Genomic DNA, 112,762 nt, shown 5'->3' on the forward strand with positions numbered 1-112,762 from the left:
TGGGATTCCGAGTAATCGCATGGGTTGGAAACTAGCGGTTATTGGGGTACCGGCGAGAAGACCAGTTAGAGGATTATAGTGCGGAGGGGGTTTGTGGCCAAATACGGGTAAGAATTCGGTTTTTTCAGGGGCCAATTCGAGACCAAGAGTGGCCAAGGAGCATTCAAGGCTATTTGCTGCCGCTTGGAGTTGGGTTTGCATGTCTCCCGGGCATAAAAAGTCGGCTGATTCAGTCCATATGGTTACGTCATCAGAATATATTGTGAAGCGGGCAGCAGAGTCACGCTCGAGAGTTCGAGCTACCCTCGCCATGACGAGGTTAAATAGGATCGGAGAAAGTATGGATCCCTGAGGTAACCCGCGGTCAAGGTAGTATGTGCGAGGAGTCCAGCCTGGGTGAGATCCTTGAATTCATATTGGACGAGCGTTCAGGAAGTTGCGGATCCAGATTTGAGCCCGGGCGCTTGTGTAGGCGTGTGCCAGTTCTTCTAGTATGGCGGATTGGCTGACGCGATCAAAAGTCTTGCGTATGTCCACTGCTAGTATCAGATCGGGAGGAGAGTGGTTATGATGGGAGCGATTTATCACTCGGCGTAATAGCCAGAGGCTATCGGGAGTGCTCAGGTTTGGGCGGAAGCCAGTCTGCGCAGGATAAAAGTATGGCTGTACATATTCCAGGTAATGGGTCACACGGTTATTTATGAGCCGTTCAATGAGTTTACAGAACACAGGAGTGAGCGAGATGGGGCGGAGGTTTGTGAGGTCAGTTGGGCCAGTACTAGGCTTCTTGGGTTTAGGAATAGGGAAGATGAGAGTTAACTTAAGAGGTTTAGGAACTTCACCAGTTTCCCCGCAGCGGTTTATATGGTCAAGTAAGACAACAAAGGAAGTCTTCGGTAAGTTGCGGAGGTGTTTCCAAGTTACACCGTCATGTTCAGGGGCAGATTTGGGTTTACCTTGATGAATGGCCGTGTGAAGTTCGTTGAAGGTGAAGGGAAGGTCGAGGTCGTCGTGCGGCGAGGAAATATGTATGTATGGAAGAGGGGGAGGGGGATTGAGTTGGGCGTGGGGGAAGAAAGCCATAATAATATCATGCTCCGCGGTGACAGGGTCTTTCGTGAGAGTGAGAGTAGAAAAGAGGGGAAGTCGCTGTTTTTTCTTAGGGCCAAGACTTTGGTGGATCTTCCATAGAAGGTTGCAAGCTAAATCACCTGAACGTTGGACGATCTTGAAGCGCAGTGCAGACAGCCATATTAATGCCGTGGCGGAATTTCTCTTGACAAGGCTGGCACATTCTCTTTCACCCAACTCCCCTGCTCCCTTTACACTGCTGGCAGTTATTTTTAGCCAGAACATCGACTGAACTTTACTGCAATCCTTCAACCGCTTTATGTAAGAGCAAAGACGAAGAAGCGCAAAAGCATGAACCGATCGTGGGCACGCGCCATTCTCCGAAGAAGAAGATCAACAGGAAGACTAATTTCCAATCTCGATTCCTCAAAAACAAGAAGAAAAAGCTTCCAAAATTTTCTAACTTTCCTTGAATCATCCACCTAGGCAGCAATCTCATTCGAATTAGCAACTGATGTTTGGCCGATCCCCTGATTGGGTATGCGCCATTTTGTGAAGGAACAACAACAACAACAACAACAACAGACGCATTTTCAGCTTAGTAGCCTGCAGCCTACACTCCGACCTCATCACGATGCAAGCTAGTGGGAGGCCTCTCTACACTGCGCCCCAAAGCGGCGACGACGACGACGGCGGCGACGGCGACGACGGCATTCACGTGAGCTGCCCGGCTGACCCCTTTCGCTCAGAAAGGTCCGAGGCATATTATCTTCAGCCTGGTCACCCGTACGGTCAGGCGCGCTTTGTTAAGTCTGACTGCCCGTTACTTTTGTCACTGAGTCATTTCGTGGTAGAGGGGGAAGGCTCGTATCTTTTGTTCTGCGTGCCAGCTCACTTTTTGTTGAGCTGCGTCTAATCTCACGGCAGCCGTGAGAATTACCTCCGGGAAATTCTCACGGGAGTTTCCATAAGAGCTGGCTGGCCCAAAATTTGCTGAATAACATTACGTCCCAAACGTAACGTAACATAACATAACCTCACCGAACCTAGCGTAACCTAACCGAATGCGTCATAACCCACCCAAATCCACTGGATTTGCAGTTGGCCTAGCCCAACTGCAACAAACCTAGTCTAACCCAGCCAAACGACACAGAACACAACCTATATAAACGTAATTCAACCCATTCTAGAAGTCCTGTGCATCGATCTCTTGATATATTAAAAACCGGAGTAAAAAAGTATTAAGAAAATTACGATGACCGAAACATTCTGAAAGCTAAAAAAAACATCGCAAGGGGGGACTCAAACCTGAGCCTTCACGTTTAAAACCAAGTACAATACCACAGCGCTACACGGACAGCTGCAAACGTGAGATTTTAGGGAATATTTATCCCATAAAATCTCCGCCGAGCGTGCTTAGCCCATGAAAGGCGACTGCCGGGAGAAATTTCTGGTGGTCATTCTCCCGGATGCCGGGATAATAGCCACTACCTTTTTGTTGCGTGATTGTAGGGTTTCTTGGGAAAGGAACGCAAAGATTCCGAATGTCATAGTTCTGGTTGGCTGTGCAGTGACTGAAGTGGCTTAGCCGTTTTTCATGTGGATCTTATAGCTCCCATAATACCAATTCGATTGAGACGTTTTTAAAAGAGGTATTGTTTAACCTCCAACTAAATTTACTAGGAGGTTAAATTTACTTGGAGCAAGCACTACGACTTGCTCAGCAACGTCGTCCTCACTGCCAGTCGAGATGCGGAAACCGATTGATGACAAAGTAGTACGTTTTAGGCCTGAAGTCGGGCCGTCCCACACCCGCATCGCCCCCTCCCCCACTGCTGCGCATCAACTTCAGGGAAAGAAGTCATAAACTAAAAAATGGCAGCATCTCCACTCCGTGGGTGATGGCGAGGGTGCGGAGTACGGGGACTCCAAATGACATCCTATTTGCGCCCCGACCGTCATTCGATTTGAGCCGTGAGTTGCACCTTGATTATTCCCTAAATGAAACTGCAACTCACGGCTTAAATTGAATTTCGCTGTATTTTCGCCTAATGGTTGTCCTAAGGTGCTCCGCACCATTGCAGGCGAGATAGTAATCCGTTTGACTCTCGGGCACTAACTCGCGGTCGTAGCCCAATGCGTAAAGTGACTGACACTAACTCTGTCTGGTGTACCCAAGGAGGTTAAAAAAATTTTGTTAACCTCCTTGGGTGTACTTTTTTAACCTCCTTGGGTGTACCAGACACAGACTCGAATCCTGTCGGTGTCTGTGTGATCGATTTTTAGCGATTGTAAATGCTATGCGCACGGACGCGGATGGACATTGGGCGGTCCTAACGTACTCCGCACCTAATAATGCGAGGCGCGTCAGTGAGCGGACAGTCTTCTACATCCACGAAATCTGCCGTGGCGGTTTTAGTCACGCATTCGCGTCAAAAATACTGAACGCTGTTTTGCCGACACGTTATAAGCTTCATTCACTAGCGTGTCGCGAACGCCGGCAATTGTGTGCGTCGCCTTAGCAACGGCAGAGTCTTTCAATGGGACTCTGGCAACGGGGACGCGCGGGCTGCGGCATAATAGCGCTCGCATGAGGCCGCCCCAGCGAGCTCAAAAGCCATACCTCGACGTCCACTATACAGTTTCGCGCCGCGCCCTGTACAGCCTACCTGTCGCAAGACACGAAGTGATTGCTAGATTCCGGCAGCTGATTCCAGCTGCCGTGTTTTAGTATCGACCACAGCCATCGGCGAACGCTTCCGGTTGTCGGATACCAAAGGCTTTGAAAGAAATGCAAAGAGGAAAGCACCTCGTGCGAATCAGATAACAGCAAACCTCTTGAAGGATGGCGGTCAAATTGCACTGAAAAAACTGGCAAACCTCTATACCCGCCGCAGTGGCCCAATGGCTAAGGCGTTGTGCTGCTGAGCATGAGGTCACGGGTTCGATTCCCGGCCGCGGCGGCCGCTTTTCTGGCGGACGCGAAAAGCAAAAACTCCCGTGTGTACGAGATTTCGGCGCTTCAGGTGGTCAAAATTAATCCGCGCCTCATCGCCTGCGTTGCGTCGGCGCGTTAAACACTACAATAAATCAATTAAGCCTCTATATGCAATGCCTAATGACCGCGGGTGTTCCGGAATCTTGGAAGAACGCGGACATCGTCATAATCTATAAGAAAGGTGACATGAAGGACTCGAAAAATTACAGACCGATCTACTTACTATGTCACCGTCTACAAGGTACTTCAGTCAGTCGTCTACAAGGTTACTGCCAGTCGTCTACAAGGTAATCGCTAACAGAATTTCTGCCACCTTAGATTTCAATCAACCTAATGAACAAGCAAGGTTTCGTAAAGACTATTCAATAATGGACCATATTCGCACGCTCAATCAGGTGGCAGAGAAATGCGCGGAGTGCACTCAACCCCTATATATTGGCCGCCAGGCCCACCACTGGAGAGGCCGGCGCTGCGATCGTTTTGACGTCACTTTTATGATCACCGTTCCTATCTTGCTGCACAGTTGGCTTGTAGCGTGTGACACTTCGCTCAGGAAGCGCCTTCTAAAAGTACTTTCGTGTTAATTTCCATCGTTTGAAATTAATTCACAGTGCGTCAAGTGCAGTTTGACCTCATGGGGACCTTATAACCGTGTCAACTGTGCTCCGCAAACAATTTGAGCGTGGTGGTGTATGACGTATGCGACCGAAGCGTAAGCTGCGACTCGTTTCCCCGATTAACAATGTAGACTACGACGATCGCCGAGCTAAGTTTCAAGATTTCCCTTGTTTGCAACAAATGTATGAAGCAGGAAATCATGAAGCGTTTACTGCTCGCACAAACGCTCCGCACACACATCCGCCGTGCCTGCCCGCACGGCCGACGGAGCAGCTCGAACCGACGCAGCTCGCTGCGGCAACAACTTGTCGCCGCTTCTTAAAACCACGCAAGTCGTGGAAAAGTTCCATATTGGTGAAAGTGGATGTTAGGGTGGTGAAAAATCGTGCTAGGCAGTGTCATCAGCTGTGGCTTTCAAAGCGATGCTCAAATATATGCCGCGACCTACGCCGACCGGTCGCGGAGGTCGGTCCCGACACCGCCGGCCCATTCACGCGTGCGGTGCGGCGAGCGGCTGAAAGATGACGGTGCCTGCGCGCAAGCATCGGCCGAGGCCGCGGCAGGTATCTTGATCATCGATCACTTAAACGGAAATCACCGCGGATACAAAGTTACACATACAAGGAAGGGGGTAACAGTGGGCTGAAAAGTTGTATGAGGGACTGTAATTTGCAACTGTAACGATAGCGGCAATGAAATACAGGGTGGTGCGACGATAAATGGAACACTTTAAAAAATTTCCTGAGCGAACCGCCGCTCTGTTCTTCACACGAAGGTCGCATTTTTGGTCTATTTTGTTTAAAACCGGGAACAACGATGGCACAATTACCCGTTGATTATGAAAATAAAAACAATTTTCGCCTATGGGAAAATGGCGACAGATTTGGACGGGCGAGCCAGCGCAAGCTGATCTTGGAACGATGGCGCCACCTGGGGTATGCAGAGCGAAAAGCACGTTTGGGATTCATTATAGAGTTTCATACAATAATTATTTGTATGAAACTCTATGGGATTCATGGTAGGGAGGATCCAAATTGGGAAGCAGACGATCAGAAAATGTGAAAGCGGGTTTTCTAATCATCTGCTACCTCATTCGGCTCCTTCCACGGTAGGAAAAAGCAGAGTTTTTCGAACTCTCGGAAAAAGAGCCAAATGAACCAGCAGACAACCAGAAAATGTGATAGCAGGTGAGGAAACAAATCCAACATTTATTGGCAACGATCAACCGTGGGAAAATTTTATTATGATTAGTATCAGCTGTTATTCAAGTATTTGTGATCATCGTAAACTACGGACGAAAGAAATTTTCTGAAGCCTAAAGTCCCAACATTCGATTACGTGCATCCGAAGCCGCGGCAAGCTGTTGGAGAAGACCCTCTCGTCGCAAGCGCGCGTGTTGCGTTTGGGTTCCCCTAACTTCTTGCGGGCCCCCAACGCTCTGTTCTCCTATATTAAAACTCCCAATTACCTTAAATCATTAACGACGTGTTTCGCCTCGTACACAGCCTCGCCTTCTGTGAGCAGTCGGGAGTTTCGAAATTGATGCTTGCGAAAGGCCGGCTCACTGCAAACAGACAAAATCCCGCGTTGCAGTTATACATTCCCACGCCCAGGTCATAATGAAAACTAAATATAGCCATGTCCAAACCCGCTCGAAGGCGTTGAAAACTCGCGTTCATACTATTCATAAATTGCGGACAAGTTGTCGCGAAAAGTAAACATATCAGCCGTGCAGAGTACAGGCTACGACAGTGATTCTTAATCAAATCCGTGAGTAACTATGAAAAGCATTGTAGGGGAAATAGGCACTGCTTAAGCCAAACTGCAGATCACAGCAGCACTAAAAGCACGTGCGGCGAAGCAATCCGATCAACGTTCTCGCGTAGTCAAAGCGAGCAGTACGTGCGGTGAGATCACAAGTGAGCGACGTGCTTCCGTCGCTGTTACAAGGTGTTTTCTTACACACACAGTCTCGTACATGTCACGTAACATGTGTTATAATGAATTGACACCGTACTTTTCTCGGCATCAGTTGCCTCCTCCTTGGCGTTAGCTGGCTGCGCACCCGCTGCGAGTCGCGCGCGATGCCGCCCCGAGATCGAACACAGTCGGCCCCTGGCGGCGGCGGGACGAAACGCTCCTAGCGTGAATGGCGCTCTCGCGTCGCCTGCTCGTTCACGTAGCGCGCGGCGCAAGACTCGTGCTGCACGCGATAAAACAACCAACACGTGTACTTGTTTGGCAGTAAGCAATGACATAGTTACCTCTGCTTGCGCATTTCCTCTAGAGACGCAAAAATCAGCGGCCGTTGCGCTGGTTTAATTCCACGAAACATCTTCGCCGTGGTGAAACGTGTAATACGCGTGTAACGTGTTATAAACATTGTTTCGACACATTGCACTTTTCTTATTGATGAGTGCAGTCTGCCGCTTCGGGTACGTCAAATGGGGCTTTTTGAAGGTCGCGTGGTGGTTATTTAAAGGATAAAAGTTTAATACACGAAATGGGTACGAAGCGACGAGACCTGTGCATGCCCGTGCACTTGCCACGCCCTTGTAAAATTACGCTGTTTCCTTATAGAAAGAAGAAACAAACAAAAACACTCTGCCCACGACCCTAGCGCTATCGCCCATACATTACCGGGGGACGTATTTTACACCCGCATGCGCCTGTGTAATAGACCCTATGCAAAATGCGCCCCGCCATCTCACGTCGACTCCGGTAACTAGGTCCGCCATTTTGGTACGGTCGTTTGAAACCGAAACCAAGTAGCAAAACATAGAAGGCGGGCATTGACAGCACTTGTTGATGGACTACAATGCCGTAGCATTGCTGCGTGCCGCAGTGCACGCAACGAGGAAATACCGGTCCAGATGGAGAAAAGGCACGTGAAGTTCCACGCTCTTGAACGAACTTTCTGACGCGAACTACGCCGGCGCGAGCAACCTTTGTGACACGCTGAGCGCGTTGCGCTGGGAGCGAGTATTTGTCATTGGTTCGCTAAGCGCGGGATTTCGTAGTCGCTGTCCGGATGAAAAATACAGCTGCGTTGGAGTTCCGTGGTTCAGCCTTTGTATTATAAATGAAGCCTGAGCGTGCGTCACCTATTTATGACTGACAGCGGCGCTCGAGCGGGGAAACAGTACCACACGTTGTCAAAATTAAGCTTTATTTCTTCACTCGTCCCTGTGGCTCTACGCCCGCTTCATTTCATTGTTAAATGGTACCGCTTAGCCCCTACACGAGCCTTTATCTTACCTAGGGCTGTAAACTTTTCTTGCCGCACTACGCCGTCACGGCGCGGTTGAAAATTTCCTCTGTGGCGGGCGCGCACGGTATCGGAGTATGTTGTTAGTTTCTTTTCGGTGCATTTAACCGCCTGTCGTTGCGGAAGTGGCGTACACTGTTTTATGATGATCTGACGTTGGAAAATTCGAGTTTCTGCACTTGGTTCCCGATTTGCCGGGCTAACAGGTTTGTTTACGTCAAGTTAACTTGTTGCCCATTGTCATTTCAGCCGCGATGTATTTACTGTCGAATATTTTGCGACTAAAATACACACTCACTCCTCTAGTTTGTCACATACTGCATGCATGCCTCCGACGTAATGATAGTGGCCACTGATGTAGGTAGGTGAAACAATTTTCAAGTTTTCATCAAAAAAAAAAAAAAAAACGGCCTGAGTTGCATCAGTCCACCGCGCATCAGCTTGAGTGGTTTTGCTTTTTTTGTATCCACAGTGAAAATCCCAGTAAATTAAAATACTTCGCTGATTTATAGCGCGTACAATATAGCAAACTGTGGATATAAATGGAACAGCATTCGCGCACCCCTGCATGCAGCGGTCTAGTAAACACGACATTGCCCAGCCTCTGCGTGCTCGCGAGATGACCACGGCGTGATGTTGCTTGAATGCTAGCTGGTAGCTCATAGGTGACCCTCCAGGTGACATGCCATTCCTCGTTTCTGTTACTCTGTGTGTGTGTGTGTGGGAAGGGGGGGGGGGGTGAGGCCAGCAAAACTGAGGCAAAAAACCCATTCCAAAGGCTGCCAAGTTTTCTCCCGAGCGCTTGCACGGCACTTTATTGCTGCTCGCATTGCTCCTGCACTCGACGTGCGCCGAACAGACGCATTGGCAAGGGAAGGGAGGGGCCATTTTCTTGCGGGCTTCTCCAGTCAATGTCTTGGACACTCGCTGGCTTGATGCCCTGCTGTCTCAGACGTCCCCACTGTTGTGGCAGTTGTGCACGCAAGCTCCGGTGGCGCCTCTTTAAAACCTTGGGCTTGCAAGAGGACGAGTACAGCTGCCAGGATGTGACTGCATGCTCCACTGCAACCCGCCGGGCACTCGCACGCTGCCTCCACAATCGCCCCACTGTCCGTCTCAGAGGTGAGGCACACAACATAGGGCCGGTCAATTTTTCTCTGGGAGCGAAAGCAGCTGCTGACCACATGGATGAGGCCCAACCTGCAAGAACAGAGAGAGTAACAGTAAATAGCACTCAGGGAAGAACAGGACTAGTCCGCTACAGTTTATGCTAAAGGGACAGAGCAGAAAGCAGTGGCCGCAAGGAACATCTCGACTCAAAATGACCAGATTTTGTGTCTTGCTTAACACTGTTGCAAGGGCAATAATCTACACCTCGAACAGCAATGATGTCAAAATTGTTTTTCAAGTTCGAGCGTGCAAGTATCGCTGCATGATTTGTTTCAAGAGAACCTCACCGTGGGTAATGATACCAGTACCCGCATATTCGTGTTCGTCATAACTTAAGCAAGCAATATTATGATTATCTGGAACTCATTTCCAAAACCTTTCCAGATAAACAGGTAAACATTCTGGCTATACCGATGACCCATCGAATTTAAAAAAAAAATTTTTAGTTCAGTGAGTTCGAGCTAACGAGGTTTTACGGTATTATCTGTTCGGGCACACTCAAAACATGCGCTTTAGAAGCTACCACAACCACCCCACTGCCAAAAAAGGACAAGCCAGACGCACAAACAGATTTTTGCGGCAGGACATGCGCAATAAATAATGAAAACACACACAAAAACGAAAATTCAAGGCGCATGTGCACTTTTGTAGTTGACTTCGCCGCAAAGCACGAATGATTTGCGGCAAACGCACGGGCGGACGACCGTCACGGAAAACGGCCGCAACCTTTCCGTAAACATCTTCGCCAAAAATTGTCCCGTAAATTCGATGTACAGCATTTGAAAATACCTAATCCACCCACTAGCGGTACGGTCTGGCGATTGTCGCTTTCCTCTTTCAGGGTTACTGCAACAGGGTCCCCGCTACGCATTTACATGGTAAACAACGGTGAACAAAGTGCTGTACAAATGCTCATACCGGTTAACTCGCGTCAAGGAAAAAACAAAGATTTACTTACTGCGAGTCGCACGTGTTTGTCCGCACCGATGAAGGCGAGCAATGCGGCTCGGTGGCTAGGCGGCATGCCCTGCTGCGCTGGGCTCGGATGGGTCTTCGGCGCGGCACCACGAGTGGTGTGAGTCCTCAGACACAGTCGGCAGCGCAGACGAGTCCTTCGTCCACAATCCGTGGTCGGGACCCGAAAAACGCAGTCCAGTTTGAGCCATACCGCGTTACCGTCACCTACTCTTCCACAGTAAACAATGCGAGACTTCGCGATCGTCGCCCGTACCAATATGGCGGACGGTCTTGTTTACATCAGAGTTGCTAGATCACCAAGCAATTTCGCATAGGGTCCATTGAATTCTATCCCGCACCTTTTCGAAAATAAGTACCATTTTTGGACAGTCATTGCTTATACTGTGTTGCTAAATTTACGAATTATTTGAAATGCGTTTCTGTGGATGCGCAAGAGTATTTCGGGGGGATTTCTCGGTAAAATTAAGCAGTTGTGAGTTTGCGTTTGTCCTGTGGCATTTCGTGTGCGTCATTTTCATATATCCCATTTTCAAATCCCGCCATAAATCGCCTTGTCCAGAAATGTGTTTCACTCAGCATAACGAAATTCCTAATATGGTCACGTCTTAACCTCTTAAGGAGGACCTAAGTTTAAAGAAGGCGGAAAAATCGCGTAACAACGCACGTTGTTGTCCACATCTGTGGAGGGTGTGTGCCGTGACTCGCTGGATATTTTATTGTTCCCACAATGCTCGCTATCAATACAATTTTGAAAAGGGGCGAGCCACAATTCCTGGACAATCGCGGGCCAAAAGGGGGGTTAATCAGTTTTGAGAATACTGGCGTCTACTCGTTGAAGTACTGCCTTTTCACCGCTACGGAACACGACGCCTAGCGTACTTTCAATTGGAAATTATACTGATAACCAACGTTTGGCTTTTTGTGTTACATGCGATCTCTACTCGCTGCGCTTGGAACGTTGGCAGAAGCGCCCCCCCCCCCCCCCCCATAAAAAAAAACGAAATGCACAGAAAAATTTTATCCGTGCCTTTTTTAGCCAATTCACAACAAGAATTAAATGCCAAGACAAAAGCGAGGTACAGTTTACAACACAATGTAGTTACCGGGAACCCGTTACGCTGTTTCGTAACGAGAAATAAAAAGGGAACGTTTTACTATATCTTCAACAGGGCAACTTCATTTGCAATCTTTATGGTTCGTAAGCGACATTACGCAAGAATGCAAACACATCTCGCTTTTCTAGGCACCAGTTAGATATTAAAAGGAGCGCAAATGGTCAACAGTAGAGCCGTAAAAGAAAATCTGAGCTCAGTGTGAGGTCCCAGGCTAGTCACTTTGCAAGTCTAGCTAAACATAAGATTGCGCTCGTTAGTAATTTAATTCGCAAGTTCACTTGCGACGAAAGCCGTAAATAAGTGATACGACACCGTTATTCATTAAACCTTCCTTCAGAGTCGCTAAAATTTCATTTATTTAAAGTTGCGCGCAAAAGACCTATTAGAACGGTTGCATTTATATCTCGATCGGCGCTGAATAAATATCAGTAATTTTATGTTACCTTTCGAACACACAAAAAAAATATTGTAAGCTCAGAAAAAATTCGGGGCAGTTTTAAGTGGTGTTACCATTTCAGGGCATCCAACAAATGCAAGAATGCGATATGCTACAAGTGAAAGCGATTTAAACTGCTGTTGTAAACTGAATTTTGGAGATCGAGGCTTCCTGGTTTGCTTCTGTTTATGATTTTATTGAAGGCTCAAAGCCAGAGTGTGGAAAGATCGAGCTTGCTACGAGCCACGGCGTACAAGTTCATTGTCATTATTGCGGCTGTTCTATGATTCCCGATTGGTAGCCGCTTTTTTGGCGTAGCAATGAAAACTTATTGCCGCTTCCACGCTATTCGTTGGACGTTGAGGAACCGAACTACAGCATACCACTCTTGTCTGCGCCTTTCGTGCGCACATACGACACGAGAAAGGCACTAAGCGCGCCCACAGTGTGCATTCTCCCGGGCCGCTCAGCGGAGGAGCGTCCAGAGCGACGCTATCGCCACCTACGTGTCGATCTCGCGGCGATAAACGCGGCGGTGTCGCCGGGAAATAGCGAGTCGCTGATTGCTCGCTCGGATTATTCGGTCTGCAGACCACTTTTTGCGGTAATTTGCGTAACATCCACAAGTAGGGCGGAGACGGTGGCCACAAAGAAAAAACACGCGGTCGTATACGCACAGGAAATGGGTTGTAACAGACGACAACCCGACCCGGCGTTCAACAAGTGACGTCATTCGTAGGTGGCGCCACGGTATGTCCTCGAGGCCAATAGCCTTCATAGATTATGGGTAGGGTTCTGCGTTTTGGGATAAATCCGATAAAATCCGAAAAACACTCGCCGGTAAAAATTTTGCGAATTCAGATTTGTCCGAAAAACTCCGAATTCAGGGACCGCCGCCTGTAAAAACCAGACTACCCTTTATCTTTCCCTGGCATCCTCGAACTACTTTTCCTATTCTATTAGATGCGACGCTGAGAGGAGCATCTCTTGCCGGCGGCCCTGTCCTGCGTGCGTCCGTCGTCCGCGTCCGCACAGCTGCGTTTCTCCTCCGCTCGCCTCCTCTCCTCTCTCCGATAGCGAACACTCTCTCCCAACATCTGCGGTCGCGCTGCGCGTGGCTGCGCACTGTGCGCATGTGCAGTACTCACTCGCTAGGACTGAGCCTCGTCAGAAATAGTTATTCTCTCTCTCTCTCTCTCTCCGCGGTCACCTCTCCTTCGGGCGCGCTGCGCATAGAAGCGGAGTGCCGCGCTCTCAGTCAACGGTCGTCCGCGCTTGCGCTTGCGCTTGCTCTCTTGCCGTACGCGACGACTGCTTGATGCGACGCCACTGGAACCCCCTTCAGCGTCGCATCATACCAGGGTTCCCGCGAGGGGAGGTGGGCGTAATTTTTTCAAGTTTCCACTTTTGTTCGTTCCACTTACGTTGCCAAGTTTCACAAAGGGAGTAGCTTTGGACCCTTATCATTAAGAACAAGATCTCTCCCCACAACAATAGTCGAACCAAGGTCAAACACGTCTCACCTTCCCTGCCACTCCACTTCGGGCCTTTTTCCCGGATATGTTCTTTTTCTAGAATTTCATTCGACTATCTCTAACCTCATTTCACTAAAGTTTGAACGTTTGAGTAAGCGCAAAGGAACAAGGACGAACGAAGTGGACGGGACACGGCGCTACTATCAACTCGCTTATTTTCACTGTGACGCCCGATTTTATACGGGGCGGCGCACTGCGAATGAAAGAAAAGAGGGAAAGGGGAGGAGCACTAGCAAATACAATAAAATCTAAAAACTAAAAAGTGGAGGATGACACTTCAAACACCCGCTTTAAAAAAGGCACTTTAGGAAGGCAAAAATAACTGATTAGATAAGAATTTCAGTTCTTTCTTTGACAGTGTAATGGAAGTTGTACTAACGCTTCTGTCTTTCAATGAAACAATCTGGTATGCCTCGATGATTTCTCTTGTTAGCTGATCCTCGTGTCGGCTGACAATGCTGGTCTTATCAAAATGTGGCCTACATTCACAATCTTATTTGATTGTGTTCGATATTCCTTTCCTATATTAGATTCCTTTATCGTGCGGCAGACAGTACGTTGGTCAGTCTGCTCGTTGCTTAAATGATCGACCTAGAGAGCATAGGAACAATGTAGAAAAGACGAGTAACGGAAATCTGGGCATACATTGCAGAGATTGTGAATGTAGGCCACATTTTGATAAGACAATAAAAATTTCTCTGCTGTTTGATTTCTTTTATTGTTGTGCATAGCATTTCTTAAAGATCAATACTCTAGGACCCTGATAATCCGAAAAACTCTGAATTTTCTGTACTCTGAAATTGCGTTCCGAAAAACTCCGAATTTGCAAAAACAAATAAACTCCGAAAAACGCCCTCCGAATTTGCTCAATTCATTCAAGTCATTCAGGCATTGCGAAATGAGGGTATAGACGAGCATTACGTAAGAATACAACAGGATATCTACAATGGGTAGACAGCTACCATCGTCCTACTTTTCCTGTAAGGAAGGGCATCAGACAGGGAGACACATTCTCTCCAACATTATTCATAGCATGTTTACAAGAGGTATTCAGAACATTGGATTGGGATCAGGTGGCCGTAAGAGTTCATGGAGAATACCTCAGTAACCTCAGATTTGCTGATGACGTCGCCTTGCTGAGTAACTCGGCGGGACAAATTGCAAAGCATGCTTACCGAATTGGACAAGCAGAGTAGAACCACGGGCTTTAAAATTATATATGCAGAAAACTAAAAATTAAAGCCGTTCCACTCAATGTGAAAGCGGACGGAAGTGCAGAGCAGTGATTCGCCATAATGGACTGTAGCGCCGTTATCCGCCCACTGCCATCACCCAATGAAATTCAAATTTCCCGCCTTCGCAGGTCTCACGCACCCCTGCCTGAAACTGCGCCAGCGGGAGTTCTGTTATTTTTTCTGCTTGCTTTTTCTCCCGCGTGCCGGCGTTGCACTGCCACTTTTTTTCGCTTACTATCGTAAATTGGGCCCATCTCCCCGCGAGGGGGACTCGAGTAAATGCGTCGCATAGGGGGTGGGTGTATTGCGTTAACGTTTAGTGTTTGGGGAGTTGGTGGTAGTGAATGCGTTGTATCAGCAGCTTCTTGACGTAGTTTGAATGAGTCAAGGATATAAGGCGCGTTCGTAGCGTCCCATTCTGTGTCGGCTTTGTGGCGCAGTGGGTAGAGCACCATGTACATTGCGTTCCGCCAGCAGGGTCGAGGGATCTAAACCCGGCGCCGGAGAGTATTTTTTTTATATAGTGTAGGGGGAGGGGTGCGGACTACGACTACGGACGTCAACCCGGGTGACATCGTGAGTTACTGAAATGCTCTGCATTTAAAAGTAATACTCAATAACCTCAGGAGAGCACAGCGGTTTGAGATAGGTGGCGAGGAGTGGAGGTGGCTAGCGAATATGTCTACTTAGGCCAAGTTGTGATCCCGGATCCCAACCATGAGGCAGAGATAATTAGAAGGATAAGAATGGGGTGGAGGGCAGTCGGAAGGCATTCTTAGATAAGGAATGACAGCCTACGATTATCCCCGAAGAAGAAAGTACATGACAGCTGAATCTTACCGGTTCTCACCTACGGGGCAGAAACTTGGAGGCTCACTAAAGAGGGTTCAGCTTAAATTGAGGACGACTCAGCGAGCAATGGAACGGAAAATGATAGGGGTAACATTAAGGGACAAGAAGAGAGCGGAGTGGGTCAGGGAACAAACGCGTGTTCAGGACGTATAACAAAAATGCAAGCAATTGGAATTGAAGATAATATTATTACATGGATAACGTCATATCTACACAACCGCAAGCAGTTTGTTGCTGTGAACAACCACACGTCGAACAGCCTGAACGTCCTTTCGGGCGTACCACAAGGATCAGTCTTAGCACCAATTTTATTCCTTATCTACATCAACGACATTCCTATGGGCATTGACTCATCCGTTCAAATAAGGCTTTTCGCAGATGACTGCGTCGTGTACACAAGGGTAAATCGAGCTGAGGACCAGATTAACCTTAATCACTCATTAACAAAAATTCAAGCCTAGTGGGGAATGACATTGAACGCGAGAAAAACCGTAGCCATAACTTTCACGAATAAGAAAAAACCACTCAACTTTGCTTATACATTAGACAATTTAGAAATTACTAAAAGCGATCAAGTTAAATATTTGGGAGTAACATTAACATCCAACCTTAATTGGGCACCACATATAACTGCTATTTGTTCGAAAGCGCAAGGTAAGCTGGGTTTCCTAAAGAGAAAACTCCGTAACACTCCCCCTGCAGTAAAGTTAACCGCCTATAAGGCCCTGATTAGACCAGCACTAGAATACGCAGATATAATTTGGTGTCCTTATCAAAAATTTCTTATTAATAAAATTGAGAGAGTGCAAAACTTAGCAGTTCGATTTGTGTTTTCCGATTATTCCAGGTATACCAGTGTTACTAATCTACGTAAAAGAGCCGAACTTCATTGTCTTTCCGAACGGCGAATACATTCTAAACTTAAATTCATGTATCTCCTCTATCATGGGAATTATGCAATATCCCGATCAGACCATCTTCTTGAACCTTTCAGGCATTCCACGAGAACTAACCACAATAAGACATTACGAATGCCATCAAGTCACAACAACATCCACAAAAACTCTGTTTTTCCGTCATCAATTGCATATTGGAATCAACTTCCATCAATAGCTGTGAACTGTGACACAGTAGAATCCTTTATTGAAAAGATTAAAACTATAAGTTTCGAACAATAGACGCAAATGTACTAATAGAGGATTTATTGTAAGCAGTTTTTTTTCCCTTCGATGGGATTGTACTTTTCCGCATGATTCTGAACTTTGCAATCTGACACTTGTTTTGACTACTAGGAATTGTATAGTTTTTTTTTTCTTCTTTTCTTGGATTGTGTCTGTACCTTTCTGTACGTGACATCGTTGTTTGTATTACCCATTGTACCACTCCTGCTTGGACCGAGAAGGTCTGCAGTATTCTCAAATAAAAAAAAAGTAGAAATTAAGAAGAAAAAATGGTTGTGGGCAGGGTATGTAATGCGAAGGTAAGATAACCGTTGGTCATTACGAGTAACAGAGTAGATTCCTTGAGACGGCAAGCGGAGCAGGGGGCAGCAGAAAGTTAGATGGGCAGATGAGATCAAGACGTTTGCGGAGATAAAGTCGTCGCAGTTAGCACAGGACCGGGATAATTGGGGATTCATTGGGAAAGGCCTTTGCCCTGAAGTGGGCGTATATAGGATGATGATGATAATGATGAGGAAGATTACGACAATATGTCGCATATTTTCTGGCTCGCCAGCGCAAGCTGAGCGTTCATCGTGTCTCACATCACCTACTCGGCCCCGTATCTACAGCTAACGAAGGCGAACAGGAACACGCTAGACACGATCGTAAGTAAAGCCACCAAGACGGCTATGGGCCTGCCCCAGTACTCGTCTACGCAGAAGCTGCTGGACATGGGGGTACATAATACGGTAGACGAGCTCATAGAGGCTCATCGGTCTAACCAGAGAGTGCGACTGAGCCAGACTGAGCACGGCCGAGCAGTCCTCCGGAAGATTGGTTGGCCCATCGAACCACAGATACCCAAGCACCCTCTACCTCCGCCGTGGAGGGAAGTGCTCAAGACCAAGCCCCTGCCGCGCAATATGCAGGCAGGCAGGAACGACGAGGGGCGTGCCGCGCGGGCACAGGCACTCGCCCGACAGCTGGAAGCAGACCCCCGGGTCCTCTACGTGGACGCCTCACTTCCCCAGCACAGCAGCAAAGCAGTGGCCGCCGTCACGATCATCGACAAGCTGGTGACCAGCGCGTCGCTACGGACGACTGACGCCAGCCAAGCAGAAGAGGTGGCCATCGCTCTCGCCCTCACGCACGGAGACGTCCATACGATCGTCACAGATTCGAAGACGGCTTACGGCAAGGGGATCGTCTCCCACGCGGCCCTAGCTATTCTCGCAAAGCGCAGCCCACCGGGACAAGACGTAGAGCTCGTGTGGGTTCCGGCACACTCGACAGTGGAAGGCAGCGCCCTCGCCGACCACTACGCCCGCGAACTGGCACACCGGGCCGAGGACGAGTCGGAGCTACCGCACCCAGTCACGAGCTACCGCGAGATTACCGGGTTGTACAGGAGCGCCAGGTGCAGGCTTCCCGTGCCGCACCAGCAACTCGACCGCAAGCAACAAACAATAGTGCGCCGCGCACAAGCGGGGTCACTGGCGCACCCAGCTTTATTGCACAAGATGTTCCCGGCAGAACACGACCCCATCTGCCCGTTCTGCAAAAACACTGAAGGCACCCTGCCGCACATACTGGCGGAGTGTACTCAGCTGAAGAATCCCCCACCTCCCCTCCCCCTTCCCCCCCCCCCTACCCGAGTGATGGGAGATCTTGATGTCCAGCCCCGACCTGTCGACGCAGCAAGAGCTCGCGTCCAGGGGCCAGGAGCTATTGGACTCATATGGGACTTGTGAATAGGGTTCCACCCCGTCTGACGCCTGCGAGCGTCACCTGAAATGGGCTCAGTGAAAGTTGTTTCTCTCTCTCTGTGCACTGCCTTCCTGTATATACCGGCTCAAGGATACACTTTCTTGTTTGCAAGCATGCCTCCCGGGCTTTAAATATAAATGCGCTCCCTTCGCTATTACCAAATAACTTTCCCCTCGTGATCCCCCGCTTCCCGATTCCGTAGATATCTGATGACTTTGCGTTCATCTTTTTTTCCAGCTCGTTGCCTCTGATTCGTTCACTTCATTGTTTCATAGTTTTGAAGGGTCGTTTCCCCTTCGCTTCCACGTCTCATAAACTTCGTCCTGTGACTTCTGGTTATTTTAGGGCGGAGCACATTGGCGTCCGGTACAGGCCTTTGACGGCGGCAGTGGCGAGGCGAAGGTGGTTTCCGCGTAATGGAGACCCCAACCGACAGAAAACGGAGGAGCTCCTGGCGGAAGCGTGAGAGGGAGGGCGGCACGCGCTGCTGTGGCGTCATCTCCCAGAGTGCCCCCACGGCTCAGTACGTCTCACTACCTCCCACTCACACTTTCGCCAGACATTTCCCCGTTTGTGGCTCATCCGAACCAGGTGAAATTTGCGCTGAAGGTTCAGACACGATTTGCAACAGCGTGCTTGGCGGCGGCCTCGCGCTACGAAATAACGGCGAGTAGCGCGCGCCGCTGTGCATTCGCTGATCACGCGATCACTTCCTCAGATGCCGCAGATATGCGTCGTGACCGAGAAGACAGAAGTTCTTGCTGCGCACAAATTTCGCATTAGGGACTATCAGGGTCAGTGCATTTTTTTTCCACTGTGTGCCCACGCTTTTCATGCAAAGATGCCGTATCGCTCTGGCCGTTCATCTCTTGTCGTGAGGCAAGACTGCTGCGCTATCTCGTGGGTGCTTCGCAAACTACGCGGAAGGCAGCCTTGTACACGACGCTGGTGTAATACTGTAACGGGAACTTCGCGGTGTGCGCACGGAGGTTTACGTTGTGAAATGTGACAACACTTACTAATTATCTTCTAAAAACAAACCTCTTTTCATTTTGGCATGTTCTTCCCTTCACGAGCAGCGAACACGATGGATATGCATTGTGCGTTGCGTAAACGAAGAGAGATTGAATGAGGGGAGGGAGAGAGAGAGGCTTCATTGTGAACAGATGGGTTCAGGAGACGGGGCGGCCACCACCCCGTCCACGGGAGACGGGTGAAAATTGTTCGTTTTTTAACATGGGCCCGATGGAATCCAATTTTAGTCAGCGAAGAGGATAAGAATACGCAGTGCGCACTTCGTTCGTGGTAGAAAATTGACGGATCCGAGATTTCCGTCATACAAGCTTTCGAGGCTCCCATCGACCAAACGCAAAACGCGTCGGACAGCTGAAGACAGGGTATCCGGTTTGAAACTGCCAGTCTGTTTTCTGTATGCGCTATTTATGAGGTAATATTTTTCGTGTCTCCAGATCTTATTAGCCATTCCGGGCAGGGGAAATGAGAGGTCATTTTGTTGACGACTGCGACCATTGATGTCGCCTAGCTTCTTTTCTGCGTTTTTTAAAGCCCTCGCGGCTATTCCGTTCCCTGCAGCTAAAGATTTTATGGTCAACGCCTACGTGTTGATGTGAGCTTTTGTTTTTGTTGAGTATTGTTGACTACTACCTCACCTGTTTTTTTTTCTATGAATAAAAAAGAGACGCCGACCAGTCCAAACAAAACGTACTGACGTTTCGGCTTCCAGCACAGAAGCCTGTTCACAATCATGTTTTTTTTCTCTCTAATATAACTGCGCCAAATCAGCGCAGCGGTGATGCTTTGAATCTGTCGCGCATTTTCGTCGTTCGCTGTGGCTACCGAATCAATTCAATGAGAACTATTTTTTTGCTCAGCAAAATCGGTAGCTTAGTACAACGAATTCGCCGCTGAAAGTGACTCGAGTAAAATAAAAAAAAAATAGCTCTCCATGTAATTAAAAGCGCTCGTCTCCTGTCCGGGTGTCTGTTGATCGCATTTCGTTTTGCCCGAGGACAATGCGCTAGGCAGAACACCAAGCACAACTTATGTGCACCCGCCGGAACGAATACCGGAAGGGTGGTAAAGAAGAAAAGAAGACTGCTTCATTTCGAGGGCAAAGAGCACGCGGCGGGGCCCGGAGAATGCAGCGGTCAATTAAATTTTAATTAAAAGCTGTCAAAAAAAGACTGAACTGCAGCGGCGTAAGGCTACGTGTCTACAGGGTTTACGTTTCCTCGACGGGTGTAGTGACACAGATTGAAGGCTGAGTTTATTTATTGTCACTGAACGGGCAATAAATGCGGAAAGAAAGTGACACGTTAAGAAAGAAATAACAACTAAAGAATACAAAAAAACAAGCAGTTCCAAAAAGTACAGCAATCCGTCTGTGTGTCCTTTCTGTGTATAGTCCTGTTTCCCGGCGCGCTGTTATATAAGTCAGGGTGTAGCGACCTTTCACCGCGCAGTTCTCTGCGGCGCCGCTTTAACAAGACGCGTCGAAAGCGTGCTTGTTCTTGAGAAATTTCGTGCCCTTTTCCTTATGAGCGCCAATGAAACAAATCGACAGCAGTCGATACGGTAAAATTCAGCTCGTTGGAATACATTGTACGCCTCCGCATTGTCCGCCCATTGTTCGCCTATCCGGCCACGGCACGAGGGAGCGGCCGATGCTGGTGGCGCCGACACGGCGAACACGGCTGGCACGGTATCTTTACATGAAAAGCGTGGACGCACAGTGGAGGAATCGAACCATTCTCAGGGCAAAGTATATGAAACCTGGAAGTGCAGGCGAAACGATTACGGCAATAAAAAATGAAGTGAAAAAATCAGAGACAACGACCTGGAAAAAGAGGATGGACGCGAAGAAGTCCTTAGACATCTACAGGATCGGGAAGCAGGAGATCACAAGGGAAAAATTCTTCGATAATACCAAAGGGAGTGCATTGCTCTTTGAAGCCCGGGCTGGCTGCTTGCGGACAAAAACGCTTATCCGCGAGCCGGTGCATGAAGAACTGTGCGCAGGCTGCGGCAGGAGCCAGAACCCATGCGACATATTGTAACGGAGTGCAAAAGTATCCGTCCAGCCCTCAATGAGGGAGCCATCCAGCTTCCGGAAGCCCTTGGCTTTAAGGTTAACGGAAAAGTGAATTGGACAGCAGTAGAGGTTAGTAAAAGAAGGTTAGAGTGTTGGTGGGAAAAGAGCAGAGAACAATCTGGGAAGACAGGCGAACAAAGAAGTCAGACTATACTCGGTGACAACTTAAGAACGGCACCGAAAGTTGCCGCGGTGCCTTATCACCGTAGCCGAATGTTTTTCCGCGCGGCGCAAGTAGAACGTTACTGGAATATTTTGCACATGGCGTGAGCCATTCCCGTGATTTTTTGGACTTCATATGCTTATAAACGACTCCAGTGACGACAAACAAACTGCGTGAGACAAGGCAGACGATATCACGCATTCATAGCAAACCCCTTTCAAAACGCGCGCGCACTGACGTCACGGTTCAGGCGCTTTGGCGGAGTGATACACTACATGAGGTGGTGCCGTTCTTTAGTTGTAACCGAGTATAGCACAAAAATTTCGTAGAAGTATTTTTATTTTATTTTAAATTTTTGGCGAGGTTATTGTACGGTGGCGTTAAGAGTAAGACCGCTGTGCAACGCCACCCCGTTACAAAGAGGGAGCCGCTAATCATCATCATCACCGTAGACAAACGACGTCCCAACACAAAGGGAGGGGCTCTAACCATCATCATCATCATCGTGCCTCTTTAGGAGTCGCACGCTCCCTACGGGGATTCTATAATCTCACCAGCGGTGCGAAGTCAGCGCCACCACGCGCGCCACGCGCCCTCTTGTCCTATGATGGTTCTATGATCTTTTTTAGCATGATTTGACGGATATACGGCATTTTTTTCCCGGAGTGCGTCATTTATGGCTCACGCGGTACAAATCGTCCACGCCTGGTTTGCATCGCGCACCGGGGGGACCAACCAGCGTTTTCCTTTCAACCGACTTTTACTACCGTGTATGTGAGGGGTGCATTGAATAGGCCCTGGCCAGATGAATTGTTGCGTTCATCCGCACATTTTCCAGAATAAAATTCTCTTTCGCTTACTTTCCTCGGGAGGATCGTTTTCCGTCAAGCATTTCTGTCATTATTATTTTTAAAATCGGCTCGCTCAGCACAAATGTCGAGCGTGCATTGCGGCTCGTTCTCAAGCAATAAGTTTGACTTGGAAATGCCGACTTCTTGCCGGGAGTAATGAAACATGTTTGAATATTGCGCGTTGACTGGAAACTGACGTCACGCATCAGCGAACCAGTGAAAGGCAAGGAAGAAGAAGACGAGTGGCACTAGAGGTAAAAAGAAGAGGTAGGCGACGTTCCAGCTCTGAGTCTACGAGCAGCGCATCATTTTCTGGGCACAAGTTCGCCTTGTAAACAAACCTTTTTCCAGCTGAACTTGTACCTAGAATAATAAAATAGAAGTACGCCAAGTTTAGCACATGGTCAACGCTGTACTTAACGCATTACGATGTCTACCATGCGGTATTTCAGGATATATAGTTTGGAAATTTTAACACGACAGTGTTTTATGCCAGGATACACCTCACTGACCAAGGCCTCACTGACGTAATATCCGTCACGGAAATGACATCGCCAGAAAAAGTTTCATTGACGCGGTTGCGCTTGGAATCGAGCCCACGATCTCTCTCGCCGCAACGGGAGGCCCGAACCGCTCTGTCAACTGCGCTACGAACTCAAACGTGAATAGCTGTACGAAGAAGCCCATTGTCCTTCCCTATCACCTTCTCCGTTCAGATGGTGCTACCGTCTGAAAGAGATGTGACGCGGCGTGGTGCGTCATGACGTTATATAGAGCTCCGACAGTTGGCGCCTCGACAGGGCAGCGTAAGCTTCGAGGTTTCTCCGCCGCCTACTGCTTCGGTTGTGGTGGCCCCGTGTAAGAAAACGATTGCATGAGCCGCCGCAGAAAGGCAACGACGCCGACGGGCGAATGTCGCGCTCATGACCGCTTTGATGCGACGAGAGAAACGCCAGCGGGAAGTGGCATTCAAGGTCCAAGCTACGAACTCTCCCTCTCGCGTTATACGAGCTGAGCTCGTCGCAACGCAACGTGTCTGCCGTACACGCACCGGAGCAGGACCAAAGTGTTCGCACCTTTGCCGAAGCGACCCGCCAGCAGGATGTCGGTCGCCAAGCACACCCGCAAAACAGCCCCGCAAATCACGCTCCTTTCGCTGCAGCGGAACGTGAGTTCGCCAAACAATTGGCTGACAGCCCGTTCGGTTTCGTTTGCACGGTTTGCGAGCGCCTGTTGTTTCAGTCGGATCTACGCAATGCTCCGGCGCGTGCGTGCAATACAGTGTTTAGTGTTGATGCATTTAACGGTTCCATACCGACGAAATATAAATGTCTGTGTGGAAGCTCATATATCGATGCACAATAAACATTCAAATGCTCCTGTGAAGGCACATTTCACTTTTCTGTTTTGCCAATTGGTACGAAAGAGGGGTCAGCCCCACTTTTTCTGTAAACACGGAAATCAGTCAGCAGGATGCAATTATATTTATGCGCCAACAGCGTCACGCTGTGCTCTGTAGATGCCTTTTGACTCTCTCATGCAGCGAACTTCATTTTGGGAGCGAAACCGTTTTTTATTAAAAAAATAGTGAACCTTTGGTCAGAAATTGGTTCCCTTGCAAGAAAAAAACTGGCACTTTTGGTTCAGAAAATGTGAGGTGCAGCATGGAGGGCCTGCACGTCAATTCGGAAGGAAGGCCGCAAAACAGCCATTGTTTCCCGCAGGCACAAGGGGATTTTGCACGTTTCACGCATCCGTCTTGAAGGCTGGGCTTTCGTACTTCACATGCTGCCCATCCGCACCGCACTGTACGTGGTCACTCAGCTGACCACCAACTTCAGTGACACGATGATCTGTAGTAATCACCCGCCGCGGTGGCTCAGGGGCTAAGGCGTTGCGCTGCTGAGCACGAGGTCGCGGGTTCGATTCCGCTTTTCTGATGGAGGCGAAAAGCAAAAACGCCCGTGTGTATGAGATTTCGGCGCACGTTAAAGATCCCCAGGTGGTCAAAATTAATCCGGAGCCTTCCACTACGGCGCGCCTCATCGCCTGCGTTGCGTCGGCGCGTTAAATCCGACAATCAATCAATCAATCTGTAGTAATTGATTGCAGCACTTTATTTCTAGCTTGCTTAGCATTGGCCACTTGTACAACATGTTATCCCACGCTATCAACTCAGCAAGGACAAGACTTTATGCAGGAAACAAATCAATGAAAGCTGGTTACCTGCTGTGACTAGCGTTCCGGAAAGATTGTTATAGGAAAAAAACTGCGCAAATGGACGGGACGGATGAAGAAGGACAAGACAGGCGCAGCCTCACAACTAATTTATTGGAAAAAAGCCTGCGCACCAATATACCCTTACACGCACATGCGCACCGTCACATCCATTTAATCACAAGAAAGACTCGTTTAGAAATTCATATTCACTGCAATACAAACATAGGGACGCTTCGCAGTTATCACCGTTTTTTCGCATGCAAAAGGCCTCTGTCACTTCTCTTGCCACCTTTTCCTTGCCCCTGCCAAGCACTTTGGTTTTTTTCCACTTGCGGCTTGCAGGGCTTGTTTGCGCAGTCTTTGCAGGGGTGCGGAAGGTGCGAGCCAGTTTTATTCTTTCTCTTATCCGGTCATTCTAAACGAGTCTTTCTAAACGAGTCTTTCTTGCGATGAAACGGATGTGACTGTGTGCATGTGCACGTAAGGGTATATAGGTGCGTAGGCTTTTTTCCAATAAATTAGTTGTGAGGCTGCGCCTGTCTTGTTGTCCTTCTTCATCCGTCCCGTCCATTTGCGCAGTTTTTTTCCGTGTAACTATGCAACACCAACTAGCCCAACAATATGCTTTACTTAGTTCAGGAAAGAGTTGAGGCGCCTGGAATTTGCACGAGACGATTCTTTAAATCTATCCATGAGATGTGTTTATCCGAACAAATGCGGTCGGTACATCTGTTTAAATCTGCACGCCAATATCAGCGAATCCGTGATGCCTTAAATATTTTCTCTTGGATTGACATTGCATCCTACAGTACGATCTAACCACCTTAGTTGTGTTTATTTGTATATAATGGCTTAAAATCGGGTGCCTTCAAGGGAAGCAGTCTCCCGCTCACTTTTCACGTTGTACCCGTCGCAGGCGGCGGAAGCCCCTCCGGTTCACCCGGCTGTGGCTATGGACGAAGGAAACGGGGAAAGAGGCACAGCGGCAGCTTGGAGACCGCGAAACAACTGCGCTGCGGCTTTCGGGGTCTGCGCGGCGTGTGTTGCAGTTCTGGTGAGCGCGGTGGCATTTGCTCTGCTGCATAATGACAATAATGATAAGACAGGGGAAGCGACGACTGTGGCTCCTGACAAGTTCCCCAGTGTTTCCGAGATGCTCAGGGCCTTTATGAACCCCGACGCTAATCCGTGTGAGAATTTCTACAGCTTCGCGTGTGGCAGCTACAACAATACATTGGGCCAGACGCTCAGCCAAATCCAGAATGACGTGTACCGCCAACTGATCGTGACGCTGCTCACTGTCGACGTTCCAGCCGGCCACCAGAGCGCCGCGCAGAAGGCCGCCGCGCTCTTCAAGACCTGCCTGGACGGCACCGACGACACGGCCGCGTTGACGCGCTTCCTCAGCTCCGTAGGCCTCACAGCCAGTTCCTACAGGCAGGCGGACGCCCTCGACAAGATCCTGCTGCTATTCTTCAAGTACGGCATAAACACGCTGCTCGGGTTCAGTCTCGACGGACCACGGGTGGCCTCGATGAAGCGTCTGATTTCGATTACCGCGAACCTACAGATACTGCAGTCGTTCGAGGCGAGAGGAAACGTAACGGCGAACTACTACCTGGTGCACCTCGAGGCGTTCGGGCTTCCTCCGTACGAGCTGGAAAGAACGGAATTTGTGAAGCGGCTCATCGATGCGGAAAACCAGGCCATTATATATACATCTTTTTCACAAATTACTAGTGAGAAGGGAGTTCGCGCTTTTACTTTCACGACGGTGCGAGAATTGGATGTGCTGACACCTCGCCTCCCGGCGAGTCGCTGGAGCCTCCCACTTTCCAGCCACTCCGGCGGTGTCTACGGTGAAGATGACGCACTACTGGTAAGTACGAGCGCATCCCGAGAGCAACAGTGTTCAGTCAGCCGTTTAAATTTCAAGCGCCTGTCTTTCAACTAACAAAAAGAATAGAGGCGAAAATGCATGTGAACTTGCGTGTACAGGCACGGTTTTATTCTGCTGTTTTGTCGAGTTATGATACCCCAGCTTCCTCTATCTAGTTATGGTTTTTTTTTTGTCTTGCCGTACTCTATGGTGATAGCAATTTTGCATAAAGTTTCCAATCTTAAGTGAGCTTAGTGTGCCCCACTTTTATGTGCGAAGCTCTTAAGGGGCTCGGACTGTCGGCGTCTCCTGTCGTCGTATTCTCACCTGGTCACGGTACTGAAACACCGGAACACTCGTTTTCCAACGCCTCGCGCTACAACGTAACGCGTACTAAAAGTGTGCGATGGATAAAACCGGTTCAAAATAAACTAGCACGATTCAAAGATTTGTGTAACGCTCACTAGCTGCCCGCTTCAGCAACTGTCAATCACAAGCAGAAGCTATACCTTGTGTTACACTCGAGCACCCCCCGGCTCTTGACGCTAGGCCTGGTCGGGGGCGGTGGGTCGAAGCAAGAAAAGGCATACTCGCCTGGTGCCGGGGCCTCGTTGATCACCGAGGACGAGCCCCCAGGGCGAGTAGCGGGCGTTGCACTGCGCTCGCGTTGACTTTTGCAACTACTCCAAACTGGGGAAGATGGGGCAAGTTAATTGCTTAAATCCGGTCCAACGCAAGAGAGGGCGCCACCGCCTCGGCAAGCGCGATTGCTTCTCTCACTGTCGCTTCTCCGGCGCCCAATCAGCGTGCGCCGTGTGGCAAGAGAGCGAGACTTACAATCTTTGAATACACTGATACAGTGCATGCTTCGCCTCTCCTCAGCTGTCCCGTTAGTGGAGATGCCCGGGATTTTTCCCTTGCTACTAGCGGGTAACATTTTGTTTTTAACTTATTAAAAAGAAGTCCCGCTACTTAGCAAGTAGCCTTAAGCCTCGATTTTCGTGGTAATTGGAAGTATTGTAGTTTCTTGACAGTCTACCGCGGTATTTATATCGCAAAATGTTGCAAGACATAACCATTGCCAGACGCGATTTCAAGAGCAAGAGGCATCCTAATGTCAGGGGGTATGGCGCTTACCGATGTCAGAGTTCATGAAATTTTGGGGGGCGGGAGAAAACAGGTTTTTCTGATGTTATTTTTTTAGAAAAAAAATTGGAAAACGACGATTCCGCACAGATTTACAGAAACTCGCGACGCTTCTTAGGGCGGAGGCCTTAGATGTCTCATCAAAAGCGAAATAGACCATAGCTGCTGGGTACTGCACGAATGGATCCAAATTACGGCCATTGTGAAAAAAAAATACGGAAATAAAATATACCTAATATATATTTGCGTTCGAATAGGATTTGTTACATGCTGGCATATGCCAGCATGTAACAAGAATTATCCGGATGCGTGCCGCATGACACGTGAGCATGACGGCACCGCAAACACGAAACAGATACATCAAAGAAGCTTCGATGATCCCTGACTATTCCATGCAAATCACTTAAAATGCTGAGGTGCCCTATGATTTTTCCCTGTAACAGTGAATAGGTTTTTATTGTTACAAGCTGCATCACGAGAGTCCCAGCCGAGCTTCCGCTTTCAAAATCTGCGCTCGAATTCACGTCAAGGCATTGATTTGAGAAAGTGCTTCCCTCCCTGCAAATTGGTCGCATTAGAAGAAATTATTGCGGAGAAGGTCTGTCTTTTTGAAATGTTATCCTGATTTACAAAACGACGAAAAACCTGTCAATTTGAAAAAAACGCCTGCTTAGAGGCATGCAATGGGGCAAAATGCTGCACTTGCGAGGTAATCCTGAATGCGCACGAGAGCATTTCTCATCAACGATGTCTGCACTGTCGCGCGTTGTTTGCGGAAAAAGTACTTTGAAAAAGCGCTCTCACTGCGAACACCAAACAATTCATTTGGAAGCGGTATTTGTAATAGTGCCGTGTTTCGACCGCAGGTCAACCACGAAGCCCTGAGGTACTTTGAAAAAGCGCTCTCACTGCGAACACCAAACAATGCATTTGGAAGCGGTATTTGTAATAGTGCCGTGTTTCGACCGCAGGTCAATCACGAAGCCCTGAGGTACTTTGAAAAAGTGCTCTCACTGCGAACACCAAACAATTCATTTGGAAGCGGTATTTGTAATAGTGCCGTGTTTTGACCGCAGGTCAATCACGAAGCCCTGAGGTACTTTGAAAAAGCGCTCTCACTGCGAACACCAAACAATGCATTTGGAAGCGGTATTTGTAATAGTGCCGTGTTTCGACCGCAGGTCAATCACGAAGCCCTGAGGTACTTTGAAAAAGTGCTCTCACTGCGAACAGCAAACAATTCATTTGGAAGTGGTATTTGTAATAGTGCCGTGTTTCGACCGCAGGTCAATCACGAAGCCCTGAGGTACTTTGAAAAAGTGCTCTCACTGCGAGCAGCAAACAATTCATTTGGAAGCGGTATTTGTAATAGTGCTGTTTCGACCGCAGGTCAATCACGAAGCCCTGAGGTACTTTGAAAAAGTGCTCTCACTGCGAACAGCAAACAATTCATTTGGAAGTGGTATTTGTAATAGTGCCGTGTTTCGACCGCAGGTCAATCACGAAGCCCTGAGGTACTTTGAAAAAGTGCTCTCACTGCGAACACCAAACAATTCATTTGGAAGCGGTATTTGTAATAGTGCTGTGTTTCGACCGCAAGTCAATCACGAAGCCCTGAGGTACTTTGAAAAAGTGCTCTCACTGCGAACACCAAACAATTCATTTGGAAGCGGTATTTGTAATAGTGCCGTGCTTCGACCGCAGGTCAATCACGAAGCCCTGAGGTACTTTGAAAAAGTGCTCTCACTGCGAACACCAAACAATTCATTTGGAAGCGGTATTTGTAATAGTGCCGTGTTTCGACCGCAGGTCAATCACGAAGCCCTGAGATACTTTGAAAAAGCGCTCTCACTGCGAACACCAAACAATTCATTTGGAAGCGGTATTTGTAATAGTGCCCTGTTTCGACCGCAGGTCAATCACGAAGCCCTGAGGTACTTTGAAAAAGCGCTCTCACTGCGAACACCAAACAATTCATTAGGAAGCGGTATTTGTAATAGTGCCGTGTTTCGACCGCAGGTCAATCACGAAGCCCTGAGGTACTTTGAAAAAAGCGCTCTCACTGCGAACACCAAACAATTCATTTGGAAGCGGTATTTGTAATAGTGCTGTGTTTCGACCGCAGGTCAATCACGAAGCCCTGAGGTACTTTGAAAAAGCGCTCTCACTGCGAACACCAAACAATTCATTTGGAAGCGGTATTTGTAATAGTGCCGTGTTTCGACCGCAGGTCAATCACGAAGCCCTGAGGTACTTTGAAAAAGTGCTCTCACTGCGAACACCAAACAATTCATTTGGAAGCGGTATTTGTAATAGTGCCGTGTTTCGACCCCAGGTCAATCACGAAGCCCTGAGGTACTTTGAAAAAGTGCTCACACTGCGAACACCAAACAATTCATTTGGAAGCGGTATTTGTAATAGTGCCGTGTTTCGACCGCAGGTCAATCACGAAGCCCTGAGGTACTTTGAAAAAGTGCTCTCACTGCGAACACCAAACAATTCATTTGGAAGCGGTATTTGTAATAGTGCTGTGTTTCGACCGCAGGTCAATCACGAAGCCCTGAGGTACTTTGAAAAAGTGCTCTCACTGCGAACAGCAAACAATTCATTTGGAAGTGGTATTTGTAATAGTGCCGTGTTTCGACCGCAGGTCAATCACGAAGCCCTGAGGTACTTTGAAAAAGTGTTCTCACTGCGAACACCAAACAATTCATTTGGAAGCGGTATTTGTAATAGTGCTGTGTTTCGACCGCAGGTCAATCACGAAGCCCTGAGGTACTTTGAAAAAGTGCTCTCACTGCGAACACCAAACAATTCATTAGGAAGCGGTATTTGTAATAGTGCCGTGTTTCGACCGCAGGTCAATCACGAAGCCCTGAGGTACTTTGAAAAAGCGCTCTCACTGCGAACACCAAACAATTCATTTGGAAGCGGTATTTGTAATAGTGCCGTGTTTCGACCGCAGGTCAATCACGAAGCCCTGAGGTACTTTGAAAAAGTGCTCTCACTGCGAACACCAAACAATTCATTTGGAAGCGGTATTTGTAATAGTGCCGTGTTTCGACCGCAGGTCAATCACGAAGCCCTGAGGTACTTTGAAAAAGCGCTCTCACTGCGAACACCAAACAATTCATTTGGAAGCGGTATTTGTAATAGTGCCGTCTTTCGACCGCAGGTCAATCACGAAGCCCTGAGGTACTTTGAAAAAGTGCTCTCACTGCGAACAGCAAACAATTCATTTGGAAGTGGTATTTGTAATAGTGCCGTGTTTCGACCGCAGGTCAATCACGAAGCCCTGAGGTACTTTGAAAAAGTGCTCTCACTGCGAGCAGCAAACAATTCATTTGGAAGCGGTATTTGTAATAGTGCTGTTTCGACCGCAGGTCAATCACGAAGCCCTGAGGTACTTTGAAAAAGTGCTCTCACTGCGAACAGCAAACAATTCATTTGGAAGTGGTATTTGTAATAGTGCCGTGTTTCGACCGCAGGTCAATCACGAAGCCCTGAGGTACTTTGAAAAAGTGCTCTCACTGCGAACACCAAACAATTCATTTGGAAGCGGTATTTGTAATAGTGCCGTGTTTCGACCGCAGGTCAATCACGAAGCCCTGAGGTACTTTGAAAAAGCGCTCTCACTGCGAACACCAAACAATTCATTTGGAAGCGGTATTTGTAATAGTGCCGTGCTTCGACCGCAGGTCAATCACGAAGCCCTGAGGTACTTTGAAAAAGTGCTCTCACTGCGAACACCAAACAATTCATTTGGAAGCGGTATTTGTAATAGTGCCGTGTTTCGACCGCAGGTCAATCACGAAGCCCTGAGGTACTTTGAAAAAGCGCTCTCACTGCGAACACCAAACAATTCATTTGGAAGCGGTATTTGTAATAGTGCCCTGTTTCGACCGCAGGTCAATCACGAAGCCCTGAGGTACTTTGAAAAAGCGCTCTCACTGCGAACACCAAACAATTCATTAGGAAGCGGTATTTGTAATAGTGCCGTGTTTCGACCGCAGGTCAATCACGAAGCCCTGAGGTACTTTGAAAAAAGCGCTCTCACTGCGAACACCAAACAATTCATTTGGAAGCGGTATTTGTAATAGTGCTGTGTTTCGACCGCAGGTCAATCACGAAGCCCTGAGGTACTTTGAAAAAGCGCTCTCACTGCGAACACCAAACAATTCATTTGGAAGCGGTATTTGTAATAGTGCCGTGTTTCGACCGCAGGTCAATCACGAAGCCCTGAGGTACTTTGAAAAAGCGCTCTCACTGCGAACACCAAACAATTCATTTGGAAGCGGTATTTGTAATAGTGCCGTGTTTCGACCGCAGGTCAATCACGAAGCCCTGAGGTACTTTGAAAAAGTGCTCTCACTGCGAACTCCAAAAAATTCATTTGGAAGCGGTATTTGTAATAGTGCCGTGTTTCGACCGCAGGTCAATCACGAAGCCCTGAGGTACTTTGAAAAAGTGCTCTCACTGCGAACACCAAACAATTCATTTGGAAGCGGTATTTGTAATAGTGCCGTGTTTCGACCCCAGGTCAATCACGAAGCCCTGAGGTACTTTGAAAAAGTGCTCTCACTGCGAACACCAAACAATTCATTTGGAAGCGGTATTTGTAATAGTGCCGTGTTTCGACCGCAGGTCAGTCACGAAGCCCTGAGGTACTTTGAAAAAGTGCTCTCACTGCGAACACCAAACAATTCATTTGGAAGCGGTATTTGTAATAGTGCTGTGTTTCGACCGCAGGTCAATCACGAAGCCCTGAGGTACTTTGAAAAAGTGCTCTCACTGCGAACAGCAAACAATTCATTTGGAAGTGGTATTTGTAATAGTGCCGTGTTTCGACCGCAGGTCAATCACGAAGCCCTGAGGTACTTTGAAAAAGTGTTCTCACTGCGAACACCAAACAATTCATTTGGAAGCGGTATTTGTAATAGTGCTGTGTTTCGACCGCAGGTCAATCACGAAGCCCTGAGGTACTTTGAAAAAGCGCTCTCACTGCGAACACCAAACAATTCATTTGGAAGCGGTATTTGTAATAGTGCCGTGTTTCGACCGCAGGTCAATCACGAAGCCCTGACGTACTTTGAAAAAGTGCTCTCACTGCGAACACCAAACAATTCATTTGGAAGCGGTATTTGTAATAGTGCCGTGTTTCGACCGCAGGTCAATCACGAAGCCCTGAGGTACTTTGAAAAAGCGCTCTCACTGCGAACACCAAACAATTCATTTGGAAGCGGTATTTGTAATAGTGCCGTCTTTCGACCGCAGGTCAATCACGAAGCCCTGAGGTACTTTGAAAAAGTGCTCTCACTGCGAACAGCAAACAATTCATTTGGAAGTGGTATTTGTAATAGTGCCGTGTTTCGACCGCAGGTCAATCACGAAGCCCTGAGGTACTTTGAAAAAGTGCTCTCACTGCGAGCAGCAAACAATTCATTTGGAAGCGGTATTTGTAATAGTGCTGTTTCGACCGCAGGTCAATCACGAAGCCCTGAGGTACTTTGAAAAAGTGCTCTCACTGCGAACAGCAAACAATTCATTTGGAAGTGGTATTTGTAATAGTGCCGTGTTTCGACCGCAGGTCAATCACGAAGCCCTGAGGTACTTTGAAAAAGTGCTCTCACTGCGAGCAGCAAACAATTCATTTGGAAGCGGTATTTGTAATAGTGCTGTTTCGACCGCAGGTCAATCACGAAGCCCTGAGGTACTTTGAAAAAGTGCTCTCACTGCGAACAGCAAACAATTCATTTGGAAGTGGTATTTGTAATAGTGCCGTGTTTCGACCGCAGGTCAATCACGAAGCCCTGAGGTACTTTGAAAAAGTGCTCTCACTGCGAACACCAAACAATTCATTTGGAAGCGGTATTTGTAATAGTGCCGTGCTTCGACCGCAGGTCAATCACGAAGCCCTGAGGTACTTTGAAAAAGTGCTCTCACTGCGAACACCAAACAATTCATTTGGAAGCGGTATTTGTAATAGTGCCGTGTTTCGACCGCAGGTCAATCACGAAGCCCTGAGGTACTTTGAAAAAGCGCTCTCACTGCGAACACCAAACAATTCATTTGGAAGCGGTATTTGTAATAGTGCCCTGTTTCGACCGCAGGTCAATCACGAAGCCCTGAGGTACTTTGAAAAAGCGCTCTCACTGCGAACACCAAACAATTCATTAGGAAGCGGTATTTGTAATAGTGCCGTGTTTCGACCGCAGGTCAATCACGAAGCCCTGAGGTACTTTGAAAAAAGCGCTCTCACTGCGAACACCAAACAATTCATTTGGAAGCGGTATTTGTAATAGTGCTGTGTTTCGACCGCAGGTCAATCACGAAGCCCTGAGGTACTTTGAAAAAGCGCTCTCACTGCGAACACCAAACAATTCATTTGGAAGCGGTATTTGTAATAGTGCCGTGTTTCGACCGCAGGTCAATCACGAAGCCCTGAGGTACTTTGAAAAAGCGCTCTCACTGCGAACACCAAACAATTCATTTGGAAGCGGTATTTGTAATAGTGCCGTGTTTCGACCGCAGGTCAATCACGAAGCCCTGAGGTACTTTGAAAAAGTGCTCTCACTGCGAACACCAAACAATTCATTTGGAAGCGGTATTTGTAATAGTGCCGTGTTTCGACCGCAGGTCAATCACGAAGCCCTGAGGTACTTTGAAAAAGTGCTCTCACTGCGAACACCAAACAATTCATTTGGAAGCGGTATTTGTAATAGTGCCGTGTTTCGACCCCAGGTCAATCACGAAGCCCTGAGGTACTTTGAAAAAGTGCTCTCACTGCGAACACCAAACAATTCATTTGGAAGCGGTATTTGTAATAGTGCCGTGTTTCGACCGCAGGTCAATCACGAAGCCCTGAGGTACTTTGAAAAAGTGCTCTCACTGCGAACACCAAACAATTCATTTGGAAGCGGTATTTGTAATAGTGCTGTGTTTCGACCGCAGGTCAATCACGAAGCCCTGAGGTACTTTGAAAAAGTGCTCTCACTGCGAACAGCAAACAATTCATTTGGAAGTGGTATTTGTAATAGTGCCGTGTTTCGACCGCAGGTCAATCACGAAGCCCTGAGGTACTTTGAAAAAGTGCTCTCACTGCGAACACCAAACAATTCATTTGGAAGCGGTATTTGTAATAGTGCTGTGTTTCGACCGCAAGTCAATCACGAAGCCCTGAGGTACTTTGAAAAAGCGCTCTCACTGCGAACACCAAACAATTCATTAGGAAGCGGTATTTGTAATAGTGCCGTGTTTCGACCGCAGGTCAATCACGAAGCCCTGAGGTACTTTAAAAAAGCGCTCTCACTGCGAACACCAAACAATTCATTTGGAAGCGGTATTTGTAATAGTGCCGTGTTTCGACCGCAGGTCAATCACGAAGCCCTGAGGTACTTTGAAAAAGTGCTCTCACTGCGAACACCAAACAATTCATTTGGAAGCGGTATTTGTAATAGTGCCGTGCTTCGACCGCAGGTCAATCACGAAGCCCTGAGGTACTTTGAAAAAGTGCTCTCACTGCGAACACCAAACAATTCATTTGGAAGCGGTATTTGTAATAGTGCCGTGTTTCGACCGCAGGTCAATCACGAAGCCCTGAGGTACTTTGAAAAAGCGCTCTCACTGCGAACACCAAACAATTCATTTGGAAGCGGTATTTGTAATAGTGCCCTGTTTCGACCGCAGGTCAATCACGAAGCCCTGAGGTACTTTGAAAAAGCGCTCTCACTGCGAACACCAAACAATTCATTAGGAAGCGGTATTTGTAATAGTGCCGTGTTTCGACCGCAGGTCAATCACGAAGCCCTGAGGTACTTTGAAAAAAGCGCTCTCACTGCGAACACCAAACAATTCATTTGGAAGCGGTATTTGTAATAGTGCTGTGTTTCGACCGCAGGTCAATCACGAAGCCCTGAGGTACTTTGAAAAAGCGCTCTCACTGCGAACACCAAACAATTCATTTGGAAGCGGTATTTGTAATAGTGCCGTGTTTCGACCGCAGGTCAATCACGAAGCCCTGAGGTACTTTGAAAAAGCGCTCTCACTGCGAACACCAAACAATTCATTTGGAAGCGGTATTTGTAATAGTGCCGTGTTTCGACCGCAGGTCAATCACGAAGCCCTGAGGTACTTTGAAAAAGTGCTCTCACTGCGAACACCAAACAATTCATTTGGAAGCGGTATTTGTAATAGTGCCGTGTTTCGACCGCAGGTCAATCACGAAGCCCTGAGGTACTTTGAAAAAGTGCTCTCACTGCGAACACCAAACAATTCATTTGGAAGCGGTATTTGTAATAGTGCCGTGTTTCGACCCCAGGTCAATCACGAAGCCCTGAGGTACTTTGAAAAAGTGCTCTCACTGCGAACACCAAACAATTCATTTGGAAGCGGTATTTGTAATAGTGCCGTGTTTCGACCGCAGGTCAATCACGAAGCCCTGAGGTACTTTGAAAAAGTGCTCTCACTGCGAACACCAAACAATTCATTTGGAAGCGGTATTTGTAATAGTGCTGTGTTTCGACCGCAGGTCAATCACGAAGCCCTGAGGTACTTTGAAAAAGTGCTCTCACTGCGAACAGCAAACAATTCATTTGGAAGTGGTATTTGTAATAGTGCCGTGTTTCGACCGCAGGTCAATCACGAAGCCCTGAGGTACTTTGAAAAAGTGCTCTCACTGCGAACACCAAACAATTCATTTGGAAGCGGTATTTGTAATAGTGCTGTGTTTCGACCGCAAGTCAATCACGAAGCCCTGAGGTACTTTGAAAAAGCGCTCTCACTGCGAACACCAAACAATTCATTAGGAAGCGGTATTTGTAATAGTGCCGTGTTTCGACCGCAGGTCAATCACGAAGCCCTGAGGTACTTTAAAAAAGCGCTCTCACTGCGAACACCAAACAATTCATTTGGAAGCGGTATTTGTAATAGTGCCGTGTTTCGACCGCAGGTCAATCACGAAGCCCTGAGGTACTTTGAAACAGGGCTCTCACTGCGAACACCAAACAATTCATTTGGAAGCGGTATTTGTAATAGTGCCGTGTTTCGACCGCAGGTCAATCACGAAGCCCTGAGGTACTTTGAAAAAGTGCTCTCACTGCGAACACCAAACAATTCATTTGGAAGCGGTATTTGTAATAGTGCTGTGTTTCGACCGCAGGTCAATCACGAAGCCCTGAGGTACTTTGAAAAAGTGCTCTCACTGCGAACACCAAACAATTCATTTGGAAGCGGTATTTGTAATAGTGCCGTGTTTCGACCGCAGGTCAATCACGAAGCCCTGAGGTACTTTGAAAAAGCGCTCTCACTGCGAACACCAAACAATTCATTTGGAAGCGGTATTTGTAATAGTGCCGTGTTTCGACCGCAGGTCAATCAAGAAGCCCTGAGGTACTTTGAAAAAGTGCTCTCACTGCGAACACCAAACAATTCATTTGGAAGCGGTATTTGTAATAGTGCCGTGCTTCGACCGCAGGTCAATCACGAAGCCCTGAGGTACTTTGAAAAAGTGCTCTCACTGCGAACACCAAACAATTCATTTGGAAGCGGTATTTGTAATAGTGCCGTGTTTCGACCGCAGGTCAATCACGAAGCCCTGAGGTACTTTGAAAAAGCGCTCTCACTGCGAACACCAAACAATTCATTTGGAAGCGGTATTTGTAATAGTGCCCTGTTTCGACCGCAGGTCAATCACGAAGCCCTGAGGTACTTTGAAAAAGTGCTCTCACTGCGAACACCAAACAATTCATTTGGAAGCGGTATTTGTAATAGTGCTGTGTTTCGACCGCAGGTCAATCACGAAGCCCTGAGGTACTTTGAAAAAGTGCTCTCACTGCGAACACCAAACAATTCATTTGGAAGCGGTATTTGTAATAGTGCCGTGTTTCGACCGCAGGTCAATCACGAAGCCCTGAGGTACTTTGAAAAAGTGCTCTCACTGCGAACACCAAACAATTCATTTGGAAGCGGTATTTGTAATAGTGCCGTGTTTCGACCGCAGGTCAATCACGAAGCCCTGAGGTACTTTGAAAAAGTGCTCTCACTGCGAACACCAAACAATTCATTTGGAAGCGGTATTTGTAATAGTGCCGTGTTTCGACCGCAGGTCAATCACGAAGCCCTGAGGTACTTTGAAAAAGTGCTCTCACTGCGAACACCAAACAATTCATTTGGAAGCGGTATTTGTAATAGTGCCGTGTTTCTACCGCAGGTCAATCACGAAGCCCTGAGGTACTTTGAAAAAGCGCTCTCACTGCGAACACCAAACAATTCATTTGGAAGCGGTATTTGTAATAGTGCTGTGTTTCGACCGCAGGTCAATCACGAAGCCCTGAGGTACTTTGAAAAAGTGCTCTCACTGCGAACACCAAACAATTCATTTGGAAGCGGTATTTGTAATAGTGCCGTGTTTCGACCGCAGGTCAATCACGAAGCCCTGAGGTACTTTGAAAAAGTGCTCTCACTGCGAACAACAAAACAATTCATTTGGAAGCGGTATTTGTAATAGTGCCGTGTTTCGACCGCAGGTCAATCACGAAGCCCTGAGGTACTTTGAAAAAGCGCTCTCACTGCGAACAACAAAACAATTCATTTGGAAGCGGTATTTGTAATAGTGCCGTGTTTCGACCGCAGGTAAATCACGAAGCCCTGAGGTACTTTGAAAAAGCGCTCTCACTGCGAACACCAAACAATTCATTTGGAAGCGGTATTTGTAATAGTGCTGTGTTTCGACCGCAGGTCAATCACGAAGCCCTGAGGTACTTTGAAAAAGCGCTCTCACTGCGAACACCAAACAATTCATTAGGAAGCGGTATTTGTAATAGTGCCGTGTTTCGACCGCAGGTCAATCACGAAGCCCTGAGGTACTTTGAAAAAAGCGCTCTCACTGCGAACACCAAACAATTCATTTGGAAGCGGTATTTGTAATAGTGCTGTGTTTCGACCGCAGGTCAATCACGAAGCCCTGAGGTACTTTGAAAAAGCGCTCTCACTGCGAACACCAAACAATTCATTTGGAAGCGGTATTTGTAATAGTGCCGTGTTTCGACCGCAGGTCAATCACGAAGCCCTGAGGTACTTTGAAAAAGCACTCTCACTGCGAACACCAAACAATTCATTTGGAAGCGGTATTTGTAATAGTGCCGTGTTTCGACCGCAGGTCAATCACGAAGCCCTGAGGTACTTTGAAAAAGCGCTCTCACTGCGAACACCAAACAATTCATTAGGAAGCGGTATTCGTAATAGTGCCGTGTTTCGACCGCAGGTCAATCACGAAGCCCTGAGGTACTTTGAAAAAGCGCTCTCACTGCGAACACCAAACAATTCATTTGGAAGCGGTATTTGTAATAGTGCTGTGTTTCGACCGCAGGTCAATCACGAAGCCCTGAGGTACTTTGAAAAAGTGCTCTCTCTGCGAACACCAAACAATTCATTTGGAAGCGGTATTTGTAATAGTGCCGTGTTTCGACCGCAGGTCAATCACGAAGCCCTGAGGTACTTTGAAAAAGTGCTCTCACTGCGAACACCAAACAATTCATTTGGAAGCGGTATTTGTAATAGTGCCGTGTTTCGACCGCAGGTCAATCACGAAGCCCTGAGGTACTTTGAAAAAGTGCTCTCACTGCGAACACCAAACAATTCATTTGGAAGCGGTATTTGTAATAGTGCCGTGTTTCGACCGCAGGTCAATCACGAAGCTCTGAGGTACTTTGAAAAAGTGCTCTCACTGCGAACACCAAACAATTCATTTGGAAGCGGTATTTGTAATAGTGCCGTGTTTCGACCGCAGGTCAATCACGAAGCCCTGAGGTACTTTGAAAAAGTGCTCTCACTGCGAACACCAAACAATTCATTTGGAAGCGGTATTTGTAATAGTGCCGTGTTTCGACCGCAGGTCAATCACGAAGCTCTGAGGTACTTTGAAAAAGTGCTCTCACTGCGAACACCAAACAATTCATTTGGAAGCGGTATTTGTAATAGTGCCGTGTTTCGACCGCAGGTCAATCACGAAGCCCTGAGGTACTTTGAAAAAGTGCTCTCACTGCGAACACCAAACAATTCATTTGGAAGCGGTATTTGTAATAGTGCCGTGTTTCGACCGCAGGTCAATCACGAAGCCCTGAGGTACTTTGAAAAAGTGCTCTCACTGCGAACACCAAACAATTCATTTGGAAGCGGTATTTGTAATAGTGCCGTGTTTCGACCGCAGTTCAATCACGAAGCCCTGAGGTGCTTTGAAAAAGCGCTCTCACTGCGAACACCAAACAATTCATTTGGAAGCGGTATTTGTAATAGTGCCGTGTTTTGACCGCAGGTCAATCACGAAGCCCTGAGGTACTTTGAAAAAGCGCTCTCACTGCGAACACCAAACAATGCATTTGGAAGCGGTATTTGTAATAGTGCCGTGTTTCGACCGCAGTTCAATCACGAAGCCCTGAGGTGCTTTGAAAAAGCGCTCTCACTGCGAACACCAAACAATTCATTTGGAAGCGGTATTTGTAATAGTGCCGTGTTTCGACCGCAGTTCAATCACGAAGCTCTGAGGTACTTTGAAAAAGCGCTCTCACTGCGAACACCAAACAATTCATTTGGAAGCGGTATTTGTAATAGTGCCGTGTTTCGACCGCAGTTCAATCACGAAGCTCTGAGGTACTTTGAAAAAGTGCTCTCACTGCGAACACCAAACAATTCATTTGGAAGCGGTATTTGTAATAGTGCCGTGTTTCGACCGCAGTTCAATCACGAAGCCCTGAGGTGCTTTGAAAAAGCGCTCTCACTGCGAACACCAAACAATTCATTTGGAAGCGTATTTGTAATAGTGCCGTGTTTTGACCGCAGGTCAATCACGAAGCCCTGAGGTACTTTGAAAAAGTGCTCTCACTGCGAACAGCAAACAATTCATTTGGAAGTGGTATTTGTAATAGTGCCGTGTTTTGACCGCAGGTCAATCACGAAGCCCTGAGGTACTTTGAAAAAGTGCTCTCTCTGCGAACACCAAACAATTCATTTGGAAGCGGTATTTGTAATAGTGCCGTGTTTCGACCGCAGGTCAATCACGAAGCCCTGAGGTACTTTGAAAAAGTGCTCTCACTGCGAACACCAAACAATTCATTTGGAAGCGGTATTTGTAATAGTGCCGTGTTTCGACCGCAGGTCAATCACGAAGCCCTGAGGTACTTTGAAAAAGTGCTCTCACTGCGAACACCAAACAATTCATTTGGAAGCGGTATTTGTAATAGTGCCGTGTTTCGACCGCAGGTCAATCACGAAGCTCTGAGGTACTTTGAAAAAGTGCTCTCACTGCGAACACCAAACAATTCATTTGGAAGCGGTATTTGTAATAGTGCCGTGTTTCGACCGCAGGTCAATCACGAAGCCCTGAGGTACTTTGAAAAAGTGCTCTCACTGCGAACACCAAACAATTCATTTGGAAGCGGTATTTGTAATAGTGCCGTGTTTCGACCGCAGGTCAATCACGAAGCTCTGAGGTACTTTGAAAAAGTGCTCTCACTGCGAACACCAAACAATTCATTTGGAAGCGGTATTTGTAATAGTGCCGTGTTTCGACCGCAGGTCAATCACGAAGCCCTGAGGTACTTTGAAAAAGTGCTCTCACTGCGAACACCAAACAATTCATTTGGAAGCGGTATTTGTAATAGTGCCGTGTTTCGACCGCAGGTCAATCACGAAGCCCTGAGGTACTTTGAAAAAGTGCTCTCACTGCGAACACCAAACAATTCATTTGGAAGCGGTATTTGTAATAGTGCCGTGTTTCGACCGCAGGTCAATCACGAAGCCCTGAGGTGCTTTGAAAAAGCGCTCTCACTGCGAACACCAAACAATTCATTTGGAAGCGGTATTTGTAATAGTGCCGTGTTTCGACCGCAGGTCAATCACGAAGCCCTGAGGTACTTTGAAAAAGCGCTCTCACTGCGAACACCAAACAATTCATTTGGAAGCGGTATTTGTAATAGTGCCGTGTTTCGACCGCAGGTCAATCACGAAGCCCTGAGGTACTTTGAAAAAGTGCTCTCACTGCGATCACCAAACAATTCATTTGGAAGCGGTATTTGTAATAGTGCCGTGTTTCGACCGCAGGTCAATCACGAAGCCCTGAGGTACTTTGAAAAGGTGCTCTCACTGCGAACACCAAACAATTCATTTGGAAGCGGTATTTGTAATAGTGCCGTGTTTCGACCGCAGGTCAATCACGAAGCCCTGAGGTACTTTGAAAAAGTGCTCTCACTGCGAACACCAAACAATTCATTAGGAAGCGGTATTTGTAATAGTGCCGTGTTTTGACCGCAGGTCAATCACGAAGCCCTGAGGTACTTTGAAAAAGTGCTCTCACTGCGAACACCAAACAATTCATTTGGAAGCGGTATTTTTAATAGTGCCGTGTTTCGACCGCAGGTCAATCACGAAGCCCTGAGGTACTTTGAAAAAGTGCTCTCACTGCGAACACCAAACAATTCATTTGGAAGCGGTATTTGTAATAGTGCCGTGTTTCGACCGCAGGTCAATCACGAAGCCCTGAGGTACTTTGAAAAAGCGCTCTCACTGCGAACACCAAACAATTCATTAGGAAGCGGTATTCGTAATAGTGCCGTGTTTCGACCGCAGGTCAATCACGAAGCCCTGAGGTACTTTGAAAAAGCGCTCTCACTGCGAACACCAAACAATTCATTTGGAAGCGGTATTTGTAATAGTGCTGTGTTTCGACCGCAGGTCAATCACGAAGCCCTGAGGTACTTTGAAAAAGCGCTCTCACTGCGAACACCAAACAATTCATTTGGAAGCGGTATTTGTAATAGTGCTGTGTTTCGACCGCAGGTCAATCACGAAGCCCTGAGGTACTTTGAAAAAGTGCTCTCTCTGCGAACACCAAACAATTCATTTGGAAGCGGTATTTGTAATAGTGCCGTGTTTCGACCGCAGGTCAATCAAGAAGCCCTGAGGTACTTTGAAAAAGTGCTCTCACTTCGAACACCAAACAATTCATTTGGAAGCGGTATTTGTAATAGTGCCGTGCTTCGACCGCAGGTCAATCACGAAGCCCTGAGGTACTTTGAAAAAGTGCTCTCACTGCGAACACCAAACAATTCATTTGGAAGCAGTATTTGTAATAGTGCCGTGTTTCGACCGCAGGTCAATCACGAAGCCCTGAGGTACTTTGAAAAAGTGCTCTCACTGCGAACACCAAACAATTCATTTGGAAGCGGTATTTGTAATAGTGCCGTGTTTCGACCGCAGGTCAATCACGAAGCCCTGAGGTACTTTGAAAAAGTGCTCTCACTGCGATCACCAAACAATTCATTTGGAAGCGGTATTTGTAATAGTGCCGTGTTTCGACCGCAGGTCAATCACGAAGCCCTGAGGTACTTTGAAAAGGTGCTCTCACTGCGAACACCAAACAATTCATTTGGAAGCGGTATTTGTAATAGTGCCGTGTTTCGACCGCAGGTCAATCACGAAGCCCTGAGGTACTTTGAAAAAGTGCTCTCACTGCGAACACCAAACAATTCATTAGGAAGCGGTATTTGTAATAGTGCCGTGTTTTGACCGCAGGTCAATCACGAAGCCCTGAGGTACTTTGAAAAAGTGCTCTCACTGCGAACACCAAACAATTCATTTGGAAGCGGTATTTTTAATAGTGCCGTGTTTCGACCGCAGGTCAATCACGAAGCCCTGAGGTACTTTGAAAAAGTGCTCTCACTGCGAACACCAAACAATTCATTTGGAAGCGGTATTTGTAATAGTGCCGTGTTTCGACCGCAGGTCAATCACGAAGCCCTGAGGTACTTTGAAAAAGCGCTCTCACTGCGAACACCAAACAATTCATTAGGAAGCGGTATTCGTAATAGTGCCGTGTTTCGACCGCAGGTCAATCACGAAGCCCTGAGGTACTTTGAAAAAGCGCTCTCACTGCGAACACCAAACAATTCATTTGGAAGCGGTATTTGTAATAGTGCTGTGTTTCGACCGCAGGTCAATCACCAAGCCCTGAGGTACTTTGAAAAAGCGCTCTCACTGCGAACACCAAACAATTCATTTGGAAGCGGTATTTGTAATAGTGCTGTGTTTCGACCGCAGGTCAATCACGAAGCCCTGAGGTACTTTGAAAAAGTGCTCTCTCTGCGAACACCAAACAATTCATTTGGAAGCGGTATTTGTAATAGTGCCGTGTTTCGACCGCAGGTCAATCAAGAAGCCCTGAGGTACTTTGAAAAAGTGCTCTCACTTCGAACACCAAACAATTCATTTGGAAGCGGTATTTGTAATAGTGCCGTGCTTCGACCGCAGGTCAATCACGAAGCCCTGAGGTACTTTGAAAAAGTGCTCTCACTGCGAACACCAAACAATTCATTTGGAAGCAGTATTTGTAATAGTGCCGTGTTTCGACCGCAGGTCAATCACGAAGCCCTGAGGTACTTTGAAAAAGCGCTCTCACTGCGAACACCAAACAATTCATTTGGAAGCGGTATTTGTAATAGTGCCGTGTTTCGACCGCAGGTCAATCACGAAGCCCTGAGGTACTTTGAAAAAGTGCTCTCACTGCGAACACCAAACAATTCATTTGGAAGCGGTATTTGTAATAGTGCTGTGTTTCGACCGCAGGTCAATCACGAAGCCCTGAGGTACTTTGAAAAAGTGCTCTCACTGCGAACACCAAACAATTCATTTGGAAGCGGTATTTGTAATAGTGCCGTGTTTCGACCGCAGGTCAATCACGAAGCCCTGAGGTACTTTGAAAAAGTGCTCTCTCTGCGAACACCAAACAATTCATTTGGAAGCGGTATTTGTAATAGTGCCGTGTTTCGACCGCAGGTCAATCACGAAGCCCTGAGGTACTTTGAAAAAGTGCTCTCACTGCGAACACCAAACAATTCATTTGGAAGCGGTATTTGTAATAGTGCCGTGTTTCGACCGCAGGTCAATCACGAAGCCCTGAGGTACTTTGAAAAAGTGCTCTCACTGCGAACACCAAACAATTCATTTGGAAGCGGTATTTGTAATAGTGCCGTGTTTCGACCGCAGGTCAATCACGAAGCTCTGAGGTACTTTGAAAAAGTGCTCTCACTGCGAACACCAAACAATTCATTTGGAAGCGGTATTTGTAATAGTGCCGTGTTTCGACCGCAGGTCAATCACGAAGCCCTGAGGTACTTTGAAAAAGTGCTCTCACTGCGAACACCAAACAATTCATTTGGAAGCGGTATTTGTAATAGTGCCGTGTTTCGACCGCAGGTCAATCACGAAGCCCTGAGGTACTTTGAAAAAGCGCTCTCACTGCGAACACCAAACAATTCATTTGGAAGCGGTATTTGTAATAGTGCCGTGTTTCGACCGCAGGTCAATCACGAAGCCCTGAGGTACTTTGAAAAAGTGCTCTCACTGCGATCACCAAACAATTCATTTGGAAGCGGTATTTGTAATAGTGCCGTGTTTCGACCGCAGGTCAATCACGAAGCCCTGAGGTACTTTGAAAAGGTGCTCTCACTGCGAACACCAAACAATTCATTTGGAAGCGGTATTTGTAATAGTGCCGTGTTTCGACCGCAGGTCAATCACGAAGCCCTGAGGTACTTTGAAAAAGTGCTCTCACTGCGAACACCAAACAATTCATTAGGAAGCGGTATTTGTAATAGTGCCGTGTTTTGACCGCAGGTCAATCACGAAGCCCTGAGGTACTTTGAAAAAGTGCTCTCACTGCGAACACCAAACAATTCATTTGGAAGCGGTATTTGTAATAGTGCCGTGCTTCGACCGCAGGTCAATCACGAAGCCCTGAGGTACTTTGAAAAAGTGCTCTCACTGCGAACACCAAACAATTCATTTGGAAGCAGTATTTGTAATAGTGCCGTGTTTCGACCGCAGGTCAATCACGAAGCCCTGAGGTACTTTGAAAAAGCGCTCTCACTGCGAACACCAAACAATTCATTTGGAAGCGGTATTTGTAATAGTGCCGTGTTTCGACCGCAGGTCAATCACGAAGCCCTGAGGTACTTTGAAAAAGTGCTCTCACTGCGAACACCAAACAATTCATTTGGAAGCGGTATTTGTAATAGTGCTGTGTTTCGACCGCAGGTCAATCACGAAGCCCTGAGGTACTTTGAAAAAGTGCTCTCACTGCGAACACCAAACAATTCATTTGGAAGCGGTATTTGTAATAGTGCCGTGTTTCGACCGCAGGTCAATCACGAAGCCCTGAGGTACTTTGAAAAAGTGCTCTCTCTGCGAACACCAAACAATTCATTTGGAAGCGGTATTTGTAATAGTGCCGTGTTTCGACCGCAGGTCAATCACGAAGCCCTGAGGTACTTTGAAAAAGTGCTCTCACTGCGAACACCAAACAATTCATTTGGAAGCGGTATTTGTAATAGTGCCGTGTTTCGACCGCAGGTCAATCACGAAGCCCTGAGGTACTTTGAAAAAGTGCTCTCACTGCGAACACCAAACAATTCATTTGGAAGCGGTATTTGTAATAGTGCCGTGTTTCGACCGCAGGTCAATCACGAAGCTCTGAGGTACTTTGAAAAAGTGCTCTCACTGCGAACACCAAACAATTCATTTGGAAGCGGTATTTGTAATAGTGCCGTGTTTCGACCGCAGGTCAATCACGAAGCCCTGAGGTACTTTGAAAAAGTGCTCTCACTGCGAACACCAAACAATTCATTTGGAAGCGGTATTTGTAATAGTGCCGTGTTTCGACCGCAGGTCAATCACGAAGCCCTGAGGTACTTTGAAAAAGCGCTCTCACTGCGAACACCAAACAATTCATTTGGAAGCGGTATTTGTAATAGTGCCGTGTTTCGACCGCAGGTCAATCACGAAGCCCTGAGGTACTTTGAAAAAGTGCTCTCACTGCGATCACCAAACAATTCATTTGGAAGCGGTATTTGTAATAGTGCCGTGTTTCGACCGCAGGTCAATCACGAAGCCCTGAGGTACTTTGAAAAGGTGCTCTCACTGCGAACACCAAACAATTCATTTGGAAGCGGTATTTGTAATAGTGCCGTGTTTCGACCGCAGGTCAATCACGAAGCCCTGAGGTACTTTGAAAAAGTGCTCTCACTGCGAACACCAAACAATTCATTAGGAAGCGGTATTTGTAATAGTGCCGTGTTTTGACCGCAGGTCAATCACGAAGCCCTGAGGTACTTTGAAAAAGTGCTCTCACTGCGAACACCAAACAATTCATTTGGAAGCGGTATTTTTAATAGTGCCGTGTTTCGACCGCAGGTCAATCACGAAGCCCTGAGGTACTTTGAAAAAGTGCTCTCACTGCGAACACCAAACAATTCATTTGGAAGCGGTATTTGTAATAGTGCCGTGTTTCGACCGCAGGTCAATCACGAAGCCCTGAGGTACTTTGAAAAAGCGCTCTCACTGCGAACACCAAACAATTCATTAGGAAGCGGTATTCGTAATAGTGCCGTGTTTCGACCGCAGGTCAATCACGAAGCCCTGAGGTACTTTGAAAAAGCGCTCTCACTGCGAACACCAAACAATTCATTTGGAAGCGGTATTTGTAATAGTGCTGTGTTTCGACCGCAGGTCAATCACGAAGCCCTGAGGTACTTTGAAAAAGCGCTCTCACTGCGAACACCAAACAATTCATTTGGAAGCGGTATTTGTAATAGTGCTGTGTTTCGACCGCAGGTCAATCACGAAGCCCTGAGGTACTTTGAAAAAGTGCTCTCTCTGCGAACACCAAACAATTCATTTGGAAGCGGTATTTGTAATAGTGCCGTGTTTCGACCGCAGGTCAATCAAGAAGCCCTGAGGTACTTTGAAAAAGTGCTCTCACTTCGAACACCAAACAATTCATTTGGAAGCGGTATTTGTAATAGTGCCGTGCTTCGACCGCAGGTCAATCACGAAGCCCTGAGGTACTTTGAAAAAGTGCTCTCACTGCGAACACCAAACAATTCATTTGGAAGCAGTATTTGTAATAGTGCCGTGTTTCGACCGCAGGTCAATCACGAAGCCCTGAGGTACTTTGAAAAAGCGCTCTCACTGCGAACACCAAACAATTCATTTGGAAGCGGTATTTGTAATAGTGCCCTGTTTCGACCGCAGGTCAATCACGAAGCCCTGAGGTACTTTGAAAAAGTGCTCTCACTGCGAACACCAAACAATTCATTTGGAAGCGGTATTTTTAATAGTGCCGTGTTTCGACCGCAGGTCAATCACGAAGCCCTGAGGTACTTTGAAAAAGTGCTCTCACTGCGAACACCAAACAATTCATTTGGAAGCGGTATTTGTAATAGTGCCGTGTTTCGACCGCAGGTCAATCAAGAAGCCCTGAGGTACTTTGAAAAAGTGCTCTCACTTCGAACACCAAACAATTCATTTGGAAGCGGTATTTGTAATAGTGCCGTGCTTCGACCGCAGGTCAATCACGAAGCCCTGAGGTACTTTGAAAAAGTGCTCTCACTGCGAACACCAAACAATTCATTTGGAAGCAGTATTTGTAATAGTGCCGTGTTTCGACCGCAGGTCAATCACGAAGCCCTGAGGTACTTTGAAAAAGCGCTCTCACTGCGAACACCAAACAATTCATTAGGAAGCGGTATTCGTAATAGTGCCGTGTTTCGACCGCAGGTCAATCACGAAGCCCTGAGGTACTTTGAAAAAGCGCTCTCACTGCGAACACCAAACAATTCATTTGGAAGCAGTATTTGTAATAGTGCCGTGTTTCGACCGCAGGTCAATCACGAAGCCCTGAGGTACTTTGAAAAAGCGCTCTCACTGCGAACACCAAACAATTCATTTGGAAGCGGTATTTGTAATAGTGCCGTGTTTCGACCGCAGGTCAATCACGAAGCCCTGAGGTACTTTGAAAAAGCGCTCTCACTGCGAACACCAAACAATTCATTAGGAAGCGGTATTCGTAATAGTGCCGTGTTTCGACCGCAGGTCAATCACGAAGCCCTGAGGTACTTTGAAAAAGCGCTCTCACTGCGAACACCAAACAATTCATTTGGAAGCGGTATTTGTAATAGTGCTGTGTTTCGACCGCAGGTCAATCACGAAGCCCTGAGGTACTTTGAAAAAGCGCTCTCACTGCGAACACCAAACAATTCATTTGGAAGCGGTATTTGTAATAGTGCTGTGTTTCGACCGCAGGTCAATCACGAAGCCCTGAGGTACTTTGAAAAAGTGCTCTCTCTGCGAACACCAAACAATTCATTTGGAAGCGGTATTTGTAATAGTGCCGTGTTTCGACCGCAGGTCAATCAAGAAGCCCTGAGGTACTTTGAAAAAGTGCTCTCACTGCGAACACCAAACAATTCATTTGGAAGCGGTATTTGTAATAGTGCCGTGCTTCGACCGCAGGTCAATCACGAAGCCCTGAGGTACTTTGAAAAAGTGCTCTCACTGCGAACACCAAACAATTCATTTGGAAGCGGTATTTGTAATAGTGCTGTGTTTCGACCGCAGGTCAATCACGAAGCCCTGAGGTACTTTGAAAAAGCGCTCTCACTGCGAACACCAAACAATTCATTTGGAAGCGGTATTTGTAATAGTGCCCTGTTTCGACCGCAGGTCAATCACGAAGCCCTGAGGTACTTTGAAAAAGTGCTCTCACTGCGAACACCAAACAATTCATTTGGAAGCGGTATTTGTAATAGTGCTGTGTTTCGACCGCAGGTCAATCACGAAGCCCTGAGGTACTTTGAAAAAGTGCTCTCACTGCGAACACCAAACAATTCATTTGGAAGTGGTATTTGTAATAGTGCCGTGTTTCGACCGTAGGTCAATCACGAAGCCCTGAGGTACTTTGAAAAAGTGCTCTCTCTGCGAACACCAAACAATTCATTTGGAAGCGGTATTTGTAATAGTGCCGTGTTTCGACCGCAGGTCAATCACGAAGCTCTGAGGTACTTTGAAAAAGTGCTCTCACTGCGAACACCAAACAATTCATTTGGAAGCGGTATTTGTAATAGTGCCGTGTTTCGACCGCAGGTCAATCACGAAGCCCTGAGGTACTTTGAAAAAGTGCTCTCACTGCGAACACCAAACAATTCATTTGGAAGCGGTATTTGTAATAGTGCCGTGTTTCGACCGCAGGTCAATCACGAAGCTCTGAGGTACTTTGAAAAAGTGCTCTCACTGCGAACACCAAACAATTCATTTGGAAGCGGTATTTGTAATAGTGCCGTGTTTCGACCGCAGTTCAATCACGAAGCCCTGAGGTGCTTTGAAAAAGCGCTCTCACTGCGAACACCAAACAATTCATTTGGAAGCGGTATTTGTAATAGTGCCGTGTTTCGACCGCAGGTCAATCACGAAGCCCTGAGGTACTTTGAAAAAGCGCTCTCACTGCGAACACCAAACAATTCATTTGGAAGCGGTATTTGTAATAGTGCCGTGTTTCGACCGCAGGTCAATCACGAAGCCCTGAGGTACTTTGCAAAAGTGCTCTCACTGCGAACACCAAACAATTCATTTGGAAGCGGTATTTGTAATAGTGCCGTGTTTCGACCGCAGGTCAATCACGAAGCCCTGAGGTACTTTGAAAAAGTGCTCTCACTGCGAACACCAAACAATTCATTTGGAAGCGGTATTTGTAATAGTGCCGTGTTTCGACCGCAGGTCAATCACGAAGCCCTGAGGTACTTTGAAAAGGTGCTCTCACTGCGAACACCAAACAATTCATTTGGAAGCGGTATTTGTAATAGTGCCGTGTTTCGACCGCAGGTCAATCACGAAGCCCTGAGGTACTTTGAAAAAGTGCTCTCACTGCGAACACCAAACAATTCATTAGGAAGCGGTATTTGTAATAGTGCCGTGTTTTGACCGCAGGTCAATCACGAAGCCCTGAGGTACTTTGAAAAAGTGCTCTCACTGCGAACACCAAACAATTCATTTGGAAGCGGTATTTTTAATAGTGCCGTGTTTCGACCGCAGGTCAATCACGAAGCCCTGAGGTACTTTGAAAAAGTGCTCTCACTGCGAACACCAAACAATTCATTTGGAAGCGGTATTTGTAATAGTGCCGTGTTTCGACCGCAGGTCAATCACGAAGCCCTGAGGTACTTTGAAAAAGCGCTCTCACTGCGAACACCAAACAATTCATTAGGAAGCGGTATTCGTAATAGTGCCGTGTTTCGACCGCAGGTCAATCACGAAGCCCTGAGGTACTTTGAAAAAGCGCTCTCACTGCGAACACCAAACAATTCATTTGGAAGCGGTATTTGTAATAGTGCTGTGTTTCGACCGCAGGTCAATCACGAAGCCCTGAGGTACTTTGAAAAAGCGCTCTCACTGCGAACACCAAACAATTCATTTGGAAGCGGTATTTGTAATAGTGCTGTGTTTCGACCGCAGGTCAATCACGAAGCCCTGAGGTACTTTGAAAAAGTGCTCTCTCTGCGAACACCAAACAATTCATTTGGAAGCGGTATTTGTAATAGTGCCGTGTTTCGACCGCAGGTCAATCAAGAAGCCCTGAGGTACTTTGAAAAAGTGCTCTCACTTCGAACACCAAACAATTCATTTGGAAGCGGTATTTGTAATAGTGCCGTGCTTCGACCGCAGGTCAATCACGAAGCCCTGAGGTACTTTGAAAAAGTGCTCTCACTGCGAACACCAAACAATTCATTTGGAAGCAGTATTTGTAATAGTGCCGTGTTTCGACCGCAGGTCAATCACGAAGCCCTGAGGTACTTTGAAAAAGCGCTCTCACTGCGAACACCAAACAATTCATTTGGAAGCGGTATTTGTAATAGTGCCCTGTTTCGACCGCAGGTCAATCACGAAGCCCTGAGGTACTTTGAAAAAGTGCTCTCACTGCGAACACCAAACAATTCATTTGGAAGCGGTATTTGTAATAGTGCTGTGTTTCGACCGCAGGTCAATCACGAAGCCCTGAGGTACTTTGAAAAAGTGCTCTCACTGCGAACACCAAACAATTCATTTGGAAGCGGTATTTGTAATAGTGCTGTGTTTCGACCGCAGGTCAATCACGAAGCCCTGAGGTACTTTGAAAAAGCGCTCTCACTGCGAACACCAAACAATTCATTTGGAAGCGGTATTTGTAATAGTGCCGTGTTTCGACCGCAGGTCAATCACGAAGCCCTGAGGTACTTTGAAAAAGTGCTCTCTCTGCGAACACCAAACAATTCATTTGGAAGCGGTATTTGTAATAGTGCCGTGTTTCGACCGCAGGTCAATCACGAAGCCCTGAGGTACTTTGAAAAAGTGCTCTCACTGCGAACACCAAACAATTCATTTGGAAGCGGTATTTGTAATAGTGCCGTGTTTCGACCGCAGGTCAATCACGAAGCCCTGAGGTACTTTGAAAAAGTGCTCTCACTGCGAACACCAAACAATTCATTTGGAAGCGGTATTTGTAATAGTGCCGTGTTTCGACCGCAGGTCAATCACGAAGCTCTGAGGTACTTTGAAAAAGTGCTCTCACTGCGAACACCAAACAATTCATTTGGAAGCGGTATTTGTAATAGTGCCGTGTTTCGACCGCAGGTCAATCACGAAGCCCTGAGGTACTTTGAAAAAGTGCTCTCACTGCGAACACCAAACAATTCATTAGGAAGCGGTATTTGTAATAGTGCCGTGTTTTGACCGCAGGTCAATCACGAAGCCCTGAGGTACTTTGAAAAAGTGCTCTCACTGCGAACACCAAACAATTCATTTGGAAGCGGTATTTTTAATAGTGCCGTGTTTCGACCGCAGGTCAATCACGAAGCCCTGAGGTACTTTGAAAAAGTGCTCTCACTGCGAACACCAAACAATTCATTTGGAAGCGGTATTTGTAATAGTGCCGTGTTTCGACCGCAGGTCAATCACGAAGCCCTGAGGTACTTTGAAAAAGCGCTCTCACTGCGAACACCAAACAATTCATTAGGAAGCGGTATTCGTAATAGTGCCCTGTTTCGACCGCAGGTCAATCACGAAGCCCTGAGGTACTTTGAAAAAGCGCTCTCACTGCGAACACCAAACAATTCATTTGGAAGCGGTATTTGTAATAGTGCCGTGTTTCGACCGCAGGTCAATCACGAAGCCCTGAGGTACTTTGAAAAAGTGCTCTCACTGCGAACACCAAACAATTCATTTGGAAGCGGTATTTGTAATAGTGCTGTGTTTCGACCGCAGGTCAATCACGAAGCCCTGAGGTACTTTGAAAAAGTGCTCTCACTGCGAACACCAAACAATTCATTTGGAAGCGGTATTTGTAATAGTGCCGTGTTTCGACCGCAGGTCAATCACGAAGCCCTGAGGTACTTTGAAAAAGTGCTCTCTCTGCGAACACCAAACAATTCATTTGGAAGCGGTATTTGTAATAGTGCCGTGTTTCGACCGCAGGTCAATCACGAAGCCCTGAGGTACTTTGAAAAAGTGCTCTCACTGCGAACACCAAACAATTCATTTGGAAGCGGTATTTGTAATAGTGCCGTGTTTCGACCGCAGGTCAATCACGAAGCCCTGAGGTACTTTGAAAAAGCGCTCTCACTGCGAACACCAAACAATTCATTTGGAAGCGGTATTTGTAATAGTGCCCTGTTTCGACCGCAGGTCAATCACGAAGCCCTGAGGTACTTTGAAAAAGTGCTCTCACTGCGAACACCAAACAATTCATTTGGAAGCGGTATTTGTAATAGTGCTGTGTTTCGACCGCAGGTCAATCACGAAGCCCTGAGGTACTTTGAAAAAGTGCTCTCACTGCGAACACCAAACAATTCATTTGGAAGCGGTATTTGTAATAGTGCTGTGTTTCGACCGCAGGTCAATCACGAAGCCCTGAGGTACTTTGAAAAAGCGCTCTCACTGCGAACACCAAACAATTCATTTGGAAGCGGTATTTGTAATAGTGCCGTGTTTCGACCGCAGGTCAATCACGAAGCCCTGAGGTACTTTGAAAAAGCGCTCTCACTGCGAACACCAAACAATTCATTTGGAAGCGGTATTTGTAATAGTGCCGTGTTTAGACCGCAGGTCAATCACGAAGCCCTGAGGTTCTTTGAAAAAGTGCTCTCACTGCGAACACCAAACAATTCATTTGGAAGCGGTATTTGTAATAGTGCCGTGTTTCAACCGCAGGTCAATCACGAAGCCCTGAGGTACTTTGAAAAAGTGCTCTCACTGCGAACACCAAACAATTCATTAGGAAGCGGTATTTGTAATAGTGCCGTGTTTTGACCGCAGGTCAATCACGAAGCCCTGAGGTACTTTGAAAAAGTGCTCTCACTGCGAACACCAAACAATTCATTTGGAAGCGGTATTTGTAATAGTGCTGTGTTTCGACCGCAGGTCAATCACGAAGCCCTGAGGTACTTTGAAAAAGTGCTCTCACTGCGAACACCAAACAATTTATTTGGAAGCGGTATTTGTAATAGTGCCGTGTTTCGACCGCAGGTCAATCACGAAGCCCTGAGGTACTTTGAAAAAGCGCTCTCACTGCGAACACCAAACAATTCATTTGGAAGCGGTATTTGTAATAGTGCCGTGTTTCGACCGCAGGTCAATCACGAAGCCCTGAGGTACTTTGAAAAAGTGCTCTCACTGCGAACACCAAACAATTCATTTGGAAGCGGTATTTGTAATAGTGCCGTGTTTTGACCGCAGGTCAATCCCGACGTCATGCGGTACTTTGACCTGCTGTACGGAGATCTCAAAGAAGAGGACTTAAGTCTCCTCACAGCGTGGGAGCTGCTCCTTGTCATAGCGCCCCTGACTAGCGCAAAAGGGCCTCGGAGCTTTTACACTGTTCAACAGATCGGGGCAAAGTGCCTGTTGGCGTCCATGCAGGCCATGGAAGTTCCTCTGCTCTCATGGCACCTCTTCAGGGAGGTGCCCCGGACCACTGTGGGTGCTTCGCGTGCCATGACACAGCGCATCAAGGACACCATACTAAACGAAATCGAGGATTCCGACTGGCTGGACGGCGGCACGAAGTCGACAGCTATGGATAAGGTCAAAACCATTGGGCTGCACGTCGGCTTCCCCAAGTACTTCGAGTCCGACAGGGACATTGACGACGTGTACAGCTCCTACCCAGACGTCGGCAGCAGCTTCCTGACGCCGTGGCTCACCGCGATGGGAAAAACCATTGAGTGGCAGATCAACAACCACACCAGCTTCAGGTGATGACTTCTCGTCAGCGGGAATTTCTGGACGAGTATCCTTTTCGTTGCTGATAAATTGCCAAGAGCATAACAGTTTTACTGAATGTTGTGATCGATCGTCATAAAAGACTCTGGAAGAAACTTTGATGTGCCAGTAACGTTTGCAGGCATGTCAATTTAATTTCGCATCGGAAGATTAAATATAGTACATGGGAAATATTTTAAGTACCGGGCGCGCGAGGTATTTGAGAACACCTTTCCTTATCGCCATAGACACCAGCAGCCTCATCATGTATTATAGGCGTGCGGATTCTTGTTCGTCGACCCTTTGTCATTCATACTGCGGAGTTTCTTCAAAGACGGAAGAGTGCAAGTTGAAGCAGGAAATGAAACGTCAAGCAGTCCTTGTCGCCCTGGCCGCGCACAACAGCGACTTGGAAATTGCCACCTTTCTGCAAGCAGCGAAGTGTTTCGTTTACAAAGTGCAGACAGAACTTATGTGTTGTGGCGGTGACGTGGCATCTGTGGCGAAAAGGAAAAAGCACAGTCAGCGGTCAGACATTGTCAAACTCCTTAATTTCTGCGGCGGTGGTGTTATCCGTTGTCCGCAATGAGGGTGACGTCATGCCGCAACATTTTTTTGCTGGACTCCGCATTAATACTGCCGCTTACGTGGATGTGCTTGCCACCGTTGTGAAGCCATGGATAGAGAGCGTTTCAAAATAAAGACCAGATGTCATTAAGAAAGAATCAACTCCTGCCCGCATCACCTCTGTCACCGAATAGTGGCTGGCTGACAACTTCTGTGACCCTGTCACTCCCAACTTGCGGCCTCCTAGCTCTCGAGATTTAAATCCGCTCGACTACTTTGTCTGCGGCGTCTGCGAGAGAGAGGCCAACAAAGGGCCGCATAATACAAAAGACTCGCTGAAGGCCGCCATTTCTCATTAAAGGGACACTGAAGTGAATTTGTCAAGCTCCCGTTTTTGCTTGCACTGCGTAGACTGGCTCAAATTAGCACACTTTTCATCGTTTTTACGATTGACAAATCGGTAATTATTTTACAAAGCGCGAAAGAAGAAAAACTACCATTCGCGGTTTGCGGCGGCCGCACCAACTAAAGCTGTGACGTTAGGAGGAGCGGGCACCGTGATTGGACGATGCCCAAGGTGAGCAACCAAACAAGTTTCGGTTTCGGTTTCGGTTCTGTAAAACACAACCGTTGGCGTTGTTGGATGGGCATTCTCAATAACTCAGTAATCATCGTACCGCGCTTCTGCCATGGTGTCAGATGTAAAAATGCATAAAGATAAGCCTCCTAGGACGGCTTGGAATCGTAGCATTCACTAGCCGAAACCTACGCAGTGCATGAACGCCCTCCGCGTACCCGCAGACGCCCAAATGTCATGCGCTTTTCCCCCATATTTGGAGCTTGCCTCCCTCATGCCTGTATCGTAAAAAGCGTGTTCGCTCCAGGCCAAGGGTCTGTTCATTCTGGCCTGTGCCCCCTGCCCGCAAGCAGTCGGTGCTTATGGCAACAGCACGCCAACGAGAACTCGCTAGCGCGCCAGTGCCAGCCTGCGCGCGTTTTGTGAACTAGTTCGTGGAGCCATGAACGTTGCGGCCCAAAAAAAGGTGAACTCAATATAGAAAACATCGGCGGAAAAACGCCAGCCTGCGCGCGTTTTGTGAACTAGTTCGTGGAGCCATGAACGTTGCGGCCCAAAAAAAGGTGAACTCAATATAGAAAACATCGGCGGAAAACGAAAAAGTTAACTTACAGAAAAAAAAAAGCACGTACCCGCGGGGATTCGAACTCCTGACTTGCAAAACACTCGCGGAGGCATATCCAGCGCCCCAAACCACTCGGCCAGGGAGCGGGCTCCGCTTCTATATATTGTACAGGGTTATATATTGTGTAGGGAATATAGGGTATATATTGTACAACCAGTTTACACTTTTATTTAGTTTTGGCATTTCAAGCAGCTTAGGTGACTATTTGTTGTATTGCGCTCATGCAGTAAGCGCCGCCCGAGTTTCCACAATAGCTCACGCCTAGCAATTGCATTTCGTAGACGGAAAAGCGTTCGCAGATGCGTAGTCGTGCTGCTGACCGCTGTGCTTGTTCGCCCAGCGCAAAAAAGTGCTTCCCGCACCCTAGTTTTACGCTGTACGGTAAAAATATCAGTTGATTTTATTTCCTTAGTACCTATATTGACTTCGCTGACTCTTCTCCCGCCTTCAAGAGGCCTTATATTTTCCTACTGGCGTACCAGTCAGCGAAACGTCGCATGTGCGCTTGTGGAGCGCTTGTGTGAAGCGACCTTGACTTGGAGCTAGATACAGTGTACAAACTAACCAAGTAAAGAAAGGCAGATTCTACCATTCACAAACGTGTCCTGGCTTCGTTTCAACTGAGCGAACGAATTGCGACGACCCGTCGGCGGCCGGCGGACGAAACGCTGGGCCGACTGACTGTCTGAAGGCAGGGGAGCATTGCGAGCTCGGCTCCTCTCGACGTCACACGAAAACGCCGCAGAAAATGGGCGAGCGTAAAAAGAGGAGGACAGCATTTTCGAATTAATTTTTCTACCAAATAAAATCGCGTAAACGCGCCCAGGGTGGTCGAAACATGGCCTGGGGACTCCGGACTACAATTTGCGCAAGTAATCCCGCAATGTTTACATATCACTTCAGTGTCCCTTTAAATGGCCAACATCTCTAAGGAGCACTTGATTCGTGCATGCAGCCATTTGCGGAGCCGAATCGAATCGCTTATTGCTGCCGATGGCGGTTTCATTGAGTAGTTATTGAAATAAAGCATAATAGAAGCACAGTCTTTGTAAAAATTTTGTGGGCCACGGCGACCGTGGCCGGAGCAGGCGCGCGGCCGAGTAGGGGCGCTGCGCTTGCCGCTGTCGTAGGGTGCCTCGATGCGCGCCCGACCCTACGCTGTCGGCTGGTTGCGCGGCTAAAGAGAGCGAGGGGAACTTTTGCTCTTGCTTTTGTAGTGTGTCCGGCGCGACAAGAGCTGCGCAAAGTGCCTGCGCTGAAGCGAAGTGCGCCTGCTCTGAGAAACCTGCCTCACTGCACTTATCGCGCTACGAAAAGAAGCGAGAAAGTTCCCCTCATTCTCTTTAGCCGCGTAACCAGCCAGCAGTGGCAAGCGCAGCGCCCCCTGGCGCCCCTGCTCGGCTGCGCGCCTGCTCCGGCCACGGTCGCCGTGGCCAACAAAATTTTGACAAAGACTGTACTTCATAAGGTTTGGTGAACATATGTCGGATTTTGCTAGAGACATTCTGTTGCACCTGACGCCAATGTTCTGTTCTCAAATACCTCGCGCACCCGGTATATGTTTTAGGCACACGTTTTGGGGAAAGATTATGCCCACTTATTAGTTGTGGCATTCCTTATGCGTGTCGGCACTGTGACATTTCGCTACAAGTCGGGTGGGCCAGACATGCGGGGATAAGGCTTTCGGCCATCTCCAGGGAGACGCGCAGGCGGTAGTTGTTTTTGTCCATCAAAAGTTTCATAGCTTTTCTTCCGTTCGCTTTACAGCGGGCTGATAGCGCCTTTATACTTGTCGCTTGGTTCCTTCACGTACCTTCACTCACATAGAAACGCTGCTATGTGAGTCGTGGGTACATTTCGCTTGGTGTTGCATTGCGTCTAGAGGTTATTCCCTGAGGCATGTACTGTTTGGTATCATCTATGTCGTATATACCTGCTGCTTCGGGGTCGTGTTCAAATATGCGTGACCCGGGTCACGGTTTCGGAACGCTTACGCGAGCTCGCTCGAACAATGTCTTCAAAGATACTATTAATTAGTATTTACGCTTAGAGACATCAGAACTGGTTGCGCGCTAAGATATGCATGCCATTTAATCTGTGTATTGCTTTGGAGAAATTTAAAGCGGTGGAGAAATCGAAAGTGAGCATTGAGACACCACAAGTTTCACGTGTGAAGTCAAATAACCATGATTGCTTAAAACATCTTAATAGAAATTAGGTCATAATGGTAAGTGCAGTGACCTGTGGAACTACTTGGGAAATTTGGACTGCAGAGTCCTTGCGCTATTTTTGGTCCACAATGGGCGCATTTACTGCTATTTTATTCAGTATAAATACCAACTGAATCGAAACCAAAACTGGTATGAATTCCAATCTTGGACATCGTCCAATCGCGTCGTAACTACGACACGCGTCACTGCTGCTAGTTCTTGCGGCCGCCGCAAATGTCGCAGAGTATTTCTTCTTCTTTCAGCACTTATAAATTGAATACTGCTTCATCGACCGGATAAACAATAAAAAGTGTTTATTTATGCAAACAAGAACAGAATCTCGACAAATTCACTTCCGTGTCCCTTCAAATCTTTTTCACTGCAGCATTCAAGTGCACTGACGTGGCGTTGGTCTTCGCAGGTTCTCGGTGGTTGTGGTTAATGCCTATTACCACCTGAACTTGAACAAGGTCGTGATTCCCGCGATGGTTCTTCTGCCGCCCTTGTTCGTGTCCGAGCACTTGACGGCCCTGAGCTACGGTGGTCTGGGCGCCATCGTGGGTCACGAAATGACTCACGCCTTCGACGTGGACGGCAGCCATTGGGACGGACAGGGAAATCTGCGTGACTGGTGGACGCCGCAAGCACGTGTGGAGTACACGCAGCGGATGGCATGCCTGCGCCAGTCGCATGGGCTGGAAACGGTATGGAGCTCCTTTGCTGTTTTGGCTTGGTGGTTGCACACGAAACGAGTGTAAAGATTAAGGCGCAGTGATGTATAATGGGAAGTTCCAAAACCCACTGATCTCCACTAGAGTTGCTGGATGGCGCTTCGAGCTCTCCGGCGCGCGGCCGCCGGAAGTTCGAGCGCTCGTCCCGGAAGTCGGGCAAATGGCCGCCGTTCCAGCATAGCGCATGCTACGTATGGGCTGGTTTCGCGCGCATTCCGCCACAAATGCCTGCTTGTTGCGCCGTCAACTGCACAAGCACGCCAGAGAAGTCGTCTGGGAAGACGTTCCACTTGGAAGTATTACAATATTCTGTACGACGTGCGTGATACGCAGCGAAACGCAAATGTCAAATCAGTGTCGTTAAGCTGTGGCTCTTGTTACGCAGATTCCCTCGCTCTAAGCCGGATTTATACCGGCGTTCGGTGGCAAACTTATACCCTAGTTGCACGGCGAAAGTAACCGCAGTTAAGTGGGTTACTAAATTTGAACCGCGGTTATCGCAAACTGTGGTTTTGGCTGTTACACGCGAAATTGCAAGTCTGGTGACCGCGGTCACTTGATTGTGATCGTAACAAAAATAAATTACCACACTTTTAACTTCACGATAAAAAACAAAAGAGAAGCAGTGTACACACACACACAAAAATATCCTCAAAGCAGTCACTTCTGACCCAAACGCAACGTACTCGCGCGGGGCGATGAGAGGGGCCGGCTTCCCCAACAGCTCGCAACCGGCTTGGTTTGCTTAGGTCTGTTCGGTGTTGGGAACTTTCGGCTTAGCATCGCGGTAGATATTTCACCGCCGCTATCTCTACAACTGCGAATTACAATCCATAGCACAATTTTCACCGCACTAACATCAATTTTCTCGCATGCGGAAGTTCTTTTCCGCGATCAGATTGATTTTGAAGAGCGGCGATGCGATAAGCTTTTGCTGCCGTGGTCTGGGCCGGTTCGGGCCGCTAGCAGTGCCGTCGGGCAGGCGCGCCGGCGTGTATGCAGGCACGGCCGACACGGCGCCGATCATTTCCGAGTGCTGAAAACGCTTCAGGATTGCCTGCTATATCCATTTTTGGCGGACGACGCCCGGAATTTGCAAATTTAGCACGGCTTTTGTCGTAGTTGATCGGGCGGATCGGGAAACGAGCCGCTGCTGACGGGCAGTCGCGCAGATTGCGAGAGCCATGCAAAGAACGCAAGCGCGTCTTGGGGACAGCTTGGGGCGCCCGCTATTTGAGAACCTTCGTCTCTTCCGAACGCCAGGTGATTTTTTTTTCGCCTCCGCAGGTGCGCCGCCACTTGCGTCCGAACTGACTTGTGCGATTTTGAGCACTGCGGCGGCGGAAACTGCGGTTAGCGTGACCGAACGGAGGTGGCCAAGCTGCAGTTTGCGTTAACCATGGTTAGCGACGTAGCCGCAGTTTCGTCTGTCGTGTAACGCAGAAAACTGCGATTTTGTCTAACCGCGGTTCGCTTAAGCGTGGTTAACTGTGCCCGTGTAACCAGGGTATTAGGAAGGGACAAATGGACTCTATACCCAGGCAGCAGGCTCTGCAGTGACCACTTTACTGACAACTGTTTTGACAGAACGGGCGCATGAACTCGGCTACAGCCTGACGCCGTGCCCACGTGGTTTTCTTTCTAGCATAAATCCCTAGTGTAAATTTCTAGCACAAATCCCGTTCTAGCCGCGTCGTCTGCTCTCAAACCAAGACCCAAGTGACATTTTCGTTCTCCTTCGCAATTAAATTCTGCTTCATATTAACGTCGCATGTTTCGGTATAGCATAAGTTGCGATCTGAACGCGATGTGTATAGCCAAAATGCAATAAAGTGAGAAAAAATGCCAAAATGCGCCGATGGGGACGCTTATCAGCAGTTGAAAAGCGTAGCAGACGCCCGACTTCCGGGACGAGCCGTTGAATTTCCGGTGGCCGTGCGCGCGCCCGGCCGCGACAGCGGCGAAGCGCCATCCAACAACTAAGTGGAGATCAGTGTCCAAATCCGGTGTGCTGCAACGTTATTGGTGCCACTCATTCCAACGATACCGATCACTCTGAAGAAATGCTAATGAGAACTGCTCCGTTTAGGCGAGGTGTAGACATCCCGACCGCGTAAACCATGATTTGCTCCTCCGCAAACTGTCTGCTTATGGCTTGGCTCCTGCTTTCTGCGAGTGGTTTGCAACCTACCTCAAACAGAGAACAAACTTTGTTCAGTACGCTGGTGCTAAGTCTCGCAGTTTCACTGTACCGTCCGGGGTTCCCCAGGGCTCTATTCTCGGTCCTTTATTGTTCAACTTATTTGTGAATGATGTGCAGTTAATTATAAAGCATTCATCTCTATTGAAGTTTGCAGACGACATGAAACTCTATCGCGCAGTGGGATCACAGGCGGACTGCGCCCAGCTTCAACGCGACGTACAAGCAATCTCCCTCTGGTGCAAAACTAACTACTTAGATTTGAATCCATTGAAGACCGTTACAATTACATACACTCGAAAAACCTCCCCTTTAACCTTCCCATACCACCTCGACTCTCTGACGATAAGAAGAGTAAGCGAAACACGTGATTTGGGCGTTCTGATGGATTCGAAACTACGATTCACACCGCATGTTAACTACCTCGCACGCTCATCTCTTCGGACTTTGGGCGCTATCTCTCGTGCAACAAGGGACTTCTCAGGAGGTTCGTGTTTCCTTGCTCTGTACAAAGCCCTTGTACTCCCAAAGCTGGAGTTTGCATCGGCAGTCTGGAACTGCATGAGTGCGTCGTCGTCTTTGCGCTTGGAAAGGGTTCAGAAAAGGTTGCGCATCTTCTCTCGCCGCTACACCCTACACGAGAAATACGCTTACAAGAATGTCATCAAGCGACTGAAGCTCTAAGAACTGCAATCTAGACGCACAAACCGCGATTTAGTGTTTTTGTTCAAGTGTATCCACTCCAGATTCGACAGCCCGAAATTAGTGAGCTCTGTTCGCCTAAGGGCACCAAATTCGAGCTCTCCGCCCCCACCTTTGCTTTGATGTGACCACCTCAGAGATGCTGTCTCCAGTGTGCCGTGTGCAACGTGTGTATAATGATGACTTTCGTGCATCTTTGGACGTCTTTTCCGGCAATGTTAACTCTTTTAAACGCGCCCTGAAAAATGCATGCATTTGAAGCCGCTGTTGCCCATTCAGTATGGTATAGAAGTTATCTCGTGTTCGTGTTTTCCGTTCCCTTCCCATTTTCTACACTTGCACCGTTTGCCGTACACATACTCCCGTGTACCTATGTATGTGTGTCCGCACGTGTGTGTGCATGCATGCACGTGCGCATTTGCCTGCACTTGTTCACCTTCACATGCACCCGCGTGGGCATGCGTGTATGTATGTTTTGTTTGCACTCACGAGCGTATGTGCCGTGCATACATATAAATTTTGCTTTATATGTACTTATTTCCAGTATCCATGTTCCCCAGTAAGTTACGACGGTGGATTGTACTGAACTTGCGTGTATGTCAATGTACTTTGTAGAATACCTTGTCACAAGCCCTGTCTCAGCGCGTGCTAATGTACCTGACTGTAATCTTAATTCCTTAAATGTATAAATTGAGTGTGTGTGTGTGTGTGTGTGTGTGTGTGTGTGTGTGTGTGTGTGTGTGTGTGTGTGTGTGTGTGTGTGTGTGTGTGTGTGTGTGTGTGTGTGTGTGTGTGTGTGTGTGTGGGCGTGCGTGCGTGCGTGCGCGCATGCGTGCGTGCTTACGTGTGTGTGAGTGCGTGTGCGTGCCTGCGAGCACGCGCGTGTGCGGTGGTACTATGTACTTTGTGACCCCTGCACTTCATAACCAGTCTCCATGTTTTACCCTTTGTTTATCTGTGTGTCGCCCTGTCCTTTTTGTGTGCACCACCCAAGAAGGTCTAGTGCTGTTGGTGGGCACCACCCAATAAACAATAAACTCTTTCTCGGTGGCGTTCGATGACAAGAAATATTCCATTCGGTGACAGGTATATAAATATTTACAGACTGGGAAGACATAGGTATGTGTGTAAATGGGTAGACAGGCTGGCAGAAAGGGAAGCAGGTAGATGGGTAGATAGGGGTGTGGGTGGGTATAGCGGGTGGGTAGCTAGGTAGGGGTAGTTCGGTGGGTGTTCAGTCAGGCGTGTGGGCGAGTACGGAGCAGGAGCCTGCTCAGATGCCACAAAACTGACACATTTTGGTATGAAGTGCCAATTGCCCTTTCTTGGCCATTAAAACGCTTGATGAGTTTGGATTAAGGGATTTGAAATTTCATCAGGATCATCATCAGAGGCCTATCTACGCCAACTGCAGGGCAAAGGCCTCTCCCGCAGATCTCCAATTATCCCGGTCCTGTGCTAACCGCGACAAATTTATCCCCGCAAACTTCTTGATCTCATCTCCCATCTAACTTTCTGTCGCCCCTGTTGCGACCGGGTGGGGGCACCCGATCCGACCTCCGTGGCCTCCGATATGCGAGTGATAGCGTGTATGATGCGAGCGGCCAGCCGCTGTTGCAGCCGTGAAGAAGTCCAGAAGCAGTAGGCTAACGTAACTGTTTACTTCATAGCGAGAGGTGAGCCGAAGCCAAAAAAACATACAGTGCCCCGACGGGCGAGGTTACAATACAGGACTCGAGCAGAGCGACCGCATGGATTCGCTGCTCAGACAGGAATGAATTTCAGCGTTTGGGCAGCTTCTATTTATACCCAAAAGCAGTAACCGTAAACGCCAAGTAGCAACACGCCACGAACGTCACAGACACACACAACGCTCTTTCCACAGTTCGTGAGTCATCGATGGCTTCGGCGCACGTGGAGTCCGAGAGAGGGGAGAGAGTGTCCTTAAAACATGCTGATACATGCCTCGCCGGGCCGGCAACCGTCGAAGTTTGAAGCGCGTTGAAAGCGAGGCGACTGGGCCAGACTGGGCTGGGCATGTCGAGGCGTGACTCACCGACGTGCTGGCACCTGACGGCTGTGGGGCGCACGTCCGTGAAGAATGCCTGGCCGTGCCGCCGAATGTTGATCGCGCCGATAGCGAAGCGTCTGAGCCGGGCATGTCGAGACACGAAAGTATGATTCACCGACACGCGGGCGCCTGACGGCTGTGGCGCACGTGGTGGCTTCGCACGTGGCGGCTGATGCGGGAAAATACGGCGGCGTTGGCCGATTCGTAACACCCCCTGCCGTGCTTGCCTTCCCTAGGGATCCACTCTGTTACCATTAATGACCAACGGTTATCTTGTCTTCGCATTAAATGCCCTGCCCACACCAGTTTCTTCTTCTTAATTTTTACTCATATGTCCTTAACACGTGTTTGTTCGCTGACCCACTCCGCTCTATTCTTGTCCCTTAATGTTACTCCTATCATCTTCCGTTCCATTGCTCGCTGAGTCGTCCTCAATTTAAGTAGAACCCTCCTAGTGAGCCTCCAAGTTTCTGCCGCGTGGGTGAGGAGCGGCAAGATGCATCCTCTTTCCTCTTCAGGGACAATGGTAGGCTGCCATTTATTATCTGAGAATGCCTGCCGAATGCCTCCACCCCATTCTTATCATTTTAATTATCTCTGCCTCATGGTTGGGATCCGGGGTCACAACTTGGCCTAAGTAGACATATTCGCTAACCACTTCCACTGCCTCGCCACCGATCTCAAACCGTTGTGCTCTCCCGAGGTTATTGAGCTTTACTTTAGTTTTCTGCATATATAATTCTCAAGCCCGTGGTTATACTCTGCTTCTCCAATGCGGTAAGCATGTTTTGCAATTTGTCCCCCTGAATTACTTAGCAAGGAAACGTCATCAGCAAATCTGGGGTTACTTAGTTTTTCTCCATTAATCCTTACACCCACCTGTTCTCAGTCCAATGTTCTTGTACCTCTTGTAAACATGCTGTGAATAACATTGTTGAGATTATCTCCTTGTCTGACGCCCTTCCTTATAGGTAATTTACTGCTATCCTTATATATAGATACCCTCTAGTATTCTAACGTAATGCTCGTCTACACCCTGATTCCGCAACGCCTGAGTGACCGTTTTGATTTGTAATTTATCGGCTATTTACTTCTCACTAAAAAAATCTGTCGGGAGCATCAAATTCGCCCGCGGGTTTTCTCAACGAGGAAAACGAATTGATCTAGTAAGCCCGCGTCCCCATTTCGAGCTTGTGTCATACATTGGTATAAGGGAGAATGAATCCGGAAACATTTTCTTGTTTTTTCTTATTTGATGAACTCCGGTCGTGTCTCCACAAACGTGCAGGAGGACCAGGATGGTGAGAACACGGCTGACTTCGCCGGCCTCGTGTCCGCCTACAATGCCTACTCAAGCCTCGCAAAGCAGGAGAAGGTGGAAGGTTTGGAGTTCAACGCGGAGCAGCTCTTCTTCATCGCCTCGTGCATCAAGTGGTGCGCCACGAGCAAGGTGGAGATAGTCAGTCGGTACGCGCCTTACCGGGAGCGCTGCAACGTTCCCCTGAAGAACATGGAGGCCTTCGCCCGAGCCTTCAGCTGTACCGCGGGATCTCCCATGAATCCGACTTCTCGCTGCACTTTTTGGTGAAGGACTTGACGAGCGCCTTGGGAGATATTTGCTTCCAAAACGGGATAGAAGACCTTTCTCCTAAACGTGCGCGCTAGGAGACAAGGCGTTGTCCTGATTTGACACTGCGCCTGGGATTGCGTTGAAAAAAAAAATATGTTCAATTTCGCGTCTCCGCAATAGTAGTTCTCCTCGAAATCGTTTTACCCTCTGAGTCTATCCTGCAAACCCAAGAAAATACGACATGAACTGCCAATGAAATCAGCGTCAATTTTTCCGCGCCTGTGGTAAATGTATAACACTTTATTTGTCATAATTGTCACGTTGAGGGTGGCGCCCAAAAATCGTTTTCGAGGGTTTGTGCGATAGCGTATGCGTCCTATGCTATAATGTTTCGTAATAAAAATACTTCTTTTTACTAAAAGTCATTGTGGGGAGTGTATTCATCTCATGCTTATATCTAGTGGGTGTTCTTGAATGCTTATTGCTTCTCTGAGCATGCCCAAGACTCATCGGCGCGACTTTTGGCTGTTTACTACATTGCTAGCCTGACTAATCCTCACAGACAAGCGTTACAAATACATACAAATGTCAGCTATTGAGGTCGCAATTGTCAGTAACATCATGCAATGGTGGACGTCAGTATACGCACGCTCTTACGGGCGGGTATACAAAAAGCGGTTTAACTTGGGGCGGGGAAAAACAAGTCACGTGAAATCTCACCTGTTGTTGCATATCAGCGCGCCGCTACCCTGTTCGTGCGTGGCAGAAGTTGGTGCAGTACTTCTACGCTTTGCGGAAAGCCCGCCTTCCTCGAACGTGCTGGGAAAAGCACCCGCCGTGCAGACGCCGCCAGATTGCAAAATACAAAACTGTTTGGCATCTAGAGACTTGAGCCTGCCAGCGGACGCCGAGATCTCCTCTCCCTGCTCTCTCAGACCGCCGGCTCTCACGAACCCGCGAAAGACTGTACTCTTTTTCGTGCAGTGTGGAAAGCACTAGGAAAACTGTTTGACCATTAGTGCTTCGGGCAATTAATAACGCGAATCCTCCGAGCGCACAATTATTCGATTGGCAGCATCGGATGCCGCCGTCGCTCTTTCCAAGTCATGCTGCGCGCTCGGCCGGAAGGGTATATATACTGTTCCTGTATCGACGTCGTCCATCTCTCGCCATGGAGTAAACCAGTGAAGTTTTGCTTTCGGCGTTTTGTCATTAACACCAAGGCAGCAACTTCTGCTGGCCGTTCGTCCACCACACTACCGCTGCATGACAGAGGCGACGGAGCCCGGTTCGGGGACGCCTTCACCAATGTAACAGGCGATCGTAGTTAACGTCCCCTTTTGTAGGTCCTGTTTGGGATAACCTCCGCTCGTGTACAAGCGTCTCTGGCCTCATTCAATACAACAGAGTTCTTCCTGGAAGGCCACCAAAGTAATCACAGGTTTGCCGTTAAGGTCGTCATCATCATCATCATCAACAACAGCCTACTTAGGTCCGAAGGCCCCTCCTTTGCACCTCCAGCGGACCTCGCCTCCGAATTTTCTCATTCCTCCTCTCCCTCCAGTTAGTGGTCTTCCTCTTCTGGCGCAATCCCTCAGTGTCCATGTCACCCTCGTGGGCCGCCTGTCGCCGGTTCGTCTCACTTGATAGCCAGCCCAATCGGTCCATATCTTTTTCTCAATTGGAGCCATGATATCTTCTGCTCGAGTTTGCCCCTAAGTGATACCCCTATCATTATTCGCTCCATGGCCCGCCGGGCCGACGTTCGCTTTCCAGTCGTTTGGTAAGGCACCAAGTACCGCTTCGCACGTCATCACAGGCAGCACGCATTGACAGTATATACCGTTATTGTTGGGGATGGAGGAAGTTTACTCTTGATTATTTGTGAGTGCTTGCGGAATGCTGTCTCAATAAATTTAATGGCCGTCGTTTTATGTACGTTGCGCGGTTCCTCTAGTTTGCCTAATATCGCTCCCTCTAAATGAATGCACACATGAAAGGACTGGTGTGACCGGAGTGAGTCTTATGCGCCACTTTCGCGACTCCCTGCTAGTCCTTTTGACGGGAGCCGCACGCTTGTGAGGTAAACTGTGTGCAAGCCTTCCTTTCGAAGCCCCCTTCGGTTCGCTGCCTGCAGAGCGGTAAAGCAGCCCAAGTTTCAACTGGGTTGTAATTTCACTGCGTCACTTTCGTAGCGTGTTCACTGAGGTGGAATGATAATGGCAAACAAATTATCTAAGTTCTAGCACAAAGCAAGAGCGAGGGCTTTTCGGTTCAGGAGGAGGTATTTCGCCATTTAGTCGCCATTAACATGATTTGTTTGTGTAATAATATTCTTCAAAATTTGCCTCAAACCCAAGTCCCATAGCCGCTATTCAATGGCGCGGAATGCATGCAGGCAACCAAGTGTGCGCCGCCATATCTGTGGCCAAGCGGCTGTTGCTAGGCGATGTTGTGCGCACGGCCCGCAGATCAGGCACCCCTCTTCTCCTCCATGCAACCGTGTGAGTGCGCCCACGGCCGGGCTAGAGCAGCGGCGTGCGCGCGTTGGTGGCGGAACTTTACGTCGAGACTGGGCTGCATTCTTGCCGCCGCCGCTGCGAAGGCCGTAACAACACAGCGGGCGCCGCCGCTCTAGCCCAGCCGTGGTGCGCTGTCACTCGTTACGTCGGGCTCCAAGGGATGGCGGTACTTGTCCATGCTAAGCACGACTGTGAAACACATCACGTTTCACGTTACAAACTCTACCTCACCGAACGCAAAGTGTTCTCTTGAGTTCAAGGTGAGTGCGATTAATAACATCTCTGTTGACGCCACCGTTTAGAATCGGATTGGAACGGAGCAGATGACGCACGCCGGTGTTTTTTTTTTCTTCGGCGTGCGGGCGCAGTGGCCCAAGCCGCGCCGTGTCCTTGGCGCATCGGCCACGGATAGATAAATGAAACAGATATACTGTTGCCGTTCCCTTTTAAACGGGTGGTCGACGGGAAATCCGGATCTGGCGTTAGCTTTCTTACAACACATCTATTACTGTCCTCCACTTCCTCTGAAACCTTCCGTTATGCTCTTTCGCCACCAGTGCTACAGTCTTCTTTTTGTTGTTTCGACGGCTTCCTAGTGAGGCTGTTGTTTCGGTCCGTGGAAGCCCAGCGCCATCGCGAGCGGGTCCGGTAGCGCCACCTGCACATCTGCACCGGCACTAAGAAAGGCGGAAACATCCGGGTCTTGGGTCACTGCCATTGCAGCTGGAGGTTTCAGTTCTGTGGCCGTTTCCAGTGTTGCCAGGCGAAAAAATTGACCGCTAAACTTTTCAACGAATAGCACCTATATGGGCGCTAGAAGGGCCTTGTCCTTTACAGTATACAGTTCGATATTTTGTGCACACGCGCCTGCAATGGTGCGTTCATAACAATTCAAACGGGGAAAACTCTGAGGGCCACGTGATTAATTATATGCAGCAGAAGCATTTAACCCGGTTTGCATACCGTTCTTCCATTTAGCTCCTATTCTATGTCCAGTGAAACTTGTTGGGGGGGGGGGGGGGGGGCAGATCTACGTATCCACTACGTTGCCGTGGCCATTGCCTGACCTGCACAGGGCATTACTGCGAATACTCATGTCAGCTGTATTAATGACGATAGTATTTCCTGGGATTCTCGAACGCAGAAATTGTAGGCTGTCTGTCTGTCCCTCGATTCGGCCTCCCGGTCAAACTTAAAGCAGATATTGAACAAGATGTTTATACAGCCACAACCATTTCTAAGCATCTAAATCTGGTGGCAATGTTCATACTTGTCGACATTTTCTAACGAAAACAAAACATCCCGCATATCTGTGGGAAAACTTCAATACGTCAGTAATATTTACTGTCTTCCTTAATAAGCGCGTTACATGGATGCGACAGTAGCGTATCGCATTTGATTTGTTGCATTACTATACCGCATCGCATCTCATGTAAGCAGGACAATTCTCTTGGGGGGCGCGTCGTATCCGATGCGCTAAACCAGGGTAGATCGCGAACGCAAATGCGACTTCCCGAACGCATGTAGCGGCAGTCGCATCGCATTTCTCGGCTCGGAGCGGGGGTTGGGAACTTTAGGCTTAGCATCGTGGCGGATATTCAATCGCCGATGTCTGTACAACTGCGGATGACACTCCTTAACACAACTTTTCACCACACTATCATCCCCCTTCTCTTATGCAAAACCTTATTTTCGTGATAATTGCCGTTTGAGCGATCGCTGACGAAGTCATCTGCCGTGGCCTGTTTTGATTCTTCCGCACAGGTAGCACCATCTTTCGGCAGCTCGTCCCACCGAAATAGAAGACGTAACAACGTACGAACTCGAAGAACGTTGCCTGAAGGTAGCCGAACAGGCGATCGGCAAAACAGAACAACGAACGAAAACAAGATCAACACCATGGTTTGACAAAACAGTAAAAGCTGCAATAGCTGAGCGCCGTACCTTGTCCAGACTACACCGGCATACAAAGGAGGACACTGCAGCAAAAGAAATTGTTTGGAAACAGTACCTATAAAAAAAGAACAAGACCGTAAACTTGTGGCAGAAAAATAGCTACAACAACAGGCAAGAAGAAGAATACCTAACAAAGGAAAGGAAGCACTACAGTGAAAGGTTCTGGAGATACGTGCACTACCTTGAACCCAACCAACCTGTAAGAACAACCTTCACCCTCCAGACACAGTCCGGCCTTAGACTATAGTCTAAGGCCGGACTGTAGTCTAAGGCCATCTCCTCTTTTGTGCTTATATATAAGCACAAAAGAGGAGATGGAAGCGCACATGACGACCCACTTCAGGGCCCTGCAAGTCGTACACCCGCAGGCAACGACCACCCTGGGGCCAGAAACCAAACAACCGAAGACTTCCTGGTAGGCCCCATCACACCTACAGGACTCAAGCGACCCATACAGGACTTAAAGAACCAAAAGGAACCAGGCATCGACGACGTCCCCAACGAGTTCATAAAGGCAATTAAACCGAATTCAAGAGAAAATCTGCGCTACTGCTTCAACACAATCCTGGATACGCAGAAAATACCACCCAAGTGGAAAGCAGGCAGGGTTAAACTAATATTCAAAGGCAAAGGAAACGACGAAGATGACCTTAACGCCTACCGGCCAATACCAGTGCTAAGCAACGTGTCAAAACTGCTCAGCGCAGTGCGCAACCGCAGACTACAAAGGTACTGTGAAACCAATGGCATCGTAACAGAATCCCAAAACGGCTTTCGACCGCACCGCCGCACACGTACGTGACCACATCTTCACACCCACCCAAGCAATGGAAGTGAAGCAAGCAGACGAATCCCAGCTCTATTTGGCCTTCCTGGACATGGAAAAAGCGTACGACTCAATCCCACACCAAAAGCTATGGGGCAGGTTGAGTGAGACATACGTATAAAAGGACTGTACACCGACTGCACAGCCGTGTACGACCTCCACAACCTGAATTCGGAGGAAATCAAGCTGACTGTAGGCCTCAAACAGGGACGCCCACTGTCACCAACCCTGTTCAACATCTACATAAATAAATTGCTGAAAACACTGGACGAAGAGGGCCCGGGACTGAGACTATGCATGTCTCCAGCCTTGCGGCGGACGCGTGTGAATGTTGATTGAGTGTGGGGTTTATCGCACCGGCGCAACGCAGGCAATGAGGCGCGCCGTAGTGGAGGGCTCCGGATTAATTTTGACCACCTGCAGGGGATCTTTAACGTGTGCCGAAATCTCGTACACACGGGCGTTTTGCTTTTCGTCTCTGTCAGAAAAGCGGCCGCCGCGGCCGGGAATCGAACCCGCGACCTGCTCGTGAATGTAGGCACCCTAGGAAAGTAGCGCAGCGACAATGCCGGCGGTGCCGCCACGCAACGCCGCTTTGAAAGACTGATAAGCACAGAGCAGACAGAGGGGGAGAAAGCGTGGTGAAAGGAAGAACCTTGGATCGAGAGGGCGAGGAAATCGCCCTGGCGTTGCCTCGTAGTCGTAGTAGTGTTTTTGCATTCGTCGGCGGTTCGATGGGAGCTTCAAATTCGCGGTCCGCCAGACACCTGAACCGTGAAACATGGCTTCTCACTGCTGCCGCGCAGGGCCGATGGAGGTTAACTCCCGCTCACGAGTACCCGCCTGCTTGCTTGCGTTTGTTCAGCAAGTGGCCTTGCCTTCGTGCGGACCTTTGCACATCAAGCAGCATCAAACGGGGGTTAAGAATGAAGGTCGCGACAAGACAAAATGGCGAAGTAGTGTAAAATATGGGAAAAACGCCGGTTTATATGCGCCAGGAACCGTCGTATGAAGCGGACCGCGTACACCCGAGCGTCATATCATCGGGGTTTTTAATGCATTGTTTCTATGGGAAGTTTGCCGGGACCACGGTGATCTGTCGTAAGAAGCGGGTCGTCGCAAGTCCGGGGGACGTACCAGCGGGGTTCCAACCAATGCGTCCCGCCGGTGATGATATATGGAGCAGAAACTTGGCGCTTTACTGAAAAATTGGCGAAGCTTGCACTAAGTCGCGCAAAGGTTGAACCATAGCGACGCAGGAGGATTTCTTTCTATGTAAGCACTGAACAACACTGCCACGCATTGCATTAGGTTTGAAATTGTTTATTTACATTTTCTGTCGTGGCTTATTTTCACTGTATTAGTGGTAGTCGTCGTCATATCCATCTATATGGTCATCTTCCTCATGCACGACTGGCGGGCCCGGATCGTTTTGTCCACAGGCTTTCACATTTCTCCCAAGGTGGAACGCGTCAGCACGCGCTAAAACCGGCGGCAACCGTCTTCGCGACCAGCAACAGCAGCTGCTGTTGCTCGCCGTAATGTGTTTTATGGCCCGGCCGTTCCATGGAACGGGTCATGGCCTGTTGAGATTGGCTCAACGGGCCATGGAACGAATAATGATCGGTGTAACACTTAGAGACAGCAAATGAGCCACCGGTATCACAGAACAAAATATAGAGTAGAAGATGTCATAACGTTCGAATAGAGAAAAGAAATGGACTTGGGCCGGCCACGTAGTTAGGCGAAATGACAATCGGTGGACGACTAGGGTAACATAGTGAACACCGAGGACGGGTCTAGAAAAAAGGAAGGCCGATTACTCGATGGAAGGACGAAGTAACAAATGTCGGAGGCAAAGAGCGGACTCGAGTGGCGCGGGACAGCAACGGTTGGGGGTCGATGGGAGAGGCATTCGTCCTGCAGTGAGGCTGTTGATGATGATGGCGAGGAGGTAATGGCAATGCTTCCACTAAACGTTTCCGTTTTAAAACTTCAATGGTAAATACATGGTAGCAGCCTAACAAGTACATATCTGAATAGTGACTTCATTTTAGACTATTTTGACCCCGCAACACCAAGTAGAGCAATTCACGACTGTAACAATTCTAACACAGTCAAAATTTACTGCGCAGAGGCTGCTTTAATGGGATTTGTGTTTGCACAGTTGCTAGCATTTGTGATTTTTGTGGGAAACGACCTAGCCTTAGGCCTAGAAAGTAAGGACCTCGCTTTGTGTGTGCTCGTTTGCCGGAACCGCATACAGCTACTGCAGGCCTGAACAGCCGAAACTTATTTTCTGCCACCGGCCGAATAACCGTGGTTCCACCTGCCAACTTCCTCTGTAAGCACACTTCGGCACTAACCACTAAAATTAAACGGCAGTATTTAGCGACGTGACTGCACGAACGGACACCTTTGCTCGCAATGTGCTTGGCTTCGTTGATACTTTAAAACATGAGCATGGCTACATCCCCACGATGCTTGCGATTTCCACGCGGTGGCAGTGTGGGCGCAAGCCACTTCACGCATTTGGACTGTGCGCTTGTGCGAGATTTTTGACAATACGAACGATATTACATTCGTGAACACTGCACGCAAATATTCTTAAGCCAATTTCACTTTCTTGCTTCGTTAGGCAAAATCACGAGACTATTTTATTCCCAAGCACACTATTTGTTTTTATCAAAGTGCCTGGAGTGAGCAGTAGTCAACTATAGAGCCCTGCATCATAGGTGAAGAAACTTTGGACAGGGTCGCTGTGGGCGCTGTGTAGGCATAGAAACATTTCAAGGCGGCTTAAAATACCGTGGTAATGCCTTCTTCGGCATTACCACCGTATTTGATCTCAAGTAGACACTGGCACCACTCTCCCCTTTGGTTCACACCTTAATAGTAGAGTATTTAGAAGCATTTGTAGAGGGGGCCGGCTGTCGCATAACGAGGCTGGCCGCCCGCCCGGAAAGGTTGCACGGCGCCGGTGGCTGATGCGCCGGGGCGCCGGGAAAAAGGGACGCAGGCACCTGCTGGCGTCCGAGAGCCAACTTCGTCCTTCTCTTCAGATCAGACAGCACCACCGATGACGATGGTGATTAGTGCACCACCTATCAGCCTCCCCTCATGCAAAGGTGTCATACAACAGAAAGGGGGAGGTAACTGTGCGAGTTGAGGACAGGCAAAACGGAGTTGACAGGACGGGCTTACATGTGAGCTGTTTTTTATAATAGAAAACAGTAGTAAATAACTCGCGAGCTTTCCACTCAAAGTCATAAGCATGCCATCACCGAAAGAACGGTGAGGAATTCAGCCACACTGCTGTTGTGTGAAGCGTAGAGACAAACAGGTGCGAGCCAGCATGTTTTGTGTCGGCGGGGGGAACTTTGGAAACCGTTCTCGGCTGGCATCGTTTTTTTTTTTTTATTTTCAGGTACTCGTATACTTGGAGTTTCACGGCTCTTCAGCATGTAAATCTTGATGCGCGCTTCAGGAATGATTGTATAGCGCAATGGACGTCGTAAGTGCGTAAATTACACCTTAGTTTTGTATTCTGTGCGTCATAGAGTTTTTTACTGTATGAATCAGGGGACAAGGTTGCTCATACCCATTAAAGGCTTAAAGATGGATGCCCCTATCCTTACACTTGTGTTGCTTTGTGAAAGCACTTTCAAGACGATGAGCAAAACAAATCAGTTATCGCATTGTGGTTCTATCATATACGCATAACGCAACACTTCTGAAAAGAACAAAAATGCACTGCCATTGCTTCATTCTGTGTGAAGGCTTTCAGTACACGCGTACAAAAGTATTTACTCTGGCTGTTAAACAGCTACTGTTTTCTGAAGGCAAACGAAGTGGATTTCTTGAGGTGTCTGTTGTCAGTAACATGCGAGTACAGTCCGCCCCGCCCTACCACGAACTTCTTGTGGAACCATATTGGGGTGTCCACTTCCCGCACCTGGAGCTATGCTGAAGGAGTGAGAAAGAAACAAGATTTTTTTCCATCCTGCCATTACGTCAACACACACTACCCAACCCCTGTCCACGTCCACCCTTTCTTGCAGATTGTCCTATAGTTTTGAGCCCCGAGAAATGCCTCACCATAGCCACACAGTAGAAAATTGTACGGCTGGAACTGTAACACTACCTGCCACATGGTGCGGGCCTGTAAAAACACCCATCGCTCACCCCCAACCCCAACCCTTCCCCCGAGCAGTGGGAGGGCCTGCTGACCGGCTCCCGTCACGCTGACCAGATCTTTCTGGTCACCCGTACCAGGGCTACAGCCGAGGAGGCGAACCCAGCCCACTGAGTGACGGCTCAACTAACACCGTTTCCTCTATTATTAAACGTTCGTTCTCTCGCTCTCTCTCTGGACATTTGATCAAATCTACAGAGAAAAATCTGAGAAGCGGCGACATTCAAGCAGGCAATGTTGTAGGGACACTTGTATCGGACAACAAGTGTCTGTTGATGCCAGTGCAGCCCAGCGCAAACACAGGTTTCATTGCAGAGAGAGAGAGAGAGAATAAACATGTTTAATTTAGAGCTCAATGGTGCAGGATGGTGAGGGCACCGGGCCGCTAGTCCGGGATGCCCGGGTCCTTGCTGGCAGCCCTCTTTATTAGCATGTGCTGAGTCGAGAGGTCCAAGCTGGACAGTCGGTCCACCCACTGCTCGTATGTGGGACGAGGATTGGGTGTGCGGGACGGGGATTGCTGGCATTCCAGATGGTACATGCAGGGTGCCTGGATGAGGGCAGGAGTTGCAGGTACTGTAATATTGGGTGGGGGTTCGATTCCCGGCCGCGGCGGCCGCTTTTCTGATGGAGGCGAAAAGCAAAAACGCCCGTGTGTACGAGATTTCGGCGCACGATAAAGATCCCCAGGTGGTCAAAATTAATCCGGAGCCCTCCACTACGGCGCGCCTCATCGCCTGCGTTGCGTCGGCGCGTTAAACCCCACAATCAAACAATCAATATTGGGTGGGGTAGATATGGTGGAGGAGGGCGGAGTGGAGTAGGAGTTACAAAAGCCTGACCAGGGCTAGTTGGTTGAACATACTGAATAATTTGAGGCACTAAACAACGGGGACCAGAAGTCTGTGTCTACGTGTTTCTTCTGGTCCTTAGCACCTCAAATTATTCAGAGTATGTTGGTCTGGAGCCGGCGCGGCGTGGTCGCTTCGGATCGGGAAAGGTGGGAGCTGGGTGGAGGAAGCGTTGACGCTCGTGTCTCAAGTGGGAGAGGATGTCCGCATAACCACTGAGTGCACGTGGGGGGTCTTCTCCGTGTCTTGTCTCTCTTCGGAAGTGGCCCGGAGGGTGTGTGCTCGGGAAGCGGCGTGTGCCGCCTCATTTCTGTCGAGAGACTCGTGTGAAGGGGTACAAATGATATAGATGTCGGGAAGCTCCGGAGCGGTCTTGAGGATCTTGAGGGCAAAGGGTGATATGCGACCGAGCTGGTAGTTGCGCCATGCTATTTGCGAAGGTATATACTGGCTGTTCCATACCTCCCTAATGTATGCAAGCCTACGACTGAGAAGTGAAGTGCTTTTCGAAAAACGTCGATGAGTCTCAAAAACTGCAAGAGTGGCAATGCCGGACTACATGGCATCGTCATCACTAGAGAAACATAGATTTTGATTCCCTTCATAACGAGGCGAGGAGGAATAGAGAGCAGCTTAATGGCTGTCACTGCCCCTTGCGATTGTCTTGTTGATTCATTGTGGGACGAAACCATGGTCTCTGCAAGAGATCAGTGGGCAGTATTATTTTATGACCCATTAATCGCCTAGCGAAGCAGAAAATCTCCATCTAACTCAATTTATCCTTTCCTTACCTTTCGTCACTCCCTTATCACTATTTACCGCTGGAATGCTCATGGCATACAAACTTCCACAAGTTGTTGCTAACGTAATTATCCACATTGTTCATGGCAGTCCTGTTGGATGTGTGCATCCTCAGTGTTGCTGCGGTTAATCCGAGGTCGCAAGGACCTTGTCCTTTACTTTGTGGGATTCTACATTTCACACACTAGTTGTTTCCCACCCCGCAGCCATCCGCGCTCAGCAAACATGCCTTGCGAGCGCCGGCTACGGACGGGTTCGTTGCTTGCGGAGACAAAGGCAGGGGGCGGAGAGGGCAAAACACCAATGACAGCATTTATTGCAAAGTGCAAATCAAATATACTGCATACAGACTACTCGTAGGCCACTGGGAGCGAGGCATTAAACAACGCTAGAGATCGAGATGGTTCGACTCACCGATGGATACCGGAGCAGCGGGGCGCCGCGCGTGCGAGCGCGGGTGCAGTCCCCCAGCTCGCCCGGACGCGTCCCATTGTGGCGCGTTCCCCAGGTCCGGACCAGTGCGCCGAAACGTCCGCGCGCTACCGCATCCCCAAGACAAGAGAGCGTCCTCTCGTCATGCGACAACCCACCAGACCTCGCCGAACCATGGCACTAGTGCAGAGGAAGAACTAGTTCTCGGGTAAGGCAGAGGGGAAAAGAATCAACACCTCCACCCTGGCGACAACGAACCCTCCGGTCGCTGGCGCCCTCCCGTATGGCTCCCGTCGCGCGATCGAGGCGCATTGTGCAACGCCGGCCGCGATGGGAAGCTAGCCAGAAAGGGGTTCGCATGAAAGTCGCGATCCCCACAACTTTCAGAGTAGCGCCACAAACGGAACGCTCTACGCACTTTTCCTGATTTCCTCACATCACTGACTGTCAGGAAAAGACAAGGCAGATGGGCGGGATGCAGAACCATCACAGTCATAAACTAGAGCTTGAAGAGGTGTCACTGAGAGCATTCTCAGCACAGCAATAGTCCCTGGCCATGTTCATCGACTTCTAGTGGTGAAACTCCGGAGGAACGGCAAGGCGGGCTTGACACGATGGCGTAGCACGAACGACTTCGAGGCACACACAAAAAAAATGTTGTTGCAGAACTACGGAAAGCAGAGAAAAATGAGAAGGAAACGTGTCTTCGAATAGCCATTTAAAGTGATTCTGGTATCACCGGCTTGATGAAATTGACATGCACTAGCCGCCAAGAGTGATGCAATTTGTAACAAGCTAAGTTGCGTATAGAAACACAGTTACAGCCTCCCCGCACGGGGCACCTTGAGCAATCTTGGTGACGGCGTTGGCGACACCGCGGACCCCGAGCCCCCAAACATAAGCTGGATCCAACCGTAGCGATGTGTTGTATGGTGAAGGGTAGAAACCACAAACGGTGGCCGTCGGAGCCAAGGTCAAGATCCGGCGGATGGGCTCTCTGTCTGTTTACCAGGCAGGGAGCTCCGGGACCTCTTCAGCTATCGGGGTAAGGCTGACGAAGAAAGTACCCCCGTTCCCTGCTTTTTTCTATATCATATGGCATTTTTTAAACCACCCCCCAAACGTGATCGGTCCCTGAAAAGGGGCTGCACCGAAGTATCCTTTCCTTCTTTGCCTTCCATCTTGCTCCCAAAGCCAGATAACTACCCCCCGTTTTTTGATCATTGAATCTGTGGACAAATCGAAGCCGGTTTCCTCTCAATCTGTACTTCTTGTTTCGAAATACCTTGAAGGTATCATCGGCAAAACATACGACGCCAAAAAGCTCAGAACTGGTGAAGTGCTAGATGAAGTAAAAACTCAGCAGCAATCCACAATCCTCTTGAAACAAACTCGCATGGCAGATCTGGAGATCAGGGTCACACCCCACCGCAGCCTCAAAAGTTGTCAGGGTGTGATCTCTGAGGCGGATCTCATATCCGAGACCGAGGCCGACCTTTTGGAAGGCTTAAAGGAGTACTGACACCAAATTTTTATACCTAAAAATGATATAATTGGCTTCAGTAGTTTGTACAGATGCCTCAGAGAAATTTTTGCAGCGATCCGAGGCCGGAATCACATCTAAAATCGATTTTGATTGTCCAGGCCGCGAGCTTCCACAAATCGGCAGCACTAGCGCAATCGCTTTCGGCGTGACGAAACATTGGCCTGCGTGTCTGGCCGGTTCAGGGTGACGTCATATAGTCGTTTTCAGAACCGGAAACGATATCCTGCGCTGCTGTTGTCGGTGGTATTGGTTTGGGCAGGAGACGTGGGCGTAGCTGTGTGAGCAATGCTTGTAAACGTTGCGTGTTCGACGTCTTTGTTCTTCAGTTCGTTGCCGGCGCATGGTGTTCGGCACTGGTGCCGAAAACTGCGCAATGTCGACGGGCACCGCGGCGACGCGGCGGTGCGCGTCGCCGAGCTCGCCCAAGTTGTGCTATGGCAAGCTCGCGGTATGCGAAGTACTGCTCGTGGAAGCCTGTCCGAGCAAATCGACGACGACGCCAAGATGCATTATTTTCCACGCGACGACATGCAGCGCTAAGCGTGGACTGAGTTCATGCGCGCCGGCGGCCGCAAGAACTGTCGCCCAAGCCAGCGGGCTCGGGGTTGCACGGGTCACCTTGGGTGTTGGGAACTTAGTATCGTGGCGACTATTTGATCACTGGTATCTGTACAACTGCGAATGACCATCCCTTACACAACTTTTCACCACATTGTCATCCCCTTTTTCGCATATGAAGCTTTATTTTGGCAATAATTTCGGTTTCAGCGATCGGTGACCAAGACATCTGCCGCGGCCTATTTTGATTCTAGCGCGCAGGTGGCGCCATCTTTCGGCCGCTCGCCGCACCGTGGAGCCGGCAGTGCTGGGTCGCACCTCCGTTGCCGGTCAGCGTAGGCTTACCATCGCGGCAAATATCTGAACGCCACTTTTAAATTCAGCTCTGATAACAACTCCTAGCACAATTTTCAACACACTAACATCTACTTTCTCGAATGTGGAGCTTCTTTTTCGTGACCAGATTGATTAGAAGAGTGGCGACAAGCTGTTGCTATCACGGTCTTCGCCGGTTCCTGACGTCCCTGACGTCACGGGTGAGACCGTGACGTAAGGCTGGCCCGCTTGCAGGCTGGCCTTCGAACGGCCTTTTTCCCGCGCGGCGACCAAATTTGAAATTGGTTGCAATAAACGTGCTATAATTAATTCTGTGTTGGCGGCTGACGGCTTTCGGTTCGATTTTCGTAACTACTGGGCCAATAGTTATTCTTTACAGCATAAAAACTGAAAGCGAAAAATTTCGTGTCAGTACTCCTTTAAGGGATCAGGGCGTCACGGCTGCAAAGTGCATATCAACACGCCGCGGTGACAAACAGGTAGCAACTAGACACATTATCTTGACCTTCGATCGATCGACCCTTCCAGAATCCATAAATACCGGTTACATACATTGTTCTGTCCGCCCATACATCCCGAACTCACGGCGCTGCTTCAAGTGCCAACGGTTCGGGCATGGCACAAACTCTTGCAGTGGCCGGCTTACTTGTGCTAAGTGCGGCCAGCATGACCATCGTTCAGACAACTGTGAACCCGAAACCTTCACCTGTGCCAACTGCCAGGGACCCCATGCAGCGTACTCGCGAAAATGTGAAAAGTTCAAACAGGAGAAGCAGATAATCAATGTTAAGATCACCGACAACATCGTATACCCAGAGGCGCGGAAGAGGTTCGCCTCTTTCCCCCTGGGGAGGTATGCCGACACTGCTCGCCGGGGGGCGGAGCGGCGACTTGTTTCAGCGGGGACCCAGTACCGCGAGTCGGACTTGACCCCGCCTCCGACCCCCCCCCCCCCCCCCCTGGGTTGCCTAGGGCAGCCCAATTCGCCTCCGCACCACTCGCTGAGCCAGCAGCGGTTGTGGATACAACCACGTCTGGTGGGAGTGATGCTGTATCCTCCACTTCCGCTCCACCGTCCCAAACCACATGCTAGGGCATGGAGATGGAGATGGGGGAGCCAGCGGCAGCTCCCATCCCCACCGCACCACCTGCGCCATCCGAGGCGTTTTTGAAACCCTCGGCGGTTGCGGTCAAGGAAAAGCGCGCCCCAAAGGGTCCGCGGTCCAAAGAGCCTGATCCCTCAGGCGCTCCGAGGACATCCGAGGATGAAATGGACGTCGGACCGTTCTTGTCTGCGGTGCACCGCAAGGAACGCGTCCCGACGACAAAGCCTCCCGACAAGACAAAAAAGACGAGAATAACAGCCCCGAAAGATGACACATAAACAACACAGTCCAGTAGCTCCGAACACTTCTTAATGGGAAGAGAAAAGATAGTCCGATGGAACTGCAGAGGCCTCCTTAAAAATCTTGACGATGTATACGAAATACTGCATGCTAATCAGCCAAGTATAATGTGTGTTCGGGAAACACATTTGAATTCCAAGCAAACAAATTTCTTGAATAGTTACATGGTCTTCAGAAAGGACAGGGATGGCTGCACACATCCTTCTGGCGGTGTGGCCGTAACTGCCCGGAAATTTTTAGCCTGCCACCCTGTCACTCTGAACACTGTCCTTGAGGCTGTAGCAATTCGAGCAATAATATTTAATAGGTTGATAACGGTATGCTCCATATATATTCCCCCTGATCTTGCACTTTCGAGCTCTGACTTCGAGGCGCTGGTTGACCAGCTGCCCGAACCATACATCTTAACAGGCGACCTAAATGCTCACAATTCACTTTGGGGCTCTTCTCGTACGGATGCCGGGGTCGCCTGATAGAGAGGTTTCTAGCATCCTCTGGAGCATGCCTTTACAACAATAAACAGCCTACATACCATAACATAGGAAACAAGACATACTCATATCTTGACTTGGCTATTGGCTCCGCAGTTCTCTTTCCTCTTCTCGAGTGGGGTGTGGGCACTGACCGATATGGCAGTGACCACTTCCCCACCTTACTAACATATATAGGTAAAGTCCCAAGCAGTTCATCTTCCCATAATATGTTCAATGAAGCACGAGCTAACTGGAATACATGTGACATCGAAACTACACTACACAACCGTAAGACACCTACATGTAGATGAAGCCGCTCAACTCCTTACGGCGCACATCCTCGATGCCGCCGAAAAGTCCATTCCCCACGCCTCTGGTGCCCCGCGCAACCGGCGGAGGCAGTGGTGGAATGAGGACTGTATGCGAGCGCGAGAGGCCCAGAACAGGCGTGGGAATTCGTCGGTACCCCACGTCGGGAAACCTCCTCTTGTTCAAACGGGCCAAGGCATTCGGAAAACGTGTGCGCCGTGAGGCAAAAAGAAATAGTTGGCGCTTCGATCGGTGAACTTCGGTTTCGGTTCGGTGGGAGAGGCGTGCGGAGGGGGTTTGGGTCGACGCACACATGGGGGGGTTACAACCCCTAATCCCCTCGCGGGTGCGCCACTGAATGGGCGGTTTGGCGCACGCGGGCAGAAGCAGTGCCGGCTCCAGGGGCAGTGCCGGCTCCAGATAAAAAGTATCGACGTTCATTTTCAAGTTACCTTTCGCTGTAAAGGTCGCGTTACGGGGGAAAAAAACCTTGCAGATTTCACGCGCACATCCCGAAAGGCACGCATTGGTTCTGTGCGAGCGAAGGGGAAAATGCCGGTAATGATCCACTTTTTGAAGCGCAAGTCCTAGCACTTAAAGTCTGCTTTCGTTGGCTTTGTCGGGAAGCATTGCATATATGCTCGTACAGTTGATGACGACAGAAGTGCAGAAAAAGCTTTCGCTGGGAACGAGTCACTCGGCCTACCTTATTGGTCCCACGCAGACGAGGAACCGCCGCACAAAACAAAAGCGACGTAGTACCCGTCTGACATCGACGTGCCCTTACCGTATCGCGTCAGCGCCGACCGTCAAGCCCGGGCAAGTGACCGACTCAAAACGCGGCCGTGAAAGCGATGGGTTGGCTTTGATACAGACTACCACTGTAATATAATCAAGAACGGTCACGGGGGAGCGCGCTGAATAGGCAACGGGCGCTACTCGGGTCGTGCGATAAAGTTGATAAAGTCCATTCAGGTCGAGCCACGCAGGTCAACGTAGCCATGCATTCAAGCTTTATCGTTCGAGCAGTCGATGTTATAGACTTATGAGCTGCGCTTGCAAGCGGGCAACTCGATGTTATGTCAAGCATGCAGATGATGGATGTCACTACAGAACTTTGAATGAGCGACAGAGCGGGCTAGTGCTATTCGCTTGTAAGTCAAACGGGAGGGCGCGGCACGCCGCTCGTCGATGCGCGCCGATGCGCGCCTACAGGTTCAGGCATAGAAGAGGTTCGTACACAGCGATGACGACGACGGAAATGGGAGAATCTAGCCGCGAAGTTGACCAGTGACAGCCGATCGGGCAGCCATGGCTTATGTGACGTCCCTTAGGCCATGCCTTGGGTTGCATAATGAGGACAAGTGAAGAGAGAGCGGTTGGCTTTTCCGCGTCTTTCACATCGATTTGCGCGCTCACCGCTTCACGTGCACGTGTAATATTTGGCTCAGGTATTCCTGGCAGTGTAATCTAAAAACGTCGCGCAGGTTTACTTGCACTGCTCAAAGAGTGTTGCAGGGTCCCTTTAATCTGAAAAGTTCCCTCCTTTGTTCCAGATGTTTTGCCTGTCCTGTTTTTGTTTGATGAATGTATTGTTTCTGGGACACGTGTAATCCCTCTCATAGAGTTACTAGGGGACACAATGTACGCTCTCATTCTGTTCTGGTACACTCTGTTCTGGTTTGGCAATTTCGTGTCAGGAGCAGTTTTCTATTTTTATATGTTTTACTGTGTACCCCATACGTGTATATTCAACAAAGCTGGTGTTAATTGTCACATGTAATAAATATGCCCTGTGCTTTGTATTTCTTTTTTAAATAAATGAATGCTTCATGGATCCTGTGCTATAACCAGTCTTCCTTTGTCATTGAAGCATGGCATAATCCATCTCAGACGATCAGGGCCCGAGCAAAAAAAAAAATGCTTAAGACGCCTTGCCGTCTTCTACGCAATGACGGCACGTGTATTATATTTTTATTATTGCGTAATTTTTGGCAACTTTAAATTCACCAAGTAAACCCGCCTGTGCGGTGCATGAACGCATCTGCTGAGAGCGTTCGCGTTACTTGCTGCCGAATTCTGCTTTGTGGGGTCTATGAAAGAGCCGAAAAACAACCACGGGAAGAAGCGTCTTTCATTACGTGGTTCATCTTTCCCGGCCTAAAAAAAAACACTGCGTGGGCGACGAGAAGCGCGCGGAAGGCTTTCAACCCTGCCGTTGCGCGCCTTGCCCTTTTCATTTGGGTTATTAAGAAATAGTTAGTAATAAAATATTATTTATTTGTTTGTTTATTCGTTTGTTTGTTTGTTTGTTTGTTTGTTGTTTTGTTTGTTTGTTTGTTTGTTTGTTTGTTTGTTTTGTTTGTTTGTTTGTTTGTTTGTTTGTTTGTTTGTTTGTACAGCAGGCCTCAATTTAGGCCCAGCACAGGAGGGTCAACAAAACAACTACGACAACAACAAAAAATTCCCCCGCATTTCCCCGAGGGGGAGAATGTGAAAGTGCGAATGCACGGTTGTCGGCCCGCTTGCGGCGCTTGCGCTCGGCCCCCGCAGCCCACCGCCTCGCCGCCTTCTCTTCCATCTCTTCCATCGGGTTTGTAGTATCACGTGTACACCACGCAGTTATCAAGCCGCTATAACGCCGCTGAGTCGCCAACGCACGCCGCTGACGACGTAGTTTGAATGCGTTAAAGATATAAGGCGCGTTACTCACAATATCAGCGTCGCGTCCGTGGCTTATTCGGTAGAGCGTCGGGCTGCGGCCCGCAAAGTCCTCGGATCGAAACCTGGCGCCAGATGCCGTTTCTTCTTTAAATATAGAGGAGCACTGCGGACGCCGACGCCGCCGACGCCGGCGGTGGATGGTTTGGGGTCGATTCGCACTTAAAACTCCCACCTCCACTCGCGGGAACCCCTGTGTAGATGCGACGCACAGGGGTTCACGTTGCAGCGTTGGACAGCGGAGGAACGGCGCTGGAACGATGGAGCGAGCGGCGCAGGCACCGCGTTTTATAGCGCGCATAACGGTGAGGGGACGCGCCGGCGCCAGCGCGGCAGCCGCGGCTATGACGCAACACAATCCACTTTAATCCAATCCAATCCAATGCCCCTCGCGAGAGAGTGTCCTCCATGGAGTGTTCGCTATCGGAGAGGAGAGGGGGTGAGCGGCGGAGAGCGCAGCTGGCGCGGCGAGGAGAATGGGGGAGGGGCGGACAACGCCGACAACGCCGGATGGATGCTGGGACAAGGCGAGTGAATGAGATGCGTTCGCATCTAAAAGACTGAGCTACACGAGACCAGCATCGTCCCCGACAAAGCAGAAAGCACATCAAATACACAGCTCACAAAAGTTGATTGATTATTTGCGTAAACAGTTCTGAAACAGGCGCTACAAGGATGGGATGCACAACCAAGGGCGCCGATTGTATCAAGTGACCATCGCAATGAAAGCCCATGCTAGCGCCGATTAGCTTAGTCACAACCACCGCATTTCGAAATACGACACGAATCGTGAGATCACCTGTTCATCGCAAGGCTGAGCAAAACGTGCCCAAAGCCTCCATCTCCGCGTTCGAATCTTCTTCTTTTCTCTTTATTTTATTATTTTTTTGTTTCCATCGCGATCACATACGCGGCTACACGCTTCCCGTTGCCGACGGCGCGCATCGACGAGCGGCGTGCCGCGCCCTCCCGTTTGACTTTGGCGCCGCGGCTGCCGCGGCGGAGAGGAAGCAGAGGACGCAGACGATGCGATGCGCCTCCGCTGCCACAGCAACGCGGCGCATGCGCAGAGAGCAAAGAGGGCTGGCAACTCTGTGAGGCGCCACTGAGCAGTGGAGCAATCACGTTCGGTAGCGGTGCGCGCACCAAGTCTGCGATGCCGTACCTGTTGATATCAACGCAGATCCGACTGGTAAGTAGCGCGCCAAGCTGCAGCGCGCCCCGCAGACGGGCGTCTGAATCTGGGCCGCTTTCGCTGCAGGAGAACGGGCCAACCATCGTGGGGGACCGAAACAGCGATCCCGTTCTCATGGAGCATCTGGGAGCCCGCAAGGTGACTCAGCCCGGAAACGACTTGTGAGTCCAGCTGCTGATCGGCCCCTCTTCGCGCGCACAAGACTCGTGTTGTTTTCTGGACCGTCCAGTGCAGGTGCCGAGCGAGTGCTTTGAAATGTTCAGGTTAATGCATGCGCCTTATTTTGCGGGCCATGCTGTACGGGGGCGCTTCGAATATCAGTTTCGGGCTCACCGCGGACTCCCCGAGAAGCGATCCGGCATTTGTTTTTCACATATATTTCTACGGCGTAGGGAATCCTCGGACTATCCGCGGTGAATCTGAGACTGAGCCCCACTGATTGTTATCGACGAAGCCGCAGCCTTGAAACTTTAGATGGCCACATATCCAACTTAATTCGGGGGGCTTTCAAATCTCGTTTCGAAGGAAAGATCCAAGAAGCGATTGTCATCGACGAAGCCGCAGCTTCAAAGTGCAGCTGCTCCGAGATTCAGAGTGACTCGTATACACCCACGAACTTCCGACTCGTATTTGGATGAAAATTTCCCGGCAGAGGCAATGCCCTGCAACATTATCACTCAATAAGCGTATGCCCCTAATTGAAGTCAAGCTAACAAGGAGTGGCCTTCGATAAGCGGCCTCGTCAAGTACTTTTTACATTAGCCAAGTGACGTGCAGTGCAGGGGTTGAGTGAAAGAAAATTACTTCTGAAAGACGGCAAAGAACCACTGACCCTCGTTAGTGCCTGATGGTCCTCAACGGTCAGAGTTATCAGCTGGGGTAGCGGCCTTTGTGGCAAACTGGCACGATTGTATTTTACTCGTCCGTTTGGATTTGCTTGCTCCGTGTTGGATCGAGATCTTTGGGGGACCTGATTGCCACTTCAGAGCAACTCGTGGATCCATGGTGAGAGATAAGTCGTGAAATATCAGTTATGAACATGGCCAAAATGGCTTCCTTTAAGTTCAGAACAGCACTTGGAGAAGAATACTAATAAAGAGACAGACAAGTGCAGGGTAAAAAAACTGGAACATTGCTCGTAAGTCCCGAAAATGTAGCAGAAAGCAACACACAAAAGAGGTCGTTGTTTGAGTTTGAAGGAATGTCACTGCCCTTAGCAGAGGGGAAATTTTCGCGTGCACTACTGTTAAACCCTTCTTTCTTTCGTTAAATCAAGAACTTCTTTCTTTCGTTAAATCAAGAACTTCATAAGATCAGTACTGTCATATTGCGAGCAGTTGGTTCCACGAATTCCAGTTGGTTCCAGGCGCATCCCTGGAGCTGCCGGGACATCCACAGCACTCGCCTGCTGGTAGTTGAGCAATGCTCCAAAAGTCCGTGGTGGAAATAATAAGCCAGCCGGGGCTTGCCCTGAAGTCGTTGCACTCCAGCGGACATGCGAAACACGGCTTTTTGTTGTACCACTTCCCCACTGAGCAGAACGTTCTTGGCTCTCATATCCTTGAACCACATAACACAGAATTCCTCCAACTTCTCGTGTCAGGTGGTCTTGAGGTTCTTTTTTTTTAACGTAATTAGAGACGAAGTGGTGTGGATGAGGCCGCCTTTTCCCTTCGAGAAGTTGAGAAGTGTGCTGGCCGGGATGCTGTGGTCTGTATAAGCAGCACAGCACAGCTTGTTGTTGGGCTAGTTGGGGCTGCATTTTTAAAGTAGAAAAACTGCTCGTAAAAGACGGGGCGAAGATGAAGGAGACAAAATTGGCACAGACTCACAACTCAGCTCGCAGATGTTGTGAGTCTGTGCCTTTCCTGCCTCCTTCGTCTTATACCCCTGCTACACGAGCGTTTGAAAGGACATTTCAGTCGAATGGCCTTCGAAATTTCAAATGTCATTCGAACTGGAAAGAGTTCTGGCGATCTACACGGCCATTCTCAAAGGCAGTTGAAAGTTTCCGCGTTCGCCTGCCATGTTTTGGTGTCGCCGCTGCTGCCATGTTTTGTTCTTGGCGAAAATTTAATTTTACAGTTAAAATGGGCAAAAAAGCAATTATTGTGATCAAAGTGATAATGATCTACAAGCGCGCACAAAACATGCACAAGGCAGCCAGTTTCTTTTTGTCTTTTTTTGCACCGCCAGTGTTGAGAGTACCAAGTTACCTCGTAATCGTAGAGCGAGTGACTGAGAACGAAAACAAGTGAAAAATTATGAAGACCTTGCACTTCAAACACCAAGTTTTACTCGTAAATAATTGTTTTTGTTATAACAGCTTGCAGAAACTGAGCCCGAGGGTACGACCGTTCGTGTTTCAAAGGCCTTTGAGACTCTCAAAGGTCAGTTGTCGTGCTCCTTTGACTGAAATGCCATTTTAACCAAATGCCTTCGAAAACCGTCGTGTAGCAGCTCAAAGGTGTCATTTGAGTCAAATGACATTCGACTCGAAGGCCTTCGAAACGCTCGTGTAGCACGCATATTGGTCCTGTCCTTTATGCGCAGTTTTTCTACTTTAAATATTAAAAAATATAAGCAGCACTGTTCCAGCCGGGCCTGCTTGATGTGATCAGAAACATTGCAGCCAGTCCATGACAGAGGACCGCTCGCCTAAGCTCTGTTACCTAGCTAGTGTCGACCTTTTGTTTTAGTATGGTAGTGCCGTACCACTGGTACTGCTGTCACTGTACTGGGGCCTTCTCTTGAGCTGAACGAGCAGCTGGGAGCTGCACACGCCTGCGGAGACAGGTTTGGTGCTCGGTTTATTCACTCGGAGCCTGATGCAGCCCCGAGTACCGGACGGAGGACCCTCCCCGGACGGTGCTGAACAAGCTGGAGCTCATGGGGTACCGCGTGGTGGCCATGTCCGGCATCGGCCAGACCTGCATCTGGACTCTGCACAGGCCGTGACAGCCGACTCCTCTCGCACCGGCCTGTGCAGCCGGGAGAGACAAGACGTGCATTCTCATTTTCCCCTCGAGGGAGCATCGAAACAACCTGGGCAACCTTTTATGCAAACCACTTGCACGGGTGCAGCCTTTTTGCACCCCACAAGTTGCACTGGCTTCATCTTTGGTCGTTGCGCACCTGTGACCATATTTTTAAGTGAGAATTCTCTACAGATTGAATCCTGTTATGCGTCGGGGTTTTTCAAGTTGGCATTGACTTACTTTTTCTTTTCCCCCATTTATTGGTTCTAAAACAATCCATTGGCTCCCTGAAACGGCCTGTTGATCTCGCCGTGTTAGTGAACGCGGCAGACTTATCTCATAAAGCTGAAGGCATGTGCGTTCAAGTGGTTTCAAGGGGCAACCGTGACAATGCGTCAATTTTCGTCTCTACTAATGCATTTACATATGTCCCGTGACTGCATTCTTTTTTTTTGTTTCGGTCCAGTTTATTAGGCAAGCACAGAAAGCCAGCCGTCATAGCTTCCCTGTCTTGTAGGTCAACAATAACGTGATGGCTGCATTTCAAATATGTACGTGCTGCCCTGCACCAACTGAGGGCTACTCATGTAAAACACTTGTCACTGAATGTAGGTCAGGGTTGGTTGGGACATTCTCCGCATAGGTGCAGAGATGTCTTGTTTCTTTTTCCTTTTCCACGTGTTCTTTTTCAAGCAAAGATTTAGTGTCGGTATTGATGCCAGTACGCCAATACACCCTGCTGGGAAGCCAGCTTTCCCTGACGATGGAAATGAATGATCGTGGGTGAAGGGAAAGAAAAAAACACTTCCCGTGGCCAGAATCGAACCTGGGTCGCTCGCGCTATGAAGTCGCCGCCTGTCCGATTGCTCCAAGCGAATGCAAAGCAGCAGGTACCAGTTTGTGCTCTGCACACCCCAGACCCGGACGCTAGGCCTGCGGAGTGCACACCTGAGAGTTGCTGTGGGTATTGCTGGAAAAGCGGTGCGTATACCACCAGAGCAGCGCATTCCCGCAGCCTGGGATTGGCCAACCAAAAAGAATCCATCCCGAGAAAGCTTCGCGTTCAACCGTTGTCATCGTTAGGCAGATGGATGCATGATTTTTTCCAAGGGGGCTTATACCTTCTGTTGGCTAAACTCTTCTCTATGCGGAGGGGGGTGCCATTAAAGTTTCGGGTGCTGTTTTTGGACACCCGATCACCCGACTCCTACAAGCTCAGTTTGGTGTACTGCAAGTTACCTTACCATATCAAGAGCACCTTGCAGTCCATTACACAAAATCAGGTCAGTTTTATGTAAGTGTAGCTGTACAGTCGTACTGATGAATTGGCATTGGACTATGGAGAGGTCTTGCCATAGCAGGGCGTATTAATGACCCCGTTTAAAGGGATGTTTTGTGGAGCATGACAAAAAAATCTTCAGTTGTTGAATCAATCACCAAACAAAACCACCCCGCTTAAAATATGGCCCATGGTTGCCCAACTACTGAAGTAAGTCATAATGCTGCTTAAAAAAAAACTGTTAGTGCTTTGAGTAGGATTCGCCACCCTTTTTTATCGCTGCTGTCTTTCATGCTTGCGTAGGCGACTTTACAATTTCTGTTCCCTGTTACATATTCCTGTAATAAATTTATGCACAGTTAGAGCCTATCGAAGTGTGCCACCTAAGTGTCGTCGCACTGCTGCTATGGAAGGTTCACAGGTGCTTCCTAAGACGATGCAAAATGCCGCCCATTCCTGGGACCCTGCTTACAGCTGGACAGCATGTTGTAATGTGTAGCAGCACAGCAGAGCCTCCCATTTTCAGCTGGACCATTAATAAACAGAAGTGAATAATTTCTTCCTTTTTTTTCTTCTTCAGTAACTAATCAGACCATGCTTGAAGTGACCATGTGCCAGAAAACATCACGAAAAGCTATTCCCTTCAAGGAGGGGTAGTCTAGATGTGACCCAGTGAGATAATCCAAAAATAAATTGGCGAGCCTGTTTTTCTTTCCACCACCGGTGAGGAGCTTTGTGTGGAGGGCTGAGGTGCAAAACCAAGCTTAGAACAGGAAAGGCACTACGTTTTGAAAGAAGCCGTTATTAACAAGAAAAGCATGGTGACACGGAGTTGCTGTTACTTAAATTCCACGAATAGAGTGGCTTTACAGCTCGCAACAAAGCAGAAGCTTTTGTTCGTGCTGCGTGTGCTTTAACGAAGTTGCCTTTTTCTTCGTTTGTACCATGTCAGCTTCAGCTGTAGTGATGTTTGTGCGTACTGTGAAACTGGTGCTGTTTTTGCGAAGTAAACAGGAACGCGTGTTATGCTGGCTGCCCGAGACGTGTTCGGTCAGGAAACGAAAAAATGTCCGCTGTGCTTGCTGACTGTGCCCGAAGCTATGCCAATGAAATGCAAAGTGCAATCTCTGCCTCACTCATGTTTTGTATGTTTTACTTGTTGATATAAAAGTTTATATTTTGACTCCATCGTACTTGGCCTTTTTGATATATCCTACCGCTTATTAGTGTGGCAGGAACTGCTTCTCTTTTGTCTCAAGGCAGATCCAGGTCAGATTGCAAAATGTGCAACACGTGGTCCTGTCCTGGGGCGGTATTCTCGAGTTTTGTCCCTTTTGCATCCCTTTCAAAAGTGTCCCTTTTGGCGAGCCCTGATTGGCTAAAAACAAAAGACTGGAAGTGACGTAACGCAAGCGCAACAAACCTGCTGTCAACGCCCACTGCTTAACCGGAAGTACGTCATGATGAAAGGGACGTTTTAAAAAGGGACAGTTACGAGAATACCGCCCCTGGAGTCATTATTAGAGCGCCAGAAAGAAAACGCCAACACAGGAAGTAGCGACTGTTTGCAAATTTTTTTCATGTCCCTACTGAACGCATGGCCAGGCACGCACGTACAAGGGATCCATTCCTGATTGCTGCCCAGCATAATTGGGAAAGCTCGTGCTCTGAACAATGATCGGAATAGTCACTAATACGATCACTGCCACACCTTTTGATACGATTGGCTTATTACAATTTACATGACATTTCATTACTGCTACTGCCCGGAATTTGTACCTGGTTGAGTTGCATTTCACATGGAAAGGTCATTGCACTAGTTCATAATTTAAATTTAGTTTCTGTGGCCTTAAACTCCAAAAAACAATATGCCCAGGTTTCTTTTCTTTTTTTTTTTTTTCCTTTGTTGGGCTCTTCTGCTGAGCTCTGGGACTGTGTGGGAAAGCCAGCTTACTGCGCGGGTTAGAACAGAAATGCGTGCACGCTGTGTGGCAAAACCAACGTACAGCATGACCGCCAAGAAACTGCAAATGCTCCATTCGAGCACATCAAAGGTCCCCTGCAGGTGGTCAAAAGTAATCCAGAGCCCTCCACTACGGTGTGCCTCATCGCCTGTGTTGCATCGGCGTGTTAAACCCTCCAATCAATCAAATCAATTTGAGTGTCACCCTAACTGGGATTTGCCAGAATGACAAGCACGAGTTCAGTACGCCTACTGTTACTGTTCAAGGAGGGCTTTGGATATTTCCTAAATGCATATGAGGACCTCTACTTGAGGATGCTGGTAATGGTTTAAAGCAACAGCTGCACCCTTTAATGACAGTGGTAATTAAACAGCAACACGCTCACTTCTGCAATGGGTCGGTACATATTTCGCAATGCAGTCCCTGTGTTTACAACCACGTGCTGGAACCAAGGCTTGAAATCGCACGGCTGTTACAGCTGCATTTTTGACAGCGGTTCGGCAGAACGTACAAGTGCACGTAGAGGTGTCTCTCTGAATTAACTAGCCTGCACGTCATTGTGGCACTTCCGATCGCTTGCCGTGGTGGTGTCTTTATTCGAAGAGATCAAAATACATTGTCTGCTACAGGGACAGAGACTACAGGCTAAATTGCCTGACAAGGACTCTGCAGTTCAACAGTGAACTGATGTGAATTGCCAGAGTAGCTTCTATTTTGCAGCTCATCAAAGTGCCTGACAGCCTAACTTTAGGGAAGTGGACTTTACAGATGTGGACTTCACGACCTGCACAACAGCAGCTGCTCCTGCATCCACGCAAAGACAACTAGAGGCACACAGTTCACTGGACAGCAACAGAGCAGTGCGTGTCATTCTTTGCTTATAGCACACTTGGCTCCCCTTCGCAAACAAATGCTGCCTTGGGTCTTTTTCTGAAAGGACGCAGACCTACCGGGAAGCTAAATCCGCCACTAGTCTAGCGTTTTGCCTCGAGCCTACTATGATGCGTAGGTGGTGCCTTCAGCCACACTGTTCTGTGCTTCTGGCCTGGCGCGGTTGTCAAGACAGGGTTGCAAGCTTTGGTTCCATGCAGACCCTGCACGTGGCAAAAATGTGGATCCTTGCTGACCGCACTCCAAACTGCTCGTGTCAGTGTGAATACATTTTGGTTTAGTAGGGGCGCAGTTGAGTCACCCTTCCACCAGTTTTCAGCACTTGAAAAGGTACGGTGTAGACCTTCCATGACACACTTATGATGTCCAGTGTAGGCACGTTAGATGCACTTGTTAGTTGAACAGTGCAAGTGCTGTTTCTTTTTTTATAGGAATTATGCTTTAGCTTAGGTGAGATAGGACTTGTACAAGGGGATCTCGCTAGGTCATCCCTGTTATTAAGGAAATACAAATGCAACACACGAAACAGTAGACATGGCTTTAAGGCTACAACTGGAGAAGGCTCATTTGGGAGATCAACATGCTGAATTGTATAACCACAATATATGCATCTTGAATTTTGTAACAAAAAGATATTCTCTAGAGTGCCGATGGTTGTCTGGCAAGAAGTGATTGATGATTGATTGATTGTAGGGTTCAACGCGCCGACGCAACGCAGGCGATGAGGCGCACCGTAGTGGAGGGCTCCGGATTAATTTTGACCACCTGGGGATCTTTAACGTGCGCCGAAATCTCGTACACACGGGCGTTTTTGCTTTTCGCCTCCATCAGAAAAGCGGCCGCCGCGGCCGGGAATCGAACCCGCGACCTCGTGCTCAGCAGCGCAACGCCTTAGCCACTGAGCCACCGCGGCGGGTAACTGGCAAGAAGTGCAGACAGAATCACCAGTTCTGTAGCAGCGCTGATCCAGCTTTTGCAGGTATACCACCGTCTTTTGTTTATTGCCAATTTCAGAGTGACTGCTGTTCCATATGCGATTCATGTGGCAAAATTTAGTGCTGCAGTAAAAATACAAGGTAACGGAGTATGTTTGCCAAAGCAGCAGTTTGGGGACTTGTGAAGGAGGGGGGGTGTTCTTGCACTATTGACTATCCTTCCACACCTAAAGCACGTTAGGGTTGATGGTTGTTGGGGGATTGTAACTGTGGTAGCAGGACAGGCCGCAGGTTCGTATGGACAGACCCCATGGATGGAAACGCATACACAGCGACCTTTGAAGGACAACTGCAGGTGGTCAACTGCGACCAGATATGTAGAATACTGCAGAAGCTATCAGCCAACCCACTTTGCCAACGGCAAGTTGTGGTGACAGATCTACTGAGCTCCTTTCCAGATGTATGACTGCTGCAACATATCAAAATATACAGTACTATAATAAGGGTAGCGTCCTGGGCACGTTGGTACTCCATTGTTAAATAAAATGATTGCGCTAAAAAGGGACACGGACAGAGTAAGGACACCGCCGTGTGTGTCTGTTCTTACTCCATCCGTGTCCCTTTTTAGTGCAATCATTTTATTTAACAGTACTACAAAGTGGGGCTGCAACCATGCTTACGACGTAGACGGCCACGCTTCACTCTGCAAGAGACATTGTGGGGAAGCCAGCTTGCGAAGACCAAGCTTACCTGCACCAATCCCCTTCAACTTTAAGCACAAATGCATTGCTGGAAAGACATTTCTGTAGGGGCAATGTAAACCGTCTTATATCACAATATGCAGGCACTGAGACCTTTCTGTATCTTATTCTGAATTCTTTGAAGTGAAAGCTTTTTTAGCAGGACCGGTGGCATCCTGTCAAAAAATTACATCATCTTCCCGGAGGGGAACCCTGAGTAGTATGTGAAGCGGCCATGGGGTCGACTGAAGTTCCCATTAGTTTTCAGTTTGTCATTTCCGTTGACGGTCAGCTTCGCGTGCCTTCATCATATCGGTAGCTTCTTGACGTAGTTTGAAAGAGTGAAGGACATAAGGCGCGTTCGCAGCACATGCTCCCATCTCGATTCGTAGCGCAGTGGGAAGAGCGCCACGTACCTCCCGTTGCGGCCAGAGAGTCGTGGGATCGAAACCGGGTGCCGCCTAACTATTTCTTTTTATAGTGGACTGCGCTGACGTCAGCCCAAACGCTGACGGGGCTGAAGAGACGCGCATGCGCAGTGGAGTGCGGACGGCGGACAACGAGGGAGGGACACAGCCCGAGCATGAGATGCTTCACATCTAAAAAACTAATGCAGTTCCCCATAGACCGGTTGGTCCACAAAACGGCTTTGATAAGATCTCTGGAGACACGGCACGTGTGCAAAACCGGGCTTCCAATGAGTCGGAACGTTTACTTGAAAATTGAGAAAAGGAAACAGTTCCAGATCAGACAACACATGCATTGATCACGAAGAAGAGGTACAATAGTATATACCTTTGTCGCATAAACCACATATGGGCATACGTTTGGATCATTCGTAGATGCGTTTACTTAGTGCATAAAAAATGGTCGTGTGGGTTCGTTCCTGGTTTGCGATTTGGGTCTTTGGAGGTTGGACGGTTGATTGGACGCACTTTCAGCAAAGCGTGGATGCAGTTCGGATGTTAGAAAGCTTTTGCACTCCTCTCAACTTTCTGCAGGAAAAGATGGTAATAGTTTTTTCCCCATCCTGGGAGAGGTCTTTTTTCAACGGTGGACATAAACAGGTCAATGATGATGATGACACGGAGTGGAGAGGGCACTCCAAACACTCTCGAGCATGGACCGTGTTGTGAAAATAGCTGTCACGATGCAACAGCAGCCATTTGCTCAACAAGCCCCTCACAGATCACGCACGTGATCTGCACATGGAAGACCGACGAGAACCCAAAGCCACCTGCTGGCCAGCCACAACGCGACTGCCTGACTGGTGCAGACAGGTGCTTGCCTCCTTGGCGCTTGCTGCCTGACAACTTCATCTTCACTGCGCAAGAATGGACAGGACAAATTTTCTGTGTGTTAGTACCAGTGCGGGTGCCAACAATACCCAGCATCCCACCCACACCTATCCATGACCAAAGCTACAATATTCCAACGACTACAAACGAACTCTTACCCCCAAATACCCTACTCCATGCAATGCACCCCACCCTCTACCCCGCATCTTGCAATACTGCCCCCACCCTGGCACCCTATACCACCTGGTACGGACGGGGGTGTCAACAAACCCCGTCCCTTGCTCCCAATCCTTAACCTACTTACGAGCAGTGGGTGGCACAACTGACCAGCTCCGACCTGGTGGAGAGGGCCCGGGTGGCCAGCGCAGGCCAGGGTATCCCCCGACTAGAGGAAACCCCCCACCAGGCGGGTGCCCAGACAGCAGCACCTAGGGCTCACATAAATAAAGTTTATTCCTCCTCCTCCTCCTTCAAGAAACGTTTAGTTGAAGGTGAGCACCTTTACTGTGTTTTTTTCCCCTCTGTGTGCCGCTGTCCATTTCTGCACTGTGCAGATGAATCTTTCCCAACTAGCCCGGTTTTCTATGCTGCTACGGCACCCTTCAACGCGGCACTGCTGCACAGGCACTGGCTTGTGTAGCAGTGCAGTGCATCCTTTGAAGATGATGAGAGTCTGCTGCACAGCTCCAATGAGGGAATTGTGTGAGCTGCCTTTCCAGTCAATAACAACTCGGCTTTTGCACATTTCGGCAATTTTTGTTTCGTCTGCCGAAAAGTAAGCACTTGGCTTTACCCCAATTCGACCTCATATGATACAAGGCACTTTTTATTAATTATAGTCTAAATGGGCATTAATTTCTGAGGTTTTACAACACTGGGTTAATGACAGCCCCGTTAGAGCCAATTTTCTTTCTCTTCCAGTAGGCTTAACTGGTGGAGAAGCAAAAAGAGGTGACAATACAAGTGCCGCCCATCTTTTACTTCTCAAGCTGCACAAACTTCGCTAGGTTGAGCATTCAAGTCAAAATACCCTTCAAGATGACAGGGACACTTTGACATGGCAATGCCGTTTCACACTGTTGGCAACCAAAGGCTGCGTCCATTGGCCCAAGTGAAGACAAGTCTGGTTGATGCCTTTGAATTGCATTTATGCTGCAGGGCCCGGTTTCACAGCTTCCCCGCCCATGCCTGCAGCCCCTCCTCCAATCCGTTCAACTTAAAAATAGGAGGGAAAGTTGGGTGGGTCGTGCATGCGTGTTTTCCAAGTTGCACGATGGTTCTCGGATGGTCGTTCGTGACACGACTGGAGTGAGTGTTGGATGCTGGTGGATGCCCTGTTCACTGGTTAGATCAGTATGGCTTGGTTTCCGACTGGGACTACGAATGTAAATGACCATGGTGAGGCAAGGGCTCGGCGGCGATGGAGCCGGGGAGCCCTGATGAACTTCTGAAACTGGACCGTTTTGTCTCACTTGATGGAACATCTTTCTGTGCTCTGTGTTCCCCCTCTGTCCATGTTGCAAAAAAGGAGTCGACCATCGAAAATGGCACTTTTATCTCGCAACATCACGTCACGTCATGTGACATGGTGAATAAATTCGCCGAGAGCGTGGTAATTATTCGTGGAGCAAAATGCATCGTATTCATGATTTCCTTACAAATGGGCTTGTTTGTGTTATGCTACCAGCATGCCTTCGTAATGAGAGGGTTGGGATGAGATTTTCCATAACACTTTTCTTCCATTCTCTTCTTCACTCCTACCGGTGGAAAGATTGTGCGTGGAGCCGTGTCTTGCATTTGAGTTGCCAGTGTGGGTCCAGCTAAGTTGCAACCAACACGCGCACGCATAAATAGTGGGACATAAACGGAGCAGAGGACCCTCGAGTAACGAGTTGGCTTCCTTCTGTACAACCGCTGCCTCTGCTCACCACTGATTTCCTTGCCTTGCAAGGCAGCACTGGTCATGTGCACTGGACTACACTAGACGGACACACGCACTCTTCCAAAGTGAACACGGAACCATAATGCCACAAAAACACTCAAGCACGAGGCCAGAAGCATCCAGCTGAAACGAGACGCCGTCAAGTGTTACCGGGCGTGCACATGTCAAGGCCCAACCCACTGGCGTAGAACGTCCTCGGCCCATTCACCGCACGTCCAACACAACGCAACGTAGTCCAAAGCACCGCAGCTGTATCTGCAGAGACGCTAGGAAGAGGACGCCGCCTGCTGCAGCTTTCGCAAGACTAGACTCTCGTAGTCGTCGTCGTCGGCGACCGTTCTGGATGGCGGTGGCGGTGGCGGTGGCTGCGTCGGCTCAGTGTCCCCCAACAGGCGAACGGTGAGGGGGCCCTCGTCAGGGCTGCCTTGCTCCAGCTGGGATGCCAGGCGCTGCGCAGGGTAGGGAAGGCAACAAGACACATTCGTCTACGTCACGAGGGCAATGCGCTCCGCTTAGAAACACTTCGCTTAGAAATACAGGGCAAACTTTTTGTTTAATAATAGTGTATTTAGTAAGGCATTCAGGGGTCGTTAAAAAGTAATTAGAGAATGTTCATAACCCTTTTCAGTGTCCTAATAACCCATTTTTTTTTTAATGTAACAGCATTCTCTGGCCCTTAACCCAGTTGTTTTTTTGGTGCGTTTATATTTGACCTTCAAAAGGAAAGAAATGGGAGAGAGGGTGCAGTTTGTCAACAGAAATATTAGATACTACCAAAAGAACTCCGACAGAATTGCACAGGAAGTTATCAGACATAGCTCCTGCCTAAATGTGTTTTTTTGTTCTTTCTTTTGACAAAACTTCATTCAAACTTGGCCGGCGGCCAGAAAGAGTTCTTAGCTCTGCAATGGGGTTTTCTTTGGGCAGCTGAAGCTCATTATCCTTTTATTTTGCCATACCGTTAGCCCTATTGGCCTGGTACAGGGTTGAAAGTAATGCATACTGTTAACCTAGTGTAAAGCATGTCGTGAAAAGTGCACTTCAGCCCCTCAAATGATTGGGTTCCTTCTCTGCCAGCGGAAATTTTCAATGCTGAGCTTATCCTAGTCTCCTACTGTTTTGCAAGAATTAGAGATTTTGAACTTCAAGGGCCATATTCTGGGTCCCCCCTCCACTCCACTTGCTCCCTCCACTCGGCTGAGGGGAGGACTCCGCAATGCTTACGCACGGGGAAATCGCTTTCAAGGATCTCCTTCACTGGGGGCTTGAGTGGAGGAGGGACTCAGAATAGTCTTTGAGACACAATGTGCTGTTGGTGCGAGATGAAACTGCCGGGAGGGGGCAAATGCCACGTCGGTCTATAATTGACGTAAAACCTTTGGTATGACGAAGTTGATGCTGAGTGCCCTGTGTGTGGGACAAGTGTGTTTCAGAGTTCCACGGCAAAGCAGATACGCGCCCTCAGCACGATCAAGTGGCCCAGCCGTTAGCAGAGCTGATGTGGCAATCTGTGCACACCCCGCAGGCAGTGTCTCTAATAGAGACTCGCTTTCCCTAGTACCAGCCACGACATAGTGCTTCGTAGTGTCTGATTTTCTTCTCCTTGAGGTTTTTTTCTGCCATGACAGCCACACTGTCAGGCCACAGTGCGCAACCATCCTCCGAATGAGGGCAAACATTCAATTCCAGCAACGTTGTCATCATCGTCATCATCATGCTTGTGTTGGCCTCTTTCGTGTTCTTCCAGCCATCCCAGCACTGTGATGCCCTGGTCCTTTATTTGGCCCCTGAACTTCCTCATCTCGTCTCTCAATCGAGTTGGCAGTGTTCCTCCCCTTTCCACTTCTGCTCCCGCCTCAAGGTAGCCACTCCGTGACCTGCCCAGCCCATGTCCACGTCTTGATGTCTTCCACCCGAGTCTATTCTCCGAAGTGCACAAGATGTGCTCGTTCCCTGCCCCTAACTATTGCTGCTGCCACCATCCTTTGTCCCACAGCTCAGTGGGCTGACTGAAGTTTCCCACAGAGGCGCTCAATAAGGTGCCAGTTCCTGCCCCACAAGTCACCACCGGCAGTGGGCACCGGTGGTAGTGCACCTTTCTCTTCAGTGATAGAGGGAACCCACTGCTCACCCACAAATACATTTACAGCACCGGACCCTCCCTATTACCCACTCTACAAGGCCTGCTTCCGCATCACGCATATCTTACAATCAACGTAGCTTTGCCCGCATCTACGGCAACACAACATCTCCCCCACTTGCTATCCGCTCGTGGAATCACCTTCCTGACATCGCGTCGCTCACAAACCCAGAAACATTCCGCCCTCATCTACGCAAGCATTTTTCATTTTAGGACCAGAAAACAGCAGTGCTTGCATTCCTTTGCGTGGGCACCACTTATTCTCCTTTTTTACAGTTACAGTAGACTCTCGATAAACGGAACGTCAAGGACCGAAAAAATTAGTTCCGCAGGAGTTCCGTTTACTGAGAGAGATGTGTGAAAGTGTATATTTTTGTGCATACACACTCTTAATATCATTTCACGGAACTCTAAGCCCTAGAAGGTGAATGTAGCTGGTAGTTTTTCAGAAAGCAAGAAAACTACAAGAGGTTTAGACACAGCATAAGTTGATTTGGCAACAATGAGTCGCTGTGCACTACAAAATGCATCAATTCTTTTTTCTTTGAGTCCTTGAAACTGCATCTTCACGGAGGCTAGAGGCCTCAACTTCACGGGTGCTTACGAGCCACTGAATTTAGAAGACGGCAACGTGGTAATGAAGCAAGAATAGCACCACAATGGCACGAATGAGGCGACAGGAGCTGAGCCCTGTAACCTCGCCGTATTGAATCGAGACCAAACGACTGGAACAAGAACTGCGATGTTGCATTCGTTGCGCTAACCTGGCTGACCACTAACGAGACGACACTTACGAGGCCAATGAGGCTAAAAAAAACACAGAGAAGAAAAAAACAAAAGGAACAGCCGGAACCATAAAAAGCTGATTCTCATGCCAATGGGTTTGACAAGAAGTTCCATTTCTGGTTCTGTTTACACGGTGATGCAAAAATTTTAGTTCCGATTACCGAGTTTTTTTACATTATCTGAATACAAAACCAACCAACTTACAGGCTACTGTTCCATTGAAGCGGCAATCCTGTTTAAGAGATTTCCGTTTATCGAGATTCTACTGTACTACTAGCATGATTCCCCCCAGCCCGATTTTTTTTTCAAGCCTTCCCACAGTGCTTTACTTAATGTTTGCATCTATTGTACAAGTCCTCTTGCTATGCTCGTGATGATGACACTCTGTTTATTTTTGCAGTGCACGACTTACTTGACTTGAAGATGCACCTACATTTGTGATATGCTCACCCACTTTTATGCTCACTAAACATTTTCCAATCCAATCCAATCAGCTATTGTATAACTTCCGCTGTTATTTTGTTGCGATTTTTTCTGCAAGTCCCCTTTACCCAATCCCTGCTGGGCCTGCCAGGCACTTTGAATAAATAAGCAAATAACTATTCGAGTGTGCCTGCCGAATGCCACCCATTGCACCCTAATTCAATGCCTAATTTATTTTTTGTGGTTCACTGGGCCCCAACACGGCACACCAGTGGAGCACTTGCGTCCTGGTCGCACTGGTCGCACCCTGTATGTTCGCAGAGTAAGATAAACTGGGAGGAACTTGGACCGGTCAAGGGAGCACAATGCTGTGACGCTAATGTGTGCATTGGCTCACAGCGGCAGAGGGTTCCTCGAACTCGACGAGCGCCGATCCGTTGCGGACCACCAGGCAGCTGATGGTCCCGTACTGGGACAGGCGCTGCCGCAAGCTGTCCTCGGTATAGCCCCTCGCCCCAGGCTGCTGCTTCCAGCGGACCTGCACGGGGGGAGAGAGGGGCCGGTGAGACCACGAGTGGCCTACGAGAAGGACTGCCACTGTTCCAAGAAGTTGCACAGCACAGCTCCCAGCACCTGACCAAGCAATCAGCCGGTCCACACAGGATGAAGAACTACGAGCAAAGAGAGGCACGCGGGCAGGCACTAAGAGGAGACCCTCGTCAATGTCTTCCTTTTTTCTCCCTACGCATCTTCCTCACTTACTGCACACAGTGTGCTACTAGCTACAAAAATCGTGACCCAATAAACTTGCTCTGGAATACTGTTTCCCAAAGCAATGCAGCACAGCTTGACTAAAGCACACATAATCCTGCCTCACGATGATGGCACATACACTGCCATGTGGTTTTTATTTGGATGCATGCACTAGCATGACCTCATCATGACATTGGAGCCGTTTGCGTGCCTAATGTGCTGGGCCTGTTTGACAGTTGTGCGCCCGAATCTGCCTCCTGTGCCACCTGTCTCATAAATGGTCGACAGTTGCGATACTTGCAGTATAAAGGGGGGGGGAAACTGGACCCCCTGCCTCCAGTAACAGCTCACCATGCTGATGCAACCCTAGGCAAAATAAAAGGAAGCCATTGGAGCACAATCTGCGGCTAGCTGGCCCTTTTCTCCCGACTCTGCCACCATACTCTTTCGTGTATGACCCAAGTACCAACACACCTCAATCATCCAATGAACACACACGACATAGCAAAGTGCCCCAAGATCAGATTTCAAGTTACATAATGGGAGCCAAGCATGGTGTTTCTCGACATTTTTATGCTCTGTCAGGAATGCTTCCTGCCCTCCGCAAGGGCAGGAAGCATTGCCAACAAAAGCACCTAATGGCTACCCTCTGCTGCTATGCTGCAAAAGCTGGGAGTTATTGCAAAGTTTCACAGCTGTACAGTGTTTTGACCCCCCACAGTGGATCAATGGCTAAGGTGTGGTGCTGCTGAGCCCGAGGACGTGGGTTCGATCCCGGCCACTGTGGCTGCTTTTCTGATGGAGGCGAACAGCGAAATGGCCCGTGTGTCAACATTTTGACGCACGTTAAAGATCCCTTGCAGGTGGTGAAAATTAATCCAGAGCCCTCCACTACAGCACACCTTGGAGATCAAGTGTAGCCTTCGCGCACTGAGCCCCGAAAATATTTACAGCTCTCGACAGCTGCCTTTCCCTTAGGGATGGCTAGTCACTTTTCCAGCTCTGACCTCCTCTCGTCTCCACAGCCTTGCTCAAAGAGGGCACGACAAGCGTTCTGTTTCACCTCAAAACCGGTAGTACAATTGCTGAGTGCACCTCGAGCTCCAAAGCTTTAGCACTTTGGAAATTTGGAAGTAGCTCCCAGTGTGACAGCACTACTGACTGGCACTGTGGAGTGCTCGAGGACAACTTCGTGCCATCCTTCGCCACTCGCCCTCCTCACAGCTGATTGAACACTGTGCAGTAGCAGCCATTGCGAGAGACGCCTGCGGTGCATAATAGGTTGCGATCCTGAAACAGTACTCTCGCATTTCACATTGTTATGGCTACAAAGGATGTCCCAAAAATATCAGGTGCAATGGGCAGGCATCGGGAAATTAGCTAGGTAAATAACAATAGTGTCTTAGCATAGCGGGTGGTGCACACTACACTACCATTAGTGAGTACGGTGACAGAATTAGCGTGCAAGTTAGCGCGATGGGTTAGCGTTTGGAATGAGCTCGCATGCGTGAGCTCATTCCATGTGCTAACCCAGCGGTTTGCTCACAAGCTAGCACAGTACTGTGATGTTGTCATGGCCACCAGCTGGGTCTGTCTGCTCCACTCACAGCTTTGACTCAAATAAGGACATCACTTATGGGCGGACAGAAAGGCAAGTAGGCGCACTGTGTGGTAGAAAAAAGAGAGCAATGATCAGCGAAAAGAAAGAAAGAGAAGAAAAAACAATCTGCCCCCAGGGAGATCGGCAGACGACGATGGCAGGAGACGATAGTCTTCGGCCATGCATTCCTCTCTCCACTCTTGCTCCTCTCACATACACTGCAACGAAGGTTTGCTCAATTCAATTCAGTTTTCTTGCATTTGCGCCCCTTGTGCACCATCTATTTCAACCCTTTCCTTATTTTTCTGGTAAAAATAAATACCACGTGTAGTTCTCTTGACTACAGGAATGCTGTTACTCTCAGTGAAAGATTAATGTTGTGCCCCACCCTCCAAGTGCGCCTAATGTATTGTTCCCTCTGTGGCGAATAATGCTGACATGTTTCAGCACCGGTTTCCACCAGCGTCAGTAGTTTGGACAGGTCCCGCCTGCATATAAGCACTTTTTGTTCAAGCATTCTTCCAAGTCTTGCCAGGGCTGTTGCATCAAGCGACAGACATGCGGACACCAAAATTTTCGCACCTACCGTAATTACCCGATTCTAACGCGCCCCCGATTCTAACGCGCACCCGATTTTCCAGGCAAAAAACCTAAAAAACTTCCACCTCCGTTTGTAACACGCAAGGAACTTTGCGAGCAAGAAAAACGAATGCGAGAGAAACGGGCGATTTATTCCCCGAAGTAATCTCACTCCTCTCACTCCTCGTCGCTCTCCCAGAGCTCCTTGTCGCCTTCCGCTGACCGCAACATCTCGTCATTGGTGCCGCCAAGCGCGTTCGCGATGCCACACTTCTGAACTAACGTTCAACCATGGTCGATGGGATCGTGGCCCACGCTTCGCATGCCCATCCCGCGAGCTTCTCGAGGCATACGCTTCAGCCAACCGCTCGTTGTGAACGCGTGCATGGGAGCCGCTCGTAATCCGCGGAAGCGGCGCACCTTCGTTGCCGCTGCTGCCATTGCTGTTATCAAGCACGCAAGTGGAATAATTTGTCGATTTGTGTGAACGCCGAAAGAAAAGCCAAGGCGCCTAGATCCGAAAAATTGTTGCTAAAAGCTTTGGCACCATCTTGAGATGGCGATGGCGATGAGTGGAACGAAATTTCAGCTGTTTCGGCAGTTTCGGTTTCGTATCCGATTCTAACGCGCATGCGATTTTTCGGCCTATTTTTGCGGAAAAAAGGTGCGCGTTAGAATCGGGTAAGTACGGTAGGTAGCCAATGAAAGACTGAGGAGACTCTTTGATTTACAGTCTCAACCTCACTGTGGATAGTTTGTTGGTAGTGTGATGATTCACTGCACCAAAAATGTGTGAAAAACGAATATGGGATTGCTTCTTGGGGAGTCAGAGGCTGACAATCGAAGAGCCCCACTGTCGTCCTCAAAACATGGCACACGCACAGGTAGGACACAGCGAAGGAACAACACAACACAAGCTTCCCTTGAGCAAGATACACAGGCAAAGCACATGCCACACCGACGGGTGCGTGCTGCGCGCATCTTGTCCGACCCGACCACCCCACCTTGAGGCGCGTGAGGCCGGCCTGCTGCCTGAGGCGGTCCTCGTGCTGCGCCCGCTGCTGCTGCATCTGCCGCTGCAGCAGCTCCCGCTGCTCGGCCAGCTGCCGGGAGCCCTCGCGACGGAGCCGCTCCACCTCCTGCTTTAGTCGCTGCTGCGCCGTGCCGGCCTCCTGGTTGGGGCCAGCCTCGCGCGCCTCCAGTTCCTCCCGCAGCTTGCGCCGCTTGGCGTCCAGCCCCTGGTGGCGGATCTTGGCCGCCTGGCGGGCCTTGAGCACCGCATCGTAGGCGCTCTGCGCACAGTCAGTTGCACTCTGTACGGCCACTTCCTTCACAGCACAAGGGCAAGGAAATGCAGCAGCAAGGAGGGCCAAAAAGCTCGTCACGGCCAGCTCGACAGGGACCAAGCTTCCTTTCTCTGCGCCCTTAAAAGCGGTGCCAAGGAAAGAGATGCATAACAGTATGAATTTTCTTTTTTCCACTCTCAAACCGTTCAGGGAAAAGGTGATGGCACAGGACACTCGCAGTGCAACACAAACGAAAAAGAAATAATCTTGTACTATATCTTTACAACTTTGTAGCATTTGTTGTTTGGGAAACAGCCCAGAACGCATGTTAACTTTCAATCAAGAAACCCTAGCATCTGGACACGCATACCATAGCTGGTTTGACCAATGTCAACTTGGGTCGGCTAGACCACAGATACAGAGCGCCACCTGGTCGCCTGTGACAATGGACACGCACCGTTTTTACGCACTGCTAAAGCCAACCAGATCAACGGATCTGTGCTGTGGCAGTGCTGCATCAAGCTAGCACGCTAGTGAGCCATCTTGACATTTCTACAACTTTAGCTTCTTTGGCTTTTCCTATTATTGGTCCTCACGACATTTTTTTGCATAGATTGTATTTACCCTGCTTACCCTATTACACATTTGCTGACTACACCTGGGAATGGGGCTAGCTTCGACTCTGTTAGGTCAGCTTCAGTATTACAATCGAAAATTGGCTCTGCTTCGGTTGCACATGAGGGTGCCATAGGAAACTCAGCCAAGAGCTGGACAAATGTTCAAATGCATCCCAGTGATGCTCCCAGCACTGGGCAGCTGTCGTGCTGAGGTAAGCCAGCTGTTTCACTTTCACACTCTGCCTCGCCAATAATTAGACAAATATAAAGGCATCCGTGAAATCCCGCACTAGTTAAGGTACAAGACCTGCACCCAGAGCCCTTTTACACGTTCTCTTCTCGCTCCCGTTCCACAAGAGACTCTCGGTGAAAACCACTAACTGAATAGCTTGAATGGAAAGCGCTTAAACTTTGACTAGTAAACAAGGACGAGAAAGACTACAACACAGGACGTGTTGCGTCCTGTGTTGTAGTCTTTCTCGTCCTTGTTTAATAGTCAAAGTTTAAGCGCTTTCCATTCAAGCTATGCATAACCAACTAGCCCCTACAGATGCCCTGTTAACTAACTGAAACGCATCACTTCTTTCTGCTTCCCATACAAGCTGAACTAACGGCATGCAGCACGAAGCGTCCAACAACAAAGCTGTCAAACCAAAGGAGAGCACCAAAACAGCTGCTGAGTGGACTGAGTCTGCAGTGTCAAAGCAACTGAAGCCTCAGCCTCCATTTCACAGCGAGGTCCAATCTCATGGAACTTTAGTTAGGGCGTAACAATGTACGTTATCAGTGCCAGGCTGAAATGTCACCAGGTTGAATCCATACAATGGTGGCAGCCTCAACAATACCACGAGATTAAAAAAAAAATCCTCAATGGCACACTTCATTCAATGGAACGGCCAAACAATGTCTACCGGTGTGGATGCCACCAGCCCACTTATCGTCAGGCAATTGCGGTGGTAGTTGTTTACATGCACTGCCTATATTTACATGCGTTCCCGCGTAATTTCTTTCTCTTTTTAAAAAATTGTATTTACTAGTGGCTTTTAGCTCAATCCCTTCACATGTAATGCCCACTTGATCCCTTAGGGTACTTCAATAAATAATTCTGCACCGTAGCAGGAGTAACCTACAGAATAAGTGAAGCAGCAAAGTTTCTTCAGCCGCACCAGTTGCTAAACTCCACCTCAGAATGAGGCACCCTGTACAACCTCAACCCTGCCTTTCAGTAATGGTTAGCAAATGCATATATGACGTCTGCCAATTAAGAAACATAAAGGTAACAGCTAAATAAAATTCCCCTGGAATTTTCAAAACATAAAAAAAGGTTTAACAATAAAAAGGGAGCTGTTTTAATTATTTGAAGAATTTTGGCTGGTTTGATTAATGTGAGAAACCTTGTGGTGGTGAGAAACAGTGCTGCGCTGTTCCCATCATCACAGGAGGGCTAAGTCAAGGGTCACTGAAGAACCCCGTATATACCACCACACTTCTCGCAAGGCAGTTGGACATGAAGAGAAATAGCTCCTTTGTAAAGACCGCGCTGTTTGAAAGTTACAGGGCCTGTTCTAATCGCTGCCGCTTACCCTTGCTGCTGGGTCGGTAAGCACCTCCAAGGCACGAGACAGCTGCTGGAAGAGCTCCGCTGGAAAAGACAGGAATGGGGAGAGATTGCACACTGCTCGACAGGCCAAAACAGAACAAAGGCTCATGAGGAGCACCATAGCAGAAAGATACAGACTACCTGACCTTCTAAAACTTTTACCAGTCAAGCAAGGCTCCCTCTATTACTGCTGTTCTGGCCGATATTGTTTTTTGCACACTATCAGCTCTACACTTTTGCTTACAGGCATTCATTTATAAGACTCTATAGCTCTACACTTTTGCTTACAGGCATTCATTTATAAGTCTCTAAGTTCATCTTGTTCCCAGCAGAGCATTTCTCAAAGTGAACGCAGTGAGAGGTTCAACGACATGTACAGTATTGCACTAAAAAACAATCTCCCTTACATAGGCGTTCTTGCTTCTGCTTATTGCCTTACACGGTAGGGTCCTTCCTGATGAAGCCTTCTAATCTACTACGCTTAAGTTGGCATTGCATTTCATAAAACCATCTGTTAACGAAGTGTAAAATGTGACAAGTGGAATTGCAGCTGATTAAGGCGGATTTCTGGGCAAGTTGGTATTCCATTGCAAGACCGTTCAAAGCGCAAGACGTAAAACGAGGGACGACGAGAGGCACAGGGACACGCGCGTGTCCCTGTGCCTCTCGTCGTCCCTCGTTTTACGTTTTGCGCTTTGAACGGTCTTGCAATGGAATTGTAGCAATTAGAGCACATTTTTGCACTCTGTACGGTGCTTCCTCCCAATGAGTGAACTGTTAAACGTTGGGTGCTACCGCTTTCTAAAATGCAATGATTGAAGGGAAATTTCTCGTTGCCACTGTCTGCCGGCCGACTACGAGCACTGTATTTTGCTACCAGGCCATGTTTGACACGTGACAGGAAACAGTCAATGTGCAGGGAACGTCATCTACCCAATCTTCCCTTCTCGTATTTCCCGTCCATTGGAAATACAGTTCCCACATCCACATACCGACCCCATGATGGTGATGGCAGAGTCCGGAAAAGCATTGACGGACTCTGGTGATGGTGATGTGCCCTTTGTAGCGGGTCGCCGCTGCGTTGGATCGCGCGGCGTAGCCAAAGAAAGACGAAACTGTCCCTAACACACAAGAATTGATGAGCCACTACTACTCAGTCCTCAATGTCGCATCATGCTCCCCAGGAAGAAGCACAGGGCGGCCAGAAGCTGCTTCAGGAGAAATGTTTCGCCGTACCTGCTCGGGGATTGTCGGGGTTCTTGTCCGGGTGGCATGTCAACGCTTTCTTCCGATAGGCACTCTTGATCTGGAGGAGGGGAAACAAGGTTCGAGCAACGAAACCACACGAGTGCTGGGAATCCCTGGACAGGGAACAAGACTAGAGGGAGAGAAGAAATACACACAGACATTTCGCAAATGTAGGCACGAGGAGTTGGATACTTTTGCAGTATTAGCCGTAACAGCCAGACCTCCATGGATGGATGAACGCAGGTTGCTTTCAACAAATATGAAGCCATCAACAAGACTTGTGCATCTACAGCCACCAGTTTGGAGCTCTTGCGGCTCACTGAAAGTGTGGTCGCATTCTGAACACATTGTAGTAGCGCTAAGGACGGAGCACAGAAGGAAAAAAAAAACACAGGACGAACGCTAGTCCCTTCTGCGTTCCGTCCTTAGTGCTACTACAATGCGTCCAGCCATCCGTAAACAAACCAGCCCAACTTTCCGTCCTCAAGGTCGCATTTCGTTTGTTACAGAAACTGGGGATAAAAAGTTTATTTCAGTGCGATCATGAGTTGCAGATATTGTAGGGAGTGGTTGAGTTCGCATCCGTCAATTCAGGTCCATGCTTCTGGTAACCATGCAATTAAATGACAGTAGCAATAGCTGCAAACGAGAGGTGCATCCATGTGAGTTGGCACGAGCTGGGTTAGCAGGCAACAGAATGCTTCGACGGCCCCTTAACCGCGCTGTAAATCATAAATACACCCTCGACATCACGAGGTTCTTAAGCTGTCCGGCACCTGATCGATGTCTTTATGGCCCCACGCGAGCCAACGTCATATGAAACAGTTTGAAACCAGGCGGTCGACTCATTTCATGGGGCGTTCCGCCGCTACTCTGCTGTACTGGGACATTTTCTGCCTTCATCGTCAATGTTTCCTCGCTCGACAATATTGATAGGTGAAATACAGTGGGCTGGAACGGTTATGGCTGGTGGCATGAAGAAAATTCTTCTCAACATCAATAGAAGCGAACATCGTCTTGGAATTCCAGCACCAAAACCGTGGCGAATTTATCGGGTTGCGCGGCCTCGAGGCCGGAAAAATGTCGAAAATGTAGTCGCCCTGTACCTAAATCGCGATGCCCGATTACTTTAGGTGCAAATGAACCAACCGGCGAACCGCGCGGACATGGACGTACTGTCAGGCAGACAGGCATTTTAAAATTTGTAAGAGGTCGCCAACACAAAACTAAAGCGTCTGGAATTCGGGCTTCAAGACACGGTCCTCTAGTTGAGCTTGAACTGTATACACATCTGACTGTGCCTCGATCGAGACACGTCGGTGTTCCCGCCGAGATGTGCGCGCTCAGCGATTACCGCGGGAGAAACTCGCGGTTACCTCTTTCTCGTCAGCGCCGATCTCCACTTGCAGCAGCTCGTAAAGGTCCGTTTGCATCAACGAATCCATGGGGATGACCTGGCTGTAGCAGCAGTAGCAGTGCTATTCGTTGCAGAAACGTTTATGGGTACCGTCCTCCGGTTTTCGAAACCGTGCCGCCGGTTACCAGCCAATATATTTGTCTAGAGTCAAATCTGTACACTTTTTTAATTTGTTCGAACTCAGCATGTTCGCAGAAGAGAAATTGAGCAGCTAAAGTTGCTACCGTGACAAATTGCTAGTTCTCCTGGCAATCAGCAGTCAGAAACCTCCACAAGTCTTCGACTTGTCTCCGGCTTGGTGTGGCTCGTGTGCGGCTTGTTTTAGTGCCGCCTAAATTATTGAGGCATTTACAAAATATTTTGCTTGTCACCATAGAATTGACATAATATTATATCAGCATAGTTTTTCAAACAAGCCATATGATGATTAAAGCCTTTTACAGGCACAAACTGTCAGCCAAAGTACTCTGTCAGTGCTTTCGTTTTTGTGCACAATACCGAAAGCGAAACCGCACCTTATAAGGCATTTCTGCGGGTGCTTCAACTTCTGCGCGAGCTACAGGCTACAGTCGATCCCGGATATATCGAACGCTAAGAGGATCGCGAAATAGTTCGATATATCGATAATTCGAAATATAAAATACACCCATCTGGAGCTTGTATGAAAACTCCGCACATCACTGAGAGCTTTGAGAGACGGCGACAAGCGGTAGCTTCCGGATTTGCTCTTCAAAGGACAAAAAATATGAAACAGAGCGACGACCACCGCACTTTATTCAGCACGGAAAAAGTCCGTGAGCAATGCTTGCTTTATCTTCTCGTCATGAAGTTCACCAAGCTATCTTCAAGCTTACCAACGCCATTTAAATTAGAAAGACCGTCGCCGTCTACTGCGCTTCCACGACCACGAATTACGCTGAATGCAGACGCAAGCTCGGCTGCCGTAGGCGGTTGGGGACGTCGCCGGCGTCGCTAATAAGGTCCGCTTTTTCGGTAACGGCGATCCGCATCGTGATCACCTAATCACCGCGATCCACCACACCTTGCACGTAGTCGTCAGCAGTTACGAACTTACATGCTGTTGCGGCCCCCGGGATTTCGCATGGGAATGATGACAGCTTTCTGTATTTCACTCTCGAGGCACTCAACGCCGTTGCCTTTTGTATCCGAACGCCTCTCATCTGGAGCCGCAACGAAGCTGCTTTGCTGAACCACTGCAGGAACACGTACACGAGACAGACGGCCGTGCTGCGCTGCCTTCACCTTACGTCAGAGAGAGAGAGAGAGAGAGAGAGAGAGAGAGAGAGAGAGAACAATCTTTAATGAGTCTGGCGATGTCAGCCGAGCTAAACCGCCTAGCTTGCTGCGCAGTTTCGTGTCCAAACGGGCAGCGAGGAATTTCGAATTTCGAATGCCTTGGCAACCGACGACTACTTTTCACTGGCCTCTGCAGCCTGTCTAATGATGTCCGACTTCATCGCTAAATCCAAATTCTTGTGTTCTTTTCACGATCATGTCTCCGGAAACACGCCGCCGAGAAAGAAAAAAGAAAAGAAAAGAAAAGAAACACGCAACACGTCGCGCCAGTCTTGATGCCAGCAGAGCCGCCACTGGGCCACAACACAGAGTTTGTATGCGTCACAGGCTTCCGGTCGGTAGCCCCTTCCCCTTCCGCATCCAATCACACCCTGCGTCTCGTCATGAGGGTGTCTCATGCTAGTGTGTCGAGCAGGTGGAGCAGGTGTTGAAACAAGAGTTACTTTGCAAGTACTGAAGGCCCCCACAGGGCCGCGAAGCGCAATTAGTCATCGTCATTGCCCAGAACTCCATCAGGAGAACCACAGTTGCAGGGGAACTCACGGCGCGGCGTTCGATATGTGGAATGTGATGGTGAACGAGAGTTCAATACACACATACGAAAGTGCTATACTTTTGCATAGCATTTCCAGGGGGATGTTTAGACTGTTCGATATATGCAACAATTCGACATATCCGGGTTAGCGTATTCCGACTTGCCCAAATTTCCGCCTTGATTCGCGCCATGATCAGAGAAAAATTATCACGCGGTGAATGACCGCACTACAGTGCACTAATTCGGCGCATCCGCGGTCTTTTTTGTTCCAGTAGAATGCTTCAACCATGTTATTCGGTTGACCGGTCAATTTAAAGCCAATTTTTGCGAGAAAAAAGTTTTAATGTTCTGTTTAACGCGCAC

General features: G+C 48.6%; 3 protein-coding genes across 4 annotated transcripts; 2 read left to right on the forward strand and 1 right to left on the reverse strand.

The window, feature by feature from the left end:
• Positions 1-24,905: 24,905 nt before the first annotated feature.
• On the forward strand, positions 24,906-66,316 carry LOC144149262 (membrane metallo-endopeptidase-like 1). Of its 2 annotated transcripts, XM_077680814.1 has the most exons (5): positions 24,906-25,046; positions 25,469-26,431; positions 54,167-54,684; positions 59,092-59,374; positions 65,663-66,316. In XM_077680814.1, the coding sequence occupies exons 2-5, from the start codon at positions 25,505-25,507 to the stop codon at positions 65,960-65,962; spliced, it is 2,028 nt and encodes a 675-aa protein (XP_077536940.1). In that variant the 5' UTR covers positions 24,906-25,046; positions 25,469-25,504; the 3' UTR covers positions 65,963-66,316. The 2 variants fall into 2 exon arrangements, with proteins under 2 accessions (XP_077536940.1, XP_077536941.1); XM_077680815.1 differs by lacking the exon at positions 24,906-25,046 and having other exon boundaries at positions 25,132-26,431.
• A 19,605-nt stretch (positions 66,317-85,921) lies between these two features.
• Positions 85,922-91,511, forward strand: LOC144149882 (GTP cyclohydrolase 1 feedback regulatory protein-like). The gene is made up of 3 exons (XM_077681598.1): positions 85,922-86,068; positions 86,138-86,232; positions 88,906-91,511. Exons 1-3 carry the CDS (start codon positions 86,033-86,035, stop codon positions 89,027-89,029), a joined length of 255 nt encoding a protein of 84 aa, XP_077537724.1. The 5' UTR covers positions 85,922-86,032; the 3' UTR covers positions 89,030-91,511.
• Positions 91,512-97,308: 5,797 nt separating this feature from the next.
• Positions 97,309-110,836, reverse strand: LOC144149887 (dnaJ homolog subfamily C member 17-like). Its single transcript, XM_077681611.1, has 6 exons — positions 110,507-110,836; positions 109,119-109,188; positions 107,866-107,924; positions 105,384-105,671; positions 101,845-101,985; positions 97,309-98,547 (listed from the first exon to the last, which is right to left on the reverse strand). Exons 1-6 carry the CDS (start codon positions 110,573-110,575, stop codon positions 98,365-98,367), a joined length of 810 nt encoding a protein of 269 aa, XP_077537737.1. The 5' UTR covers positions 110,576-110,836; the 3' UTR covers positions 97,309-98,364.
• Positions 110,837-112,762: the final 1,926 nt, after the last annotated feature.

The sequence above is a fragment of the Haemaphysalis longicornis genome, unplaced genomic scaffold (genome assembly GCF_048455015.1).
Source record: "Haemaphysalis longicornis isolate Haplotype H1 unplaced genomic scaffold, Haemaphysalis longicornis Haplotype H1 scaffold_8, whole genome shotgun sequence".
NCBI lineage: Eukaryota > Metazoa > Arthropoda > Arachnida > Ixodida > Ixodidae > Haemaphysalis > Haemaphysalis longicornis.

Excerpts from the sequence above, each read along its gene's own strand:
- LOC144149882 (XM_077681598.1), top strand. The coding sequence starts at position 86,033 with ATGCCGTACCTGTTGATATCAACGCAGATCCGACTG. Across the intron at positions 86,069-86,137 it reads TATCAACGCAGATCCGACTG|GAGAACGGGCCAACCATCGT; the intron begins GTAAGTAGCGCG and ends CTTTCGCTGCAG. Across the intron at positions 86,233-88,905 it reads ACTCAGCCCGGAAACGACTT|CCCCGAGTACCGGACGGAGG; the intron begins GTGAGTCCAGCT and ends AGCCTGATGCAG.
- LOC144149262 (XM_077680814.1), top strand. The coding sequence starts at position 25,505 with ATGGACGAAGGAAACGGGGAAAGAGGCACAGCGGCAGCTTGGAGACCG. Across the intron at positions 54,685-59,091 it reads AACAACCACACCAGCTTCAG|GTTCTCGGTGGTTGTGGTTA; the intron begins GTGATGACTTCT and ends TGGTCTTCGCAG. Across the intron at positions 59,375-65,662 it reads AGTCGCATGGGCTGGAAACG|GAGGACCAGGATGGTGAGAA; the intron begins GTATGGAGCTCC and ends ACAAACGTGCAG.
- LOC144149887 (XM_077681611.1), bottom strand. The coding sequence starts at position 110,575 with ATGGATTCGTTGATGCAAACGGACCTTTACGAGCTGCTGCAAGTGGAG. Across the intron at positions 109,189-110,506 it reads TCGGCGCTGACGAGAAAGAG|ATCAAGAGTGCCTATCGGAA; the intron begins GTAACCGCGAGT and ends CCCCTCCTCCAG. Across the intron at positions 98,548-101,844 it reads TCGAGGAACCCTCTGCCGCT|CGCCTGGCATCCCAGCTGGA; the intron begins GTGAGCCAATGC and ends TACCCTGCGCAG.